The sequence below is a fragment of the Zeugodacus cucurbitae genome, chromosome 5 (genome assembly GCF_028554725.1).
Source record: "Zeugodacus cucurbitae isolate PBARC_wt_2022May chromosome 5, idZeuCucr1.2, whole genome shotgun sequence".
Taxonomy (NCBI): domain Eukaryota; kingdom Metazoa; phylum Arthropoda; class Insecta; order Diptera; family Tephritidae; genus Zeugodacus; species Zeugodacus cucurbitae.
In genome coordinates this window covers 66,328,095-66,449,990 of record NC_071670.1, presented here as the reverse complement: position 1 = coordinate 66,449,990, position 121,896 = coordinate 66,328,095, and the positions used below count along the sequence as shown (strand labels likewise).

Here is a 121,896-nt window from a genome sequence, read left to right as displayed (position 1 = left end):
TGTACTTAGACTTAGCCTTAAACTTAGAGTTAGATTTATACTTGCACTTAGACTTAGTCTTAAACTCAGATTTAGATTTATACTTGTACTTATAAGTGAGTTTATATGATTTCATGTTTTATTACAGGTTATATTTGTTTACAAATACATATGTACATTTGTTACTTACTTAAATGCCTTAGAAACTTAAAAGCTCAACTTTCTTTTTTGTTGTTTTAAGAGGTAAATGAATGTTAATCTCTCACATGAGCTCACACTTACTATTAGTTATGAATTTGAAATAACTACCATTTGTTCAACTACTCGCTGCAGGTTACCTGGTAACATATTCGAAAGCTTTAGAAGTATTTATTGGGTCCCTTGCGCAAAAGTATATCTACATATATGTGTGTCTACCTTCCACGCTCCAACAAAGTTTTTGCATTTTTTAAAGTTCGGCAGCAACTCGTAAAGTCTCCGCTTCACCCTTGCTGTTGTTGTTAGTGCAGAATGACACGCTTACTGTAGCGATTGCGTGGGCAGCAAGTCAAGACTAGCCTAGACAAAGTTTTAGTTGGCTGATTTGTCCGGCCATGAAGTGATTTGCTAGCGAAAGTTTTCCGGTCGCGCTCGCCCGTTGCTACACCCACTTATGTGTGGCAGTATGCTGAGAAGGGTTAAGGTTGTTAGCTGGATGTGGGGTGAAACTATATTCTAATCGGCGCAACAGTCACTTTGCATTTAAATTCAGATTAAATGCGATGCAAATTTCGAAATAAAAATGGAAATCAAACAAATTAGAAAATAACGGTAAAGAGCGTCGGAGAGTGCAGGCCGGGTGATTTTAGTTGCTAGCAGTTTTGAACATTTTTTTGTTTGCTAGCACTATTTTATTTAGTTTCTAATATTTTATTGCCAATCTGCTGCTTGAACATCGAAAAAAAGCTTGATGCAATGAAATAAACTTTTTATTTGCAATTTGAGTTCACTTTCATGTTAAAGCTCCGCACTTAGTATGACAGTCTAAGTGTAAAATGCTTAAATACGATTCATTGTAGACGATAACTGATGATAAGCGCTGTGGAAAGTGGAAAACGGCGCAAAGTGACAACGAAACTAAGCCTTGGAGCTTTTGAGGACAGCGTCGGATTAATTGCAGTTTTCTGTGATATTTTTTTTAAATACTCAGTGTGGTGCTCTTCTTGGCATTAAGTGAAAGTATTATTGAAAGTGAATTAGTATAAAATGCTTTGAAAGCCAATTGAAGTTCATTGTTTGACGAAGCGTATGAGTGACTTATATATTTATACTCTTGCATCAAAAGTTGCTATGAGAGTATTATAGTTTTGTTCACATAACGGTTATTTGTAAGTTATAAAACTAAACGAGTTAGATATAGGGTTATATATATCAAAATGATCATGGTAACAAAACGAGTCAAAATCCGAATGTCTGTCTGTCCGTCCGTGCAACGGATAACTTGAGTAAAAATTGAGATATCCTAATGAATGACTTGGAACACATGTTCCTTGGGACCGTGAGAGGGTTGCTTTCGAAAATGGGCAAAATCGGACCACTGCCATGCCTATTAAATGAATTTGGAAGATTGGATGATTTGAAATAAAATTTGGAACAAAGGATCACACTAGGAAGGGGCATATTTGGATGTAATTTTTTTGGGGAAGTAGGTGTGTCCCCGCCCCCAAAATCGGTGAAAATTACTAAAAGATCTTTAACTCACTAACGAAAAACGTCAGAAACTCAAAATTTTACATAAGAAATGGCAGATGGAAGCTGCACTCAATTTTTTTACAAAATGGGAAATGGGCGTGGCGTCGCCCACTTATGGGTCAAAAATATATCTCAGCAACTACTCGACCGATTCCAATGAAATTCGGTATATAATATTTTCTTGACATCCTGATAACACGGACAAAAAATGGGCGAAATCAGTTCACAACCACTACTACTTTCCTTATAACTCAATTTTGAAATCCATCTTATTGTTTCACTTTATATTGTAAACATAAGGAACCAATGAAGATAACGGAATAAAACTTTACACAATTAGTGCATATCATCTCTGGTAATACTTGTAAAAAATTGTCGAAAACGGACCAGCCCAAGGCCCCAGATATCGAACATGTTGAACTCAGCGCCTTAATTTCTCAGATAATTTAATGTAATTCAGAGGAGATTGTTTTCTTCTAATAGTGGGTCTCTCTTCCAAATATTATTAAAATCGGGCCATAACATCTCCTAGCTCCCATATACCTAATTTTAGGGTTTTCAAAAATACGGTGGGCTTTATTCCGTAATTAAAATATCTTAGCAAAATTAAGTGAGCGTATAGTATTGGATATAGTGTACATTGCTGGTGAAAACGAATGAAATCGGTTCAGGAATTACCTCAGCCCTCGTAACTATATATGACAATTTTCGTTATTCTATTAAATTTTTGGCGAATTTATGGGTAAACTTGTGTGTTATCTTAATAAAATAATGCGAGAGTATAAAATGTTCAGTTGCACCCGAACTTAGCCTTTCCTTACTTGTTTTTAATTCATTTGTTATTTTGAAGGTAATTTCAAAATAGGATTATTGAAAAAATAGGATTGGTGAAATTGATCTATAACTGATATCTAACCTCAATTTGTAATGCAATATTTTATATCCGGTGAGTGAATCTATGTAAATTAGGTCTTTCGAGTCCCTTCTTGAAAATATAGTTCTTTGGAATATTAGCTCTCCAAGCACTTGGCTCACCTACCACTGATAATGGTGGAAATGTTTCATGGAACAATGATGTTTATCATATGTATGATACACTACACTTTCCTTAGTTCAGCTCTTTAAATAAATCATAATCCTCAGAGTTTATAATTAAATTTATTTCATTAAAATTTTATTCTATTCTCACTGTAAAATATTTGAATAATAAATGAAAACTGTGAGAACTTCACAGGTGACAGCGCAATTGCAACACTGTCATACGTGGAAACATGTGACACACACATGAATTATATATATATGAGTTAGAAGGTGGCAAGGCAAATTATGTGTCAAATAAAGTAAAATTGTGTGCAAAAAAAGCTCAATAAAAAATTTAGAATCTACAAAATCACACACACACACACATAGATGCCATTAAATAACCAAAAGTGAATGTTGCTCAACTGAGCGACTATCACATTTCCTCACATTCAAATGACACAAACTGGCAATAATATCAAAAGTTGCACGAAATCATAAAAAAGGCAAGGTAACGGTAAAGCGAGCAACCGAAAAACGAATGAAATGCGATGATTGCGCAAAGTGATTTGAATGGCAGGCAATACTAAAACACAAACAACAACAACAACACTGAAGGTATGCGGGTGGTCGGAGGCGGGGGTCGAGTGAATAGTGAAAATATTATGCAAACGTGTAAAAGGATTTGTGAGTGAATGGAAATTCGCAGAAAAAGAGCCAAAGAGTGGTGTGCACTGTACACACGAGCATCGTGTGTCTATGTGAGCGCGTGTTGGCAGGAAGGCGAGTGTCACTTTGAAATAGCAAATTCATATGAAACTGTCAAAATATCATAACATAAATTAATTCTGATGTGTCACACAAGTCATGACAGCTGACGCTGTTTTTTGGCAACCGAATGAAACCCGTCATTTACGCGGTAACTTCGCTAAGTGAAAGGCAAACTGTATGTGGGGATGTTTATATATAACACACTAGACGCCAGTAAATTGATGGAGAGCGAAAAAAATATGGTCTTTATAAAAGTCGACAATGAAAGCCTTAGAAAGGAAGAAGAAGATATCTTCGAATAGTTTGTAAATTGTATTCGTATGCTTTCCTAGAAATGATATTTAGGAGTCAAAGTATTTATGGAAAGGAGAGATAAAATAGTAAAATGAAACTATTTTTTGCTGAAAGCTTTTCAGAATCCGCGAACTTGAAAAAAATACAAGGAAGAAGATCAAATTAGTTATGAATGAGATTGATAACAGTCTGTGAAATGGCGCAGAGTCGTCCTGAAAGGAGTTTTGGTGTCGATGCAGCGTATAAATTATTATTAACCCAAACGATTACCCTCCTCCCGCCCAACCGACGCGTGGGGCGCAGTCCGCATACGAGCGGAATTTGCCGAGTCTAGAAAGGCAAGAGATTTTTAAGCGTCCGGTTCTCAAACTGCTCAGCTACAGAAAGAAACATTTCAACAGCTGAGATTTAAAAATATATAAAAACAAAAAGTTAAAAATTTCTGAATATTATTTATTAAGAGAAGACAAAATAGTTTTTTTGATGCTAAATATTGAGTCAGATGGATCAAATGTGCTGGAATGCGAATTAAAATCATGACATATTCGGCAGAATGGTTCATTTAACTCAAAATTTGTTCTAGAAGATTTTAGAAATAATGGTCTAAACTGCCTGGATGAACGCAATGGGACATTAAACTTAATATCAGACAAAAGAAATGAACTACAAACTAAACCATTCAGAAGTTTTACTAGAAAAATTATACCTAGCATTTCTCTGCGACTAGTGAGTGTGGGAAGATTTATAAGTTTTAAACGACTAGTATACGGGGGAAGATTCAATCTTGAATCCCAATGTAAGTGGCCTAAAGCAAAAAGTAAAAATTGTTTTTGAACGGACTCAAGCTTATCAGAATGGGATTGATAGCTAGGATTCCATACCACAGAACCATACTCCAATATAGGCCTTACCAATGTTGTAAAAAGAATTTTAGTAATATACGGATCACTAAATTCTTTAGACCAACGTTTAACAAAGCTAAGAGCACCTTTAGCTTTTAAGACAATTGAATTTACATGAGAATTAAAATTTAGTTTAGGGTCCATATTAACTCCTAAATCAACAAAGCTAAAAACTTGCTCTAAACTGAAGTTATTTATTACATAGGGGGAAAGATCAACAGTTCTACGGGAAAAGCACATCGTTTTACATTTTTTAAGATTCAGTGGCATATCATTTTTGTGACACCAAGTAACTAAATTATTTAAATCCGATTGCAACTCAGTCCTTTCTTTAGGAGAAGTATATGATTTAAAAAGTTTTACATCATCCGCATATAATAAAATTTCTGAAAACTTAATTACTGAAGGTATATCATTGATGAACAACAAGAACAGAATCGGGCCGAGATGACTACCCTGTGGAACCCCTGAAGTGACACTAATTGAATCGGATAACGTATTATTAAATAAAACTTGTTGTTTTCTGTTAGTAAGATATGAGGATACCCATTCAAGAAGTCTTGGTTGAAAACCAAGAAGATTCAGTTTTTGCAAAAGAATTGAGTGGTTTACTCTATCGAATGCTTTACTAAAGTCTGTATATATAACATCAGTATTCTTATTATCCCTAAAACCCATTGACACATGGTTTACAAATTCAAGCAAGTTAGTTACTGTAGATTTCCCTTTACAAAATCCATGCTGAGAGAATGAAATTAAAGGAGAGATTAAGAAAGTTATTTGGTCAGTGACAATAGCTTCAAAAAGTTTGGGTATAGCTGACATTTTAGCTATCCCCCTATAGTTCTCAACAGATGATCTAACTCCACTTTTATGCAAAGGTAATATAAAAGAGTTTTTCCACATTGACGGAAAAATACCTTGTTTAAGAGATAGGTTAAAAAGCTTAGTTAAGGGCAGATAGATATATTTTGCACAATTTTTAAGAAAGCTTGAGAATTTTTGTATATGCCTCACTGTTGACTCTACCTTAAAAATTAATCCAGTATAAGAAATCCGATTATAAAATAAACAGCCTCAGACCATCTTGCTTACTAGCATTACTAGGCATTCTTCGCTGAACCGTTTGTCTGACGTTCTTCATACAAGGCGAATACCATCTGACCAATTTCCATGCTTCTTCGGTCATTCATTCCGCAGGAGGAGGAGGAGTGAAATGAGGAAGTCGGTCTTTAAAGCCTGTCCCTCTGGGTACCCTTTTATCTCACTCCTATAACATTATTAAGGTCCTTTTTAATATCCGACGAGGATGTCGGAGTCCAGTGTCGGCTTTCGGACTCTTACTCAAACTTAAAGTGGGTGCAACTACCTGACCGGTTTGTTATGCACTGTACATATATATATATACCAATAAATAATGCGATTTTTGGCGTTCAGGTCACTATATTTCAACACATAATATAGAAAAAATCTGCGCTAAATACAGTCCAACATGCAATTCGAGTTTTTCGGGCAAGAAATTAATGAATTAACTAAAAATTATTTTGGAATATTTTATTTGGATATTTGAAATTTGATTATTTCACCAAAATTAATTAACACTGCTAAAAGAAGCTTTAAAGAGAAAAATTAAATATTTTTATTTGATATATGACTCTATTTAGAATTAAATTTTCAACCCAATTTCACAATTTTGTTTATTTTGGAACTTCTAAGTATATGTATTTCTGTATACATGTATGTTAAGTGGAATTTGTATATTAAATTTGTTATTTTCTTTAAATTATTGAGTTGTGATAAGTAATAAATAATAATATATATGATAAATATTTTTTTTCGGTTTTGTTGGCAAACTTTTCATATGAACTCGCTTAAAAATTTGGCTAATTTTCTAGCTCACAACAGCACATGTTTCTCAATGCATAGAACTCGGTACAGAATTTTAACATAATAGTTTTTTAAATCAATTTCAATTTACTAAATTAAAAATGTGGAAAATAATTAAAATTTCATAAGCAAAATACTGTGTAAAGTATTAGATAATTAATTAAATGGATTCTATGTAAATGTGATTAACAAAAGCTACGAATACACTAACAACAACATATTGAGCAGTCAATTAAAATATCATTACACAAATAATCACAAATGGAGCAGCAATTACACGCATAATTATGATTACTAAATAAATATCTGTTAGACTTATTCATTCAGTAAATCGCTTTCACTTAGTTTTTGTTGCGCAATGCATGGCAATGGGCTACAAAATGATGCTGCTGCTGATGCTCATTGCCGATTTACTGATCTTAAGCGCAAGTACTCAAACACAACAACTACTCTTTACACATAAATCAAATTGGTTTTAAGTTTGATATTTGATTGAAATTGCTTGCAGGTCCATGGCTGGATCGTTTATAAAACGACGAAGATCGAGTGTTTCCCAAATGCACGTTATATACGAAACGCCACTTGCGGCATTAAGGCGGTCAATCGCTATCGTTCGCACACGAATATGGAGAGTGACATCGTGAATAAGCTGCGAAATGTGTCGGTAGGTGTGCTTTCTCATATCACATATACACTAACAACATTTTATTTTAAATGATTCTAGCTCAACCTGCAAATTTTCCTGCGCAACAGCGCCAATAAATTTAAGCCATTTCTCGTCAATGTCACCGCGAATTTGTGCAGCATTTTGGACAAGCGCAACTTTCCGGCTTACACCACAATTGTCATGAATATACTCAAGGAGGTGTCGAATGTGAATCACAGTTGTCCGTTCACGGTGAGTAAGAATTATATATCTATTATAATTTTACTTATATTTAGCACCCTCTCTCCACTCATCAACAGAAGCGTCTGATTGTCAAGAACCTCTATATGGATGAGAAATTTATGCCGATTGTGCCTCCGCTGGGTCTGTATAAGATTGATTTTAATTTTCTTGAGGGTTATCCCTATGATGATGTAGGCACCGTTATTCTCTATATACAAGTGACTGATGTGAAAGAGTTTAAATTACGTACAAAAGCGCCGAAGGTGCAAGGGCATTGAAGATTAGCTGTATTTTTTCAGAGGAAATAAACTAACTTTCCGAGGAAATAAACTGGTTGCTTAATACATGATAGATGAAATTTAATGAAAGGTAGGGCTGGTACTGGTAGTGAAAAATGAGTAGGATAGTACTGTATATATATGGCCAGAACCAGACAAGTTCTCTCACAAGAACGTTTGAGTGGTGATAAGTGATTCATTGTAAATTTTTTGATCGACCAAAAATATCCTGAAAACACATCAAAATAACGAGGTTGTAAAATCTCGAAACCCCATAATGCCGAAACATAAAATTCGGGATCGGTTTTTCAAATGTAGAAATGATTACAATCTTTGAGTCTCTTTTTTCAACAAATATCCATCAAACCTTCAAATCTCGAAACAGAGTATCCGGGATTTCATATGTAGAATCAAGTTTATCCAATAAAGTTTTTGGACTATTTTTATACTCTCGCAACAAAAGTTGCTAAAGAGTGTATAATAGTTTTGTCCAAATAACGGTTCTTTGTAAGTCCTAAAACTAAACGAGTAAGATATAAGAAATATATACCAAAGTGATCAGGGAGGCGAGTAAAGTTTGAATCCGGATGTCTAATATTAAGCTATGAAAGAAATTTGGTACAAAGGTTTGCTCTAAGAAGGGGCATATTCCAATGTAATTTTTTTTTGGAAAGTGGGCGTGGCCTTGCCCCTTACTACGTTTTTTATACATATCTCGTAAACTATTAAAGCTATATCATCGACTCAGGAGTAGTTTTTTTAGTATTTTCCTTAGTCCAAAAATGGAGGAAATGGGATTATAACCACGCCCTCCCATACAAAGGTTATGTTGAAAACTACTAAAAATACTTTAATTCAGTAAGAAAAACCAATAGAAACATTAAATTTCATTATAAAGAAGGTAAAGAAGAGCTGCACTCAAAATAGTATACAAAATTTTAAATGGGCGTGGTTCCGCCCACTTATGGGTCAAAAATCATATCTCCGAAACTACCCGTCCAATTTCAATGAAATTCGGTTTGTAATATTTTGCATCCCTATGATATGTTGTTAAAATTGGCCAAATCGGTTCAGAACTTTCAAGACGATCTGAATCGTTTAATTTACAATATTTGAAGTAAGCACTAGTGAAGATATCGAAACAGAACTTTGCACAAATACTACATTTATAGTGTGGCATCGCCCTTCTGAAAATCGTCGAAATCGAATCATAAATTTTGAAGGCCCCATATATCAAACTTGAGGACCTCAGTGCTTCTAATTTTTTTTAACCGATAGGTTAAAATAGGTAAGTCTCTCAGATATTTTGAAGAAATTCGGAGGGAATATCTTTCTTTTAATAATATGTCTCCGTGACTAAAATATTTAAAATTAGGTCATAACTTCACCTAACTCCCATATACCTAATAACGGGTGATTTTTTTGAGGTTAGGATTTTCATGCATTAGTATTTGACAGATCACGTGGGATTTCAGACATGGTGTCAAAGAGAAAGATGCTCAGTATGCTTTGACATTTCATCATGAATAGACTTACTAACGAGCAACGCTTGCAAATCATTGAATTTTATTACCAAAATCAGTGTTCGGTTCGAAATGTGTAAATCCGCTTTTTTATCGACAAATTTTGTTCAGCGATGAGGCTCATTTCTGGTTGAATGGCTACGTAAATAAGCAAAATTGCCGCATTTGGGGTGAAGAGCAACCAGAAGCCGTTCAAGAACTGCCCATGCATCCCGAAAAATGCACTGTTTGGTGTGGTTTGTACGCTGGTGGAATCATTGGACCGTATTTTTTCAAAGATGCTGTTGGACGCAACGTTACGGTGAATGGCGATCGCTATCGTTCGATGCTAACAAACTTTTTGTTGCCAAAAATGGAAGAACTGAACTTGGTTGACATGTGGTTTCAACAAGATGGCGCTACATGCCACACAGCTCGCGATTCTATGGCCATTTTGAGGGAAAACTTCGGAGAACAATTCATCTCAAGAAATGGACCCGTAAGTTGGCCACCAAGATCATGCGATTTAACGCCTTTAGACTATTTTTTGTGGGGCTACGTCAAGTCTAAAGTCTACAGAAATAAGCCAGCAACTATTCCAGCTTTGGAAGACAACATTTCCGAAGAAATTCGGGCTATTCCGGCCGAAATGCTCGAAAAAGTTGCCCAAAATTGGACTTTCCGAATGGACCACCTAAGACGCAGCCGCGGTCAACATTTAAATGAAATTATCTTCAAAAAGTAAATGTCATGAACCAATCTAACGTTTCAAATAAAGAACCGATGAGATTTTGCAAATTTTATGCGTTTTTTTTTTTTAAAAAGTTATCAAGCTCTTAAAAAATCACCCTTTATTAGGGTTTCCGACTTTCAATGCATAATGACGAATATGTGGGTCAAATTGTTTGTTATATTAATAAAATTAAATAAATAAATTGCGAGAGTATAAAATGTTCGGTTACACTCGAACTTAGCCCTTCCTTACTTGTTCAATGAAATACTCGCATAATACCAGAAAATCTGGGCTTTCACTCTGAATTTGGTGATTTCGATTATTCTGGAAAACCTCAGAATCATAAAAATACATTTAAAGCTATGCATAGAGATAATTAAAGTGCATAGAGGCGTAAACAATAGTAGTCATTAAAGCATAACTAAGCGACATATTTAATGCGAAATTAATTAAAATTAAATTAAAACCATATTATTTGGCAATAATTTGCAATAAAATTTCATTTTCATTTTATACATATTTCCTGTTATATTTCAAAAATTTCCGCAATAGATTTTATTAAGTTCACACAGCGTTGCATTTGGAAATAACAATAAGAATAACGGCATGCCATTCTTGCGAATAAATGCTGAAAATGTTTTTCAAAAATTTCTATGTTGATTGTTGTTGTTTGCAAATGGACAATTGTGTACTGGAATATGTGTTCACTTGTTTATTTGCTGGCAAAATTGTTTATGTGTTTGTAAATGGTAAAAATAGAAATGTTTAAATTGGCTGTTACTAGAAAGGCGAGTCAATAATAGATTTATGCAGTGTGCGATTGGCGTGTTATGTGCGAGTATTTGTTGAAAAAAATAGATTAGAAGATTTATTTGTGAACACCTTTCCATATATAAAAGTCCGAATTTTATGTTTTGGGTTTTCAAGATTTCGGGATTTTATAATTTTGGAATTGTGTTCTGTTTTTGGAAAAATAGACTATAATATTTTGCTGTAAGAATTTTTTTTATATGAAACCCGATTCCGATCCCGAATTTTGAGTTTAGGGATTTTGAAATTTAAGGATTTTACAACTTGGGGATTTTGGTGTACTTTCGGCAAAATAAACTATAAACCTTTGATAAATGTAATGGTTTACAACTTTGCTTCCGGCGTTTTTTTTTGTATAAAAACGGTTGTCGATGTCGATGAGCCTCGACGAGCAAATGTCGAGAATTCGGCTCAAAAAGTGTCATTTTCAGTTAAGAATAAGTTTGGGATGCAAACAGATCTCTACAAATATTTTGTTGGCTTAATGTTGAAATACTCTACTCGACTTGCACTCCTGCTCTCTGAGAGCACTCATCAGCATCTCGGTATAAGGGAACTGTGGAACGGCATCTCAAACTCACTGCGTACCGCTGCAGCCGAAACAATTGGTTTTGGGCAACGACAAAAAACAAGCTGGTACGATGAGGAGTGCCGTCTCGCAGCGGAGAGAAAACAGACTGCCTACCTCGCAACGTTGCAAACGACCACAACACGTGCGGGATGGGATAGATACCGAGAGCTGAAGAGGGAAGCGAGACGCATCTGCAGACAAAAAAAGAAAGAGGCCGAAATGCGTGAGTACGAAGAGCTTGAGAAGCTGGCAGACAGAGGGAATGCTCGAAAATTTTATGAAAAAATGAAGCGACTTAACGAAGGTTTCAAGACCGGAGCATCCTCATGTAGAGACCAAGGTGGTAATCTTGTAACCGATGTCCAGGGCATACTGGGATTATGGAGGGAACACTTCTCCGACCTGCTGAATGGCAGTGAGAGTACAACACCAGGAGATGGCGAACCCGATCCCCCAATCGATGACGATGGAACAGATGTTCCATTACCCGACCATGAAGAAATTCGAATAGCAATTACCCGCTTGAAGAACAACAAAGCAGCGGGGGCCGATAGATTACCGGCAGAACTATTCAAATACGGCGGCGAAGAACTGATAAGGTGCATGCATCAGCTTCTTTGCAGAATATGGTCGGAAGAAAGCATGCCTGACGATTGGAATCTCAGTGTGCTCTGCCCAATCCATAAAAAGGGAGATCCCACAATCTGCGCCAATTACCGTGGGATCAGCCTCCTAAATATCGCATACAAGGTTCTATCGAGCGTACCGTGTTAAAGACTAAAGCCCACCGTCAACAAACTGATTGGACCTTATCAGTGTGGCTTTAGACCTGGAAAATCGACAACTGACCAGATATTCACCATGCGCCAAATCTTGGAAAAGACCCGAGAAAAGAGGATCGACACACACCACCTTTTTGTCGATTTTAAAGCTGCTTTCGACAGCACGAAAAGGAGTTGCCTTTACGCCGCGATGTCTGAATTTGGTATCCCCGCAAAACTAATACGGTTGTGTAAATTGACGTTGAGCAACACCAAAAGCTCCGTCATGATTGGGAAGGACCTCTCCGAGCCGTTCGATACCAAACGAGGTTTCAGACAAGGTGACTCACTATCGTGCGACTTCTTTAACCTGATGCTGGAAAAAATTATAAGAGCTGCAGAGCTAAACCGAGAAGGTACAATCTTCTACAAGAGTGTACAGCTCCTGGCGTACGCCGATGATATTGATATCATCGGAAGCAACAACCGCGCCGTTAGTTCTGCTTTTTCCCGCATGGATAAGGAGGCGAAGCGAATGGGTCTGGAGGTGAATGAGGATAAGACGAAATATCTCCTGTCATCAAGCAAACAGTCAGCGCACTCGCGTCTTGGCTCCCACGTCACTGTTGACAGTCATAACTTTGAAGTTGTAGATAATTTCGTATACCTGGGAACCAGTATCAACAACACCAACAATGTCAGCCTCGAAATCCAGCGCAGAACACTCTTGCCAACAGGTGCTACTTTGGACTAAGTAGGTAATTGAACAGTAAAGTCCTCTCTCGACGAACCAAAATCAAGCTCTACAAGTCGCTTATCATTCTCGTCCTGCTGTACGGTGAAGAAGCTTGGACGATGTCAACATCAGATGAGACGACACTAGGAGTTTTCGAGAGGAAAATTTTGCGCAAGATATATGGTCCTCAGAAAATTGGCAACGGCGAATACCGCAGACGATGGAACGATGAGCTGTACGAGTTATAGGACGACATTGACATAGTTCAGCGAATAAAAAGACAGCGGCTACGCTGGCTAGGTCATGTTGTCCGAATGGACGACAACACACCAGCCCTGAAAGTGTTCGATGCAGTACCCGACGTAGGAAGCCGAGGAAGGGGAAGGCCTCCACTCCGTTGGAGGGACCAGGTGGAGAGCGACCTGGTTACACTTGGGATCTCCAACTGGCGCCGAACTGCGAAGGAGAGAGAGAGGTGGCGCACTATCGTCGATTCGGCTATAACCGGCTAAACGGTTGCAACGCCAATCACATACAATGTTGACACAAATGTCCAAGATCGATATAAAAGAAAAGGATTTAATCGACAGTGATTGACCCTTGAGACATCTATTGTAAAACGGTGGAAGCAAAGTTGTAAACCTAATTGTAAGATTTTTTTTTTATATTAAACCAGGCTTCCGTTTCGGTATTACAAGTTTTCTGGATTTCGGGATTTTACAAATTCGGTGTTTTTGTGTATTTTTCGAAAAAATAAACTAAACATGCTTGTTGTATGTATTTTACACATAGAATCCCGATTTCGAATTTCAAGATTCGGATTTAGAATATTTCGGGATTGTATAATTACGGGATTGTGGTATATTTTTAGCAAAACAATATGAGACATTTTTGTTATAAACTTTTTTACACATAACATCCCGATTTCGAATTTTGTATTTCGGGATTCTGAAAATTCGGGCTTTTGGAATTTTGAGATTGTGAAAATTACGGAGTTTGGTGTATTTTCAGCAAAATAGACGAGATATTTTAACATTTTCCTTTTTTACACATAAAATATCGATCCCGAATTTTAAGTATCGGGATTCCGAGATTTCGGGATTTAACAATTTCTGAATCTTAACGGGTTTTCGGTATTAGGTTTCAAAAAATCAATTTTGTATAGGACTGTTTTTAAAATATATTTGCTTGCTAAAATTTATGTACAAGTAAACAGAAGCTCTGAGGTTAATATGTACTAAATCTGCTGAGCTTTGTTGTAGACTTTTATTACCGCATTTCTTATAGCAATTTTTAGAATTGAAAAACTCGGAATTTGGTTAACGAACTTTGTATAAAATTTTTAGCATCGTTAAATCTGAAAGGCATTCAAATCTCGTCATTCCCAACCTCAATCATTTTAGCGAAATCACTTAAATATTTAAATAGTTCACTAATACACACCAATAGGATGCTAGTGGAGTTGTAAGCATACGTTGCCCACATTCAAATGCCAATAAATATAAGTATTGGTGAGTGCATCATGGCGTATAAGTAACATTAAGTGCCGCTTCATGTAAAAGCGTTAACACAACAACAACAAGCGAAAACAACAACAAATTAATAGCAAAGCAAAAAATGGACAAAAAATCGGATTAACACATAAAACGTTATGCTTGATAAAACAATTACAACAACAGTGACGACACACAATTTCCCGATAAATAAAACAATAAAATCACATAAAAGCGAAAATCGCTGGAAAAAAATATATTGAAATAAAAAATAAAAAGTGATTTCACATGCATGTGTGTGTTTGTTGTTGTTGTGTGCGAAAAATCTGTGCGCGCCATTTGGCAGCAAGCGAGTGAGCATTCAGCGAGCGAAATTTAACGCAGCGTGAAGTGGCCAATAGCTGGGCAAGCTGCCTCACTGGCTAACTGACTGGCTGGTTGCTAGAAGCTGCTGGCTGCTCGCTGCTGTGTGGCATGCGGCAAATTTATGGGATTAGCCGCAGTCAAGTGGAAATTTACATCTTTATTTGGCAAGCGCACGCTTGGCGACTTTGTTGCCAATGTCACTTTGCAAGCTTTAACGATTGTGTGTCTCTGTGTGTGTGTGCTTTCATATATTTTGTTTTGCTCATGCTATGTTCAATAAACCAATTTTATTTGTGTGTGATAAAATCAATTGCCGCCAACGGCAAACCACAATTGCGCATATATATTGCAATAGAAATCAAATTTAGAACTAACAAAAATCCTTTTTGGCTGTAGTATTCAATGTTATGCAACGGTATATTTTTGAAATGTGAAATATATAAAATTCGAAAAAAAAATATAAAATTCAAAATAAAATACTTTGACAAAAAATGAAATAATTTCGAAATACATACACACACACATACATATATAATTATATATATATATGTGGCAGCAATTAGTTGCTTATGCTTTTTACCTTTACAATATGTTGTAAGTTCGATGTTTTGGCAATAAATTGTGTTAGTGGCTGGTTGATTGCTCACAATGAATATATATTGCTGTTGTTGTTGTTGCAGTCTTTCTCAATATTTACTACAGATATACGTGTCGATGAAGTTAATTAATATTTTGAATTTGTAAAAAATCGACGTACAGGCGATATGCCATGAAATTTGAATTGAAAGAAAGTGAAAAAAAATTGAAATTGAATTGAATTGAATATATTAATAAACTATAAGTTATAAGGAGAGAAGTTGTCGCCCTTAGGTTAGGTTAGGTAGAGTGGCTGCCAAACGGCGCACCTAGGCCTTTGGGAGGCCCATTGTGATACCACTGGGACTGAGATCCCTCACACTATCGAGTCGTCATTAAACCACCCTGTGGTCCTAATGAAGTGAAAAAGTTCACACAGTTTGACATTAGTTACTTCGCCCACATCCTCGAGAAAACCGCGTCCAATAGTTGCGATTACTTTTTTTTTTATTTTTAGTGCCGATTTCGCCGCCTGTTGCTTACAGAATATGTCTATAGGCAGTACGTGCAGAATAGCCTCTAACGCCTGGCTCGGCGTTGTTCTGAGAGCTCCCCTGATACATGTACATGCCGCTCTTTGTAGACTACCCATGCTCTTTACTGCGTACTTCTTGTCGATTATTGGCCACCAGACCAATATACCGTATGTCATAATCGGCCTTACCACAGCTGTGTAGAGCCAATGCGATATGCGGGGTGTTAGCCCCCATTTTGGTCCGACCATCCTTTTACAGGTGTATAAGGCCAAAGCTGCCTTCTTTACCCTTCCTGTCTAAATTAGTCCCAGATAGCTTGCTTTCTCACTTATTGTTAGTGATGTGTCATTTATTGAGGGTGGTGTGAACTCCGGGATCTTGTGTTTCCTAGTAAACAGCACTATCTCAGTTTTACTTGCGTTCAGACTTAATCCACAAGATTTAGCCCATCGATTTAACTTATTTAACCTTGTTAGAATAAGGTCCGCGAGGATACTTGGGAATTTTCCTCTAATTGAAACCGCCACATCATCAGCGTAGGCCACAGCATGTACACCCCCCTTCTCTAGATGTAACAACATACTGTTCATTGTTAAGATCCATAGAAGGGGGGATAGCACGCCTCCTTGGGGTGTACCCCTTTGCACAGATCTGCACATCGTTGAAACCCCCAGTGTTGAAGTTATGAACCTGCATAGAAGCATCTGTTCTATAAGCTTCGTGAGTGATTCCGACACATGCAGATCTTTAAGCGCGCTGATAATGGCCTTAGGCTGGATGTTGTTAAAAGCTCCCTCTATATCCAGGAAGTTAATGAGAGCGTATTCCTTTACCTCCAGGGCCCTTTCAATCTCTGTCACCACAGAATTTAAATCTGTTTCCGTGGATTTTCCTTTGGAGTACGCATGTTGCGAAACTGCTAACCTTTCTGGAGATAGTCTGCTTCTTATGTTAATTTCTATTAGTCTTTCCAACGTTTTCAGTAGAAATGAGGAAAGACTGATTGGTCTAAAGTCCTTTGGACTGCTGTGAGAGCTTTTGCCCGCTTTAGGTATGTATATTACCTTCACTTTCCTCCATAGAGAAGGAATAAAGTTCAATCGGAGAGTCCCTTCGAGAATGGTTGTTAACCAATCCATTACGTAGCTTATCGATTTTTGTAATTGAGCCGGGAATATGCCGTCGGGTCCCGGTGATTTAAACGGCTTGAAGCTATTAACAGCCCATCTTATCTTATCCTCTGATATTAAGTCGGCCATATTAGGATCTGGCTCAATTTCAGTATCAAATGTATATTCCGCGGTGAAGCTATCTGAGCTGCCCGGGAAGTGAGTATCCATCAGTAATTTTAGGGTTTCCTCACTGGATTCCGTCCAGCTTTGGTCCGGCTTTTGAAGGTACCCAATATTATGTGCAGATTTCGCTATTACTTTTCTTAGCCGAGACGCTTCTGCCGTGGTATCGATTTCTTCACAAAAGGATTTCCACAAATTACGTTTAGATTTCCTGATTTCCTTTTTGTATGACCCCAGAAGGCTGTGGTAGCGGTCCCATTCCTGTTGTTCTTGGGATAGTTTTGCCCTTAACTAATCATATAAATTTATCCATTAATATCCACCATAAGGTGAGAGAATGTCAGGTATTTCATTTAAGAAATACATTGATATCAGACTAAAGTGCTCATCGGAATCGGAAGAAGCAAGAAAATATACTGATATAGCTCTAAGGTAGTAGAGGTGACTTATTTCTTAAATGTCTAGTAGGCTAATGCTTTTATAATTGGCATGGCGTGAGTGCCTTAAGGCAGTAGTCTGCTTTACAGGCTTTAAAAATTCGATTATTTTGTTCTGTTTTAAATTTCTTCCAAAACTATCCAAGAATATGTCTTTAAAATTCCAGAGGCCAATTCGACATATTTTCGAAGCTAGAGCAGTTTTAGTGGCCCATCGTCGAGCAGGTGCGAATGCTCAGGCAGACCTTTAAAGCGCGTTTTCTCGAGTTTTCATTTTCACAAGTGTTAGAAAACGGTACCGGCGATAGCAAAAAGAATATATGTCCGATCGAAAAAAACCAAAGAGATCTAGCTTCAGTATTAAATTATCTTCTATTTGAATTAATCGATTTACATGTGCAAACTCCAGGCGCTCCAGAAAAATGCTTAAGCCTTAAATATAGTACACTATCGTCTTAAAATTCCGTTTACCGCAATCATTTCCTTCCTTTCAAAAAAAAAAATTGCTAAAAAAACGCTTTTTTTTCGGAATACTCAAATCTGCTTCACATAGATTATAACTATTTAAAGATACAAAATAAAACCAAATCTGTGTAGAAAAAGTCATCGAAGAGAGAAGTTAAGATGAATTTAAGTAATTTTTTGAAATTGGTTTCACACGGCTTCAAAATAATCTACAATATCTCTAGAATATTGTCGTAAAACTTCAAGTTGCACGCTACAAGGTAACTGCGCTGTCACTGTGGGGGGTCTCCCACACCAAGTTACCCATGATAACTCGCTCATGTGCATTACCAAATGATGAAATAATCCTTAGTGTACCGCAAGTTTCACGAAATGTGGTAAAAAATCGATATGTAAACCTTTCTAGAAACACCTTTTTTTTTTATGGAAAATATTTTCATTTGTATCTAATGAAGCGTATCTAAAAAGAAAGAAAATAATTTGTTTTTTTTTTACTGTTTGTACATAAAACTTTATGCGAAGTAAATAAATAATACTGTGAATAAATCTATATTTTACAGCTTTTCGAAAAATCGTATGTTTTGATGAAAAATTATATAACTCGAATTTTTTTTATGGATTTGGTGGATTATGGTGTTTCGAGTTAGAGAAAATCAACAGTACATGTATTTTGCCCAGCCGCAGTTTATTAAATCTTCAGAGTTTTATGATTAATCTAGGCCCAGATATTTAAATTTTTTGTTCGTAATTTGACAATTTATTAAATTTATACTAAAATTTTGATTGTTAAATATTTGGAGTTTATACAATAGGCTCATACTCTTGAGGTTACTCATACGCCCTGTACAACACCAAACACTTTGTATGCGCACAAATTTAGCTCTGCAACTGCTGTCTGTGCACTGCTGCATTGCCGCAAGGCCAACTATTCACAGCATGGCTGTGCGCAGCAGCCGGCTGCTATGCGTGAGTGTTGCCATATTCTACTAATTTGTCAAATTGCCGCAACGGCGCTGCTTTGTTATCGCGCCGCGCGCAATTAAATAGCAAAAAATTCGGTAAAAAAGCAAAAAAAAAAAATTAAATAGATGCGAAATGCAACGCAGTGGCAAATAATCACCGCCGCATTTGTAGGCCTCTTTTGTGTGAGGGTGTGTGTGTGTTGCTGTTGCGGTAAAGTTTTTGCCACAAACTTGCTGGCTTTGCATACGCCACAGGGGCACAAGTGGCGGGCGACAGGCGGAAGGAGGCGAACGGTGTAGGCGTGACCGTGGCGCATAAATGTTTGGGTGGATTCACACAAAGGCTTACACTTAATGCGGCAAAGATAAGAAATTCGCAGCGCCTTTTAATTACATTCGCATTTTCTTTGCCAGAACAAAGTAGTTAACGTTGTTGTTGTTGTACTTGCTCTTGTTGTTGTGGGTGTGTGTAGCGCTGTGGTGTGTGTGGAGTGAAGTGTCTTCGGCAAACTCTGCATTTTAGTCACGTATTTCATTTTAATTTCCACATTTTTTGTTGCTTTTAATTGTGCTAGTTGCTGCTGTTGTTGTGGTTGTTGTTGTTGTTGGTGGTTTTTAAATATCCTCGGCAGTCAGTAGTGCATTTAAATTTATGCTGCGCAGTTGTGCAAGTGTGTGGCGGTAGGAGTTCATGTGCTGCGTTTTTTTGCTCACCGTCTGCGATAAGAAGGTAAATAAACACTGAAAATGTGCTTTTATAAAAAATTATCTACCCGTTATTCGCTATTGGTTGGAAGGTATGAGTGTCTTGCGTTTTAGTATGAGAGCCATGTATGTAAATAAACTCACATTTAATACTTAAGCATATGAATCAAATGTGCATACATATGTATATGTATGAAAGTGAACGGTTGAAAATTTAACTAGTTAGTAACGCTTAGTTCAACTTGAGCGCCACTAGTTCCGACGGTAACTAGTATGACACTAGTTGTTGAACGAAATAATCGTAATTTTAATTTTGAATGAGGTTGCCAACTAATTGCAAATATTTTAAATCAAGGAAGTCTTGCTGGCACTAGTACTGATGGTTGCGAAATATTTTTTTTACTAAATTTCAATTACGTTCATAAAATATTTGCAAGTATAAGCAGTAAAAAAACATTTTTTAAGTAGGCTTGCCAATTGTCTATGAAATTTTTAAATAAATAAAGTATTTTTGATCAAATAACATTACCTACTATTTTGCCCATTATAAATTAAATTTTCAAGTAAGTTTGTCCTTTAGTTATATAAAAACAATATTAAGTCTAAAGCATGAAATTCTCAAAATTTATTTGATAGGGTTGCCGTATTTAATAAGGGTTAATATGGAATAGAAAAATTGTTATTGTAAACAAATGTAAACAAAATATATTACACATGGGTTACCATTAAACAAAAATATTTATAGATTTATAGAAATAGATTTTTCAAAAATTCTATGTTAGGGTTGCCACCCAACCAATTACAAATTTTTATTAACAAACATAATTATAAACATCAAAAAATTGGGAACACCAAAAGTAACTTATATACTATATGTATGTATATACGTTGAAAGAATTTTCATATAATTCAATATTTCAACAAGTAGGAAGTTAAGGGAGGGGTCTGGGTTTCAAATTTCGAAAAAATCGATTTTTTTTGTTTTATCTTATTGTTTAACAGTTCAAGAGTATGTCCTCAAAATTTTAATCCGATCTAAGCAATATTCTTGAAGTTATTTTTTTTTAACATTAAGGGTGTTTCCCACCCTGAAAATGGCGGAAATTTTAGTCGAAAATAACGGTTCACACTTCAGATGGCCGCCAAAAATTTTTAAATAAAAATAATAATAATCAAAGAACGTTGGGGGGAAGATTTGTTTAAAATTTAACTAAATTTTTTTGGTTTTTCATTTTCGGATAATTTCCGGCCGAGTTACAGTGAACACCGCAAATTGTCACCTGTCACGGGCTAATGGTTTAATATTTTTGCATGAAAAATTTACAGAACATAGTCAAAACTATGCTCAATAATGTATAGAAGGTTTGAATAAAATTGCTTAAACGATATTTGAGATAAAAAATCACAAAAAAAGTGTTTTTTTGAGCTGAAACCCAGACCAATATCTTAAGACAGCGAGTATTACGAGTAAATTAAAACAATTATTTGTTTACAAAAATGCTAGAGTTACCATTTTACATTCTATTACACAGCGATAACTAGTCCTTTGCCAGTTCATTACATTTAACATTTACGCTATCTGGTACATCCAACCCCAAATAAATAGTGTGTGTATGCACATTGCGACGCACTTCATGCCTTAATCGCATGTAATTAGCGAAATTTCACTAAAATGTTAAACGAGGCACGAGCATTCAAGTGCAGCATAACAGCAGCAACAACAACAACAGCAACAAAATGTACAACATGTATGTTCAGTGAACTAGTCACTGGTGACATGTTGCTGTGGTTATTGTTGCTGCAATTACTCGTGTTGCTACTTTGCGCATTTTACCCTTGGGCATTGGGGCTTGCCTTTGCGCCAGTCGTTGGTCCATGGTCCACATATAACCTCTGGACAGTCTTTAGTGTCGTGGCTACTCTTAGTTGACGTTCTCTTGTTGTTGATGCATATTTACCGTTTTGTTACTTCGCTTCTTTATATTAATAGCCGCTACCGCTGTTTTTGTTGTTGTTTTGCGACAACAATGTCCTCTTGTGCTTATCAGCTGGTAATGTGGCAATTATTAAGTGTCTTTAGACTTATCAAACGCAACGCGATACTTTATGAAATAAAGAAAAAAAAAATAAAATAAAATAAAATAAAATAAAATAAAGCAAAATAAAATAAAATAAAGCAAAATAAAATAAAATAAAATAAAATAAAATAAAATAAAATAAAATAAAATAAAATAAAATAAAATAAAATAAAATAAAGCAAAATAAAATAAAATAAAATAAAATAAAATAAAATAAAATAAAATAAAATAAAATAAAATAAAATAAAATAAAATAAAATAAAATAAAATAAAATAAAATAAAATAAAATAAAATAAAATAAAATAAAATAAAATAAAATAAAGCAAAATAAAATAAAATAAAATAAAATAAAATAAAATAAAATAAAATAAAATAAAATAAAATAAAATAAAATAAAATAAAATAAAATAAAATAAAATAAAATAAAATAAAATAAAATAAAATAAAATAAAATAAAATAAAATAAAATAAAATAAAATAAAATAAAATAAAATAAAATAAAATAAAATAAAATAAAATAAAATAAAATAAAATAAAATAAAATAAAATAAAATAAAATAAAATAAAATAAAATAAAATAAAATAAAATAAAATAAAATAAAATAAAATAAAATAAAATAAAATAAAATAAAATAAAATAAAATAAAATAAAATAAAATAAAATAAAATAAAATAAAATAAAATAAAATAAAATAAAATAAAATAAAATAAAATAAAATAAAGCAAAATAAAATAAAATAAAATAAATTAAAATAAAATAAAATAAAACAAAGCACACCCATAAAAGTCCTAAACCCACTCCCCCCAATTTCAAAGGCCTGTCGTGCTATCACTAATCTTCTACACAAAACTCCAGATATTTCAACCGCCTCATCTTATTAAGAATGTCTTCAGTTGTTGCTTTTGTTGCCTTCTTGCTGCTTCTCTACTTTCCATCCACAATATTTATTGTAATTTCTCGGCCGAAAATCTCTTATTGTTGTTGTGAAAAATCATTTGCAATACTTGCCTCTCGTGTGCGTGCTCAAAATGCTTTTCTTCAACCAGCTTTTTGCTGTTTCACTTGTCTCTGGCATTATTTGTCTTTTGTTTTTGTGCTTCGTCTTCATCTTGCGAACGTTGTTTTTTTGGACGCGACATAATGCAATTAAATATAATTGCAAGTCCAATTTAATTTAATTATGTCATTGAAGGAAGAGGAAGTTATGATTTTCCACTTTTATTTTGATTCACTGCCAATTAGGTGAAGTGGCGATTTTGGTGGCAGGAAAAAATAATATCTTTTTGACTTCCTTTTTCATAGTAATTGTCATAATTGTATGTATATAAGTCATTATTTGACTTAGTTTGACTGTCACAACAAATTTTCTAAATCCGCCACAATAAAAAACATATGAAAGAAATTAGTTTGAGCTAAAAATTAAAAAGAGAAGAGTTTAAGTTGTTGAGGTAGCACAGTGAGTACTTCAAAGGGTAAGTGGAAAAGTTTTGCAGTTTACATATAAACACACCCACATATACAAAAGTACATTAGTTTGCCATCGAAGTCATCTGCTGACGTCAGTGGAGGATGTACTGATTTTTGCTCTTGCATATTTCTTCCATTTTACATATATTTATACAAACATACATGTACATATGTGTAAATAAAACAAATTGAACTACATCAAGTAATAATAAGTAGTAACATCTTGAAAAGTTTTGACATCCATGAGAGTTGCAGCAATTCCTTTGTGCAACTTGGCAAACGGTAAGTGTGCTTACATGAAAAACTTGCTTCATTCATATTTAGCTTAAGGAGTTTACGTTAAGAAATGACAAAACAAGTATTGTTTAATTGGAATATAAAGGAAGATTAAAAGTTTTAGTTGCCCATAAGCAGTGTCACGCGTAAAAAGATTGTCGTAAATGTTGCATAATAAAAAGTTAAAAGTGGAAGGAAAATTGGAATTCATGTTTAATATAATTATGCAGTTGCGTGAAACCGGAAATAATAATGGTTGTTGATATATAAGATATTTTATTTAGTTTAATTTTAATCTCAATCTCAATCTCAATCTCAATCTCAATTTTAACCCCAATTTTAACCCCAATTTAAATCTTAATTTTAATTCAACTTCAATCTCAATTTAATTTTAATCTCAACTTCAATTTCAATTTCAACTTCAACTTCAACTCCACTTCAACTTCAACTTGAACTTCACTTCAACTTCAACTTCAACTTCAACTTCAATTTCAACCTCAACTTCAACTTCAACTTCAACTACAACTTCAACTTCAACTTCAATTTCAACTTCAACGTTAAGTTCAACTTCAACTTCAACTTCAACTTCAAATTCAGCTTCAACTTCAACTTCAACTTCAATTCCAATTTCAACTTCAAACTCAACTTCAACTTCAACTTCAACTTCAACTTCAACTTCAACTTCAACTTCAACTTCAACTACAACTTCAACTTCAACTTCAATTTCAATCTCAACTTCAACTTCAACTTCAATCTCAACTTCAACTTCAACTTAAATTTCAATTTCAACTTCAACTTCAACCTAAAGCTCAATCTGAATCTCAACTAAAATACGAATAATAAAATTAAGCACCTTCTAAATTTATTTTGTTCAGATTGTGGCAACTTTCAAACCTTCTATTTCATGCAGTTAAAATCCATCCATTTCATTTATTACTAACGGGATATTTGGTTAACAAAAATATTTAGAATCTTCTCTTGTGTTTTGTTGCCAAAAACATCCACTCTTTGTGGCCATCTATTTACGCAACCACATTGTTTTTGCTATTTTTGTTGTTTGCGTTATTTCTGCTAAACGAGAAGAATCTTTGTAGCCAGCCAACTTTGGTTACGTTAAAATTTATTGTTTTCGTTAAGTCGAGTTTTTCGGTCAACATATTTGATAAATATGTGCTTTTGTGTTGGCCATTTGTTTGCTGTTGCTTACACGCATCCAAAACATCCGTTATGTGACACACTCACCACTACAACAACGGACAGTAACTGCAATTTCGAAATAAGTTTTCGAGCAATTTAATCATTTTTAAAGCTTTTACTTCTTGCATTGCACATTGTTTGTTTTCGGTTTCTGCTGCTGTTGTTGTTGTTGTTATTGCTGTTGTGCCAAGCACTTTGGCCAAAGTCAAAGGAATAGGAGATAAATATTTTATTTAATCACAGTTGTTTGTTGCTGACAAAAAAGGTAAACAGCCTGTTGTTGTTGTTTTTGTTGCGAGAATATGGAACGGTAAAATACAGCCGATCTTCTTTTATATATAGATATATGTAGGCATCGGCACTCAGCTATATAAATATATGCCATGCACTCGAGCATTCACTCTCAGATTCACCAATTCACTTTCGAACTCTAAGTCTTTGCCCACTTGCCACTTGTCCCGGTTCATTGCTTGCCCTGCCACTGCCACTGCAACTGCTGTTGCATGCCACATATTAAATGTACTCGAAGTACTTAGCTTTTGCTCCGCGCAGCCAAGCGTATAATATCCTGACAACACTTGAACTGAGGCTATTTCTAGTTCAAGCGACATTCCAAGCTAAGCAATTACTCTTGTTGTTGCTGTTGTTGTTAGTCATGCAATTGCCATGGCATATGTAGGCTATCAAATAGTTTCCATTGCAATGAACTTCATTGCCATCCGCAGGCTACAAGCAAGTAGTCTCAATATACATGTGATACATTGCTCTTGCATACACTCTCCCTCTTCTATACACTCTTTTCCTTTCCCACTCACTCCATCTCACTCACCTGCTGCCTGCCTGTTTGTCATGTTTACACATTTGGTTGCGTATACGCCATGTTGGCTGTACTCTGCTGTTTCTCGTAGATGAATCTTCTGGCACTTTTACACTTTCGAATTTGTTGTGCATGGCACTTTTTGTGCAGTTAATGCACATACGAGTGTATGCATTTAAATTTACTAAAAGTTGCCGTACGACAGCTTGTTTGCATTGCTTGCTTGCTCTGCAAAATATATACTTTAGCAGGCAGGCAAATTTTAGTTTTTTTGCATGCTTTTATTCAGTTTTATATTTGTATGCCAGTATGTGTGTGGTTTCATTGCAAAATTAACTTATAAATTCTTCTACTTTCTCACATGCTCTCTACTCTTGTTTGTTTGCTCGTTCTTTCAACTGATCACATCAATTAAAATAATTAAATATCGAAAAACAAATTTTAATTAAAAATGCAAATTGTCAAGCGTTTAAATTAGTTAGAAATTTTGTTACTTTTGAAATGTCCATAGAGAAATATGGGAACGTAAGATAAAACTGATAGTAATGATGCTTTTTAGTAAATTTTGAAGGAAAAATTAGCTTTATTAATACATCTCCTTTTGAGTCTTTTTGTCAACTGTTACTTGAGTTATACTCACTTTGTGCTAATTAATTTGACTCTTCCAAGATTCTTCAAGATTATTCAAGATGACATGTGATGTCTCCGATTTCCAGTTGATACAATTTCGTTCTCTTATGACTTTTCGTGCTAAATTTTTTGAAAATAAGTAACTGATATCATCTACAATTTCGAATATTTTAGCGTAAATTAACCCAAAACTCCTTTTTAAAACTATTTAATAGAGTTTAAGTATTTATCATCAAAGGTAATCGAATCATTTGGTTCTAGTCTTTAAAGTCAGAACTAATCTCCCAGTAGTTACCCTCTAAAGTAGTAACCACACAAAACACAAGGTCCTATTTGCACAACATATCATTGGGATCATATCACAAACCAAATTTCATTGATATTGGTCGAGTAGTTTCGGAGATAGGGTTTTTAACCCATAAGTGAGCAGAGCCACACCCATTTAAAATTTTGTATACCAATTTGGGTGGAGCTGTTCCGTACCATCTTTATAATGAAATTTAAGGTTTCTGGTGGTTTTCTTTACTGAATTAACCCACTTTTAGTAATTTTCAACATAACCTTAGTATGGGAGGTGGGAGTGGTTATAATCCAATTTCCTCCTTTTTTGGACTGAATAAGGAAATGCCGGAAAAAAACTGAAAGTTTTGTTGATATAGCTTTAGTATTTTACGAGATATGTTCAAAAAACTTAGTAGGGGGCGGGGCCACGTCCATTTCCCTAAAAAATTACATCCAAATATTATGTATGTAGGATAGCCCTTCAAATAAACGCACTTGGTTCAACTTTATAATTAACACACACTTTATTTAAAATACATAAATGTTAAATGTTAAATGTTCATGTATAAACTGAATATGTGAAGTCCGTCCGTTTGACCGTCCTATATGTACGATGACTGTTTAACGACTGTGTTCTTGTCCTGTTTGTTAAGTTGGTCGTGCCCTATCAGTGCTGCCTATTGTCATAGGTCAGTGTTGCCCTTTTGTAAGTGAGGTGAGTGTGCGTACGTATTAATAGGTGTGTCCACTACGTGTTGTCCTGTCACCGCTTCCCACATGTATATATGGATCGCTATGAGGGATCTTTTGTACCAAATTTTATTTCCATAGCTTTATTTAATTATTTTGATATTCATTTTCGAATAGTGCTTAAAGAGATAGTTTGTTAGTGAGCTGAATGGTTGCTTGATTAACTTTAAGTGCTTACAGCAGATTAAGAACTTTATAATCTAGTATACATTCACTTCGAGCCTTCCGAAACGGAAAGTTGTTCACATCTCATTGAAAATAGAAAATCAAAGCATAGTTCATTAGTGGATAGACAAACGATTTTTGATTTTTGGATCCTTTGGAAAAGTTTGAAATTATCCACCAAATTAGTGATAATAAAATATTTGATTTTAAATTTATGATATTTTATTGATATTACTCACATACATTGCTCTCTTCGAAAGGAAGTTTCTCCTTCTAGAATCCAATTAATACTCATATAAGTTCGAGAAGAATCTTCTTTATGTATAGAATTGAATTATGAATAGAATATGTTTGTATCCATTGAGTAGGAAAGAGTTCAACTAGCTGATACAACTTTAACTCTCCGAGCCTTCTTAGTAAAATTTTGTATACCGTATAACTCTACCATTTGAGCAAAAGACACTTAAAACATTGCTATTAAAGGTATTGAGAAACGCAATAGTTTCAGTTTCAGTTTTGTGACGCGTCAGCCAACCAAAAGTAGAGCACCACAAATAAATACTAAATAAATGCATAGCAAAGCGAATATAACCGTACTTGCCGCACAGGGCCAAAGACAGGCGTTAGTGAAGCCTAACAGCTGCGCTGAGGCGTCCGCAATACAATAAATTCCTACTCAATATAATATACACACGCACACACATTTCAACACCATCATTTGGCCACACGTTTCATTCATATTCGCATATGAATATTAAGCATAGACAAGTGTCGAATAGTCTTCGAACTGAGCTCCATTTATGTTGTGTGCTCGTGTGCACTTGTGTGCTGTCCAAAAATGGCCACCGCCATATGTGCCGACTAACCGTTTACGACGATGAAAGCGCACTTAACGGCTCGCCAGAGGCGTGTGGGCTCTCATCAATGCTTCAATGCTCAATGCTCATCAGCGGCGGCATAAAATTGAGCAGCAGAAAATTGAATTTTTATGAGTAGAAATTGCCAAAAAATTGCCGCCCCACACACCCTCTCTAGATACACACACATTATACAATATAACTATATAGTAGAAAGGAGTCACACAGACGGCTAGTGGCCATAAAAGCGAAATGAGTTTTCCTCAAGTGTGAATAGGCATATTCATTATTGGCTATTTAGGCGTGCAAAAGTGGCGCAAATATGAGACTATTTCTCGGACCATAGTTCTTGTACGTCTATTTATTTATATTTTTTTTCTGTTTTTATGTGCGCAAATTTTGTCAATTGCTTGAGAGCGTGACGACTGTAGGGGGGGCAGAAGTGTTGGAAATTTAGTTTATTGCTTGGTAGTGCCGTTAGTTCTGGGTCTAATTTATTAAATTAGCTCTCGGTGGTGCGGCAACAGCTGCGACTGAGTGTCTGCGAAAAGGGTATTTTTGTTATCTAATACATACACAGATATTATTCAATAGGTTATGTATACTATTGCTTGAAGAAAGCCAAATTTATACTTTTGTTTAATTTATTGTTTTTCTAGTTGGGGCTATTCTGATTTCATGTAAACCTTTGTTTTGCTCTATAATAGATATAACTCAAAACTCTTTATTTTTTATGTGTTTTGCTCTACAGATTCTACTCTACTACAAATACCCACAGAGGTTCAATAATACCTTTTAGGTGGGACTTAATTCTATAACTTTTTGTTTTTCTGTTATTGAGTTAGCTAACAAAGTCACACTATAAATTTAGCGAAGCTTCACATCTTAAACTTTGATATTAAATTTTTTCTTTAAAAATAGTCGATTTATATATCTGAAAGAGTAATTCTCCAAATTCCAAGAGAGAATATTTGTAGGCCCACAACTGGTAAAGGATAAGATAAAGGTAAGGATGAATGATTAGGAAAAATTCACTTCAAAATATTTTATGAACGTAATTCAAAATTTTCTAGGAAACCATAAATCGGTGAATTACAAAGCCTCAATAAATGAACTTATAATTTCCTATAAAGTTTTAGGGTGTAATATGACCTTAAAACTAAATATGTCGCATTCTCATCTGGATTTCTTTCTGGTTGGGTGCTGTGATTTTCATTAATGGATAAGCGCTATCAAGGGAAATGGAGTGCAGATAATTTTAGGAGACTTAAAAGAGACTTCAAAAGCCAAATTTTCGCGACAATATTTAATATGTTTTTTTTCCATATTAAACAATAATTTCTCTAAAATCAACAAGAAAACCTGACGTCTAATTTTTCTTCATTCTCATATTATTGCTTAGTAGCTCTAGTACATTGAAAATTTTAAATGAGTTTGCATGTGTCAAAAAGAGTTAAAATTTTGTTGACCAGTGTTAATAATCAAATATCGATTTTTGACTGTAAAAAATAATAATTTAAGTAGTATATAAGTGCCGTTCTAATTAAATGCCGTTTAAATATTAGTAAATTAAAACGGCTTTTAAAAATGTATTATGTATCAGAAGGTGGATTTAATCTAATTTTAACAACTTTCAGCGAACTCTAAATTGGTGTGCTATCTTTCATATCATTTAAATATTGAATTATTTAACATTTATTAAGTTTGAGTTGATGAGATACCGATACAATGTGCCGTAATAGTGACAAACACACATAGAAATTCATTTTACATTATCTTGGAATGTCAATTGGTTGTTTATCTAGACGCCATAAGTGCGAGACGTGCGAGAAATGTATTGAGATAAAAGTTGGTGAACCCTATATAAACGCCTAATATAAACGTAATATTTATCAAGTAATATTATTTTCACAATTGGATCAAAATCTGAAAAAATTGCCCTAAATTTAGTCTGCGATTTCAGACACACATATCGGCATGTAATTCAATGAAGAGTATTCAAATAACTGTGGTTATTAAAAGTTAATTAGTACTCATTATCATCATTCTATGTCTCGTAGATGAAGTCGACATGCGTGCGTGGTTATTTGAAATCCCATGTACTTTTATTATTAACCCAAAGATCTTTCTTGAAAATTCTTCGAGTGTAAATCTCGTATTTTTGGAAAAATTTAGTGTTTTCGAAACAAAGAAAGCTATCATTTGTAAGTCATCGTATCTTTAATCTTCTTTTTTAAAGAAGTTTTTAAGAAAATTATTTCTTAGTTTGCCAAAAATATCTTCAGACCATAGATAAAGTGTTTGAATATTCTAAAATAAATTTTTGATAAAGTTTTATATCAACTTCAGCGTCAAGAGCTGATTTGGTTTGAGTTATTAAGGCACAAGTTCAGTGTTCTCCTATTCACACGATTTCGAATCGAAGCCATGCACCACCCTCATAATCTACATCGAACATTAGATATTAATGAGCAATTGAAATTATATGAACGTGTGCTGATTACCGCAATTTTCAGTACCATTTAACTACCAATGCGTAAAGCTGTTCCCTTGAAATCCACTCGGAACAATTAATCAAAAAAATGTAATTCCCACATTCAGTATTGCTCTACAAACTCTCTGCAAAAGTATGAATCATGGCAATGTTGCTGCTGAATTTGAAAATAATGACGGTGTTTGTAATTTGCATAACGGTTTGTATAGCGAGATATATTGCTTAGTCGTGGAATGTCGTAATAACTAACTTCTATGGTTGTCGTTGATAAGGAATCTTGAGTAGTCGCAATCGCTTATAAATTCTTTCGATTTCATTGTCAAAGTACTAAAATTAGAAATGTTTCTTGAGGGCAGATATTTCGGTTAACAATTAATTTTTGATGACTGAGATAACTCCTTTATTCGTCACAGTCGCGGCAGTCACTTGTCCGAAATCTTTATAATAAAGCTAAATTCTTGGCGATAACCTTAAAAACCAAATGTTCTAAAAAAATATATATTATTTTACCTAGTTCGTTTACTCAACGATCATCTATAAGACCTTAAGTATCGAATGCAAATATAACCCGGAAATACTAACAAACGTCACTTGTCAATTAAAACCAATCAATTGGCAGAAATCGGTTTGCATATGGGATGCTGATATTCCACATTCACTGAAAAATATATCGGTAAGTCGAAATATTATATTCTTATTGGAACTGTTATAAAACCAATTTGTTTTCGTGAAATTTGCAGATACATTTACAGTTATTTAAGATATATGGTGCCAATAATTTTTTACCGTTTCTTATAAATACAACCCTAAATATGTGTGACGTACTTAGCAAACGTAGTTTTTCCGTTTACGGTAAAATATTGTTTACTATTTTGAAAGAGACGTCGAATATAAATCACCAATGTCCTCATGAGGTGAGCTTGTTTTACCGCTAATCTTATGAATCTTACTCTCTGAATTTTCTCTCAACAGGAACACCTCAGTCTTTACAATCTTTATGTGGACGCACGTTTAGTTCCAGTCACTCTACCACTTGGTATTTACAAGGCCGTAGTACGCTTTCTGGAAGGTTATCCCCAGGTATTTATCGGCACGACGGTATTAAATCTTGAGGCCATGGAGAAACGTGAAAGGCGTGGAAAAGTGAATAAAAATTAACTGAGTGCAATGCGCAAACAATTTTGTAATTAGTTGGCAATTCTTATTTAAAATATTTGTAAATATTTTGGTTGGATTTGTAAACTGTGTAGTTGCCTACTTGCTTACTGCAAGAATTCGTTTACCATTTTTTTATTTTATTAAAATTTGAAATAAAATTCTTCAGCAAGTGGCAACTCCCTTACAAATACCATATATTTCTATGAAACCATTTTGAATATTATAGTAAGTCTCAACTGCTGAGTGTGACTTCTTTATTTTTTTATGAATATCAAAATTAGTACTCCGTTACTGTGAAAAGTGGATTTTTAAGAAAAAGTTGCCACCTATCTAAAAAATAAAATTAAAAGTATAACATATTGCAAAAATTCTCTGGGAGTCAAATGTATTGTGTATATTCATGCAATTGAATTTTACTATTACCAAGTTCTAACAATTTGTTTTACAATTGTCTCTGGAATCCTGATGCTGCCTGTACCAAAGCCTCCGAATTAATGAGAAAATCAGGATACAAGATTCAGCAAGCCAAAAATTAAAGTGTGAAACCTCTCTTGCAACGACACTTATAGCGTTTTTAGACAGGAGCTAATTGACCGGCCTCTGCTCGACTAAAACACTTAGTTTACCATACAAAATAAAATATTCATATATTTCTAATTGAATTTTATTCGACTTGAAAATCAAATGCAACTCTGCGACAAAGACGTACGATATACGTTCTTTGTCTGCAATTGGCTGAATTTAAAAAAAAAGCTACGGTAGATGTCGCAGCTAAACAATTAATCAGCTTATGAAACTTACCAACTTCTTATGAAAAGCAAGAAAAATATATATAACAGCTGATCGGTTATCGAATAGCCGGCAGTATAAAAGGCATAAAGGGGTTTCTCAATAAAAGCCCAAGAGAGGTGAATGAAAAAATGTCCGGTCAAGGGAGGTGTCCGTCTAATAGTATTTGAAGGTCCACAAATACATAACCAGATAAAGAATAAGAACTTTGAAGAAAAACTGAATGATTAACAAAAACTCGCTTGAAAATATTTTATGAATGTTGTACAAAAATTTCTAGGAAACCATAAATTGGTAAATGACAAAGCTTCAATAAATGAGCTTATACTGTCATATGTCCTTAAAAATGTGGGTGCTGAGGGCTCAATTAGGACCTTTCTGGATAAACGAAATTAAGCGAAACATTGTTTAGTGGCCCTAGTACATACAAAATTTTCAATGAAATTCCTTCTGACAAAAACAAAAAAATTGTTGACTAGTGTTATTAATTAATTAACTATTTTTGACTATTAAAAAACACAATAATTTAAGTAGTATATAAGTACCGTTTTAATTAAATGCCGCTTAAATGTTAGTAAATTAAATAGGCTTTTAAAAATGTATTAGAAACTGTTTAATCTGGCCCTGTTTAATCTAATTTTAACAACTTTCAGCAAACTATTAAAGGGTGCTCTATCTTTTATATCGTTTAAATGTTAAATAATTGAACATTTACTAAACGGTTGAGTTGGTGATATACCGATATGCCATAATAGTGACATAGTAACTGGCGCACATTGGTGCGACTCATTTCACGTTATGTGGCGGTGTTAATAGGTTAGAGGTCATAAATCTATGTGAGTTCCCGAGAATGTAATGAAAAATGTGGGGAAAGAGGCGTCCTAAGGATGATCATTTAAATATAAATAAATATTATAATAATGAAATATATCGAGATAAATTATGATGAACCCTGTATAAACGTCTAATATACCTATAGGATCACATTTAATTAAATATTAATTGGGTTTATTGATTTTCAATACTAAATAACTATTAATGGTTGTAAACTGTTCTTTCAAAAACTAATCGAACAAAATATCATAGAATTTAAATAATTGCATTCAGTATTGCTCTACATATTCTTTACAAAAGTACCAGTTTTTGCAATGTTGCTGTCTACTTTAAAAATATGGACAGTGTATATTACTTGTATAACGGTTCGTATACTGAGATATATTGTATAAGGAATGCTTAAACTCTGATATTGACTTGCATTGAAAAGAGTTGACAAGTTGGTGCGAATATCTTTACAGTTTCTTTCGGGTATGGCTTGATAAAGGCGGTGCTTAATTAGCAAAATCATAAAAGTTCCTTTTGAGGAGATATTACGTTTAAAGATTATGTAGTAAAATTGCCAGATTGCTTTGAAGTTGCGTTGCATTTCGGTCGCAGTCTTGTCATATGTCAGGCGAAGCCGATTTGAGTAGTGTTTTTAGATTGATCAGTGCAAAATTTGTACGTAAATCTTAATTAATTAAAAAAAATACAGAAAAAGTTCTGTCAGTGTTGCCACCTGTTGGAAAGTTTAAACCATCATAGTCATAATGCAAATTTTGATCGTCAAGTCTTGACAATAATTTTTTTAATATTATTTTCACTTTTCAATCAAAATTGTGAAAGCCTGTGCTCTAGATAACGTATTCTATTATATGTATATATCTAACTTATATACATTTATATTGTTTCACCTAGTTGGTTGACTCAACGATAATCTACAAGACCATCAGTATCGAATGCAAATATAACCCAGAATTGCTAGCAAACGTCAGTTGTCAACTAAAACCAATTAATTGGCAGAAATCGGTTTGTATATGGGATTGTGATGTTTTGCAGCCACTAAAAAATATAACGGTAAGTTAAAAATATACACAGAATTTATTCTTATTGAAATCTTTATACCACTAACTTTTTTGGTACAATTTTCAGCTACATTTACAGCTATTTAAGAAGAATGGTGCCAATAATTATTTGCCATTTCTTGTCAATACAACTCTAAATGTTTGTGATGTGATTAGCAGACGTAGTTTTTCCGTTTACGGTAAAATAATGACAAATATTTTGAAAGAGATGTCAAATCTACATCATGATTGTCCATACGAGGTGAGCTTGTTGCACAGTTACTCTTAAGAATTTACGAGTACTCTAAAATTTTCTACAGGGCCACCTCAGTCTTTACAATCTTTATGTGGATGAACGTTATGTTCCTGTCTCCCTACCAATGGGTATTTATAAGGTCATCATACGCTTTCTGGAAGGTTATCCTCATGTATATATTGGCTCGGGTACTTTAAATATTGAAGCAATGGAGAAACGTGAGAGGCGTGTGAAGGTGCTTAAGAATTAACATATTGAAATGTATAAACAATATTTAATGATGTGGCAACTATTATTTGAAATATTTTTAAATTTTTTGTGTTCGATATCAATAGATCGTTTATGTAGTAAAATTTCGAATCGGGTGGCAATGCTCATACCCAAATTTTTTAACTACAAGTGTTCTTAAAGCTTTTCAGTTCATGTTGCTTACTTCAATAAATTATTTATATTTATTTCAATTTGAACAAAATAAATCTTAATCAAGTGGCAACTCTCTTATAATTTTCTTTTGTAGTAGTAATTCTTAAACCTTGTACATATTATAGTAGGTCTCACCCGTTGAGTGAGTGTTGCATTTTCATTAAGAAAGCATAAAAAATCGAAGTGCCCACTAAAAAGTAATAGCCTTTTCGCACAGCCAAATTAATTTAATACATTAAGTTTATAATTGAGCAACCAGTTTTTACCTTTCGCACAGTTGGCTACTCGATTAACGGTCTTTTTTTGCTGTTCATTAGAAGTTGGCAAGTTCATCAGCTGATTGCTATTTTGTCAATAAACACAGCCAAATTTACAGCGTGGACAACAACCGGCAGAGTTGCATTTCAGTTTCAACTCGTTTTGCATTCGATTGAAAATTAATTTAGTAAAATTTTTTTTTTCTATGGTAAATCGCTTTATATCAGTGCTTTAATCGAGCAAAGGCCAGTTAATTGATCAATTAACTGCTGTGTGAAAAGGCTATAAGGAATGTATAAGTTCGGGTGTAACCGAATATTTTATACTTTCGTAATTTATTTGTGTATTTTTATGAAAATAACACACAATTTGACCCATATATTGCATCAAAGCCCACGATTTCATTCATTTTAGGAGATAAAGGAAGTTATGACCCGATTTTAATTATTTTAGGTCAACCCATTTCGCCCATTTTTAATGCATTATATCAGGCTGTCCAGAAAATATTATGTACCAAATTTCTTTAGAAATGGTCGAGAAGGTCTTGAGACACGATTTTTAATCCAAAAGTGGGTAAATGGGTTTTCACGGTGCGTGCGGAGATAGTGAAGGGAAACGTCTCCAATAAGTTCGGATTACAAAATGTTGGTAGTTAGCTCTGTTTTATTATACGTTTATCATATGCATATCAAATATCATTATTGTCGTAGTTGGATCACAATCGAACGAATTTACACTAATTTTCGTCTGCGATATCAGACATACTCTTATCTATAAATGATTCAATTTAGTGTATTGAAAATACAGTGGTAATTATAAGCTAGTTCAAAATCAGGTCAAAGTGTATAGAAAATGGGCTCGTGCAAAAGTATGCTACCATTATCATATAAGTATACAGTATATATATAGCCTATAAGCAATCGAATGCTTAAACCCTCAATCAATCCTATTTGAAACACTTTTTTATGAAGATAATTTCATGTCAAAATAAATGTCAAAAATATGTACCGTTAATAGTTGTAATGTTCTTTTAAATTTTTCAGCACTTTTCGAATATTCTGAAGTGTACTTACTTTGAGTTCCTAAATAGAAAGTCTTATCTTATTCACACGATTTCCAGTCGAAGCCTTGAACCAGCCTCATTGTCTACGTTAACAATTAAAGATTCATTTTCAATTGAAAATCTATGTCCGTGTGATGGTTGATGAAATTTTTAGTACTAGTTAACTACTAATGGGTTATTAAACTGTTCCCTCGAAACAAATCGAACAAAATATCCAAAAATGTTAATTGTTCAATATTCAGTATAAAATTTCAGTATTGTTCAAGCTCTCAACAAAAGTACCGGCTTTTAGAATGTTGCTGCCAAAATTAATATTAATATTGTTTATTACTTGTATAACGGTTTGTATTATTGGAAAAAATTCTTAAAATCTTCGAAAATACTTATAATATCTGACTTATATATAAATATTATATAATATACATATGTATTTCATCTAGTTCGTTTATTCAACGATCATCTATAAGACCTTAAGTATCGAATGTAAATATAACCCTGAAATACTAACAAACGTCACTTGTCAACTAAAACCAATTAATTGGCAGAAATCGGTTTGCATATGGAATTGTGATGTTCTGCAGCCACTAAAAAATGTAACGGTAGGTCAAAGTATATTCTTATTGGAATTGTTATAAAACAAATTTCCTTAAAATTTTCAGATATATTTCCAGTTATTTAAGAAAAATGGTGCCAATAACTTTTTACCGTTTCTCTTAAATACAACTCTAAATATGTGTGACGTCATTAGCAAACGCACATTTTCCGTTTATGGTAAAATATTGACTAATATTTTGAAAGAGATGTCGAATCTGAATCACGATTGTCCTTACGAGGTGAGCTTGTTGTAAATTTACTCTTAAATATTTACCACTTTTCCAATGCTTTCTACAGGGCCACCTCAGTCTTTACAATCTCTATGTGGACGAACGTTATGTTCCAGTCACTCTACCACTTGGTATATACAAGGCCGTTGTACGCTTTCTGGAAGGTTATCCCCAGGTATTTATCGGCACGGCGGTATTAAATTTTGAAGCGATGGAGAATCGTGAGAGGCGTGGAAAAGTGAATAAAAATTAGCCGTGTGTAATGTGGCAACTCTTGTTTAAAATATTTGTAAATCATTTTTGTTTGATATGAAAATTTCAATAATCCGTTTATGAAATCAGTTTTAAAATTTGATTTAAAATTTTGAATCAGGGGACAACACTTATTAAACTGAAAAAAGTGGAAACTCTGTTATACATATTTTTTAAAGTAATAACACTTAAACTCTTTCTATATTAAAGAACTGTTGAGTGAGCGTAAGTGTTTAATTCGTTTCATTTGGTTATTAAAATAAGTAGACAGTTTGTGTGAGATCCAGATATTCTTGAAAGAGTTGCCAGCTATCAGAAGTATAAACTCGTAAATATGTATTTTCAGAAATACATATATTTAGAACATATCGATCATAAAAATGGTTAAAGATAATTAACTAATACTGAATTACTATCTCAAAAAATACTAGGAGGGTAGAAACAGATAATTTATGAGATCATTTATTGCTAAAAGGGATTTTGAAAAGAGGTAGCCTCTATTTAAAAAAAAATGAAATGTGTTGAATTAGTGTTTCCAGCTAAGAAAAACTGTAAAGAATGTATTTTAGTTACCATTACATTTTATACTCTCATAATTGTATTAATATAATAATTAATTTCCATTTAGACTCACGTTTTCGGTATAAAGTTCACCGTCATCGGAATTTCGAAAATATTAATACATATTAGGTTTGTGGGAGCTAGCTCGATTTTATCCAATTCTGGCACCAAGGCACATTATAAGAGGTCAAATTTTCCTTCAAAACTTCTATAAAATCTGTGAGCTATATACCTCTATTTGCGGTAAAAAATTATTCATTCGCACTCAGGTCTTCATTTTCGAAATCTGGGTTCTTGAAATTATAGTCCGATTTCGACAAAGTTAAATGATCCACAGGTCAAATGTAGTATTTTTTCCAAGTCAATTCCAATATCTTTCTTGGTTCTTGATTTATGTGTTATAAAGTGAATGACTCAGATTGAATTCAAAATAGAGTTATATGAGAAGCAGACGTGGTTGTATGGCGATTTCGTCCATTTGCAACCCATAACTTTGGGCTGTCCAGAAAATATTATGTACAAATTTTGTTGAAAATGATAGAGGAGGTCCTGATATACAGTTTTTAATCCAAAAGTGGTCGAAACATGCCCATTTTATATTTTGTCTAGCAATTTGAGTGGATCTTTTCTCTATCATCTTTTCTATAAAATTGATTGTTTGCGTCGATAACCTTTGTTTGAGCGGTGGACGTGGTTGTTATCCAATTTCATCTATTTTCATGGTATATGATGGCAACGTCCACTTTTCCAAAAAAAATTTCATCCAAATATGCCCACGTTAGTTTTATCCTCTATGTCAAATTTTACACTTATAATATTATTTAGGCCTTATTTATAGCACTTTATAGGTTTTCGTATAATGACATTTTGTGGGTGTGGCAGTCGTAGTTTAAAATCTTCGCACATGTTACGGAGTCAATGTTGAGGTTTCATCGGAAATGATGTCACAATGATGATGAATTGCGAATAATGAATATAAAAGTCTAAAATATAATTATTGCCGTAGTTGGTTCACAATTTAGTAAAAATCCTCGCATTTAAGTTTTCAATATCAGATATATCTACAAATGGTTCAATTAAGTATATTTAAAATAGAGTGGTTATTTTAACCTAATTGCTGCTCATTATTCTGTTCAGCTTATATAGAAATTGGGCTCCGGATGTATGCAACATTTTTTGAGAAGATATTTATATATTAATACATATATATGGATTTAATAATTCATGTGCTCATGCGATAATATTTTTAAACCGGCGACCCGGCTCCGGACAATACTTCTAGATAAAATTTTCTTATGAGTACAAGAATGAAGTGATCCCGAACAAATAAAGGCACACTTCTTGGTTAACTATGAGTATTCAACGCTTTTGCCGTCTTTTTGAAATCACTTGTTTTGAGAATTATTTTATAGACTGGCAAAAGCTTACGGTAGTTAAAGCGTTAAAATAAATAATTTGTTTCTGAAAAACTTATTTATTTTTTTCAAGTTGATTTGGTTAAAGTTCTTGAAACCTAAGTTCAAAGTGTTCCACAGTGTTCTCATTCTCATATTTAAATGATTTCGAGACGAAGCTGATTGCTGTCAGCAACAACCCGAACAAACTATTAAAAAATTGATAGTTTTCAGTCAGTATAGCTCTACAAACTCTCAATAAAAGTTCAAGCTTCCGCGATGTTCTAATATTGATAGTGTATATTACTTGCATAACGGTTCGTATTCTGAGATATCTTGCCTAGGAAATTCTTAAACACTGATCTTGACTTGGATTGAAAAGAGAGTTGCCAAGTAGGCCCTAATTTGTTTAAATATTCTTACGAGAGTGACTTGATACAGTCGGTACTTTTGTAAAAAATCATAAATGAGCCTTTTGTGGATATATTCCATATAAAGATTGGTTTTTGGTGTTGCCATATTTAAGGCTGAATCGCTTTGAATATTTTCTTTGGATTGGCTGGTACAATAATTATATGAAAATCATATATACATATGTATATATTAAAATTCAAATTATAAGAGGCAATCGAAAATTCTGACAGAAAGTTTGAAATTTTGAAATAAAAAAATATGTGATAAAACGCAAGACTAAAGAAAATGCAGTCTTTAATAAAGTATACAATTAAAACTATTTTTTAGCCACCTATTATAAGGAAAATTTTGAACGCTATTATTTCCACCTTTTACATAAAAATTGTGAAAGAAGTGTCCTAAATAACGTAGTATGTACTTACAAAATATCTAACTTATATACATTTATATTATTATTTCACCTAGTTCGTTTACTCAACGATCATCTACAAGACCTTAAGTATCGAATGCAGTCATAACCCAGAATTGCTAACAAACGTCAGTTGTCTACTAAAACCAATTAATTGGCAGAAATCGGTTTGTATATGGGATGCTGAAAAATATATCGGTAAGTCGAAATATTATATTCTTATTGGAACTGTTATAAAACCAAATTTTTTCGTGAAATTTGCAGATACGTTTACAATTATTTAAGAGAAATGGTGCCAATAATTTTTTACCGTTTCTTATAAATACAACCCTAAATATGTGTGACGTACTTAGCAAACGTAGTTTTTCCGTTTATAGTAAAATATTGTTTACTATTTTGAAAGAGACGTCGAATGTAAATCACCAATGTCCTCATGAGGTGAGCGTTATGACCGTTACTCTTAAAAACTTACTTCATTTCTCCCAACAGGGCCATATCACCCCCTTTATAATTTTTATGTGGACGAACGTTACATACCAGTCACTCTACCACTTGGTATTTACAAGGCCGTTGTACGCTTTCTGGAAGGTTATCCCAATGTATTTATTGGTATAGGAATTTTAAAGTTTGAAGCAATGGAGAAACGTGAGAGGCGTAGAAAAGTGAATAAAAATTAACTGAGTGCAATATGCAAACAATTTGTAGTTAGGTGGCAATGCTTATTTCTAATATTAGTAAGGTTTTGTTTCGATATCAAATTTTCAATAATTCGTTCATGCAATGGATTTTACAATTTAATTGAACATTTTAAATCAGTTGGCAACGCTTTTAATATTATATATTTTTTAATTACTAGTCTTTTTAGAATTGTTTCGTTTATTGTGCTTATTGTAATAATTCATTTATATTTATTGAAGTTGAAAGTCATAATTTTAAACAAGTGGCAACTCCTTTATAAATATTTTCTAAAATAATAACTCTTAAACTTTTCCCATATTTTAGTCCTATTGAGTGACTATTGAGTGTTTCATTAATTTTTTCTGGCTATCGAAATTGGGTGGTCGTTTCTGTGTATATCGGATTAAAGGTGTTGCCACTTATCTGAAAAATAAAATCTCGTAAAACTATTAATATATGATTTATGTATATTCAAATATTCAATTTCAGAAATATATATATTTTGAACTAAAATTTATATTAAACAAGAGTTGCCATTTTTTTCGAAAAATTAATTTCACATATATTGAAAAATATTCGCATAAAATACTGGGATAGAAGAAACATACAATATTTTTGAATCTTTAATGCTAAAAACGTTTTTAAAAAGAGTTGCCACATATTTAAAAAAATTAAAATGTTGTGAACTAGAGTTACCACCTACTGAAAATTATTGAATAATAATACATTTTTAATAAAAAAAAATTAAATTGAGTCATTAAAAGAAATCATACACATTTTTTGGCCCGATAGCTATATTTAAACCAGGGTTTAAAAAACTCTACGCAAAGTATCATAAATTAGCATTATCTACAATTATTTTTTGGCGAAAAATAAATTATTTGCCATTTAAGCGCACGAAAAATTAATATCAGCAGCATAATCGCTGGTCATTTTCGGCTAATCAAGCCGTAATTAACACACGCCTTATTAAGTAGCTTCAAATGGGAGCGTGGGTGCATGGTCGTGGGGGTGGGTGTGTGGTCGTTTAAAATTACAAAAAAATGCCAACGATTAAAGAGATCAAAACGATTTCGAAGTTATTAAAACTATCAAGTATGCCGCCATCCAAAGGCCACACGCATAAAAGTCGCAACTTAAACGCCCACATTAAATGTGAATTTATGTGTGCCACAAACGGCAAATTAGCCGCCTTTACGCATTTGCAAGTTATATTGAGCGCAAAATGTGCTAATAAGCCAACCGGTTTATGAGATATACACCAACAAGACTTTCCATTAGAAATAAAAAAAGAGAAGCACACATAAAGAAAGTGTTAAAAACAGACAGCTAAAGCGGCGAGCGTGAAAAGAGTGGGTAGGAAGTGGGCTATAAGATCTTAAAAGTCTTCAATTGCATAATTAAGAATGAAGAATTGAATGCATAACAAATTCTTGTGTGGAAAATGAAGAGTAAGAAAATAATAAAGCGGATAAAAAATGCAGCACTAAATTGGACTAAGAAAAGACAAGACATGGGAGAGCGCTGGGAAGCCACTAAGAAAGTGTCCTGTTTTTAAATGTATGCGAGTGTTTGTTGTTTTTGTTTGTGTGTGAACAGGAAATTAACATAGAAAATGCATTGCTATTGAATATTCATATTCTGTTTTGTTTGCCATACTTCTTTGTATGAAGAGCTTATATGCATTTTGTCTTGTATGTGTGTCGGTGTCTTTTAATAAAAAGCTGTGAGAAGCTAAAGTAAGGCAAAATGAAAGAAACAACTTCTGATAAGTCATTTTCTTTTGTGTGTTAAGATCTTCATAAATTTAAGACTTTTCTGTAATCTAAATGAAATAAATTGAAGATTTAATATAAAGAGCCTGGGTATTCCAGAACGAACGCATGACAAAGAACAGATACAGCACAATAATCCAAATAGTTTTATATTAGTCAGCGTCGTCATACTCAAATTTCCAGTCTTCATCTATTTCCTAGATCATCTCGTTTTAAAATTCCCAACTCCATAGGTTTATAAGAATGTCGAATCAATATTTGAAAACCTGTTCCTAAATCGTTAATAACTTCGATAGATTAAAACTAAGCACATTTCTAAGCAGTAGCCGTGAAGGATTTGATTTGAGAGTTTGTTTCATACTTCTGTTAAAAAAATTGAGGCAAAATTGAATTATAGTACACTGGAGTCCATCTATTTTTTATTCAGAATTGACTAAGAGTAGGTAGAATGTCTCTTAATCAATTTTATCGAGTTCGAAAGGGTGATCTATAGCAGGCTTCTTTAGAATTGATAATATCGTCGGTAAGAAAATGAAAAGTATGTGAGGTATATCTGAGTTCATTGATACCTCAATTGAAATATTGCAGTCCCAAATATGTGGGTTTGGGATGTTTTGATATATTTATAAATGTTTTGTAATAATATATAGACAGAACTGGAGCAAACTGACATCACACACCCGATTTTGAATGAAAAACTATGTTCTGCCAAAATATTTTTTATCGAATATGACCTAAAATTTACTAACAATACGTTTTTTGCAATGATTTGATCTCAGCATCATCTAGCGGGCTTAAGTTCCATAGAATCACTTTTCATGTTTTAATAAATCTATGTTGGAATTTTCAGCAGAAATTGGTTTTGTAAATTCTGAGTATACCAGTATACAAAACATACTCTCGCATATGTAACTATATTGACCGATTGTTTTATAGTTTTGTAGTATAGGAGGACTACAGCTACTGGCGTACGCCGATGATATCGATATCATCGGAAGTAACAACCGCGCCGTTTGTTCTGCTTTTTCCTGCATGGATACGGAGGCGAAGCGAATGGGTCTGGAGGTGAATGAGGACAAGACGAAATATCTCCTGTCACCAAGCAAACAGTCGTCGCATTCGCGTACCACATCACTGTTAACAGTCATAACTTCGAAGTCGTAGATAATTTCGTATACCTGGGAACCAGCATCAACGACACGAACAATGTCAGCCTCGAAATCACTCTTGCCAACAGGTGCTACTTTGGACTGAGTAGGCAATTGAAAAGTAACGTCCTCTCTCGACGAACCAAAATCTAACTCTACAAGTCGCTTATATCCTAGACAGACTGCAGAGTAAACCCCTATTAATTGCGGTTTTAAACAGTTCCAAATATGTAGGTGACAGACGGCAGCAAAGCGAGTTATAAACTCCCATAAATAGCTGATTGGCAATAATATTTCCAGTTTGGTAAAATAAAATTGGATAAAAAGCAATTTTGCGGTTGTTAGCCGTACAATTAGAACAAAATCATTGATTATTAAAAAATATACGTAAATACTTTATTATTAGAACTTCCACTTTAGAATTAGCCATTTCATTACATGCGTATGTTTTTGTTTACATATAATTGAAAAACAGCTGTCAGTATTACATATTTCCATTCACAATAGGTTAAAAGCGGCCCTGTTTAACAATGTTGCCAACGAAAATGCCATCAACTCCCACTAAGTTAATCCGAATTAACACCGCCGTCTATTATCATTCCCGTCCTACTTTACGGTTCAGAAGCGTGGACGATGTCAACATCCGATGAGACGGCACTAGGAGTTTTCGAGAGAAAGGTTTTGCGGAAGATTTATGGTCCATTAAACATTGGCAACAGCGGATACCGCAGACGATGGAACGATGAGCTGTATGTATTTCGTGTTATTCGACGATATAGACATAGTCCGGCTACGCTGGCTAGGTAATGTTGTTCGAATGGATGAATGTGCTTCAGCTCTGAAAGTATTCGATGCAGTACCCGCTGGTGGAAGCCGAGGAAGAGGGAGACCTCCACTCCGATGGAAGGACCAGGTGGGGAGCGACCTAGCTTCGCTTGGTATAACCAATTGGCGCCAAACTGCCAGAAGGAGGGATACGTGGCGCGCTATTTTGGACTCGGCTATAGCCGCGTAAGCGGTGTCTACGCCAGTCAAGAAGAAGAAGTGTTTCATTTCATACTTTGTTTCATATCATAACAGTAGCTCGAAATATCATGCAGGATAATGTCATTAACGTTATTTTCGTCCAGCAAAAACAAAGTTATGCAGTACAATTCACTACAAGTACCTATTGTCTATATGGTATATTCTATTCGCCACTCGCTAATAAATTTTATACATTTTTACGTATGCTTTGAACCTCGATACAGCAAGTGGTATACCAGAGAAATGTTATAATTAAGTCTACAGACTCATTAACAGATTTCCAAATAAACCTACTTAATAATAATTGTTATACTGATTAAGACAAGTGGCATTGCCAAGCAATAAATAAAACAATTTAGAAAAACCCTTAAATACGTGCAAGCATTAGCCTTGAATACAAATATGAATTATTTTTGCAGACTTGAAAATTTTTAATCTCCAACCTTATTTATTTCAATATTCTGCGCTTGCCACATTGCAACGCCGCTGTCAGTCTAATTGCTTGCCTACCCTGACTGAAGATTGTTAGACACTAATTTTTTATTGCATATAACCGTTTATTAGCTGCAATATATTTAAACAACAACAACACATGGGCGCATAGAAAATGGCGTATTAGTGCAACTTGCGACGGCGAGGACTTCAGCAGCATTTGCGTTTATTTGAATGCACGAATTATGCCGTTGTTGCAACGAATTTGCGAAAAACTCGTTTGCTCTCTCTATTTTACAGCGTCTGCAACATGCAGCGCTGCTTGTGTTGCGCATATAAAGCAGCTCATTTGCGGCAATTCTATTTCATTTTCACGAGCAAAACGAGCTTTGTTTGTCTATAATAAGCGCCGTTCTATTATTTTTTATTACACTTTGTTGTTGTTGTTGTTTTTTACAAAATATAAAATTATATGCTTCGCTCGCACTGTGTTTGTGTACATTTCGTTTGCCTTATGTTTGATGACAAGCGCTCCCGCCATAGGTACATACGTGCATATGCTGTTACTCATACGCCGTGGCGCACTTGATACTCAGCCAATATTTAACGGTGCATATTTGCTTTAAATCTACATTTTTCTTTGTTTGTTGTGAGGTTTTTTTTTGTCGTTTTGCAGTGTCTATTGTCATGCGATATCTTCATATTATTCTTTTATATTTTTGTATTTTTTTGCTTTAGCTTTCGCGCTCATATGATTAGCATAATCGAATGTGGCGCCGTGCAGCAGGTATGCATGTATGCCACGCAAAATGCGCATTATGTACTGTCAATTTCGCTAAACTCATTTTTTGTTATTGTTGTTGTTGTTGTTGCAATGTGTAGATACTTCGTTATAGCATCAATTTATACCTTAACGCCTGATTAACTGTATATCAGCAATAGTAGAAGCAGAACGAGAGCGAAAAGTATGCTCACGTTTCAGCCAATCAAGATGTGTGGAACGTGTGTACCGTTACCAGCAATTCGAATTGCAACTTCATAGAGACAAAAACATTAAATGCGAAATTCTGAGTTTAAAACAACAATAAATATTTGTTGCATTTATTTGAAAATTTTTTATACTCTCGCAACAAACTTGCTAAGAGAGTATTATAGTTTTGTTCACATAACGGTTGTTTGTAACACCCAAAACTAAACGAGTTAGATATAAGGTTATATATACCAAAGAGATCAGGACGACGAGAAAATTCGAATGTTTGTCTGTCCGTCCGTCCGTCTGTGCGAGCTGTAACTTAAGTAAAAATTAAGATATCTTGATGAAACTTGGCACACTTATTTCTTGGCACCATAGGAAGGTCGCTTTCGAAGATGGGCAAAATCGGACCACTGCCATGCCCACAAAATGTTGAAAATCGAAAACACATAAAGTGCCATAACTAAGCCATAAATAAAGCTATGGAAATAAAATTTGGTATGATGGATCGCACTATGAAGGGGCATATTTGGATGTATTTTTTTTAGAAGTGGGCGTGGCCCCATTCCAAAAATTGAGGAAATCGGATTATAACCACGCCCACCCTCCATACAAAGGCTATGTTGAAAATTACTAAAAATGCATTAATTCAGTAAGGGAAAACACCCGCTGAAACTAAATTTCATTATAAAGAAGGTGAAGAAGAGCTGTACTCAAAATGATACACAATATTTTAAATAGGCGTGGTTCCGCCCACTTATGGGTCAAAAACCATATCTCCGAAACTACTCGACCAATATAAATGAAACTTGGTTTGTAATATTTTCCTTGCATCCCAATGATATGTTGTGGAAATGGGCCAAATCGGTTCACAACCACGCCTACTTCCTATATACCAGAACTCTGAATCGTTTACTTTACAATATATAAAGTAAGCACTAGTGAAGATATCGGTGCAGAACTTTGGCCTAAACTAAACTAAAAATGGCCGAAATCGGACCATACATTTTCAAGGCCCTATCGAACATGAGGACCTCAGAGCTTCAGATAAATTTTTTAACGAAAATATAGGTGAGTCTCTCCGATATTTTGAAGAAATTCAGAGGGAATATTTTTCTTCTAATAATATGTATAATGGATTTTATATCATATACGATGACGAATATGTGGGTCAAATTGTGTATTATATAATATTAACAAAATTAAATAAAAAATTGCGAGAGTATAAAATGTTCTGTTACACCCGAGCTTAGTCCTTCCTTACTTGTTAATATTTGCTTGATTATTTTATAAGAAATTTTTGTATATGCTTCAGAGGATTGGATCACAATTAGTTTGAGAATTTTTGGATTCAAGCATCGAACATTTCTTCAGTAAGACTTCTTGAGGTATGTACATATGTAAGTAAAATCGATCGTTGAAATTCGGGCATGCTGATAAGAAAAAGGTGAAAAAACTTTTTTTTAGTTTTTCTTGAATTCTTCACCACAGATGGCACCTGTTTGAAATTTTTTTAATGAAAAAATAAAAATGTTGACAAGAAAATCTGCATAATACTTTCTTTTTTAGTTTTTCTTGTATGTTTTACAAAAAAAGTTAGGAATGTTGCCATCTGTTTGAAATTTTTTATGAAAATTTAATGAATGAAGTAACGTATAAGCCATGAATTTTGGGTTTTCTTTGCACTTTTCAAAAAATTTTGAAGGTTGCCACCTATTTGAATTATTTTTCGAAAATTAAAATAAATAAACAATGCTAACTACGGATGAATTATGCAAATAAATTTAAATACATTACAATTTAAAGTTTTAAATATTTTACAGAGGGGTTGCCACCTGTTTTATTTTGATTTTAAGAAAAATAAAATACATAACTGCAATACAATTTAATACATTTAAATGAATTAAAATTTAAACTTTTAAATATTTTATTCTTGAGTTGCCACCTGTTATATTTTCTTTTGAACTACAGAGGTTTAAGAAGACATTCGCTTAAAAATATTTTGTATGAGGGTTGCCACCTGTTTGAAAATTTAAAACAAAGTAATAAAGAAATTATAAATATGAACAAGAAACTAAAGAGACTTTTAAGCCAGTTTACACTTAAACATATTTTTGGAATTCAAAAAAGTTGGATGGTTGCCACCTGTTAGTTTTTAATTTACTTTAAAACTAAAGACACTTTAGAAAGTTCGCAGTTAAACACACAATACACATTCAAGACATACATAAACTCTTATATAAGCACCCAACAACAAAAAAACGGACCTCTCCAAGAGTGCAGTTAACTTCGTTTGCTTTCAGCTTTTATTACTTTTATTTAAAAATAAATAGCAATTTTCCATATTTAATTTTGCTATTTAAATTCATTTCAAAGAAATAACTAGCGTACAAAAGTGTAGTAAATGAATACATAATAAAGCTCCCAAATCTATTTTTGTTGTTCCAAAACGAAGCGTATTTCCATTACTTCCATTAAGTATCGACTGTGTAATTTCGGCACTTTGCAGCAATTCAGTTCGATTATCTCGTTAACAAAGCAAATGCTATTGTTGTTGTTGCGTTTCTTTTTGTATTTGCAGTTTTTACACCTGTGAGTTAAGCGAGGTGTCAGCTCTGTTTCGTCATTTCCCTTCATTTACTTCATTTACGAGTACTTGCCATACCTTTTCAATTTCTCCATTTCAAGTGGCTTCTCTTCTGCATTTCTTTCTTTCATTCTGGATTTCTTTGGCATTGTTCGCATTTTTCGGTTTTCAATCACAAATTCCCAATTGGCGTCAATGAATACGATTACTTTTCGTCACGCAAGTGTGACGTGCCACCTTTTTGTGCCTTCTTCTTGTTGTGTGATAACAATGGCTTCTGGGGTATACAATGGTAAAGTGGGAAAGCTTTCACAAAAACACTTGCAAATTTACATACAAAGTTACAAAGATATACATGCTAAGCTGGGGCAATTGACAAACACCTTTCACTTTCATTGAGGTGAATAACTATTGAAGCGTATTTTTTTGGCTTATTATGTATGGAAATGTGAAAATGAAACCAGGAAGTGAGGGATAAAGTACATCAGGGCATCGCTCGTTAAGACGAGTGTCTTCATTGTCGTAATTATGTGATTTCTTGCACAATACTTCTTTTGTTCAAACTCAACACATTTGGACTATTATCGACGAAAAAAAATATAAGAAGGCCGCAAGGGAACCTTGTTAACTTTCTGTAAGTTTTGACAATTCCAAAATCTAAATTCATATCAATCCATCAAGACCATAAAATAAGTAAGTTTTGAAAGCTACGAAATTCTATATTAAGTACTTGGGAAGTTAGAGCCAAGCATATTGACGTGTTAACACGTTTTTCTTCTGCATTCTTTTGGCGAATAAAATGCTGAATTCTTTTAACTGGCAAAACTATCCAAAAATAAATTCGTCTAAAAACTTTTTAAATGTTTAATAATTTAATACAAACCAGATGGCAACACTATTCGGATATATATATTATATATGAAGCACTTTGAATTTTATGTACATAAACTTTGACAAAAGTAGCAGCACCTTTGCAAAAAATAACCGAAATCTCAAATTTTTTGTTAAAATTCAAAATATGTGGCAACACCGCATATTAAAAATATTTTAGTATGATTATTATGTTATTGTTGGTTTTATAATTAGGTGGCAACCACAACGTAAAAAGAATGTAGTCAATAGTTAAAATAAATTATATATAGATAAATTACAAATTATATTTAGAAAGGTGGCAACATTATTCCAAACTATGCCGTTATTTAAACTTATTTTTTATTTTTTATTGTTTATATTTTTTGTTTTAATTAAAAAATTGTCACTAGTGGTTCTAACTGTTAAACTCATACGCATAAATGATATATTTTTACACAATGTGGCATCACTTATTTATTGTATTATTAAAAAAATATTTGTTTTGGCTTTGGAAATAAATTTCATATTTACAATTTTATTTGAAAATATATAAGGAATTTCCATCACAACAACATAAAAAATTAAAAACTTTACAAATTTAAATGCAGTTCTCAGCGGTTAACAACGCTTACTCTGTTATGCAACTTAACGAAAATATCGCCGTCTGTAAAAAAGTGAGGTTAACGGAATGCACCTGCTCGCAGTTGCTTAATCTGCTGCTGCTGCACCAGCGCAAAACCGTTGTGGGACATTTCACTCGGAATAAATACCTCAAATGACAACGAGGCAGAAGGAGACAGAGAAAGAAGAAGGTGGGAAACGGTAAGAATTGCTATACCAACAACAATAAGCAAGATTTAGAGGTAAACAAAAACGAAAATGAAAGCAGAAAGCTATGAAAGTAAGAAGGTGCCGAGCAGCTGCCAGCGACGCAACTATGCCGGCAATTCCTCAACCACAAACCGAAGCGAACCCACAGCTCAGCTCAACTCAACTCGATTTAGAGCCCTGCATAGCTGAGCTCTGGCAGCGGTGACAATTTAATACCGCAAAGCGTCTGGAATTTAACTGACATTTTTCCCCAACACGCAAGTGAATACCTCGTGAGTTGTCCAACAACAACTACAACTACAACTGTACTGTTATGTCTATGTGTGTTGATGTGTTGTGTGTGTGTAGTCGAGCAGGTGTGCGTGTTCTCAGAGCAAGTGCCGGTCAAGCCAATGACTTGAGCTGTTGGGAGTTTGACGGGTGAGTGTCAAAGTTTCACTTCATGTGATCCAGGCGCCCTTACTGCTGTGATTGTGATGTGCGTGTGTGTGTGCATATGTATGTGTAGAGATTGCTTACAATTGAGTTGTTTTGGTCGTAAATAAATAGTTTTGTTAGTAAGTTTTTATTTTGACCACTGACCTCAAGTCACTCCCATAGAGAAAAACCGGCTTTACTCGCTTTTTTTTGCCAAATTTGTATCCCTGCAGATGTTGCTTGTTCTCATGTATGCTAATATTGGAGAGAACACATACAAACATAGCCACTCCATTGTCTAGATAACGGTAAGTACATATCACGCTTTTGGTCCACTTCCCCTGAGTTTTTTTTTTTTGATTTTTTGTTTTTGAGGGAAAGGAAAGTACTGACCATCACTTTCACATATGAGCTTAAATGTTGAGTTGCGGGAGACTCTGTTTTTTCTTTCGATTTTTTCTTCTTTTCTCTATGCCTTTTTTACCTATTTTCGCACTTTCCTTTTCGGTTTGCATACGAAACATTTTGCACCTGACACTTTTCCATTTGAATGAATTTAGCATTTTTGTTTAATACTAGAATATTTAGCAGGGTTTACTCTAGGTGACATTTAGAAGCCTGCACGCAAGTTCTTTTTCTCGTAATTATTATTTTTTATTTGAATATAGATAGTAAAGAAATGATTTATTTATCAACAATTTATAAGCGTATTTTAAATTGTATTTAATAGAGTTGCCACCTTCAATCAAAATTAAAAAAAAATTAATTAAAAATAAGTTAAGTATTTCTTTATTTAATATAAGTGTTTTGGAATTCACAACACTTATGGTTTTTTTTTAATTTTTTTTCGAAAACTGGCTAGAGATGCCTCAAATTGATTATTTTTCAACTGTACTTTTTTCTGTAATTACAATACTATATGTAAGAATTATGGAACATACAGCGAAATTAGATGTTGAAATTTAAATTTCACCAGGTGGCAACATCACATATAAAATAAAATATCCCAATATATACCTTTATAAAATATTGGGCAGCGAACGGCTCTCTGAGCAACTAAAAACCACGCTCTCAAAATGATCACCCTCTCATTCAAAACCCAGAAGCTGGTATAGATCTTCATGGAAAACCATATGAAGTTTAAATAGTTTCTTCCAAATTTCAGAACTCTTCTCACCAAAACCCACACAATTCTTTCAATCACTTAAAATGCCGATACCGTTACGCTCTCTCTTCCTTTTTAAAACACTTTATTAAGTGAAGCAATTTCATGCTGCAGGTCATATGTGTACTTAACGGTAAACTTTGATGAGTATATGTGAGAGTGTGCGCACCGTTGGACCCGTCATCATACCGCCGGGAGGCTCAAAAATGCCGGCAATTGATATTCGCACTCGCATTGAAACTTGTTCGCACTTACACTCGCTCACAAACAGGGTCACATACTCACGTTCTCTCTCTGTGAGCAGATATGTTGCTTATGACCGCTTTTATTTTATTACCCGGCATTAAATTGTCTTCATAGCGAAAACGTGATGTGAATACGTCAATGTCGCGAACATCGCTGCTACCGCTGCCGCTCATGAAGCTGTCATATTTACTCTCACACAAGCACACAATTACATATAATGGCTCATATGTGGTTAGTGTGTGTGTGTGTGGCATTGTCCTGTAAGCTGTTGACTCTCGAGTGCTTAGCAAAAGCTGCCGAATCAATTGAAATCGCCAGCGTTGGCAGCTTTTGGCGGCGTTTGCAATGGCGAAGGACGTGCGCTGAGCAGAATCATTACTCGCCTGATGATGGCTGCGATGAAAAATTATTAATTGAAATTGACTGTCGTGACGTGAATTAGTCAAGCTTGAGTGGACATTTCCGAGCTTTTTTGCTCTCAGTAAGTAGATGGGGTTCATTGACTTCGTTTAGGTAGAGAAGTTGTGTAGCAACATTATAATTTTTTTATATAAAAAATTCAGAGGGGCTTTTTCATTGTGAAGCTTTCATTTACCTAGCGGGTTTAAATATTAATTGAGTGGAGCTTTCCGAGTGTTCTTAAAGAGCTGGATCCATAAAAATAAGCTGATTACTATCCTTAAAGAATCTAATCTCATAGTGAAAATTATTAATATATCGAGTAGAGAATTTGAAAATATAAAAATGTGAAAGCTTAAAGCTTTCCTCTCAAAATGAAGTTCAGTGTGTTAAGGAAACTATTTTAGTTCGAAAATTGTATTCAGAAAGCTTTCAGCAAACATGTTCATTCTTCTTCTTCGTAGAGCTTTGAGCTTTCACGGCATAATTTAGTTCGTGTTTTCTCTGCAACTGTATTACATATCCTCATAAGAGTACCTATGGAGTGTGATAACATTAAGCGGTTTTTATTGAATTACTTTGCCGTTTGATTTCAAGAGCTTTCACTTTTAAATTATTACAACAATTGCTTGTGTTTCAAAAGCGTAGGTAGTAATCATAGAGCAATCTCCAAAAATACTTAGATATACTTTATGCTCTTAAAATTTTGAATAAATCGTAAATCAAGTCTATCTATCTGGTTAGAAATTGTTTCCTCATCCAATACATTATCAAGTCAGCTGGCTATTTCTATAAAAAAAAAAATAGTTCAGTAATAAAAAAATCATCGAAGAGAAAATCAAATACCACTCTTGGGAGCACTTCAAAAATATTACCTGAAAACAAAAAAATCTGAAAATTCTAATTTAAATTCAACGAGATGAAAAAATTAGGTACAATTAAATTTTCTCGCACAACAAAACCTTTTGTACATCAACAAAATGCTGAAAAAGAAAAGGCAACTCATTCGTATTGAAATCACTTTTTATTCTGTTCCTTCGTTTTGCCATCAAACAAATTAAAAAAAATCTCTGATTTTACCGACATTTGACGGACAGCTTCATTAACCAGCTGATTGACGACTTCGTACTTTGCACAGCCGATTGCACTTATTGTGCCAAATGAGAATTATGCAGAGAGCGAGCAATTCCCCAAGGGGCAGGCGAAGAGTGGCTCATTGGCGCTGCTGATTATTGATTCGATGATTAAATGAATGAATACTCGATGAATTTATTTCGATTATGAATTGCCAATTGTCTGTTGCAGGTATTGGATTTTTACAGTAATTTATTACGGTTTTTTCCCTTTGTGCTATGTGTTTGTTGTTGTAAATCTACCGTTGTTTGTTTGTTGGACAAGTTGTGGCGCAGTGAGCGAGTGGATTGCGAAAAACTGCAAACTTTTTAATGAACACTACAATTTATGAGTGGCGAGTGGCGCATAAATTATGGTGGAGAGATGGGGGTTAGGAAAGGAAGGGAAAATTGAAGAATAGAGCAGTAAGAATAATAATAACAACACATATTGTTCTTGGCTCAAGTTATAGCGCATAGCTTTGGAAAGTGCTTACAGGCTTTCATCATCCTCTCTGTGATTTTCACTACTCTCCCTCATATAAAACTATAATTTTATTTACTTTACCATTTTTTCAACATTCAAATTGTTTTTTCACAGATTATTATAAATTCTTTCGACAATTATTTTTGTTGTTGTCTGTGGAGTGAGATAACTATATTTTGCGTATATTATTTATTGTGTTATTGTTGCCAATTTTATGCTCACCAGCACTGCCACAAATCATTCACACTCTCTCACACTGCAGCCTTTTTGTTTCGGAAATCAACAAGTTTTCTGTGGGTCATCATTAAAAGTTTCTTAATGATTTAGAATAAATTTTTGCTGTCGATTGCAACTTGTGAATTTTGTAGAGTGTTAGGGAAAAATTGTGAGGTTATGTGCATGAATGGCATGTGTAAAAATTTACACATATAAAATGTGTGCGGAGTTACAGGTGCCGAAGTGCACTCAGAGAAAAGTTTATATTTTTTCAAATTTAATAAAGATAGCATTAACATCGTACAGCAACAACAAAATTGTGTTACGTAACGAAATTCCGTCACACACACAGTATATAAACCATAATGAAATTTTTAATTTTGTAGTGTAATATTTGGAAAGCTTAAATATAATAAGTTTAAGGTTGCTAGCTGTTGGAAATTTGTAAGTTAAAATGATTTCTTTCATTATCAATCAATTCTACACTTATATTACACTAACGATTCTATTTAACAAACTAAATAGTTCTAAAAACGTTTGAATTTAAGAATATTTTTAAAATAGAGCTGCCACCTGGCTAGAAAATTCTATTATCAAAGTTTTAAATATTTTGAAATTAATACTATTTGCTCTTAAGAAAGAAAACTTTAAGAATGCAGACGGTTAAAAATCTGGTTCAGCAGAGTTGCCACCTTACTTGAAATTTCTACACAGCAAATAAAAAATTTTATATAATATACTTTTCGATGAGGGTTACCACCTGTTTTGCATTTTTTTGTCAATAAAATTCATAAAAAATTAAATTTTACCAACTAAAATTTTAAGAAATTTTTGATGATTAAATATATTTTTCAGAAGGGTTGCCACCTGACTTAAAATTTTAGACACGCTAAAAAAACATGAAATTATTAACTTGAGAAAATTTAAAAATAACAAGTAAGGAAAGGCTAAGTTCGGGTGCAATCGAACATTTTATACTATCGCAATTTATTGAAGAAATTTAACCAATACATATATGCGGAATAAAGCTCACCGTATTTTTGAAAAACCTATAATTATGTATATGGGAGCTAGGAGAAGATACTTTTGAAAAACCTACAATGAGGCATATGGAAATGTTATGACCCGATTTTAATAATTTTTGGAACAGAGATACACTATTAGAAGAAAACAATTTCCTCTGAATTAAATTGAGATATCTGAGAGATTTACCCACATTTTCGGTTAAAATTTATCCTTAGGCGCTGAGTTCAACATGTTCGATATCTGGGGCCTTGAAAAGTTATGGTCCGTTTTCGACAATTTTTTCACAAGTAAAGCCAGAGATGATATGCACTAATTGTGTAAAGTTTTATTCCGTTATCTTCATTGGTTCCTTATGTTTCCATTATAAAGTGAAGCAATAAGATGGATTTCAAAATTGAGTTATAAGGAAAGTAGTAGTGGTTGTGAACTGATTTCGCCCATTTTGTGTCCGTGTTATCAGGGTGTCAAGAAAATATTATATACCGAATTTCATTCGAATCGGTCGAATAGTTCCTGAGATATGATTTTTGACCCATAAGTGGGCGACGCCACGCCCATTTTCCATTTTGTAAAAAAATCTGAGTACAGCTCCCTTCTGCTATTTCTTCTGCAAAATTTAGTGTTTCTGACGTTTTTCGTTAGTGAGTTAACCCACTTTTAGTAATTTTCAACCTAACCTTTGTATGGGAGGTGGGCGTGGTTATTATCCGATTTCAACTATTTTTATGGTGTGTGGTGGGGTATGTATGAGAACCGACTGCAGAAAGTTTGGTTTATATAGCTTAGTTTGCGAGTTAAATACAAATAACCGATTTGGGGGCGGGGCCACGCCCACTTCCCCAAAAAAAATTACATCCAAGTATGCTCCCTCCTAGTGCGATCCTTTATTCCAAATGTTACTTTTATATCTTCATTTATGGCTTAGTTATGACACTTTATGTGTTTTTGGTTTTCGCCATTTTGTGGGCGTGTGGCAATGGTCCGATTCTGCCGATTTTCAAACTTGATCTTCTTGGTGCCAAGGAATATTTGTGCCAAGTTTCGTCAAGTTATTTTAATTTTGACTCAAGTTACGGCTTGCACAGACGGACAGACGGACAGACGGACGGACGGACAGACATCCGGATTTCAAATCTACTCGTCACCCTGATCACTTTGGTATATATAACCCTATATCTAACTCGTTTAGTTTTAGGAGTTACAAACAACAGTTATGTGAACAAAGTTATAATACTCTCTTTAGCAACTTTTGTTGCGAGAGTATAAAAATATTTTTGAGGAGTGTTGCCACTTGTTTTAAATTTTTTTGTCAATAAAATTCATAAAAATGATATTTTACCAACTAAACTTTCATGTAACTTTGTATGAATTTTTGAGATTGCCACCTGTTTAGAAAATATTTGATTACATAATTATTTTAATTTTTAAGTCTAAATATTATTCTGTTAACTGTTCAAGTTCTAAACTAGCTGCTTGAAAAAGCAACACTGGTATTTAAATATTGTTTTTTTAATAAATATGTATTTCTCCCAGTGCATAGACGAGCTAGTAATTTGTGAATTTATTCAATGTTTTTGAATTTTAGCAATTTGCGAGTGTTTTCCCCCTGAATATTTGCCATAGAAAACATGTTAACTAACAATTGTAGCAAAAACTCTCCAGAGCCACATTTCAACAACAACAACACCAACAACAGCAGGAAGAGAAACAACAAATTGTGAATCAACTAAAGTGAGCAACGCAATGGAAGTGCAACACAACGGCATTTGAATGCAACAAAGTGTGCAAAGTGCAATATGCAACGTGCAACATGGGGCATGTGGCATACAAGTGCCAATGAATAAAAGTGTCTACCTTTTGAACAAATAATTCAACGGAAATGCATAGCTAGGAGCATATGTGTGTGAAGAAGCGAAGTATGCCTTGTAGGTGAAATTATGGGACTGGATGTAGAGTGGTCCATTTTGGTTTGCGATGAGCAACATTCTTGTTGAGCGGAGATATGATAATGAAAATTTGGTCTCGCTGAATTTTTGGTCTAGTTCATAGGAACTGGAAGATTCCATGGAATCTTGTAGCTTCCCTCAATAAAGGTCCCCACCGAGACTTCGCAAATTACTTAAGTCTGCTAATAAGAGAACCAGTTCATGTCTGAGGACCTTAAAACACTTTGAACACATAAATGTCCGGATAGACTCCAGCTGTTTCCTACTGGGTCACAATTACCCAATATTCACATATCTATATAGATCTCTCTATATATTTATCTATCTAATAGCATGTAGGTGTTGATGTGTGTCAACAGTTTAATTGCTTTTCGACTACTTTTCATATTGTTATTGTTGATTTTTTGTTGTTGTTTTTTGTTTTTCTTTTTTAAACGCTGACCGTTCGGGTTGTTACAACAGTTACTTCACTGCTTTGTTACCCATTATTGTTATTACGTTTGCAAACGCCACACACAATACACTACACTATTTGCCTATGTTGTTGTTGTTTTTGTTTTTTATATGTTTATTTGTTGTTTTTTGTATTTTCACTCAGTCTTTTGTTTTGATGTTATTCTGTCTGTTATTAGCAGCACTGCAAATTGGTGCAAAAAGTCTGTGTAACTAACTCGGCATGTGGATACTTGAACTCACCGAAAAACAATGCACTTTTAGTTTTCGAAATTCCTGGGAAAACAAACCGGTTATTTGCGAAATTTGTGGTGGCGAGCAAAGTTAATAGACAAATTTGCCGAAATGCATGATTGTGTGTGAATATATTTATATACATATGTAGATACAGTAGATGTATCTAAGTTATGTGGCTATTCAAATGCAGTGAAGAAGGATTGCAATTGGGTATTTTTCGAATTTGCCAATAATCATATGCATTTAGAAGAGATTTATATTTTTTCTAAATTTAAGTAATAATATTATATTATAAATAAATAAAATAAATAAATAATTAAAGTAAAAATACATGTTGTTTTCTGCCATAATTTTCGACTCAATAGAGCACTTAAACTGAAAAATTTAATTAGTGGAGTAATAGGTTTGCAATTTAAACTAAATTTATATGAAAGTTACATGGGCAGGGGCACTCTGAAATTCTCCATCGGTTCGATTGCATCCCTGACTGCTTGGACCACTGCATCGCGGAACCGACTCCTAGAGGTTTCTATGGAAGTTAATGGAGGAGAAGTGCAGTCAGCTTTTTCACGGATGTATCGAAGCTAAGGGGAAAGGTGGGAGGGGGAGTTTTCTGCAGAAAGCTCTCTATCAACACCAGCTTTAGGCTGCCTGACCACTGTAGTGTCTTCCAAGCAGAGGTCGCAGCGATCAAAGTAGCAGTGGACGCACTGCTCCGTATGGTGACCTCTTTTAGAGAGGTATGTATGTATTCACTCCGACAGCAGAGTGGCAATGCTGGCATTGGAATCGATGACAGTACGCTCTGGGCGTACTTAAGGAGTGTCTTAGATTCTTATCAAAAGCTTCCAGCTATTTTGCTATCCGACTAGTGTGGGTACCCGGACACCTGCGCAAGAGCGCTGGACATGCAGACTACGCATGAGCTCGTCTAACGCTGTTCAACTACCAGTACTTGTGCAGTGGCGAGGTGATTTTGGCACTCTGTGGAGCGTAAGCAGTCCTCTCAACTGCTTTATCTGGGCAAGGTCCATCTCAGCGCGATCATTGGGTACTAACTGGACATTGTCCAATGGATACCCATGCGTTGAGACTTGGGATCGTGGCAGATGCAAGTTGCCAAAGCTGTATGGAGGAAGGCGAGGTGGAATCATCTAAGACTTTCTTCTTCATTGACCAGCATTTGCCAGACTGAGGTTGAAACACCTCGGAAGGCCCTTTTTCGGCGATACTAGCGAATTGGTAACGGATTCCAAGCGTTTTGCTGAATCTTAAAGGTCTTTGATCCCCAGTGAGTTTTATTAGTACCACACTGAACAGCGCCAGGCTGTCTAAGTGAGATATTCTATTTTTGCAGAAATCTGCCTACAAACCTAACCTAACCCTACATGGCGGAACTCTACGAATTGCGATTAGGATAGAAAAATGATAATAAGATGTCATATTATAAGATTTGAAGTCAACGTGGCGAATTATGAGAAAACGTTATAAATAGGCTCTAGTATTTAGACAATTAAAGATTAGAACTACCTACGAAAGCTGATTTTCGAACAGATTTACTCAGAAATACGCCTAAGGAGGACTCCTCAATGAGTGTAAATATATAATATATACATACATACATACTCGGTTAGGAAATAATTTTATTACGAGTTGGCAGAGTACAGAGACATTTTTATGTTTTCAGTTAATAAGTCAGCTCAATTGAATAATCAGTTCTTTTACGATTATCTACTCAGCGAAAGCACTGTTCTTACTTTTCTACGACATCTAGACACCATATAAAGCATATTTAAGACTCATTCATCAATCATTGTCTCTCAATATTTCAGCATTCCTCCAATTGAAAAATAAAGAATGATTTAATTTGATGGGAAACAAACGCATTACTTCATTTATCATCCATTTAACTGTGGTAAATCACATATAAAAGAATTAAAATTCTGTATTTTATGCAAACTATATCAATAGAAAGGCATTCAAATCAAGGACAACCATACACTAAACTTCATACGCTTAAAAAAAACACGAAAATCTCGTCAAATAAACCCAAATTCACTCAAATTGCATTCAAAAATTTCCACTAATGAATTTTCACAAGCGCGTGTGTGCAATGCAAAAAGCCTAAAAGCGCAATGCCGAATGCATTCGAAAAATCCCAGCGATTTCATTTCATTGCATTTTCACATTCGCGCATTGTGTTCGCGCGATTGATAGGCGATTTAAATTTCACATTCGTGTGCGCATTAGTTTTGTTTCCATTATATGTAGTCCGATATTTATTTGCAAATATTCAGCGCTCATTAATAATTTTCGCACAGCAACATCGTTTGGTGTGCGCCCTTTAAGCCGCTTACCGCCGCTACAATTGGAATGCAATTCATTAATTTGCAAAGGCAAAGCTTTTCAACGCAATTATTGCTCATAAATATAATTTACTGAATTTGTGATATTTTGTTGAAATGCAAATTAAAATACAAAATAAACGGAATAATCACGGCAACAGCGCGGAATTTTATATTTAGAAATTATGCAATGAAAAAGGTTTCGAATTTTTAATCAAATTTTAGTTATTTGCACTTCGCAATGTACTTTAGATTCAGCGCATAATTTGAGTGGTGGCATTGCCTAGTATTGTATTTTATTTGAATGATAACAGATTTATTTAATAATTCTATTTCAGAAGTTGAAAGCTTTGTTCTCAAAGTGCTTAAGCTTAAAGCTTTTCAAATAACATACTGTCTGATACTCACACTTTTATTTTTAGAATTCATTGCTTATATATAAATCGGACATATATTTCTGAAAATATTAATCTTCGAAAGCTTTAGTGGCTGAAATAGGAACAAAATTGGTTCCTAGATAAGATTTTCCTTATAATTTGATTACAGCGACATCTAGTGGATTTTAATTTCTCAGAAAAGAGACAGTTTTCTCGACTTCAGTGTCTCCAAGAAACACATAAAATTTGTATTACATTTGTTTACGTTGCTAAGCAGCCCAACTCTAGAAATGCTCAAGATCAGCGGGCTGGATCTAATTAATAGATCGTTTGCTGTAAAAAAGTTTTTAAACACAAAGTTTCAGCCTTTCTACTACTTAGAGAAATACGAAAGAAAACTATTTTCGTTAAAAGGTGAAATAGTTTCACAAAAGCTTTTAAGCTTTTGATAGAGTGCTGTCAAAAAATTATTACAAAAAATATATAATATTTATTATACTACGAAGACATGTCATTAGCTAAAACAATTCCTTATGAGCTTTTAAGCTTTAAAGTATCGACGCTTTAAATTGATCGAGTTCTGCCAAAAAAATAAATAAACACAAAGTTCAAAGCTTCCGAGTATTTATAAAAATACGAATGAAAACTTTTTTATCATTAGCTAAAACAATACCTAACGAGCTTTAAAGCATCGTTCGTTCGAGTTCTGTCAAAAGTGTATAATACGGAAGAAAACTATTTTTATTAAAAACTGTAATCATTTCCTATGAGCTTTTAAGCTTTAAATTGTCAATCGCTTTAATGAAGACATTTAAAATACGATGATGGCATTTTCTCGTCAACAACAAAAAGGAAAAACAAATTATAAAAATTTAAACATTAAAACAAAAGCAAGCATTCATCAATATGTCTCGTATATTCACAGCAGACCACATTAAACGACGAAAGCTCTCACAAAGCACACAAGTTGTAAGCGCTTTCGTTTCAATGCAACGTTTACGTTTGCACAATATGCTTTACATTTTTAAATACACTTATTTACATAATAATTCACTTTCTTGCTGCAGCTTTTTCGCCAACCACAACAACAATAAATATGAGGACATCAGCAACATACTCGCATGCAAGTTGATTGCGAGTATATGCCAAGAGCATTGTTATTGTTTGTTATTTTACTTGCGCTGATGACCCTTGAAGCTGGTAATTTAATTTCAGCATTTCAATTAAGTGCCAATGACAGTCAACAATGTGGACATCAGCCAACATAATAAGCATGTGCGAAAAACACCAAAAACAATAATGACAGCAACAGCAGCAACAACAAGAACAACAACAAGTAGCAGTTGTTGAAGTACTCTTGGCCTGTTGCAGTTGCAGTGCAGCGACAAAATTGTATATTTGCAGTAAAGTCGTTGGGAAAATGGGAAATGCTAATGAGTAGACGAGCATATTTGTGAGTATTAGGGTGGTTCTTTTTTTTAATATTTTTTTAGCTTGAAGACTAACTATAAATCTCAGAATTAGCTTTTTCTTCTATCTCTATCTCTATCTCTATCTCTATCTCTATCTCTATCTCTATCTCTATCTCTATCTCTATCTCTATCTCTATCTCTATCTCTATCTCTATCTCTATCTCTATCTCTATCTCTATCTCTATCTCTATCTCTATCTCTATCTCTATCTCTATCTCTATCTCTATCTCTATCTCTATCTCTATCTCTATCTCTATCTCTATCTCTATCTCTATCTCTATCTCTATCTCTATCTCTATCTCTATCTCTATCTCTATCTCTATCTCTATCTCTATCTCTATCTCTATCTCTATCTCTATCTCTATCTCTATCTCTATCTCTATCTCTATCTCTATCTCTATCTCTATCTCTATCTCTATCTCTATCTCTATCTCTTTCTCTATCTCTATCTCTATTTGTATCTCCATTTTATACTTCTTTTGAAAAGTTGATTTATTTCTTCGCAAACATTAAGTACGACCCTAGTAATAAAAACTGCTCCTGCATTATACAGTGTGCGTTGCATTTAAGCATTTCAAGCCGCTAGCAAGTCGGAAAATAAAGCGACTGACGAAAATAAAGCGACTGACATCAATTCATCCTCCTATTGTTTGAAGCTTCTGTTGTTGCTGTTGTTTTTGTTGTTGTTAAAAGCATTGCCTGAGCCACTTACCAGCATCGGTACACACATTTATAATTGCGCACATCGCAACAACATAACAACACTCAACTGTTGCGTATGTTATTAAAGCCGACAATTCCTAGCAAACATACACACACACACATAATTACTGACTCACACACACTTAGACATACATACATATGTAGTCGTACACATCTATAATGACCAGCATACATTAACCAATTATTGTACAGTTCCGTCTGCCATTCAACAGGCAATCTCATTCACTCCCCTAACATCCACTTTCATACTCGTACACACATTCGGACTCACTGCCCAACTCAGCTTCGTCTGCCTTGATGAAGGCACGCCGGCGAAATAATTCCAACCGCATGCAGCAACGTCGGCCAAAATGTCCTTTCATCCATCTGTTTGACGCCCTTTATGCGCATCTGGTTGTTCAGCTGTCGGTCTCCGAATCTGCCGGTTCGTCTGTTTTACACTCATTTTGTTGTTTCTCTTATTGTTGCTGTTGTTGTTGGTATTGAGTTAATAACTTGTAATGCGAGTAAGTGGCCTTTATACTGGCCACTTTACAGCACCCACACCACATGTGACAACAACAACAACAATGGTAACAATAACAACAACAAAAACTACAGCATTAATACATAAACAACAGCAAAAACAACAACAACCGTGTTTAAATTGGCGTTCTTCTTCAGTAGTAATTGTTGTTTGTTTCTCTGTATATCTGTTTGTAAGCCAAGCCAACACTTGTGTCTGTGTGTGTTAGTGTCTTTATAAACACCCACACTCATCCATATTTGAGTGCGTATAATTTGTAAGCGTGTTTATGGTCATTGTACTTCTGGTTCTCAACCGTTTAACGCAATAAATACGCATATTACATCTTTATTTGTTTGTATATTACCTGTAACGGTACTTTGCTGCTTCGATTTGTTTTTTCTTCAACTTGCTTCATTCACTTTAAATACTTCTTCATTAAGTCCAACCGTCTCTTTATTGTCGCGACTGCTGTGCTGAGTGGATTCAGAAAAAATGAATTTAATATATAATGTTTACCACTATTTCACCATAACTTTGGTGGTGAATTAAAGGCATGTGAGTTCAGAAGAAACTTTAAGAGTTCTATAACTGATGAAGTGATCTTTAAACATGAAGTAGTCTTGATAACTTACTTATTTTAATGATAAGAACTCTTCAAAATTGTTTTAACTTATCTAAAGAAACCTAGAAGTGTCTTGAATCGCTTACTCAAAGTTATAGATTCTCTCTCTAGCATCTCCTTCTCGACACTTGTAGAAATGTGCAAAAAAGGCTAACGTATATATCTTCTTCAGAGTACATTAAATAAATTCGTTTAGATTTATTTCAAAGCAAAGCGCTTAAGAACTAATAAGAAGCTAAGAAACGCGACCAACTTACAGAAAAAAATATACAAAATATATTAGGTCTACAACTTTGCTTCCGCCGTATTTTTTTTTTGTATAAAAACGGTTACAAATGTCGATGAGCCTCAGCTGCACTTTTCTTGGAATTAAAAAAGAAAAGCTAAATTTTGCGCAAATGTCGAGAATTCGGCTCAAAAAGTGACATTTTCAGTTGAGAATAAGTTTGGGATGCAAACAGATCTCTACAAATATTTTGTTGGGTTAATGTTGACACAAATGTCCAAGATCGATATAAAACGATTTAATCGATTTAATCGACCAGTGCTTGACCCTAGAGACATCTATTGGAAAACGGCGGAAGCAAAGCTGTAGACATAATATTTTATCGCATCTCAATTACTTACGCAGTGAATGTACTAAAAATATATATCGTTAAGCATTTAGTAATAAAATGTATCTACATATGTTGTAATACTTGAGTACTAAAGGTGTTATCAGCAGAGGGAGGGCGCTTGCAATTTATTTCAAATGTTCAAAAGTCCTCTTGGCTAACAAAGCGAAGCTGAGATGTGTCGGAATACGTGCATTTTTCAATTTTCGAAAATGTTTTGGCTGAAAAAACATAAATAAACAACAAAATGCACTAACCACAACACAAGTGTACTTGTATAAGTACGAACGTTGGAAAAATATATGAAAGATTCTCTGCGTTTTCGTTTGGTGGCTATTATACCATTAGTTAGCAAAGCGTGTAATTGAAAAGCATTTTCAGCTGTCGCGATATGCGTAAGTTTTTATAAATAGCAATGCTACTGAGGAAATCACTTCTGTTTATCAATATATTTCTTTAAATCTAAAGAGAGAGATTATTTGCCACAATTTCATAGAGTGTTCTTGGAATAAAAATATATTTGGTAAAAGAATACTTCAGCATAACCTTTTAAATAGCCAATAGCTTTTAAGTAAAGAAATATGATCATTCCATCAACAAGTACCAAATCCGACACACCTATTCTGTATTAATACCCTTAAGCCAGACATATACTACAAAGATACAGAGTTTATAATATTCCAAGTATAATTAAGATTTATTGTTGTTATACGAGTTATTAGGCGTTCTGAGAAGGTCGATATTATAGATGGGTGCAGTCGGACCATTTTCATTCCATGAAATGTTGTCTATAAAAAATACATAAAAAAGACCCGGATACTCCTTTATGAAGAAATGTACTAGATCCTATAAGTACAAGATTTGAACTGAATTTAGTTGGTAATAGGCCCATGAAATGGATCGAATAAAATTTTTATTTACATCTCATCAGCTCATTTGCGTATAAGTATCCTATTATGTGAAAATGCTGCTGCAAAAATGTAAAAAAAACTAAATCTGTTTATATATTCTCGTAGTTTTTATAAGCTTAACCCAATTGTTTCTGTGTCCATGACTGACTTTGACGAAACATACATATCGGATCATTTGCGGAGAATTTAATGAACGTATGACAGATAATCTCAGTTGATAAAAGCCAGGTTAATATCAAAAATTGCAAAAATCGGCCTGTATGTTCCTGTATATATCACGAATTTCTAGACTCCCGTCTCTAAGGTTACTATAAAAAACTTAACTCTGACTTGACTTTTTGGCCATACCATTTTTACCATATGTTAATTTTGTACCAAAAACTATAGAGAATATTGATATCATGTTATGTGGAGCGAGACGGTGTTTACAGTGTGTGGGTGTATGGGTGTGTAAGTAAGTGGTTGGGCGATTGAAAAACGTTGGTAGTGAGGATGTAACTGTGCGTGTGTGCGTTCGTGTGGGAAATCAATCGTCATGAATTCACATCACGTATTCATACACTCGCCTGCCAAAGTGCCCTATTGCATACATACATATGTACAAGGGAAGCATACAAGCTGCGGTATACTTATATATATTTTTATACCATTTGTTAAAGTATTCGAAAAAGTTGATTTGATGATACTTTGCTATTTTTCTATGAATATATATAACTATCCTTCCCAGCATCAGCTTTTATAATTCGTCCCAGTTCATGCCACTTAATCCATTTGGCGGTGTTCTTTAGCATTTAAAGCTTGGAAATGACACTTATTTCTTCATACGTCATTAGTTGTCTTAAAAACTGTAAACTTCTAACAGATGGCGCTGCTGTTAAAATATTTTATGTATGTTAATTTTATTTTGCTGAAAAGTTATTGAAAATTCGGGTTCTGGCTAGTGAAGTCGATTTTATTTTTTTTTTTCATTTCAGTATTATTATGGAAATTAGTTCTTTTCCTATTCCTTTTGTTGTTGCTTAATACAAAATAATCTCAGTTGTTATGTAATTTTCTTAGAGAAGTTCTATGTATGAACTTCCATAATATTTCCCTCTCTTTTGAGCTCTATGCTTTCTCATATTGTTCTCAGCTACATTGTAGGCCTTGCTTATTTTACGCTATTACCTTGTCTTAGTCTTCGTTGATTAGAAATTGCTGGAATCTGATTTAATGTAAAAATAATTATCTTCGAAAATAATATAGCTGTTTAATATGTCATTAGGTTCTTTGATTTTAGATTCTATTGTTGGTGTTTGTATACTAGTGTGGTTCTCAGAATGTTTCAGTTTAGATTAACTCAGTAGATCTACAAAAAGATCGAGAAATAATTCGGATTATTATCTGCCCTTCATGTTTTTAGTGTTGTCTGATCTACCAGACCACGATTACTGTTACACAAATCTAAAATTTTTAATAAACTCAAACTCCTAAACTTAGAGATGTGTTTGAGTAATGTTTGAGATTATAAGTAAATTCCTTCCTGAATTGTCTTATATGGAGGTCATAGTTCAGAAATACTTAATTTTCAATCGTTTCGTTATAGTATTCTCTTAAAGCTATCGAAAGAATTTTTATAACGCTACAACCACAGCCTCCATATTTGCCATATATGGCTCCGTTTGACTTTTTCCTATTTCCAAAAATAAAGAGAATTTTAAAGGTCCATCGTATTACAAGCTTACCAGACATCGTTGAAATGGTCTATCCCAAAAATTGAGTTAGAGAAGTGTTTCGACGATCGAAAGAAGCCGTGAACATAAGTGCATAATATGAACTGAGGACTATTTAAAAGGCGACAACAATTATTGACAAATGAAAAAATATTTTGTTCAAGCAAAGAAAATTCCCGTTATTTTTTGAACACACCTTGTATATGGTTTTACATTTCTAATGCCTCCCAAAAGCTGAGGTTTTTCACTCATTTGGTGTAAATGCATTATTTACGACACCTCTAAAATATATTTTTAAAGTGTGTAGACATTGTTTTATGTGAAGAACCCGTCTCTAGGACCTCTACTCAAATGCTCAATGAATTATTGTAAAAATCTAATCCATTATATAGGGACAAACAAATATCAGCAATAAAATTAGAAGATATAGCTAAGCAAGAGCGCAAAAATACACATGTAAGGCATAGTAAATGCAAAACCAATGGAATCCATAATAAATATAAAAATCGATGACCCCACTTGACAATAAGTCCGGTGATGGGCCACTTTTTACTGCGGCAGCTTACAGCAAATGGCCGCTAAATAAACACTGCAACAATGTGAGTAGAGAGCACCCAGCAATAACAACAACAATAGCGATAAAATAATTTACAAATACAACTACACAAAAGAACAACAATAACAACAAATACCGGCGGCAAGCAAGAAGCTGATGATTGCAAACAGTCGACGCTGATCGCTGCGAAATCCATAAAAAAGCCAAAGAGAGCCGGCCTAGAGGACGCGATGGCAGAGAAGATGGCTGAAGTTTATGTGCAAATATTGCAGCAAATCCGCATTTATTGTGCACTTCAATCGCACAAATGCGGCAGCGCAAATAAAAAATGCACCGAAAAGAGAGGCAACCAAATAAACCAAATGAAAGCGGCAAGTCAGCAACAAAATGACAGTGGAATGTAAAAAAAAATTGAGAAAAAAATAAACAAAAGCGCAAATAAAAACGTTACACAAATACTAACATCTAGTAGATAGTAGAAAAGCGACAACAAAAACAAAAAGCAAAGGCAAAATTTAAAAGTTATAGAAAAGCAATAAAATTGCACATACACACACCCAATGCATGTTGCATGTGGCAACAACTGGGCCAACAACTGGAGTGCAGTGGAATTCGAGGCACACACATACATATATGACATTTATTTATATATATCAGTATGCATATACATATGTATGTATGTGCGTCTACTTGGATAATCGCAACGAAAGCCACAGATGTTGCAACCGAATTTGTAGCAGCAAATGTAAAGCGCTGTTTGCAACATCGCCGATGTTGTCGCCTATGCAGTTGCTATTTATTGCCGTTACTCGTACTCGATGGCTGGCTGGCTGAATTGCTTGGCTTAGCAGCAGCCGCAGTCACAACAGAGTAACCTTTCAATGCCCACTCGGCAGCGGCGACGACATATTTGAGGCCAATGAAATGTATCCGCAGATATACTCATGCCCTCATATCGTCATAAGTTCAACTGCCTGCTTCCGTTTTCTATATACATACATACATACATATGTGCTTGCGCTTTTGCTGTCTGCCGCTCCAGAAAAAAAGCAACGCGCTCTCTAAATGCACGAATGAATATTGAATAGTGCCGTTCAATGCTGTCAGCTCAAAGGCGCAAAATTGTAGTTTCACTTCAAAAATCCACTTATCGAGCGGTTGTAAAATTGCTGATGTGTCGAAATGCTGCTGCAAATGCAGCTCAGTGATGCTGTGCAGCGCGCACTAAGCAGAAAAGTTCAACTAAAAACTTGCTAAAAGTACTTTATTTCTTCACTTCACTCTCACATATTATTGCAGTTCTTTTGACTTCTCAGTTGGTTGCAATGAGTGTTAAAGGAGTACAATGAAATTATATAATAAAAAAAAATTAAAACATTTTATAGTTCTTTTTACTAAACTTAATTCTTGATAATATTTCCTTGTAATATTTTAAATAATTTTCACTATACTTCATTCAATTGTACAAAGTGAAATATTTTTGTTTTTGTAAAACAAAATTATGGTGTTTTTTTCAATATGGCAATGGGTTTGAAAAATGTAGAAAATTAAAATGGAATTAATTTTTTAAACGGCCAACTACATAATCAAACGATGTTTTTGGGCATAAAAATTTTAAATTATTTGGATTACCATGGGCAACTAGTAGATACATATATAGGAGTAACAAAGAACTTATCAATTGACTGTGTTAAGTACTTCTTCTACCGTAGAAGATAAATTAAGAATTTTCGTTGCCTACCTTTCGGCGCGGAGTTCAAAAAGCAAGGGAAACCGAAAAGCAGTCATTGATAATACCTTAATGGGAATACAATAACTGTATAACTTTGTTCACATGTAAAAGTCCAGAGAGGAACAGAAAGTTGATTATTTTGTATTAGGAGAAAGATTATCGAAGTTTATATATACAACTTCGGTAAAGAAATGACATAATCAGTGATGTTTTTTTAAATGAGCAACAACAACAAAAGATATATTTATGAAACTGAGAAATAAAATATATTTATTATATCGAGATTTGTACTAAATTCTAAAAAATCTATACTTATTAGACGACTAGGGAAAGATTGAGAATATATTCCCTTCATCTTGAGTCCGATTATTTAAATAAAAATATTATTATATTATTACACTTTGATATTCTTCTAGTTGTAGGTCACAACTGCCGCAGATTAAAGCAGGTCACAAGAAGCCAAAAGATAATGATTCTTCAGAATAAATTGTGATTTGGAAAACGTGCTGTTATAGAATACACAATATGAAGAGCTCACGGAGGGAAACTAAACAAAATATGCTCAATGCAGTAGGTCAATTTTACTAGTGAGGTTATGTTGAATTAATAAAACCAAACTATTAATAATGAATTATATTAGGTCTACAACTTTTTCCAATAGATGTCTCTAGGGTCAAGCACTGGTCGATTAAATCGATTAAATCGTTTTATATCGATCTTGGACATTTGTGTCAACATTAACCCAACAAAATATTTGAAGAGATCTGTTTGCATCCCAAACTTATTCTCAACTGAAAATGTCACTTTTTGAGCCGGATTCTCGACATTTGCGGGAAATTTAGCTTTTATTTTTTAATTCCAAGAAAAGTGCGGCTGAGGTTCATCGAATGCTTCGGATACGTACGGTGAGGCTGTCCTTAGTGAAAGAACATGTCGCGAATGGTTTCAATGTTTTAACAATGGTGATTATGATGTCGAAGGCCGGCATGGTGGTGGAAGGGAGAAGATTTTCGAAGATGCTGAATTGGTTGCTAAAGCCAAGTGAAACCATCACAGGATATCGATACCGAACGCAATTGATGCGACTACTAAAAGAAAAACGGCCACAGTACAAGGAAAGGCACGATAAAGTCATTCTCCAGCATGACAATGCTCGGCCTCACGTCGCAAAAGTGGTCAAAAAATATTTGGAGATGTTGAAATGGGAGATCTTACCCCACCCGCCGTATTCTAAAGACGTTGCTCCATCTGACTACCACTTGTTCCGATCGATGGCATACAGTCTATCTAACGAGCACTTCAGTTCTTATGAAGAAGTCAAAATTGGATTGATACATGGATCGACTCGAAAGATGAGGAGTTCTTTCGTCACGGAATACGCATAGCGACGGCCAATATTTTGAATTACATTTTTGTAACCGTTTTTATACAATAAAGCCTTAAATTTACAAAAAAGAACGGCGGAAGCAAAGTTGTAGACCAATAATTTTGTAATATTTACCAGATTTATATTCTGGCAATCGAAGGTATCTTTTCCTGTAATTTCTCCTTCATAAAAATAAGAAAGAGGAAGCTTTGATTGCAAATTTATTTCAAGACACTGTTTCTGAAGCTAGATTTCTAATTATATTTTAGCTATATATAAATAGATATTAAATTATTCTAAGAAAAAATGCGAATAATGAACTAAAGATTTGCCACATTCTGTACAGTATTCAGTGATTTAAGAAATGCCGCAATTTTATATAAAAATTGTATGCGAAATAGAAAAAATATTTAGAAATGCGTATGTGTGGATAATCCACAACAAAAACAAACAACACACACGCATATATGTATATACTCACCTTGCGGCAATAGCAGCAGAGTACTCGCCACTTCACGAACACTTCAACTGTGTGTTCACAGGTCGTTACTGACACAAGTGTTTGTTTGCTTTTTTCACTAAATCTCACTCATACCACAAATTCTTACCAACTGCTTATGAATTACATACTCGTATATGTAACTATTCGCCTGGTCCCTCGTCCCTCGTAGGAGCCTGGCTTTAATGTTTTCATTTAGTTGTGTTGAAAAAATGCCCGGCAGCGCCTAAGGGCAAGTTGAGCAACAAAAAAAGGTAGGCGAGCAATTTGTTGTTTTTATTAACATTTCCGCTATTGTTATGACAGTAACGAGCTGCCTATGAGCCACCTTACACACACCTTACTCTCTTTACCTTACACTAACTACATGTCTTTCTCCATGTGCTTATTAAGCTAGAAGAGGTGAGGAAGGCAATGGGTCTGAGCGACGGCCGGTACGTAAGGCCAGCAATTAATTTGGAAATTCCGCTCACGTTCACCGGCCATCACTAAACAATTTCATAGCCATTAGTACTGTCTCAGCACGCGGCACGCATCAACCCACGCACTCATACTAACGCATATGTGCTCATGTGTGCGCTGTTGATGAGTAGTTTCGAGTGCGCCCAGCACGCACCTTCGGAGAATAGTGTGTGTGTGTGTGGCAAAGCATAAGGAAAAAGTCGAAATAATGAACAAATGTGAAAGCATATTGAAAGCCGGATAGTCAAGCGTACAAGCACACAAACAACAAGAACAATACATACACACTCATCGTTTATGAAGAGCTCCCTTCACACACATCGCTGAAGATGAAAAGTGAGCTGCTGAAAAACTCAATTTGAGATCACACTTGACTGACCCAACGGTCATTTGGTTAGGCGCACAGTAGTAACCTGTTTGCCAAGTCGCTACTCACCTTAGAACTTAACGTTGAACTCCCCTCATGGGTGTGTGTTGGTGGTGTTTCTGGTGTTTGATGTGCAGACGTCTGCTGCCACATGCGTATCCTTTGGGAATTCACATTACATTTCGTTTGCATCATTAGTGTGTTCCGTTACATTTACACACACATGTGTATATATGTATGTATATATAAACAAATATTACATAAGATATATATTAATATATAGATATTATAAAATAGGCTAAATAGAAATATATTTATATGATTAATGTGCATAAACACATACACTATGTGGCTCGCAGGCATTTTAAGTAGTTTATGGTATGTAAAAGAGGATAAAATTTAATGGATAAAAGTTTCAAAAATATTTTTCAAAGAGTCTGCTAATTAAAATATACAAAATTTCCATGTTTGTTATTAGCTGTAACTTAAATTATTAAGTTTTATGCTATATTTATTATATAAACAAGGAAAAAACGTTAACTTCGGCTGTACCGAAGCTAATATACCCTTCACAGGTGCATTTCTTTTAGTAACTATATGTTTAAGCAAATCTAAAGACGTTAGAAAAAGTAAACAAAAAAAGAAAACATTTTACTAATTCTTTTTAGCCGGGTTGTTCGCTAGAAACATTAAGATTATTTAATAAAGAAAAAAGATCCATGTCATGTAATCCATGTCAAATTTCGTGAAGATATGTAGTAAAATGCGGAAGTTTTCCATACAAGCCATTGATTCCGATCGTTCAGTTTGTATGGCAGCTATATGCTATAGTGAACCGATCTGAACAATTTTTTCGGAGATTAAATTATTTCTATGAGCAATAACTCACACCAAATTTCGTGAAGATATGTAGTAAAATGCGGAAGTTTTCCATACAAGCCATTGATTCCGATCGTTCAGTTTGTATGGCAGCTATATGCTATAGTGAACCGATCTGAACAATTTTTTCGGAGATTAAATTATTTCTATGAGCAATAACTCGAACCAAATTTCGTGAAGATATGTAGTAAAATGCGGCAGTTTTCCATACAAGCCATTGATTCCGATCGTTCAGTTTGTATGGCAGCTATATGCTATAGTGAACCGATCTGAACAATTTTTTCGGAGATTAAATTATTTCTATGAGCAATAACTCACACCAAATTTCGTGAAGATATGTAGTAAAATGCGGAAGTTTTCCATACAAGCCCTTGATTCCAATCGTTCAGTTTGTATGGCAGCTATATGATATAGTGGTCCGATATCGGCAGTTCCGACAAATGAGCAGCTTCTTGAACAGAAAATAACATCTGCAAAATTTCAAAACGATATCTTAAAAACTGAAGGACTAGTTCGTATATATACAGACAGACGGACGGACAGACGGACATGGCTAAATCGACTCAGTTCAACATACTGATCATTTATATATATACTTTATAGGGTCTCCGACGCTTCCTTCTGGGTGTTACAAACTTCGTGACAAACTTAATATACCCTGTTCAGGGTATAAAAAAAGACTGACACTTTTCAAAAGTAGCATGAGATTTTGCAAATATATTATATGTAAATTAAAATAAAAATTGAAATTAGAAAAAAATACTGATATTTTTTAAAAGTAGCATGACATTTTCAAAATATCGCATGCAAGAAAATAATTTAATTTCAATTACAAATTACGTTTACTGGTTTTACATGACATATTTATAAATCATTGTTTAGTATACATTTTCATAATTTAGCTACCATATGAATAGAATATATCGCTCTTTCTAAATCAAAAGAAGCTATGGATTTAACAGTAAATTAACTCTCCAGATCTTAAATCTATTCATTGTTCGTTGAGTAGAGTAGTGTGTGAGAGAAATCGTTGGGTTGTAAAGGAAAATTATCGTCTTTGCTTAAACCAAAATAAATAGCAATTTAGCAGCATATATATACTCCGCTTTTTTCTATTTGAATATCTAAACTACATATCTATTAATCGTAAAAGGAGTATGCTGAGAAACTTTGAGATAAAAAGAATCTACGTAAGTTTCACTATTAAATGAATAGTGATATCTCTCATGAGAGCGTCTATAAAGGAACGAATTTTCAAACTAACCTCTAAATTATTACTAAATTCGAGAGAATATTTGGCTGCTAACAATCTTAACAGTTAAGCATAAAAAGGATCGGATAAGTTAGGTTACGAGATTGATCTACGCATGCAAGAAAATTTAGTGATGGCAGATATGGATCAACAGAACCTTAGGTGTTACCGAGCTGTGGTAGTCTTTAAGCTGGAACTACTTGCACTTGATTCGTGCCTCATGAATAGGCTTATATCTGGAGCTCTATATTAATAATTGATCTACACAAGAGCTAGTAGAATTTCTGAAGTATTTGGGAATTTATCTCGCAAGTACTTAGTTTAATTGAGAATTGTAAAGTATAAAGTGAATTTGTGTAGTATGCATTTCATCCAGCATTTACCTCGTGGAAACCAAAGCAAAGCTTAATGTGACTTTTTATGCACTCTCATATATCACAGAGGAGAATGCGTCTCAGTTCCAATCTATTACAACAACAAGTGCTAAGGCCATGACAATGATAACACTTGTTGGCATTTTTATAACAAAATCATCTCTGCTGAGTGAATACTAAGGCGAGTGATAAGCGTAGCATGAATGTGGCAGCAGTGAAGTGGATAAAGACTGGAGGTTATTTTTATATTTGTGAAATGCAGACTGCATCTGTGTTGCATGTAAATTTATATCACACACAGATATTCACTAACGGTATATACATATATACTCTCGTACACTTGATAAATTTCATGCGATTGCTCATGCATGTCACAAAAAGGCTGGCTGGCTAACTGCCTGTCTGTATGCCAGTTGATCTGTGCGCCAAAAGGCTGACTTGTACTTTGAGCAGCCGGTGGCCCTCACATGCCTATATCTTCACCGCTCTCTCTTTGATTGCTCTCCTTGGTACATATGTACCGTTGCTGTTGCATGCGTTGCAACCACTGTCTGCCTGTCTGACCCTGCATTGCCTTTTCTTTTGTTTTTTTTTCTCTACTTTTTTGTAACAATTTTGCTGCCTGTCATGTTGACCAGCAACGCACAACGTGAGAAATGAAAACGAACTCAATTTGCTTACGAAGCGCTACTGGCTACATGCGCTTGTTAATGTGTGCTAGTGGACGCCAGATAAATGTGAGAAATTTATATTTTACATATCTGCTGCACTCGCAAGTCTAGAGATAATGTACGAAAGGAAGTTTTGTGGCAGAGTTTCATGATCAGATTTAAATGAAGTGCAATTGCAGCATTAAAGTGAATTTGTTGTAAGTTTTTTTGAGTCTAAAATTTCATAAAAACAGAGAAATGCTTAAAGAGAGTGCTAATAGCAGCCTCTTTCTTCTACTTGACTGGCGTAGACACCGCTTACGCGGTTATAGCCGAGTCCACAACAGTACGCCACGCATCTCTCCTTTTGGCAGTTTGCCGCCAATTGGTAATACCCAGTGTAGACAGGTCCTTCTCCACCTGGTCCTTCCATCGGAGTGGAGGTCTCCCTCTTCCTCGGCTTCCACCAGCGGAACTATGTCAATGGCGTCGTATAACTCGTACAGCTCGTCGTTCCATCGTCTGCGGTATTCACCTTTCTCTCGAAAACTCCTAGTGCCGTCTCATCGGATGTTGACACCGTCCACGCTTCTGCACCATAAAGTAGGACGGGAATGATGAGGGACTTGTAGAGTTTAGTTTTTGTTCGTCTAGAGAGGACTTTACTTTTCAATTGCCTACTCAGTCTATAGTAGCACCTGTTGGCAAGAGTGAAGTGGAAGGATGGAGTCATATGTAGAAGTTCACGTAAGTGAGGAAAGTTTCTGACTGCCATTCACTTGGGGGTGGCCAGGAACAATTCTTTTTACATGTGGCTCAAGCAGCTCACGACTTCCGGTCTTAGACCAAGTATCCTCTGGGTAGACAACGGACATCCGTTTGGAGGCGAGCTAAAGTGAGAAGGCGAATCCCGCTTATGCTGTTGTGCGTAGGGTTTGGGACCCACCACATAAAAACGAATAACCAATGAATAGGAAGCAACATCATCCTCTTTAGTAATATAAATAATTAACATAGACCAATTGAGAAATGTCCATCTTTTTAACCGAGTAAAAGAAAATTCCCGTTATTTTCTGAACACACATTGTAACTTAAATTTCACAGTTTTCCATTGCTTTGAAGCCATTGGTATGTACCACTGATGGATTTGATACAATTTAATAGTACTAAGAATTTTCTTTCGCCCACAGAAGATACGCTCTTTTTGCATTTTTTTTTCTATAATCCAAAGCGAAATATCCAGCAGCGGATCCTGAAAATTTTTATTAATGAAATATAATGCTCAAGAGTGGTTCAATCGTTTCCTTTATAAAATCTAGCACTTTTAAAGCTAAGCTACAACATTTTCTCTCAAAGCGAATTGACTTTGGACGACCTCTACATTCACGGAATTTTTCAGAAAACAGATGTCAAAAAAAAAACAATTTTAACAATGTTATACGGAGCTGAATGATTTTAATAATAAATAAATAGCTAAAGGACACGATACTCGTAAATGTCGCCACATAGTGCTTTGAATGGCTAACAGTTGATAATAGCTGTTTTGTTTTTTTTTTTTGTTTTCAAAATTAAAATATTTTTTAAAGTCTTTAATATAAAAAAAAAAATAAAAAATAATCTAAAAATTGAATAATAACTAAGTTTAATAACAAAAACAAAATCATCTTCCTATACCTACTTGGCGACCACCATGGCGTATGAGTAACATTTAGTGCCCAGAGTGCTGCGACGGCAACAAGCACGTTGCTGTAATGAGCAAGTACTGGGGAAATAATAATAAAAACAACAACTATTGTACAAACATGTAATAAAACAACAGTAAAAATGCCAAGGCGACAGACAACAGCATGTTGGCAGCAAATTTTACATTTTAGCACAACAGCAACAACAATAACAACAGCAGGAATGCTACACAATAGGCTAAGCAACTGGTCAGCGGTGTGTTTTTATTGTTGGGTGTGTATGTGCCTTTGTTGCAGTCATAAAACAAGGGATTTTGTTCATTATCGCACAGGGAAAATGCGGCAACTCACAAACACTCTCATATATACTTGCATACACACTAGTGTGGCTCTGCTGGTTGCTGCTAGTGCGACAATAACAACAAAACAAATGCCGGAAAATACATTTACTGGCAGCAACTAACAGCATTTTGAGAGTGTTGCACATTCACTTAGAGCTCGGCGGCTCGGGTGAAGAAACCCCAAAATCTAATTTACTCTAATCTACTGTGCGTACTCGTACTTAGGTCAAATGCCAGCACTCTGTAGAGGAGAAGGAGGGAGGGAGCTAGGTAGGTGATGTCCGTAGATGAAAGCTTGTGGCAGAAAGAAGTCTTTGTATTCACTTATCCTTTGGAGATGTATGAGCTAGTGACAAACGAGGTATAAATATATATTTTTCGGAGCTCAGAGGCGATGTCACATTTGATGTTTCTTCAAAGTGGAGTAGTTGCCACCCTTTTCCTCGGAGTGCTTCAGCCGATTTTTTTTCTGTTTGACGAAAATTTATATTTAGTTTTTATCATATACCAGAGGAGTACAAGAGAGTACAAACTTGCAACTCCAGTCTTCAAATGTGGTTATTGTGAATAAGTGTTAGTAGAAGCTTCCACGAGGCTTAACTTACATTGCTATACCAAGCATTTGACTGTAAGTTTGTAAGCCATTGATTTTATAGAAAAAACAACAACAACTAGAACAACAATGCAGCCAAATATAACAACAATAACAATCACTGTGAAAAACTGACCAGCGTCGATGGCACTGCAACGGCACATTTCCGCTATGGATTTACTTCAGTTGTTATTGTCGTTGTTTTTGTTGCAGTCACCAGTTAACGTGTTCCGCCTTCTACATGCAGCATCAATTCTGCGCTGCTGCTGCTGCTATCCACTTGCATTATATTGTTTCATTTCAGTTGTTGTGCTAACGGTGTTGTTGTTATTGCTGTTGTAGTTGCTTGCTGCTGCTATCGTTGTCATCCGACACAAAAGGGAAATTGTGGAAAAGTGTAAAAGCGTAAATTTGAAATTACCGGCAAATGAAATGTATCCTCGACATTCGGCACAACCTGCCTTCTGTGGAGAGGGAGAGAGAGAGCGTTAGTGTGAGTGTGCGAGATATAGAAAGCAGCGTTTATTGAGTGCCAGCGTGCGAACGTTGGGTTTGAGAGCGTAACAGCTTTGACTGGAGCCCGAATGAAGTAGCAGAAAGCTTTTTGGAAGAGAATCAGAGCGGAACTGCTGCGGGCAGTGATGCCAAGCAATTTCTTTGAAAACAGAAAAGGGGATTTTTTAACTTTTGTGAATTAAAAAATAAAATAAAATAAAATAAAATAAACTAAAATAAAATAAAATAAAATAAAATAAAATAAAATAAAATAAAATAAAATAAAATAAAATAAAATAAAATAAAATGAAAAAAAAAATAAAATAAAAAAAAAATAAAAAAAATAAAATAAAATAAAATAAATTAAAATAAAATAAAATAAAATAAAATAAAATGAAAAAAAAAAAATAAAAAAAATAAAATAAAATAAAAAAAAAAAATAAAATAAAATAAAATACAATGAAAGATATTCCCTTCCTTCAGATAAATAAATTATTTTAATGGAAACAAATTATTCTTTAGCAATTCCGTGCTGTTACAGAAATTTTTGCATGCTGTTATAGACGTTTAACATGCCACACGCCTAGCATCTGCAACCAGAAAAAGCTTTTTTAAAAAGAGCATTATCCTAAAATGAGCACGCGAGTAATTGAGAGAGAGTAACTGCAGTGAGCGAGGGAAAACACGAGAGAGAGCAAGTGAGAATGGGAATGCCACAAATGCCGCATAACAAAACAAACAACAAAGGCAAGGAATGCAAGGCAAAGCCACACAACAACACAAAATACGAGGCATATCCCAAGGCGCGACAGACAAAATGCATAACTTCAGTAGACAATATTGTTATTGTTGTTGTTACTGTCATTATTTTTGTTGCTTTTACAACCAATGCAGTATTTGGGAGCAAATTTGTTGTATATATATAGTGTTGTTGTTGTTTTTCATATGTTATTTAGTAGTAAATGTTTTTGTTGTTATTACTGTTGTTGTTGTTACTTTAATATACAATTATTGTTCTTGTTGTTGCTGTTAATATTATTGCAGTTGTTGTTGCGCTGCTCACTGCTACTTTCATCATTAGCCGAGGTCACCAACCAATATGCCTGTGCGCCCTCTTCGTTGCCGACCCGAGCCGTGCGCATAAAAACAACATTGTCGTAGTCACTCGTTAGCTAATCCGAACGCCGTGCCGAAGCGTGTTATACACGAGTGAATCAAATTTTTGCCATAGCGTAGTGTGGAGTTGCTGCGGCTCAGCTCATCGCTTTGGCTGGCGTTGACTTCGTCGGTGTCGCCGTCGTCGCGGTCGTTGTCATCGTCATCGTCATCATCATCATCATCGGCCTGCGCATCGGCAGCATCGTCGGAAGTAATCCGTTTGCTGGATTTGAATTAGTTGCAATTTGTAGCTTGTTGACAACGGTCGCCGCTGCGGACGGATGTGTGTCAGAAGATCTCGTTTGTTGTGCGTTGTGCTTGAATAGTTCTAACTGTGCTGTGCTGTGCGGTACTCTGCTGTCGTATGTCGTCGCGTGCGTCTATATGTATGTAAAGTCGGTCAATTTGCTCATATACTATATAACGGACGGACATTTGTGTTTGTGCGTGTGTGCAACACTAAGCTGTGCCTAAATGTTGCACGCATTGCTGCAACTGCAACTGTTGCAACATTCGCAAATAACTGCCACGTACGCGCGCGTATGATGCACATTCTGGCCGTCAAATAGATTAAATGTGGCAAACTGTTTGGTAAAATCGCAGCTTTTGTGCAACGAAATTCATCGTGTTTATTGGCTTTTGGGCCAGCGCGAATGCGGTTAACGGCAAATCGTACATTTTACCGTTACCATTCATGTTGTGGTTGCAGTTGGTGAATCGCGCGGCGCGTTAAACAAACGAAAAACTACAACACGCACTAGAAAAACAAAAACAAAAAAATAAAAAAAAGAAACAAAAACAAAAACAAAAATCAAAAGCGAAACAAACAATTTCGAATATTTCTATTTGCACTTTGCAACCGGCAACGTGCCACACCACAGCGCGCCTTTAGTGTTGTTTTGCGTAAAATTACGCAGCCAAGCGGAAACTAAACGGCTTTGCGGTTCTAAGCAGCAGCAGCCGGCAAACGCACATCACTCACACAACCTGCCACAAGCGCACCAACCGAACCCTGACCCCAACGAGCGAACGTAAGCGTTTCAAATTGCCGTTAATGCAACTGCAATAATTTAACATGCGCGCCTTCTCGTGTATGTGCCTGTGTTTGTGTGCGTGTGTAATTTTTGCATTGCGGTGCGCGCTTTGAACTTCCGTTTCCGCTGCCCTTTCAACAGTCAACGGTGCAACAGTGCTGCTTGTTGCAAGTGTCAAATTACTCAGCGCACCCTTAGCCCCCTTCCGAACTTGCCACACACACACACACCAATTGTGTGCTGCGCGCTCATTTGGCTGCGTTTTCGACTCGCACCGCGTGTGGCTTTGTTGTTTAGTGCCGCGCCGCGCCGCGTTGCACGTTGCACATTGCTCGGCGTCGCGTTTTTTGCGGTCGTTTCGTCGTGGTTTCGACAATTTATTGTGATTATGTTGCACACACAATAATGTGGCGGCATCAGTGGTTGCATTGAAAAGTATTTACCCACAAACACACACACACGCGCGCAGTTGCATGTGTGTCTGCTTAGTGTTGTTGTGCGCGTAGTGCAAATACCGTTATTCGTAATTGTACTTGTGCCACGAGAATCTAAACTAATACAGGAAAACGTGCGAAAATCACGTGCGTCACACCGCAACGCATTGTGTTTATGCATATTTATGAAGTCGAAATTTGGTTGGCAGCAGCAACTAAAAAAGGTAGGAAAACTTCTATTTGGTTTACACTGGTGTTTGTTACATGAGTGAGCATTGTATTTTATTTTTCGAATGTAATATGAAAGGTTTTTCGATCGCACTCGATTGCATACGAAGTAATATGAAATGAATATGATAAAGGTAGCTGGTTTGAAAGCGGTTTTGATACTTAAATCATATATTTTATAATTATTCTGAAATATTGCGTTGAATAAAATGGTTCTTGAATTTTGGAATAAGGTTTTCAGAAACCATTTTTCGTTCGGAAGATCTGACATCGGTATTTTAAAAGTCCATAGGAATGTTTTTGATCTAACTCTGGTGATTTACTCTTGAAATTTTGAGTATTTTCTTTCGGTTTCGGTCTTGGTATTTTAAAATAAATACTAAAGTACTTAAAATCTCTGCATTTTTCTTCTAAACAATTTTTAGAGACTTCCTTTCTATCTGAAAGGTCTTTAAATGTATTTCTTTTGTTCAAAAGTCTTGATTATGTAAGTTGGATTAGTTTTCAAAAAGACATAGTGGCTCCTCGAGCCGAACTGAGGAACATTTAGCGAATATGCACAAAATATCAACAGAATTTTCTGACTGTATTAGTAATTTTTTTTTTCCTTATAAATTATCAGTATAAATTCTACGAGTCATAACTTCGAAGGTGTTTCTTTGTTGGATGGGGCGGCTCTAGCTGCTATAATACACACTTCAGAAAATTATAAACGTACGAACTCGAGCAACTATGCAAAATTGTCGAACGAAATATAATTGACTTCTGAAATAACCTTTTTTTTCGACATGCTAACTTTTAGTAATATATAGTGATCTGACTATGAGCAGACTTTTGTAACCATTCACAAAAGTTTCAAAAAACATATATTTTTTTGAATTGATTAACACTATGTGACTAATTAAAATCATGTGAGGGGAGATCCATCTCTAATTGTGTATATGCTAGGGAACTAAAATTACAGACTGTCCAGAGGATTATGATTTGCCCTAACTCACTTTCAGAAAAGTTGTGCTTTGAGGACAAATCATTTATAAATATATTTTTTTAAATATTTTTAAAATGCGGAAATTTCCGCTTTTTATATATTGAAGTTTCATTTATTTTAGGATACATTAGTTCATAATAAAATTAAGCATCCTATAGATATCTATTCACTGTGAGATAAAAAAAATGTAATGCCTCAAATATAATGAATCAGGCTCTCTCAAAAAACTAGTATTCATATATTGGATAGCTCTTGGATATATAAGAGTTCTCTCTACAAATCCTGAATTACAACAGTCAATCGCCTTAATCGAAAAACGGCACTAGTTTGTATTTAAATACGTACATGATAATTTTTCTTCGGGTTTTTTGGTCTTTTTACTGACTACCGTGGGCACAACCTAACAGCCAATGAGTTTCAATTTCTCCAATATTTATAATTGAAACATTGCATACATGAATTTTATTTATAGAACCCAGTTCTTAAGACCATTTGCACGTAAGGCCACAGAGTTCAACTACCTTAACGGCTTAAAAATGATATATATCAATGAACCAATTGTCATCTGTGCTTGATAAAATAACTTTTTTCGATTTTCAGAGCGCTTAATAGTCTTGTCGAATATTTTCGTTCTCAACAATTACAATTACAACAAATTCGAACTTAATTTAATTGTTAAATAATATTTAGCTTACTGTAGAATTCATGCTCGTCAATCTTACCTTTGAAATAAGTATTCAAACTATAAAATCTTCTTAATTTTTATGAAACATTTTATGAAATTTTCTCAACTCGCAGACTATCACTAATAGAGCATATTTTTTTAAAATTCTAATCTATTTTTCCAATCCTTCATATATATGGCTTTTTTCATTTAGGACAGCCTCACCGTACGTATCCGAGAGCATTCGATGAGCCTCAGCCGCACTTTTCATGGAATTAAAAATCAAAAGCAAAATTTCCCGCAAATGTCAAGAATTCAGCTCAAAAAGTGACATTTTCAGTTGAAAATAAGTTTGGGATGCAGACAGATCTCTACAAATATTTTGTTGGGTTAATGTTGAGACAAATGTCCAAGATCGATATAAAAAAAATCGATTTAATCGACCAGTGCTTGACCCTAGAGACATCTATTGGAAAACGGTGGAAGCAAAGTTGTAGACCTAATAAATACGCTGGAAAATCATATTTCCAACAAGAGTTAAATTGAATCTTGAAGAAGTCTTTCAATAGCAGCAAACATCTAAATAATCTCTCGATTTTTTATATATAAGCGAAATATCGGTTTTATATGAAGAAGCCAACAATTTTAGTTCTAATAAAAAATTAGAATTTCTAACCTAAAAAGTTACATCACCAAACTGCATGAAATTATTTACAAATACACCAGTTGAAGAAGCCATTTACATATTTGAACCCTACAGCATTTCCAATTTTGAACCACTTGACTGCTGTTGTAGACATGTAGTACCATTTGTACTATTATATAAACAACAAAACACAATTTCTACATAAATTGAAAATTTTAAATCAATTTCCAACATTTTGACCAACCAAAGTGCCACTAATACTAAGGAATTAATCATTCAACGCCGACGAGTACCGACAAGCGGCCTTGCGTCATATACTCGTACGCCAATCGTCAGCTGCCGCTTTCCTGAGCCAAGTAACACACCTCACCTATGCCACCGCAACACCTCAGCTATTCTGGCACATACTGGTACTTTCACTTAACAATCAACACCTACTTTTGGCCACTTAAATATTACATATAATAATGCCGATTTACTTATGCACAGATTTATGCACACACACACACCCACAAATCACAAATTTTCATAATTTATGTGTGAGTATTTGCATAGTAGGCTACTAAAGCATTCCGAATTTATTACACAAACACATATACATAGAGGTACACTTGCATACATAAATGTGGTAATTTATATAATAGGTATGTAACGGGTGATTTTTTTGAGGTTAGGATTTTCATGCATTAGTATTTGACAGATCACGTGGGATTTCAGACATGGTGTCAAAGAGAAAGATGCTCAGTATGCTTTGACATTTCATCATGAATAGACTTACTAACGAGCAACGCTTGCAAATCATTGAATTTTATTACCAAAATCAGTGTTCGGTTCGAAATGTGTTTCGCGCTTTACGTCCGATTTATGGTCTTATGATTTCTGGTTGAATGGCTACGTAAATAAGCAAAATTGCCGCATTTGGGGTGAAGAGCAACCAGAAGCCGTTCAAGAACTGCCCATGCATCCCGAAAAATGCACTGTTTGGTGTGGTTTGTACGCTGGTGGAATCATTGGACCGTATTTTTTCAAAGATGCTGTTGGACGCAACGTTACGGTGAATGGCGATCGCTATCGTTCGATGCTAACAAACTTTTTGTTGCCAAAAATGGAAGAACTGAACTTGGTTGACATGTGGTTTCAACAAGATGGCGCTACATGCCACACAGCTCGCGATTCTATGGCCATTTTGAGGGAAAACTTCGGAGAACAATTCATCTCAAGAAATGGACCCGTAAGTTGGCCACCAAGATCATGCGATTTAACGCCTTTAGACTATTTTTTGTGGGGCTACGTCAAGTCTAAAGTCTACAGAAATAAGCCAGCAACTATTCCAGCTTTGGAAGACAACATTTCCGAAGAAATTCGGGCTATTCCGGCCGAAATGCTCGAAAAAGTTGCCCAAAATTGGACTTTCCGAATGGACCACCTAAGACGCAGCCGCGGTCAACATTTAAATGAAATTATCTTCAAAAAGTAAATGTCATGAACCAATCTAACGTTTCAAATAAAGAACCGATGAGATTTTGCAAATTTTATGCGTTTTTTTTTTTTTTTAAAAGTTATCAAGCTCTTAAAAAATCACCCTTTATGTGTATGTTAAAATTGTATTCGAGCACTAAACATGAGTTGCATATTTATTCGTGGACTCACTCACTCACTCATTCACGCCTTCATGCAGCCAACAGAGGTATCCACCAATATATAATAATATACATATGTGTCTATGTATAAGTTTGTGTGCGTGTGATTGATTTGAATTGGCCAGCAAATTTCACCACAAAATGATTATGTTAAAATGGCTAACACATTTTGGTGACCAATTATGCATGGTTAGTTCTGTGCATGGGTGTCGGCATGTATGTATTAAGGTTCGTGTAGCGAATAAAACACATCTATACTCGTAATACATTTGAATATTTATATACATATACATACCAGTACATAATATATTTATCTGAAATTACTGGCTTGATACCGCTGGCTACTCAAATTGATTGATTTGGATGATTTTCGAAATGAAATGAAATCATGAATTATAGTGGACCGTACGAATGTTGGAAAATCATAAATATCACGAGTTAAGGATTTGGCGACAGATGGAAATGTTGTTGAACTAGTTTCAAAACACCATATTTTTGCTTCGATTTTACACAAATTTTAGCAGCAGTTGTTGGATATATAATATTTTTTCTCAATATTATTGGTCTATAACTTTTCTTCCGCCGTTCTTCTGTAAATTTAAGGCTTTTTTTGTACAAAAACGGTTACAAAAATATTATAGAAAATATTGGCCGTCGCTAGCTACTACTTTTGACCATTCTTTCTGGCAGCATGCGTATTTCGTGCAAATGTCGAGAATTCGGCTCAAAAAGTGATATTTTCAGTTGAGAATAAGTTTGGGATGCAAACAGATCTCTACAAATATTTTGTTGGGTTAATGTTGACACAAATGTCCAAGATCGATAAAAAACGATTTAATCGATTTAACCGACCAGTTCTTGACCCTAGAGACATCTATTGGAATAGTTACTTATATTCCGAGATTCTTAAATCATTCTTAGGTTCGGTTAGTCGCGTAGGCCAATAAGTCGCACATAGAGCAGTGTTGGTTCTTAGCGACGAAGCGAAGTAGTCCATGAGGAGTTGTCATCTCTAAGGATGCCTGGACTTGATGCAAATTTGAAAAGGTTACGTTGCCTAACCATCGGTACCTCTTCCAGATTCTGATACAGTGAGACCCTCATATGTTATAAGCGTTGTTTTTCACTTTAGGACTTTACTTGTTTCTATGTAACCTACTCTGAATGAAAGTACAAAAAACAATAAGAAGATTCCACAAAAAGGTCTCAAGCAGAAATGGGCTATCTATCGGCAGGATTGAGTTTGTAAAATTATTTATTCAATCTATTTGTATTATACATCTGATCAAAGAATCCTTCAATCTTGCAAAATTGGTATCTCTGACCCAAAGGGTTATCCCATCTAACAATATGTTCTATAACTGTCATTGGAATACAAAAGTGGTTGCTGTTGTTGTCGGCATTCAAAAAATATGAAAACGAGTTCGAAATTTTATCCAAACTTCTTAACAATCCGGATAAATAAATTATTCCGATCTTTGGAGCTTTAAAAAAAATTCGTATGAATAGTTCAACAACTATAATATTCCAAAAATAGGAATTATAACAGTAAAACGTACAATCGGATTACCGAATAGCTGGAGTAACGAATATTAAAATAGATTCGTTATATTTAGATTTTATACGTATCAAGGTATAAGCCATAAGTTATCTGATATTTGAATATGCATTAAGTCAGAACTCTACGAAGCATTTCAAAATCCTATAGGGAATGAGATTCCATTTTGTTTCAGTTGTAGAATAAGAGAATACCGAATACTTTTGAACAGGTCTGGCATCGAGATTTTTTTGCTTTATTTGTCGTGACTTCTATATCCAAGAAATATTTATGTTATAATTTTAGTAATTGTATTTAGACCCTTCTCTGAAAAACCGTCGTTGTACTACTAAGTAATAAGTAAAACTAGTTGGACCAATTTTCTATAGAAAAATGAATGAAGAGGGTTGAATATATATTTCATCCATCATTCAAAACTATCTCACGTGCGTGGAAATTAGACTTTGATCTCTGTTATCATCTAACTCAAAATCTGCTTTTGGCGTCAACGGTATATGCAACATTTCAAGCACCACTCTGCTTTCATCCCCGCATTTCACCAGATTTCTGCAACTATACGAGAGTAAAGCTATAACTATGCATATCGACGCAATGCCTTCAACGTCACACCCAAACACCTTTGAGCCATTTAATACCGTTGCAAAGCTTTTATTAACAATAAGTTTCAACAACACAACAGCCGATTTAGTTTGGGTCGCATCACATGCATTTGCCTTTTGCCATTTTGTAGTGTTGCCACTGATGCCTCCCACTCACGCTCAACGACTGTGGAGTGGAGTGGTGGATTCCATTTAGTTGCATTTGGAGTCAGGCGACTGTGTGTGTGTGGCAGGCGGCGCTCATTTGAATCTATAAAAGACCCACCGACGAAGCACTTGACATCAACGGCTATGCAAATGTCCGGCTACAGCCACATAATAGTCCATCCATACATACAACAACAACTTACTCGTACAACAATGTGAATGCTACAACTCAAGCATGGGTGTGTGCGTGATTGTTTGCCGAGCTTACAACACGTACAAAATTGATGGGAATTCTTGGTCGACATGCCACACACACGTACATTTATGCCACCGATGCCACTGCTGGTAGTCACAGGGTGGCAGAGCGGGTTTGGGAGCGTTAGGTGAAATAGCCGCTTGGTCAATGGCTTCACTCGACGTGGCAGGCATTTTGGCGCGGATCGGGCAGCATTCAATAAATGAGCACTTGAAACCGCACAATGACCGGATTTCAGACGTCGAATTCGATCAGCAGCAACAAAAGGAGACGAGTTAAAATCATGCAACAGCGATTGCAATGACAATAACAACAACAAAATGGCATGCATGTGGGATGTTGTACTGTTGTGTTGTTGTACATGTGTGTGAATATGTGAGTATATTGGTGAGCAACGGGCGGTAGGCTACATAGTGTGTTCTACAGTGTGTCGAGAAAATTTAACACTTTGATCCCTTGCAACTGATTTTAGGTGAGGAGGGCTTGTTTATTTTTATACTCTCGCAACAAAGTTGCTAAAGTTATATACGCCTACTTCCCTTATACCAGAACTTGAAGTCGATCTGAACCGTTTACTTTACAATATATAAAGTAAGCACTATCGGAATCGGAACCGAACTTTGCACAAATACTACATTTATAGTGTGGCATCGCCCTTCTAAAAATCATCGAATTCGGGCCATAGATTTTCAAGGCCCGATGTATCGAACATGATGACCTCAGGACTTCTAATTCTTTTTTTTTACCAAAAATATAGGTAAGACTCTCAGACATTTTGAAGAAATTCGGAGGCAATATCTTTCTTTTAATAATATGTCTCCGTGCCTAAAATACGTGAAATCGGGTCATAACTTCATCTAACTCCCTTATACCTAAAATTAGGGTTTCCAACATTCAATGGAGTTTATACCATATATATGCCGAATATGTGGGTCAAATTATTTGTTATATCAATAAAATTAAATAAATAAATTGCGAGAGTATAAAATGTTCGGTTGCACCCGAACTTTAGCCTTTCCTTGATTGAACAAGGAAAGAACATTTCACGCCTACGACTTCGAATATTTTCATGGATCGATTTCAAGATATGTACAGATCCTTTAAATTTAGAAGTTCGACTTCTTAATGTCTGCTAATTTCGGTCTCTCCATAAACCGTGTGAGTTAGTGTTGTGGCATTGGGAACTCATCATACTATTCTATCAGATTGATATAGAATGTTTCTATACTTTCATATGCTTTCACCATCCGATCACATACAAAGCAGATGTTTCCTACAAATTAAAAACTGGACCTCATCTTCAACAAGTAGTCCAAGTAGTTGAAGCCGTTGGAGTTCAAAAAACTGTACTAAGATGCCTCGGAACTAGATGGACTCGAAATAACAATGTCTAAAGTCTCCCTTATCCTCTTATCAAGAAAATCTCAGCCAATTTACAACTAGTCTCCCAGAGTTGAGAGTGATAAGCAGTCCGGCATCTGCTTATAGTCTGCATCAAACAGCTTTTGAGTGACAATGAAAAATTTTTTGGATATAATCTCATCTACACAGATGGTGATTCCAGATGTAATATCCATCATTGATGGCTTTAGGTTTCTATAACCAGCTAGTATCAAGATCCATCAGAGGTTGCATAAGTTTTTGGTTCAGATCCCCTCAAGTCAAATAGCGCAAATCGAAGAAAACTTTTTCTAAAATCTGTAATGTGCATATTTTAGACCTTCCAGAAGCTAAAATAAGACACTGTTGCCACCATATAGTATATATGTACATCTACAAACGCCACAAGTTGTGCTGCTGCACTTCATTGACAGCAAGCAAATTTAATTCATAGCATGAAAAATGAGTAAACCGATGTTGCTGCCAGACGTTGGTGGCCAAAGTAGTATGCTCGGTAAATAGCAAACTACAGCAACAACAACTCATAGTGCAGTTGCTGCATGCCTACCAACAATTGCTCACCATGCGCCCACTCCGCTCTTCTCTCCTCTCACTATTCTATGCTCCTCGCATCCAAAATATATGCACCGCATGTGGCCGCCTGTGAGCGGCTGCAAGCGAGCGAATGCAGCTAAAAGCTAACGGCTGAAGGATTGACTGTTGGTTAAATGCTGTTGGCACTTTTGACTCAGCCCACAACAAAAACAACACTAAGAAGAACAAGAACAACAACAGCAATAAACACAATAATAGCAGCAGCAAATGAGCTAGCAATGAACTGACGACTGGCAGTTGGCAGGCGCTAAGGCCAACAATGTGCACCAAAGCAACAACAACAACAGCAATTGACTAATATATGTCTGTTTGTTGTTGTAGGCAATGCTAGTTGAAAGCATATTATAAATTTTATGTTTATGTTGTTGTTGTTGTTGTTGCTGCTGCCATGAGTTGAGTTGCAAATAGCATGTTGCATGCCACAAGCTGCATAGACTAACGGTGTATTGGAAATTCAGCAAATAGGTGTGTGTATGTGTGTGTGTCAGGCGACGAATTACCGCTGACAGCAGGTGGTTTTTAGCTGTCTCCTCTGCTTGTCAACAAAAGTGGAATCATTTTATTTAAAAGAAATTACAACAACAACAACACCAAATTGACTCACTTCGCTGTCAATATGTCTGTCGTTGGCCATATTTAATGCTAACGCGTACAAGTAATCCAAATTATGCAGCGGTTGACCTGAGCTTCCCAACACTCTAGCAATAGCAACAATACAACAACAACAAAAATAAAATTAAATAAATTAAAGCCAACAGTAGATTTCTACCATATTCTGCATTTGTATATACATATGTCTGTCTGTATGTATGTCTGCAGTGGCATATGCACACATAAACCTCACACAATAATTTACCGTTATCCGCTCGCACGAACCTGTCTGCTTTGCTGCCCGTCGAACCGGATGCTTTGGGACGATTTAATTAAAGTCAATACGATATACTCATTATTTTTAAATATGTTCGAACAAATGTGCAGTGTTGTTGTTGCTGATACACATATATTGTTGTTGTTGTTGTAATTATCGACATTTGTTTGCTTTTGTTGTACACGTATTGGCTGTGCAACCGATAATCGATGCGGTCATAAATTACATGTAATTATAAATAGCTGCGCGTCAAAATACTTCGTAACAGTAAACGAGTATTCGCACACAAACAAACAAACACATACACACACATATATATAAATAAATATAGCTATATTTCACCTCACTTTGTATTTCTTCTATATTTAAACACAACACATAACACAAATATGTATATGAGTGCGTCTGTCTGTCTGTGTGCCCACATTTCTCACATATCAATGGCAATAATTAATGCTTAGCGCCTACATGTATGCTACGACTTTCACATTATTCTGCTATCTGCCACATATACATGAGTATAGCCCAGTGCAGCAGTGTGCGGTTGTAATTTGCAGTGGCTCCCTTGTGGATTGTTAACAATTTGCATAATATTGGCGAAAATCCAATGAAAAGAGTGTTCGGTGAAATTTTAAATAAATTTGTGTATGTTGTTATTTCGTGAATTTAACAAATATTAAATTTCACTTTTTTATATCAAATAACTTAATGCGTATTTGATATTCATATTTTAATGAATTGATATTCTAATTACAAAAAAAATTAAATTATTATTTTTTTAATTAATTTTTTTTTTAATATTTCGGTATGCATTTTGATAATTTTGAAAGGAGAGTACGGAAGGTAGCCAAAAGGTTGCTGATTGTTAAAAAACTGAAAAACGTAAAATAATATCCTTATTATTATGCTATTTACTTAACCCTGTCATGCCCGAATTAAAATGGGAGGAGCTAATATTTTTTAGGACATATATATATATTAGTCTTAACTCAAATATGAAGCGATAAAAATTTCAAAGTCCTATGTATCCGGGTTCATTAGTTAGAGGTTGTTGCTAATAGGCTCAAATTAAATTATTATAAATAAACTAAACACTTTTCTCATTAAATTTTTTTTAAATAACACTCTTTTATTTACTTATTTATATAGTTCACTTTGTTTTCAAATAAAACAGTTATTTTCATGTTTTTGAACACTTTTTGTATAACCACTTTTGAATAACTTTTTTCGCAAAACGATTTTTGCCAATTTCACTCTGTGGTGAACGCTTACTGAATGAACACGTGCACAGCTCATATCGGAAAAAGTAAATGTTAGCTTGCACAACACACAAGTCTACATAATTGAAAAAAAACAGGGTCAAAAATATTTAAATAACAAATATTAGCAGCCGGTAAGTACAAGTATGGGCATGAAAGGGTTAAATAAATTGGAAACCACTTCGGTTTCAGCGTCTATAAAAAAATTGAATAAGGTTGCCATTTATTTCAAATTTTATAATAAATTTAATTAATAAAATGAGGAAACTGGAAGTATCTTCAGATCAAAAAAAAAAAAATGTGTAAGGGTTGCCAATTATTTCAAATAAAAAAATCAGTTCTAAATATTAAAGATTATTTTATTGTTTAGACACCAAAATAAATTATCTCAATTTTAATTTCATAAAAATTATTTTCTAAGATAAGAGTTGCCACCTGATTGAAAATAAAATTTAAAAAATACTAAAATTATAATAAAATAATATAAATTATATGTATTTGGGGATACTATGCATATTTTCGGATCATCACTTTAGTTATGACTAGCATAAGTCGGTTTTTCACGCAGTCAAGCTTCAGTTTTTACATAAACCATATCGCTCATTTACTTGAATAGTGTCACAACTCAAAAAACACGATTTTTGAGTTGAGTATGCAGAAATGTGCGCCTGAATTGCGTCCATATTGTATAAAAATTTCATTCCGATGCGTAGAAAAATAAACCTTGAAATAAGAATGTGCCGTTATTAAACTTGTTATGTTGCAATATTTTTTAACCACAATAACGTCACTTCTCAGTTGTGCCAGAATTAGGCATGGATTTTTATCTGAAAGAGAGACATATTTTGTGTTCCAACACATATTATAAAAAGGTGAATTTGGTTTTCTTTTCAGAAAGGACGACATATTTCGTATTACAACGATATTGGTGAAAAGTAATTAAATTTTTCGTATTGATTTTTTTCAACAAAAACGACACATTTGATTTATGACGGCGAAATTGATTTATATTTTTCACAAATAACGACACAATTCAAAATGGGTCACGTTTATGCCCAAGAAAAAGCATTAGTACACTCTATTTGGTCCATTTATGCTCAACATTGTATTTAATATATTACAGGCCATTAGATTTGTCAATAAACAGTTGGAAATTTTCTATATTTGCTAAATAAGAGACAATTAAAAACTTTAAATCGCTCTCCTGAAAAATCGACTTTTTTGAGTTGTGACACTATTCAAGTAAATGAGCGATATGTAAATAAAATATATAAATTATATAGTTTCGATTTTCTTAAGGCAACAAGACTTCCACACTTTCTCAGGCAAATATTTATTTTTGGCTTGAGATTATTCCTCTAAATAAAGAATTGTCGTATGAACAACCATTTGTAGCTTGAAATTTAAATTTTGACTAGATTATGATTGGTTAGGTTCAGAGGCCCTTGCGACAAGTGTGCCACTTGAACAGCTTAAAGGTAGTGATCCGCTGTGATGCCAGAAGACCCTTTAATGTGGGTCGCAAAAAAGACTCGTATATATCTCCGAAGCGCTTTGAGCTAATCACAAATTTGATGAGGTGGCTAATATCAATTCTAATCGGTTTGTTTGGTTCGTCTAACAACCGAAATGTTTTAACAACAGTACTGCGAAAGCTGGACAGTTTCGAACTATGTAACACTTAAATTTATAGCTTTTAGTAGCTTTGATAACTACTAACACATCTCTACAACGTAGTTTTCACTTAAAAAAAAGTCGACCAACTTCTGCCAGTAATATGTTTAATTTCTCAAAGATTTCTTCAGATTTCCTCTTACAATTAAATTGATCAATCCAAAGTCTCAGAGAATCAAATAGTGCTTAATCTATTTGGACAAAATTGAATACCAGCTGTACTTATCTTACTAACTAAGAAGTCATCGATAAATAAAGGGCTTCAGAAGTTTAATAAACCTTCAAAATTGCGATAAATATTTATAAGAATATTTTTAATAAACGAATCGAAATAATCTGGTCAGATTGTACAATAATTTTATGATTTCCTATATGTATGTATGTATGTGATTGGCGTTGCAACCGTTTAGCCGGTTATTGCCGAATCGACGATAGTGCGGCACCTCTCTCTCTCCTTCGCAGTTCGGCGCCAGTTGGAGATCCCAAGTGTAACCAGGCCGCTCTCCACCTGGTCCCTCCAACGGAGTGGAGGCCTTCCCCTTCCTCGGCTTCCTCCGGCGGGTACTGCATCGAAAACTTTCTGAGCTGGAGTGTTTTTGTCCATTCGGACAACATGACCTAGCCAGCGTAGCCGCTGTCTTTTTATTCGCTGGACTATGTTATGTCGTCGAATAACACATACAGCTCATCGTTCCATCGTCTGCGCTATTCGCCGTTGCCAATGTTAAAAGGGGGGTGTCTCTTCCGAGGCTTTCGTAGATTTTTCATTGGTACTTCGTTTTTATGTGGTGGGTCCCAAGCCCTACGCACAACCGCATAAGCGGGCTTCGCCTTCTCACTTTAGCTCGCCTTCAAACGGATGTCTGTTGGCTACCCAGAGGATACTTGGTCTAAAACCGGAAGTCGTGAGTTGCTTGAACCATGTGGAGAAGAATCGTTTCTGGCCACTCCCAAGTGAATGGCAATCAAAAACTTTCCTCACTTGCGTGAACTTCTACACATGATCCCATCCTCCATATATGGTAGAATATATTTTCTACTTCAAAACCGTAGACTGTGAGTTAATAAATTATTGCTATTGTTACTTTTTCATATACTTCCCATGGGTCTTAGCTTAAGTGACATATACTTACTTCTGCATAATACTGTAATGACCTTAGAGGATCCATGGAAGGTAGCTAAAGGGAGTAAAGGCTGCTTTAATTTTTTTTGACGAAAAATCCAGACCATTATTTAATAAAGACACCTCAGGAAAGCCATGAAGTAGACGGGATTTATTTTGATTTTGATGCTAAGCTCTAGTTTTGAGTTTACTGCTCTTTTTGGCAGACTTTTCTTTAAATTGTGTAAAATTTTCAGAGTCGTATTGACAAATCCAAGTCTCATATGAAGTATTAGTCTAGGTTTTGAAAGCAATATCAACTCTTAAGTTGGTAAGCAACTCTTCCGCTCGGTGTTTCTTAGCAAAAGCTTCAAAGGCTGCTAGTTGAGTTCATCTATTAGAGATCTGGGAACAGCTGTTATCTATTTAATGTTGATTTGATTACAGACTTCATGAATGATTCAGATCTTCGCACTGATTTAAGGCAATGACGTCCTTGGATCTTTTTAGATTTTAAACATGCTAAAACAAAGCGCCCTATCTTATCCTAAACTTACGACCTCTCATGTGAAATAGAATACATGCAAAAGTTCTTAATTCACTTCTTGGCTTTAGAACAAGATTATAAATAAGCTAGAAGTAAAAAAACAAAAACGCTTCAGCTACATATTCCAGCAAAGGCTAGCAGCTGCCACTTGCAGTAGTGCAATGTAACTTTGTTGTTGTTGTTGTTAACAACGAAAAACTAACAACCAAATATTTTTTCGAATAAAAGTCAACAAGCTGCAGCAACAACAACAACAATGCGTACTAAGTGAGAACGACAGCCAGCAAGCAAGCAAGCGCCACGGGAGTGACGCCTGAGTGCCGCAGACATTTCGAGGCTGCAAAAGCGTACACACGACCAGAATTGCATTTCGCTAAAGGACCCCCCGACCGCAAGTTGAAAGTTTCGGGAGGCCGAAAACACTAACCTACTAGTTGTTGTGCACAAGAGCCTATTCGCGGTGAAGTATTTGTGGCAGCAGACAGACAAAAACAACAACAACAACAAAAGTGGTTTTCACTTCTGTTTTTGGCGATTATCAGATTGCACTTGCATTGTTTTGCCGAAGCGTGGGGTGCAGGCAAAGAGAGGGTAGGGGGCTTGTTGAGGCGTCGAGTGGACAATGGCTTGTTTTGATATTGTTGGCTGCCGTTTTCGTTGCTGGCGAGTGCGATAAAATCGCGCTTAAAACGAAACGACACAGATAAACAACTAACGAAAGAAGATTGAATAATAAACAGAAAAAACGGACGAATGAGAATGTAAATAAAGAAAAAAGGAAAACGCTGGCATATACATTACGCGCGGCAGCCATAAACAAGTGCAAAAGTTGCATGCAACAAACAGTAATGTGGCGCAGTTGAGGGGAGGAGTGAGGAGTTTGTAACCGAAGTGTTAGCAGAAGAGAAGGGAAGAGTGCGAGAAGTGTGATAGCGTAGATGCCACAAAATGTGGCAGCCAAAGCACTAAAATGCAGCTTCCCGTTGGTAATGTTGTTCCTACTGCTGTTGTTGTTGCTTTAATGTTACAACTTCCGCTGCTCAATTTCCATCGCTCCCTTTGCACTTGTCCTTCTTCATATTTGTTTGTTGCTTTTTTGCGCATTTTCTCGTTGTAAACACGTTGTTGCTGCTGCTGCTGCAGCCATTGTTGTAATGCATAAGAGCCAACTTAAAAGCAACAACAACTTTAGTGTATTTTTTCTTTCCAGTTTTTTTATTGAAGTCAGAAATTATAATAACAATAAACACAAAGCTCATAAAAGCGAATCGAAAAGTAATGAGGTGAAAGCTATTCCGAAAGTCAGCGCCAAGTTGCCGCTTTGCATTTGTAAACAATTGTATATTCGAAGATCATGCTTAATGGACTCGGAAGTGGAGGTGATGTCAGCAGCGATATTTTGATTTGATTTTTTTTTATGAGTAGAGAGTGTAATATGTTTAATTCAATTGTAACAAATGCTGTTAGAAGATGAAAATGATATGAAATGAGCGCCTTTTGAGTGAGGAGAAGCTTCTGAAATATGACAGAGCCGAAATTAAAATTAAGATTTTTTATTAATTAGTCATCGAATTAATTAACTGAAATGTTAAATAATATTTTATACACCAACAGAAAGAGAGAGAGAGAGAGTTATGCTCAATTTTGGTACAGATTTGTAAGGAGAGTAAATCTCTCTCTGTAGTCCAGTGAGTGGGTATTTATTAGCCTCAAAAATCGAAATATTCTTTATCGAATTTCGAAATTAAGCTTAGTGGAAACGCCATTGCCTTTCCATGACATTTTATTGATTTGATGGGAATATACCGTTATCTAAAAAATATAATCAATGTTTATAGTTTTTGAGAAGTTTTTTATAATATTTACCTACCAAAATCATTTCAATTTGATACATACATTGTAGTGTTTGTAAGCTTCTCTCAGAAACATTTTCTGAAACTTTTTACTTTGATTTCCGTATTCATTTGATTAGGATTTTTAATTAGATTTTAAGCTTTAAGACAAACTTTTTAAAAAAAAATTACAACTATAATTGTATTTATAATTAAAATTTTATAATGAGATGGCAATTTATTTAAAATATATCTTAAGCCTTAAACGCGCTGAAACCTCTCGAATGCGATATTCATTATGTTCTTTTACTTTATTTGAAAAAAAAAATATACTCAAAATTTTCAAATTGGTGGCAACTCTTCTAAAAATATTTGCAGCTGATTTCAAAATGAAAATTTTTGAAAAATATTTTCTAACCCTTCAAAATCCGAATGTCTGTCTGTCCGTCCGTCCGTGCAACGGATAACTGGAGTAAAAAGTGAGATATCTTAATGAAACTTGCAACATATGTTCCTTGGGAACGTGAGAAACTTTCGAAAATGGGCAAAATCGGACCACTGCCACGCCCTCAAAATGGCGAAAACCGAAAACACATAAAACGTCATAACTAAGCCATAATTAAGCTATGAAAGTGAAATTTGGTTGCACATGGTTGCACTAAGACGGGGCATATTTGGGTCTAATTTTTTTCGGGAAGTGGGCGTGGCAACAAACCAATGAAGCTATATAAACCAAACCTTCTGCAGTCTCTTACGTACCTCTCCACATACCATGAAAATAGTTGAAATCGGATAATAACCACGCCCACCTCCCATACAAAGGTTATGTTGAAAATTACTAAAACTGGGTTAACTAACTAACGAAAAACGTCAGAAACACTAAATTTTACAAAAGAAATTGCAGATGGACATGTGTGGAAAATGAATGAAATCGGTCAACAACCACGACAACTTCCCATGTAACTCAATTTTGAATTCTATCTGATTCCTTCACTTTATAATATATACATAAGGTACCAATGGTTAAAATCGGGTCATAACTTCCCCTAGCTCTCATATACTTAATTATAGGATTTTCAAATTGGGTCAAATTGTGTGTTATCTTAATAAGAATATATCAATAAATTGCGAGAGGTTAAAATGTTCGGTTGCACCCGAACTAAGCTTTTCCTTACTTCTTAAATATCACATCAAGTGACGTGCATCGAAAAAAATTATTTCAAGGAATTTTTTTACTTTCATGTGACAATGATGACAGTCCAGTGGTTTTAGGAGATCGAGCACGATGGCCATATTTAAATAAAATGTGAATCTTTGTAAAAATATATATTCAAAATGTATTTCTCTAATGAGCACCCGGTAATCCCTCAAAGAACCAACCAATAAAATACCTTGTAAAATCTAACATAATAATTTTCAAGTAAAATCGTAAAACAAATGTTGTTTGTAACCGACAATTACAATACATATAAACATTTTGAATGAATCGGAGTTATCAGGCTTTTAAGGGCTAATTATAAGTTTTTTGGAACCTGAACCTGATCTATCATTTAGTGCTATTCTGTGAAATTTATACTTACTACAAAATTGTAAACACGTGCTTGCTTTCAAACCATTCGAATTTTACACTAACGAAACTAAAATAAATATTCATTCATACAAACTTTATTGTGGAGAAGTTCAGTTAGCGATTGTGTTGAAAAGTTATTGCATCACGAAATTTCTTTGCTGTCGAGCGTTACTACTAGTGTGTATAAAATTTGAAATTCAAAATGTTCAGATTTTTACTTCACATATTTAATTCGCTGATACTTTTATTCTTACTGCCTAAATTAATACATATTCGGTATTTTCATATCAAAAGCTTTAAAACTCTAAACTATTGATATATTGCGCCAAAATCCAGTGTAAAATGCAGAAAGCTTTTTTTTATTAAAAAAGGTCAAAAATTGGCGAGAAGAGTCAAAAATACTTAAAAACTAAAATCACAATTTATTCAAATTTCAAGTTTAAGCACAATTTTTTATTTATTTTATTTGCTGGAAAGCTCATCAAGATAATGGGCACAACTGTTGCCCTTTAATACAATTTTTTTAATAATTTACTTTTTTAGTGATTTTTTTTTTCAATTCCCCATACGTGCCAGTTCATAAATTTTTAACGAGTCACTTTTTCTGCATTTCTGCTACCAAAAACAACAACTGGTAACTGCCGGTGTCAGCACGTCAGCAGTGCCAATAGCCAGTGCGGCCGACTCGCATAAATTTCATGGCGTTTTGTAAATAAATTCATTCGTTAGCAGCGACGGCGGCGGCAGCGGCGGCGCTTTTTTCGTCAGTGTCAACGCTTACATTTCGTAAAATGTTTACATTTCACCGCCACGTTGGCGCTTGCCACAAATTTGCTTTTGCTTTGTTTTGCTTTGCTTTGCGCAGCACACTTTACGCTTTACAGTTATTTGCATTTTTTGCCCCGTTATTATTATGGCGTATGTTTTTTTTTTTGTTTGCAGCAAGGTGTCGGTAATTAATGTTGCTCATACGTCATGGCGCACGCAACGGCCAGCGTTACTGAGCGGCGCATGTCAGCGCTAACGAATGGCCGTGTGCACGCAAAGTGAATGAAATAAAATAATAAATATAACATATATTTTTGTATATGTGTTGTTGTTGTTGTTGTTTTGTGTGTTTTTATTATAAACTCGCTGTGGCGGCACACAATGCTAACAACGACCACCACCAATTGCATATTTGCGGCATTTCATTGAGTTGACATTTGACAATGCTGATGTACTATTTCACACGCTTTAAACTACACAAATTGCCGTTATCTGTGTGGCAGAGCAGTGTGGTCGCTGCTGCAACGGGTCATTGTTGACAGTTTATGGCACTGATTGAATTGTCTGCTTTATTTACTACATGGCAGACATGCTATTTTTTTTTAAAACGTTGTTGTTTTTATTTTTGTATTTTTTATTTTATTTTTCTCTTATTTTGTTTTTTTTTTTATTTATTTTTATCGCATTTAGTTTTTGTATTTTCCGCTTTACTCTTAAATGTGCACTGGTGTTTGCCATTTTTGCAGAGCAAAGCAGTTTTTATTATTTTTGTATTTTTTACTTAAGTTTTATTCTATTTTGATTTCACTTTATTTATTTTTACTATTTTTTTTTTTTACTTTCCGTTTTACCCTCAAATGTCCACTTTTTTGTCATGACAGACATGACATATTTTCATTTTTGATGCGGAAAGCATTTGTTGTTATTTTTGTATTTGTTGTTTTATCTTTATTGTATTTAAATATTTATTTTTACTTTTTTTTCTTGTATTTCCCGCTTTACTTTCCAATTTCCACCGGATTTTCTACCCACCGCAGCCATACATTTTTTAATTTTTTCTCTGAAAAGCACTTTTTGTTAATTTTGTATTTTTTACTTAATTTTGTTCATAACTTGGTTTTATTTTATGTATTTTTATAAATTATTTTTCCTGCAATTCCCACACTACTCTCTTATTTCCAATGTTTTTTGCCCCTGACACTTTTTTCATTTTTTATCCCCAGACCACTTTTTATTATTTTTGAATTTTTTGTTTAATTTTTGTTGTATTTTGGTTTTATTTAATTTATTTTTATAATTTTTTTTATACATTTCTTGTACTCTCCAATTTCCAGGGGGTTTTTTGCCCTGCGACAGTGCTTAATACTCTCACTTTAGCAGCAATTTTTTGTTGTTGTAGATGTGTTTCCCGTATTGCATGTATTTATGCATTCTTCATGCGCACTAAATAAATTATTTACATAAAACATTTTATGCTTCGACACTCCGCGTTAATGGAAATATTATTTTAATGTCCTTTTAATTTCAACGTTCAGCGGCAACGACTCTTTTTTTCACCGTTATTTACTTTACCATGTGTGCACATATTTACCATATGTACATGTGCAATAAGCTTATGTATTTATATTTATGTACATATGTATATCCAAACGCGCCACTCATGTCATTCATTATAATCCTAATTAAGCCCGTTATTTGGTGGGATAATTTCAGATTTAACTAAAAGTTTGCAGCTCGTTTGCTGTTGCTTGTTGTTGTTATGTTTTTGCTGTTGTGGAGTTGCTGTGCAACATTTCATTTGCAACATTAATATTATGGAAATATTTCCGTTTTATTTCTAGCGCTTCTCTCGGCTCAAATAAGCGGCTTAAAATTAATCAAAAATAATAGCAATTCCACAATCTCGCGCATTAGTTTGATGAAAGTTAAGCGTATTTGCAACAAAAGTTAAATATTAGTGCGCTCATAAATAATTGGTTGCTGGAATTTAATATTATTTTTCTACATTTTAGGTATGAATGATTTACCATTATATAACTTTAATAAGAACCCAGTTCCTCTGGTTGGTAGATGAGCCAATTAAAAATATAAAGTTAGTACATATGCTTGTGGCTTAGCTTAAACCACTTGTCTTGGCTTCCTAGAAAGACATGTTTAACACTTCTTGGTGGGTTAGTTGAAAGAAGTATTCAAAGGAGTGCCTGCCCAGCATATCATAGTGATCCCAAATGAGACCCAAGTAATAAGCATTTACGACACAGCGGAATTTGGGAACATTTCTAAGCTTTTTTTATCAAAAGTTCCCAATATAGAATTTATAACATTATTTGGATCCCGCTTTCCTGTTGTCAATATAAAATTACGAATTATTGCCTAAAATTAAGGTTCAGAGAAATGTTTAGCAAAGTCACCCACCATATAAACAATAATACCCCTTTAAAAATGCTCTGTATTATTAGCTTAATTATTCGTATTTATAGTTAAATGGAGTCTCTCAACCGAACTAGAAAATATATTATAGGTATGCATGAGTAAGTTGCGATTCTTAAACTACATTGACTTAGTAGATCCTTACGATTCACTTCTTTATAAAAAGTATTTACAAAAACTATACTTATTACTTCTAAGATTGTAGAACTAAAACAGATTAGCTCCTTTTCAATTAAAGCTCTTTATATACAAAATGTTCCAGAAAGAATGATATTTTTATCAATATTTGTAAAATAGTATACATTTCAAGAATCTTACACATGACAACGTAACCTTCTGCAGATAATCTCCTTTTAAAAATACTTAATACTTAATACTTTTCGGCTAATCATGTAAATTATTATATCAGATCATAGATAATAGTTCTTAAAGAAATAAAGTTATCTTTTTAAGAATGTTGATTTGAATTTTTTTGAGAAAGTTGATCTTTGGACCACTGAGCTCTAGGTTAGGATTGGTTAGGTAAGGTCAAGGGGTAGATCACCACGATTGCAGTTAATTTCACGCAGACAGTTTCAAGTGTCCTTTGTTGTATCCAAATCCACGTAACGAATCAATGTTGCTAGGGTACCCACTCTTGCAAGATAGTCCCTTCTGCAGTTCTCAGCGTTTCCGCGGTGACCGGGTATACACACAGACTTCGATAAAGAGGCTAGACACTATCTAACTGGCTTAGAGGGTAGTGTTATCGAATCCAAGGTCAATACTGCCGCTCTGCTGTTGGAGTGAATGCACCTCTCTGAAGAGGGGCTGTACTTCGGAACAGTATGCCTATTGCTACTGTGAATGCAGCCACCTCTGCCTGAAAGAAGCTGGAGTCGATTGAGAGCTTCTGCCTGAAGCCGACTCTTCTTCTTCTTGACTGGCGTAGACACCGCCTACGCGGTTATAGCCGAGTCCACAACAGCGCGCCACGCATCTCTCCTTTTGGCAGTGTGGCGCCAATCGGTAACACTAAGTGAAGCCAGGTCCTTCTCCACCTGGTCCTTCCATCAGAGTGGAGGTATTCCTCTTCCTCGGCTTCCTTCCGAGGGGGCTGCATCGAACACTTTCAGGGATGGAGCATTTTCGAAGCCGACTCTACACACTATATACTTTTCAAAGTGCCACTTGGAGGCGCTGTGGTCGATAAGCTAGAAATCCATTATTTAGGGATCGTTATTATTGTTTTTTTGAAAATATATTTGTGTCAAAATGGAGATCTGCTAAATAAGGCCTCACTAGAGGAATAACAATAGTAGTCCATTCGTTGTAATTATAATTTTTCACTCAAGATTTTTCACACCCATAGGCCAGCCAATCTTCAATGACATAAATTGCAATGCCATTTCATTTTCTTCAAGCTTAAACCAACTTCGCAGATTAGCTTTCTTTTTTATGACAACTAAAGATATGGAAACTGAAACTTGAACGGCCATTTAAGAATACGATTACGGCCAACAGGTTTATTAAGAGAGCAAATGGAGTTGACGGGTAACACACACACACACACACAGCAAATAAAAAAGACGAAAGTGCACCGCTAGAGTTATGAATTGGCGTCAGGGAGTTGGTGGGCTAAAGCGGGTTGAACGCAAGCGGTGTTAAAGATTTTGTGCGCAACAACAACAAAAAAAGGGCAGGGGCGGGTATTAACGGCGAATTATGAGCGCTTGCGGGCATTTTCGTTGCGATTGCGCGCATTCGCTGACGTTATAACGGTAATAACGGCAGGTGAGTGTGTAAGCGCGGAGCGATTAATGCGTCTGCGTTGCTGCTGTTGGTGTGTGTGTGTTGGTGTAATGAAAGTGCGCTTTAATATCGGCATCAAGAATTTTATGAGCGCGCATGTAAAAATGCGCCACTAAAGTGTGGCAACTACATACTTAAAACTGTTGTGAAATAGTGTGTGGCAGCACAAACAATAAAAAATTTAAGTGCGCGAAGCAAAGAAACGCCGCGAAGAACAACCAGAAAATAATCGCTAGGTTAATGGCCAACAGCAAATCCTTTAAATACTGGCAACAGTCGTAAAGCGAAAATATTGCAGCACAAAACTTAAAGCACGCCGACAAAGAAGAGAAGTAAACAATAAACGAGAGAAATGGTAAAAAAGTAAGAAAAAAATACAAAAAAAGAAGTAAAAGTAAAGAAAAAAGTAAGAAAATTGAAAGTGAGAAACTACTGCAAATATTTTGCACAGGTATGTATGTAAGCAGCGCGGACATGCGAGTCAAAATTTTACGAGCGGATTTATATAGATATGTATGTATGTGTGTTTGAAGGAATTTGCGGAAGAACGTAGTTTAATCCAGAGCAGTAGAAGGAGGAGACCTATGAGCTAAGCAGAGAACGCGAAGTAAACCGCGAATAATGTCAGTGCAGCGTGGACGACGAGAATATTCGGAAGTTATACGACTGGTTGAGGAGGAGAAGAAAGGTGAAGAGGAGTTAAGAGGAGAGAGTGGAGAAAATGTGACACTTTGCTTAGAATGCCAGCGAAAGTTCGAAGTGCCGCGTGAGTGCACTCTGCTGTCACTCCTCTAGACCAAATAGCCGCACTTTTTACGGATATATACACACAGACACACCTCAACCACCGTTGAACTCACGATTATTTACGACCAACGAAAATATTTAAATGATTTGCACATAAATTAATGTCGCGACGCCTGAGCGTGAGCGCCCACAATTCCGTTTGCTTACTACACCTTCTTCCTTGCTCGCTTCTCTTTCTTCTTGCCTCGGTTCACATTCCTCCTCCTCCTCCTCCTTGCTATCTATATCTACCCCCGTTCCATAGTTTCCACACCAATTGCCCCGCCAACAAATTCAACTATTCGCCGCAAAAGGCAGACATTTCGCAGTTATTTGCTTTGTCCATTTTTTGTGTTTGCTTTGCCAAAATCCTCAATTCGATGCGAAAGCAAATTTACCATAAATTAAAATGGTTAAATGAAAAAGAAAAAACAAATCGTGATTTTTGGGTTCATTCGGCAAATATTTGCATTTCGAATATTTTGTGGAATTCGTGGACGTTTGATGGCAGTTGGTCAGGGGAAAATGAAGGATTTTAGGGAATTTGAACAAATAAACGCGTGTACATGTAAATAGAAGGCATTTTGTTGTTTTTGTTTTCATTAAAATACAAAAAATAATTTTTGAAAAATTGTTTGCTTGAAATTTTTTCATTTTGGTATTGAAATTTAAAAGCATTAAAATTAAAATATTTTGAAAAGCACATGCTTTATATCGAATGGGAACAATTTTGAAGGCGATAACATTAATGTAGATAAATTTTATATTTTTTCACGAAACGAAAATTCCCGTTACTTTTTGAAAACACCTCGTATACTTGGCTAACATCATATTTGTTTGAAAAAATTTACTTAATTTAAAAATATGTATTCTTACGTTTTCGAAATTGTGGTGGAAAAATCAGGGAAGGGAACAATTTTTATTGAAGTTTTTTCAAGACTGATTATTAAAATAAGTCTCATTGTACCACATTTCGGCAAAAAATTTGCTTCCCCAGTTTTCCAATAGGTGTCTCAAGGGCCAAGCACTGGTCGATTAAATCGTTTTATATCGATCTTGGACATTTGTGTCAACATTAACCCAACAAAATATTTGTAGAGATCTGTTTGCATCCCAAACTTATTCTCAACTGAAAATGTCACTTTTTGAGCCAAATTCTCGATATTTGCACGGAATGCGCATGCTGCCAGAAAAATGGTCAACAGTAGTAGCTAGCGACGGCCAATATTTTGAATAACATTTTTGTAACCGTTTTTATACAAAAAAAGTTAATGTAAGGCGGAAGCAAAGTTGTAGACCATAACACTTGTAATTAGGCTTCCCTGTAGTTGGTGTGGTCAATAAAACCAGTTATAATTTAGTGTTAACTACTGTGAATAAAGCGAGGGAATATAATTATTTACGACCCATTTCTGATAGACATTGTTAGATAGTTATAGGGTAGAGTGTTGCCAGGAACCAGTAGTTTTCATACTCCAACCGATTTCACCAATCCAAAACTAGCACACTTCTACACTATTATGTACGTTTTCTATTACGATTTGCTTATTTTTCATTTACTTATATTTAAATATGGCTTGGTTAAATTAATATTGTCGACAGGCCTTCCATAGAATTAGTCTGACCGATCTCTTTCAAACTCTTTGTCAAAGATTCGGATGGATCACATTTGTGCAAAACAGAATACAGATAAGACTCATGTAAAGATAAAAGCTCTTGATTAAACCAAATTTTTATACTCTCGCAACCTGTTGCACAGAGTATCATAGTTTTGTTCACATAACGGTTGTTTGTGTCACCAAGAAATAAAAGAGTTAGATATGGGGTTATATATATATAAATGATCAGGATGACGAGTGGAGTTGAAATCCGGATGTCTGTCCGTCCGTCCGTCCGTGCAAGCTGTAACTTGAGTAAAAATTGAGATATCTTAATGAAACTTGGAACACATGTTCCTTGGGACCGTGAGAGGGTTGCAAAATCGGTCAACTGCCACGCCCACAAAATGACGAAAACCAAAAACACATAAAGTGCCATAACTAAGCCATAAATAAAGTTATAATAGTAAAATTTGAAATAAAGGATCGCACCAGGAAGGGGCATATTTGGATGTAATTTTTTTGCGGAAGTGGGCGTGGTCCCGCCCCCAAATTGGTTATTTATATATATCTCGCAAACCAATGAAGCTATATAAACCAAACTTTCTGCAGTCGTTTTCTTTAGCCACTTCTTAATATAGTTCAAAAATAAAAGAAATCGGATAATAACCACGCCCACCTCCCATACAAAGGTTAGGTTGAAAATTACTAAAAGTAGGTTAACTCACTAACGAAAAACGTCAGAAACACTAAATTTCAAATAAGAAATGGCAGATGGAAGCTGCACTCAGATTTTTTTACAAAATGGAAAATGGGCGTGGCGTCGCCCACTTATGGGTCAAAAACCATATCTCAGGAACTACTCGACCGATTTCAATGAAACTTGGTTTGTAATAGTCTCCTTACCTCCCAATAATATGTTGTGAAAATTGTCCAAATCGGATCACAACCACGCCTACTTCCTATATACCAGAACTTAGAAGACGATCTGAATCGTTTACATTACAATAGATAAAGTAAACACTAGTGAAGATATCGGTGCAAAACTTTGCACAAATACTGTATTTATAGTGTGGCAGCCCATTTCTAAAAATCGCCGAAATCGGACCATAGGTTTTCAAGGCCCCATATATCGAACATGAGGACCTCGGTGCTTCTAACCTAATATTAGGGTTTCCAACTTTCAATGGACTTTATACAATATATATGACGAATATGTAGGTCAAATTGTGTATTATATAATATTAATTAAGTTAAATAAATAAATTGCGAGAGTATAAAATGTTCGGTTACACCCGAACTTAGCCCTTCCTTACTTGTTCTTTTTAATTTTTCTTCAGAGACTGTTAATATCAGCAAGATCTGAAACCTAAATCTTCAGAATTGAGCTAAAGGTGAATTATTAAAACATCTAAGTATGTAAAAGCATACTTCTGATCATTGAATGTCTCATAGCAACATTTATATCAAAACCATGGTTCATCCCAGATTTCGATCGTCAAAGAAATCCAAAATCTTGAAAACCAACGGATTTAGTAAAAAGTGCTTGCTTAATTTATCGACTAGCTAGCAACTCGTTGGATAATTTGTGATTTGATTTGGACTTTTATAAACAAGATGGCTATGTACAGGGTGAGTCAACACTCATGTCGATATGAAAATCCAACGAGGTGAACCCTGTATTAAATCTATCAAGTTCCCCAAGCCAAATGTTAGTATAGAAGTAAACGAAATTGCGAAACAAAACACATTTTTTTAATTTTATTTTCCAAATTCCTTGTTTACTAAAGGCTCGGCGTGTGCATTCCATGACACAGCGTCACTTTTGAGTTTACACTTATGTACATTCATATTTGTTTATTTTTAACTTTGCACTTTGCAATTTGCAATTTGCCTTTTGTGATTTAGTTCTAGTGAGTGAGGCGAAAAATGCTTGTAATTGAATTTGAATTATGCAAAGCCCAAAATGCCGCTTGGCACATACACACACGCACTCACTTAAATGCATTTGTAGTTGTGTAGTTGTATGCTTACATTTGGTGGAATTTGCTTGCATCGCGCTGTGTTTGTTGTGTGTTTTGTGTGTTAAACAACTAACTGTAAATATCGTACAATACTAAGCGCATAGTAAATTTGTATGTGGGAATGCACGCTCGCACTTAACATTAACTCTCTGTTGTTTGAGTGTGTTTGCTGTTGGTATGTTTGTATTTATTGCGGTCATATATATGGAACGAAACATTTCTAAATCCGTACTGAATCATATTAATTGTTTTTACTGGAAATTTGTTCGAAGAATCATCCTTCAATAAACACTTATTTCTGATATCCAGGACTACTAACCAAATATTATGTTGGGATATTGTTATTTTCGATATTCGTATTCTTCGTTAATGTTCCGGTTATGTATATATTAGCCTTACATATTTCGATCATTGTCCAGCTATTAGGTGGCTTCTTGATGTCAAAGCTTTAGCTTCACTCGAATAGTTTTCCGAGTTTTAACAATTTTCGGCTTTTCTGGATAGTAGAAAAAACTGAACGAAATTTCGGACGCTATCATATAGTTTTTGATTCAGTGCTGTATGAAGTACTCAACACCAGACCGCGATTTAAATTTCAGCAAGACATTATTGATGGTTCCAAAAGTGATTAAGTGGTTAAGTGGTTAAGAAATTGGGTTTCGATGGATGTAATCGATATAAGACCCGTTTTTGTAGTATTTTAAACATGGAGTTCTTGAATGGTTTTCTCTCAACTATGCAATTGTAGTTCTTTCATTTCTGTTTGGAGAATTCATGACCTTATAAACCGAAATCTAAGATATATATTCATGACCTTTTCAGTCTTATAACCTCAGAGTTTATTTATACATATTTTTCCGCACATTTTAAAAAAAATGTTTAGTTTTTTTTTTTGCAAATAATGTACGAAAGTAAATGAAAATATATTTGTAGACGACAGTTTAATTTTATTCGTGTAGCATACTTTTGTGCGCTTAAAAACACAAATCCATTCTATTAAAGTGGATTTCAAATTGAAAATGTAGAAATGCTTAGATATGTTTGTATGTATAATTTATTTAATGCATTTGTCTGAGCTTTGAGTGATTTTTGTGGATGAAGCGCAAGCTCAATAAATTTTGCTAAAATTCCAAATCGATTGTTTATTGCAATTGGAATGAAAATGTGCAAAAATGGAAAAAAAGTTGTAAAAATACTCAAAAAAATCAAAATATTTGTACAAATATACCATGGAAAGTGAAGAGATTGAAATAAAATGTAAAAAAAATTGAAATACAAATTATAGAAAAAATACTATTTTATACTTTAAAACTTCTTTAAAATGCTAGTAACAACAGTAAACTGATTTTAAGTAACTTAAACTATCTCATACTTTCCCCTTTTGCTGCTTTAAATTTGGCACGTGACCTCGCTCTGCTGCCGCACCCACCCACGTCAACTATTTGTGCAACAAATTTCTAATTTTCCTTAACGCGCTAATGCCCTTCACTTAGGCGACAGCCAACACAAAGCTGCAGCCGACAGCGACATGGACATGGACGAATAATTTGTTAAACTAAATAAAAGCTTTAGCTGCACCATAAGACAGGCTAAGCAGCGCCGGCTTACGCTAACACAGATACAAGTCATCATCTTGTCGCGTGCCGTTGCCTCATTTGTTGTTGTTTGCAGTGAATGAACTTGAGCGCTTTCACAATTTTCACGACTTCTTTTCATCTCATGCTCACATTTACTGTAAGTTATTATTAGTTTTTAAATATTCTTTAGGCAGTGACTTTCGCTTTATTATAATTTAGTCTGTAGACGCGACGCATTTGAGGAAATTTTTTTATGAATTTTGAGGAGAAAAAATGTGAAATATTTGTCAAAATGGCTTAATTCAAATAAACAGAGATTAATAAATTGCCTTCATTTTACAAGCATTCGAGAAATTGCTGAAAGAGCCAAAGGCTATCCCAAAAATCGATTTTGAGATTTTGTTCGGTGATTGGAAGAAGCGCTGGTATAAGTGTATAATATCGAATGGGGACTATTTTGAAGGCGACAACATTAATGTCAACTAATGAAAAAATATTTTCTTCAAAAAAAAAAAAAAAATCCCGTTATTTTTTGAACACACCTCATTAATTTCTTCTGAGATAGAGAAATTAAAAAAAATACACGATGGATTTATACCATAGCCATAACAGTAATTTTTTACTTAGCAAATTCGTTTGGGAAACAAAAGCTATGAGATTTAGTCGTCAAAACAAACTTCTTTCATAAACGAGTCGAGACAACAGAGGGCACTATGTCGTTATAAAAAATTAAAATTAAACTATTTTAAGAACCCGTCACTAAATTCTATAACAGGATGTTAGAGGTAAGAGGTAAGCTTGTTGCAACCACTCATGGTTTCCTACCAAATTTCTAATCGAGAATATAAAAAAGTGCCTCCTGCAATTTGGCAAACACTGAAAATTAGCCGAAAATTATGCAAACTCCATTTTTGGCAGCGACTATCATGCCAACACAACAACAACAAAACCAACAAACTCGAAAAAATGCAGCTCACATAAAATTACCATGGCCAGACACATAAACATTTGCATTTTATAAATGCCTTCACATGTGTGATTATACCCCTGCCAGCCAGGCCTAACCACTTCTTCAATTACTAACACCAACGCACACGTTTGGGTTGTTTTGTTTTTGTATTCGTACGTGTGAGGGGAATAGTGGTTAAAAAACTCACAAGCAGCTATGCAGGCCTATGGCAAACTCACCACTTTTTTTACCACTTTTGTGGGTTTAAAAAACTTCGGTTTAACCAGCTTTTTCACCACCTTTGGCTGGCAGGGACGTTACATATACATATGTATGTGTATGTATTTGTGGCGTATACTCGTTTATTCCAATATTCACCAATGCCAAAGTGGCGGCCAGCAAAAGTTACTAGCGGTTACATTGTTGCTGCTGCAGCGCGTTGAATGAGGTGTACTCGAATGGAACTCAACTGGAGCATGACTTGTGGCTTTTTGAGTGTACATATGTACTACATCATATAATTTTAGTTGGGTGTGTATTTTGTACATACTTTTACGTAAGTTATTCAACATTAATTCTTGTGCATTTCCTTTTCCACTTTTGGTGGATGTTAAGCTCATTCATTAATTCTTCAACTCTTTGGATTTCCGTTTCGAAACATGACGATCGTGAAACCTACAGATTACTCTAATACAGCATTAAATCAATATTGTTATGTTAATGAACTATAGTGTAGCATTACTCGGTAATTATCCAAGTCAAAACTCACTTACCGCAGCGCCTCCTGATTTCTATAAGGTGAAGCAAGCTCCAGTGATGTTGCAGTGAGTTCATATGCCAGTGGGGCTCCTTCAGTGCATATAATAAAGTTTCAGTTACACCCTCAGGCAGTTGGTCTTACTGTTGCCTCGACTGTAACTGATGGTATGAGATACAAATTGATACAACCTTGCGAAATATTGGTAGTTCAGAAGCAATGCTTTTATATACTTATCACCAAACCTAGATGATTTATCCCTCACGATAGATTGTTACCATGTATATCAATGGATGTACTAGTCTCGAAGAAAACTTTTCTTGATGACCGTTTAACTTTAGTACAAAATACCCTCTACCCTCTTTTAAATTGTGGGAATTCTAGAAAGCTTAAGTATCCCACTTTGACTATATCAAGTTTCGAACTAGTATGGAGTAGTTCAGAAGTTAAAATTCATTACTCCGATATGCCTGAAGGTTTGTAGGTGACAATATCGAAGTTGCCAACAATTTACAGCACTTGCTTCATATCTATATGATCAGGATAAGGCGAACTGTTAAGATTTTCATTTAAGTTCTGAACTAAAATCACTCCTACCACATCGCCTCTTCCCTACAGGCATGTTCCACCGTCAATTGCAATAAAATTTGCGGCCGTATGTGAATGACTATGCAAATATCTAAGAGATTTTGGGTTTAAACTTTGCAGAAGGCGCTTAGTGCTACATTTAGACGCCGCGAGGCATGTCAGGATAACTTAAGCCGGTTACTAATACCCGAGATCAGAAAAGGCAACTCAGCGCTCATGCAAAACAAAATATTTATGCGTAAATTTGAGTGCAAGCTGATATGATGGATGTGGGTGGGTGTGAGAGTTTGAAGACATAACTGGAGATATTTATATTTATTTGTATGTATGCATGAGTGTTTGTAATCGTCTTATCACGCATGCTGAACAATGTTGCTGAACAATGTTGAGTGAAAGCGCACGAAAGTCGAGGAATTAACGTCGGTGTTAACATAACAGCATTAGAAGCGTCAACAAGCGGGGGTGAGAGGTGGAGTCACATGATAACAAATGGCAGGCTGTTGTTGGGCGCTGAGTGGGCGGAAAATGCGATAAAGTTACATTGTCAAATTTCGCTAAACTCTTAGGTGGATGTTGCTATTGTTGTTGTTGTTGTCGGCGACAGTCAACAAAAGTTGCGGGATAATTTCATTAGATTCGCTTGAAGTTAATTTTATTATCGTAATTCAACAGTGAATGCGCGCGCCAACGCACACACAAGCGCGTCTTCGGAAATTCAGAAAAGCCTATATGCAACAACAACAACAGCAAAAAAAAGCCTTAAAATTACAACATACAACACAGCGCTGCATAATTCTACACGAGTTAGCCGCCTAAGCCTATTTTGAAAACGTCGCAAGCCCATTGCCTACCCTTTCCTCTCTCGACAGAAATGTAACCTTTTTCCGGGCCACGCTTACAAATGAGGGTCGGCTTTGACGGGTTCAAGTCGCGTGAACGCGTGCAGATTTACAAATGCTAAATCTTGTTTGATTGTTGTTTTCAACGACCCAAGTGTGTGTGGCTGCGACTCCCAGTGGAGTTTGAGGGCCGCTTATCTTGGGCGACAAATCACAGAATCTTGCTCCATGCCAAACTTTCACTTTTTCTGCTTTGATTTTTTCATTTTTCTAATTTTATTGTTGTTGTTTGTTGCAAGCATTATGATTTGCAACACAAAGTGCTAGTATCGATGGTTATCGCTGTTGTTGTTGTTGTACCAGCCGTAATTGAATCAAAATGAGTATTACATTTAACTAATGGCAATAAAAGCTTTCTGCCCATGCTCGCCACACTTGCCAAGCAGCTTTTTCTCATATTCATTTTCAGTTTTTGTTTTTGCTTTTAAGGCCGCAAAACTTTCCTTTGCCACTCAGTACGGTTATATATATATTTTTTTGTTTTTGCCTTTCGCTTTGACTCAATAAAATGGTTTATAATCCTTTAAGGAAAGTAGAAAGTTGTAAAAGTTGGCTGGTCATGCCAAAGCAGCAGCAACAACAATAACATTAACAAAAGCAAAGCATATAAATAAAATAAAATTGTAATATACAAATGTACCGTTACACATGTTTTTATATACAAATATTATTTTATTTTACGCCTCACAACTTTTCTTTAACTTTTTTTTTGGCCTCACTCCATATCCGACGCTATTTATATGCCTTTTTGTCCAGCCATCAAGTTTGCCTTGCCAGTCGCCTTAATTTACGGCCACTTAAAATAATGTCCTTAAATTACTTGACTCGACTGTGAGACGGCAACATTTATTGGCCATTTGGGATGCAGGTAGCCAAAAATACAGAAAAATGAAAAAAAGAAGGTATAAAGCGCGCCGAAAGTGACCGCTTGCGAGTAAGTTAATTGTGACGATAAGCGCGATAAGCGTTTCGTACTTAACGAAATGTCAAGTAGTTTGCGTTGAAAAGTCTGGAAAGGGTTAGTAAACAATTTAAACTGTAAAACTTTCCATATAAAAATCTGTCTTAACTCGTATTACAATGAATTTAGCGAAGTTTCAAACCAATTTCTTATTTTTTCACACAATTAAAGTATATAGCGTCATATTTAGTATTCTACGACTGAGTATTCTAGTTCAGGGCTCGGTTAGGAGAAAGCAGAGCACTCGTAGTAAAAAGTTTCATAATTTTTTATACTTCGAACTTGAACTTTCCGACTAATATTAAGGCTGATCCCCGGACATCATGTGAAGATCTGGACACCAACGCCCAGTGGTTCCCCCCATAGGCCAAAAATAAAAAAAATCAATAGCAAAATATTTTGACAAAAATGACAAAATGTAAACGAATTGTCTCTAAAATTAACATAATTTTATATATGAGGCATTCTCTGGAAAAAAAGCCAGTTGAAAAAAAAGTTCTTTATTTTCTTTGGCAATAATATATCTTATAGTATATGTAAAACCTAAAATAAAACATATGCTGTTAGGTCTGTGTAACGCGGGGTTGCCATACTGTAAGGGGCCAAAGTTTTTTGTAAACAAATTTTCGAACCGCCATAACTTTAAAACTAATGAACAGATTTTAAAACACCATGGGACTTTTTTGTACAGAATTTCTCAAACTTTAAAACTGCTTATCGTAAAAATTTTTGAAATTAATATTTCATAGCAAAAAATGATTTTTTTTTTTTTTGGAATTTTTAACCCTTTATGACCCCTTCGATTTTTTTCGAAAATAAATTAAAATGTTCCTTATTTCATGACCTTTTTACCCCCCAAAGGGAATTTTGGGACAGCAATATTTGTATGAGCTACGAATAAAGAACCAACTCAGAACATGATGAAAAATCATTGATTTATGCACTATTATTATCTGCATTTAGCGTAACCCAGGATTAACGACGTGGACGTAGCAGACATTTAAACCCTTTTTGTTTTTTAATATTTTTTAAAATTTTTAATTTTTTTTGTTTTTTTGGTTTTTGGTTTTTATTTAAAATTATTACGTACTTGAATCTAATCTAATCCCTTTTTTGTCCAGTGTATTTGTGGATGTCTTAAGTTAATGTAAAAGTTCAAGTTTGTTGCAGAAATTTGCAGAGATATGCATAATCTACAATATACTAACGCCATATTTTTTCTTCAAGGTCAAATTTGCCTTGTAAATTGCTATAGCCTAACCATAAATAAAGTTATGAAAACAAAATGTGGTACAAAGAATCACATTCGACAGGCGAATATTTGGAAAAAATGCTTTTGGGAAAGTGGGCGTGGCCGCGCCCAGTTTTTGTGCATATCTCATAAACTGTTGAAGCTATATCAATCCACTTTTCTGGAGTCATCTCCTTTAAGCATTTGATTATACAGCATGAAAATGGAGGAAATCGAATTATAACCACACCCGCCTCCCATACAAAGGTTATTTTGAAAACTACAAAAAGTGTTTTAATTCAGTAAGGAAACACACCAGAAACCCTAAATTTTATCGTAAAGATGGTACGGAAAAGCTGCATTAGACTTGGCATAAAAAATGAACAATGGTCGTGGCGACGCCCACTTTTGGTTTAAAAACCATATCTCAGGAACTATACGAACAATTCCAACGAAATTCGGTTCACAATTTTTTTTTGCCTTCCAATACTATAGTTTGAAAATTGGCGAAATCGGTTTACAACATTTACACCATAATTTTGAAGTCCATCTCATACAAATACTACATTTAGAGTGTGGCATCGTCGGTGTAGAAATCGCCGAAATCGAACTATCGAACCTTTTAAGGCCCCAGATATAGAACATGAGGGCAGTGTTTTTTTTTTTGGCTAATTCGGCAAATCTCTCAGATTCCTTCTTTACTTGTTTTAAATTTTTTTGTTAAATATCTGATTATAATGTCTTATTAACAATCTGTATATATATGTATGTATAGAAATGTCTTATTAAGAATCTGTATACGTTTATATGTAAAGAAGTGGGCGGGCACCTTTTTTCCCTCCATATATTGAGATCTCTGTTATTACAATAAATTGACAAAGTTTTTAAGCGAAAATAACAAAATTATTATAATTTGTCCCGATCGTTCCTATGGGAGCTATAGGATATAGTCGCTCAATGTGGCTAATTTTTTTATAATATATTTAGAATATTTTTCTAGATTTTTGGTGAAAATTTCATAGCGATATCTCAACGGGAAGTTTTTATGGCCGCGGTTTCATACAAGCGGACCCACTGTGCAACGGCGTTAGTACGAGCCATATCGTTTAGCCGTTATTAGAATTGCTGGTTGATTTCAACTATTTTGGAATAAATATGTGGAAAAAATTACGGAATTGGTCTAATAAGGATCTGAAGACTTCAGGTATTTTCAATGAAGTTTTCAAATGAGACAATCATTTTTTCGAAGTTGGTCTTTTTGACGGGAGTCACTTAATTTGTAGTCAGTTTGGATGAAAATTTGAGCTCTCGGCTGGAATTTATTCGAGTCACTTACCCGATATAATTTTTAAAACATAATGGCAAACACTTTTATTTATATTTTTTTCTTCATGCCTAAAAAACAGTATTTTCCATGTCAAGAAGTAGTATATTCATCAGACCAATGTCATTTGCAACATCGAAAATATTGGATATAAATCTGAGTTGAAATTTAACCAATTTAATGCTATTTCTTCCAAGCTAGAGGAGCTCGGAAATAATATATTTAAAGTCTGCAGTTAGGCAGAAGAGTTTTAGTAGATCATTTGTAACTTCTTTCGAACTGTAAATATTCAAAACTTTTGCCATAAAATCACAAAACTCCTAATTACTCGCTCACGCGCTCCACACGGCGTAAAATCACAAGAAAAACAAACTTTGCTCTGTAATTAAAATCAATCGCGTATTTTCAAAGCTATTAACTCGCTTTCAAACTCCACACACGCACAGAGCCACTTGCCACACCACATATCATCTTCACATATGAACACATATGAGTGTCTGTGAGTATGTTTGTATGGGCGCCAACAACCACAAATGGTATTATATATTAACGCTTCACTAGCCGCAAATAGCTGCAATGAGTTGATAATTCGCGCCTTGAGTGCCATCCAAGGAGGATGCGGGTGCGGGGAGTATGGAGTAATGAGTTTGCTGAAATGGCATTGACACAATAGGCGTGAAGTAAGTGCTATTGGCGTATGCTTATTATAAAGTGATACACAAACACACACACACATATGTACATGCATATTTCCACATGAGCCTTTGCATTTATGAATATGTGCACATTATGAGTGAGAGAGTGAGGGGGAGTGTGGCCTTTCGTGCTTTGCCAACTTGCGCGCATAACTCTGCAAATAGTCGTGGCATTCACAGCGCCAACACACATTTTCCAAGGCATTGTTCGAATAACTTTGCATGTGCGAACGCAAGTATGAGTGTGTCTGCCTGTGTGTTGGTTGGCTCTATGTCACATTCTTCCACGCTCTAATGCGTACAATCACCCTGTGGCCTTGCATATCACTTCATAGCGAGTTACGCAAGTGTTTGCATATGTACATATGTGTATACATGTGTATGTAATAGGAAGTGTAGGTGTGATTGTGGCGTGTTTTGGTGTATGAAGACGTCCGTTACGCAAAATAACTTCCTTCCGCCATTGCTAAGCAAACATCAACTCACGTGCGTTTGTCACATAAGCGAACGCTATTAAATCTGATAGGTGTCTTGTAGGAAAATTCTGGATATGAAGGGGTACTCATATTCGAGCTTCGAAAACCGCTTGAGAGATGTAGAGTTTCTCAGAAACCAGCATCTAAGCCATATTCCATTTTGATCTCGTTGAAATAGAATGAGATATATCTCAATAAAGGGGGTACACTTCCTCTATACTCACAGAAAGGAGAATCTCACTTCAAGGTGCCTATCGAAGTTCAACCAGAGGATGGAGTGTTTGAATCGATTTTTCTCTTCAAACGTTTTCGGTTGACTGACCGATTCCCCATTTTTAGCCGATGCCGATTAATTGGTCGGACACTATGTTCGGGATCATATTTATTTTCACTTAAGTTCCACTACACTATATGTTCCATACAACGTAAGATACATGTACATAGTAGGTGAAGCGTCTGAAATTTATTCCATTCAAAATAGTATATCGTAGAGTACAGAGTTTCTTGGAATCCTTCTGTCGATAGACTCTTTCCTATTTGAATAAGATGTGGAAACATTTTTTTTTTCGAATTAAAATACTATAAATGTTTTTAGACCCAGTCGGATTGACTTTCTATTCATATTTTTCTCACAGGGTCACATTACTTTCAAGAAATACCTCAAACTGTTTACACTAAACTAGCGTGCTACCACTTTAACGGTTGTTCCAGTGGACTGGGTGGCTGCCTGGACTGCTTTCCTTAGTCAGTAGCCAGCAGCGGAGCGAGTGAGTGAAATCTCAACGCATTCCACATATTCAACTTGGACCTTAACCGAGTTCCACAAGTGCGTGCACGCCAAAAGGAAGTATGTACTCTTCAGTGTAAATATATATACATATTTGTGGATCTGTTGTTGTGTAAAACAAAGTTATGGAATGTCACAGTTTATACTCACATGCGGACTTTTATTCTTGAAAGTATGACGGTCTTTCATTCACTTCAATGACACACAAACACAAATATAGAAATACAACGCCTTCTTTATAGTACAGTGTGTTGGCTTTGCATTATAGTTGCATTCTCGTTTGTTTTATTATCATAACTGTATACCTCCTGCTTTTCTGTCACCCCTCCATTGCTTGCACCCAGCACTGGCGACCATTCATCCAAGCGAATTCCTTTTCCGGCTCACACGCGCACAATGCAAATATTTCTCGGTCTATGTCAGTCCGTCCGTCTGTCCCTCGGTCTTTCTGTCTGCCTGTTCGTCGTCGAATGTCAACAGGGAATGACGAGTACCAACTATGCCCGGCAGCATTGCTGTGGACAGCTTTTGTTATGTAGCTGATGATGTGGAATTCAGCAACAATTGCAACAATACACGACTGTGGCAATGACAATGGCTGCGTCACTTCGTTTTGCCGGAGACAGCGCAAATGCAAATGACATTCTGAATGTTGGCAATAATGATGTGAATTGTGATAATAATTATACATAAGCTATGGAAGATGAGAAAACATGAGAGGATAATGTCACTGCAGTTGAATATATTAAATTTTGAGTAAATAGAAATGGAGAAGTGAAAAATCTGGGTAGAAAGTTCGAATTTTATATCAAATTTTTTTCCGGTTCAGGAAATCTAACGACTAAAATACTGTAGACTAGTACTAAAAATCAGATTATTTTTTTGTCCTCTCGGGCTTTCACATAAAGTTCACGAAGTATGTCCTCCCGCTCACCATTTTCCCGAAAGCTTTCATTCTAGTATTGTTAATCAAATATATTATTTCTACTTCCCGAGCTTTCATATAAATTCTAACAAACAACTCACATTCCACAGCTTTTCAGTGCAAGCTCTCGGTCGAGTATTAAAAATCAAATTTATTTCTCTTACTTACCCAGCTTTCACATAAAGTTCAGCGAGCAACTTATACCACAAACCTTTTCAGTGAAAGCTCGCAGCACGTTACCACTAACCCACAGACTAAAAAGCTAATTAAGCATAAACCACATATTTTCTGAGCTAATAAATACATACAAACATCTAAAAGAAATTAAAAGTAAAGCAAAAAGTTCACACACACCCATACACAGTAGTGGTGACTACAAATTTAATTCATCTCTCCAACTCATTCATAATTCCCTGGGTGCAGTCGTCAACATTGCTTCACACCTCCCTGCCACGAGTATGCCATGCGTGTGCTTGCTATGTATACAACTATTGTAAATATGTAGACCACCACCTCCATGCAAACTGTCATAGTTTTCCATGCTTCGTTTAAAACTTAAACAACTCTCTCGGTCGCTGGCATTTTGCGTCGAGCCACAAAAATCCCACACGCTTACGAGCTACGCTTCGCAATGTGAAGGCTACTTTTTCTACTCTGGCACTAATGGAGATCTATTGTTTGAGGTTGCGTGTGTGGTGGGGGTGCGTTTCATATATCGGGGTATGTTTGTATGGATTTTAATATGATTCTTATTAGAGGGTTTGTAGGAAAATTTTTAGTTAGAGTTGAGAGTGAAATTTAAAATTTCCATGTTGAAGTCAAGAGGTCAGAGTTCAAAGTTAGTGCATTTTTAATGAGCCTCACCTATATAAAAATCATTAAAATTTTCTTAAAATTCTACAGACTTTCTTCACTAAACATTTAACAATATCAATTTCACTAAATTTATGAACCGTCATTTTCTTAGCATAGCTCTCACCCATCCATATGCTTCCATACCCACCCAAACATTCATAGAAATTCGTGCTTCCACATGTGCATAGTTCCATTTAATGTTTTCCATCATTTACTTTAAATGTAGTCTTTTTTGTGGTCATCCTTCTTTTGCCGTGCTTGTGGCGTTGCTCGTTACAAAAGCATAGCGCTAGAAAAAACAAAAGCAACAACAACAGAGCGAAAGAAAGATGAATCTTGCAGCTTTTGATTGAGTTTTGCTGACGGTTTGTGGCTTCTAACCACGTCATTAAATAATCAGTGTATTTCATCAAAGCAGCTAAATAATGAGTTTATACTGCATGCATGTTCTCTGCTCACAACATTAGCTCGGAAGTAGAAATATTTATATGAATGTATGTATATGCTAGTAGATGTAGTTAATAGTGCCATGCAAAGCGAGCGAAAAACTGTAACGCAGACAACTTTCAGTGATTTCATTGTTCTAAGGAATTTATATTAATGGTGAAAAGGTGCAATGGATTTCAACGTTCATTTACAAGCAATAATTTTTTAGAACAACGCTATGAAGCATACCTTTCTAATACTCATACTCTGGAGTGACACTTGCCTCCTCTACAGACAGAAAGAGAAAAGTGTCTTTTCACAAACCGATATGATTTTTATAGAGGGAAGTATCGGATTACATTGATAAAACCTTGAACATGATCGATCGAGGTTAATTTATGTTGGGTTAGGTCATTTTTATTACACTATATATGATTACACCATATCACCACTGAAGAAATAATATATTATAAAGAAATCTGTATAAGGGATGACATAGAACATTTAAATATAAATCACACTAAAGAATTATATTCTGTTATGAATGAAGCCCTATAGCTGGTCAATTAGTCTTATAAACTTATCGTGTCCATGAAACTTAAAACAAACGACTTTATATTTTACTCTTCGGTAAAAAAACACATATAATATAAATTAACTGGTCTTAGGTCTGATCTCTGGTCTCGTTGATAAATTTGAGATATTCCTGGTAGCGCTTTTGATGTATCCATATCCTAAAGAATTTTTTAACACTACCACCCGACCATCCAGGAGATGGCGAACCCGATCCCCCAATCGATGACGATGGAACAGATGTTCCATTACCCGACCATGAAGAAATTCGAATAGCAATTACCCGCTTGAAGAACAACAAAGCAAGGGGGGCCGATAGATTACCGGCAGAACTATTCAAATACG

The 121,896-nt window shown here is 34.9% G+C and overlaps 3 protein-coding genes and 1 pseudogene across 3 annotated transcripts; all 4 read left to right on the top strand.

The window, feature by feature from the left end:
• Positions 1-6,964: 6,964 nt before the first annotated feature.
• Positions 6,965-31,961, top strand: LOC105211853 (uncharacterized). Its single transcript, XM_054231811.1, has 7 exons — positions 6,965-7,009; positions 7,093-7,248; positions 7,309-7,482; positions 7,527-7,736; positions 31,229-31,387; positions 31,455-31,628; positions 31,687-31,961. The coding sequence occupies exons 1-7, from the start codon at positions 6,965-6,967 to the stop codon at positions 31,870-31,872; spliced, it is 1,104 nt and encodes a 367-aa protein (XP_054087786.1). The 3' UTR covers positions 31,873-31,961.
• A 2,143-nt stretch (positions 31,962-34,104) lies between these two features.
• Positions 34,105-35,259, top strand: LOC114803946 (uncharacterized). Its single transcript, XM_054231810.1, has 4 exons — positions 34,105-34,158; positions 34,396-34,554; positions 34,630-34,803; positions 34,862-35,259. Exons 1-4 carry the CDS (start codon positions 34,105-34,107, stop codon positions 35,045-35,047), a joined length of 573 nt encoding a protein of 190 aa, XP_054087785.1. The 3' UTR covers positions 35,048-35,259.
• Positions 35,260-36,120: 861 nt separating this feature from the next.
• Positions 36,121-37,618, top strand: LOC114803945 (uncharacterized). Its single transcript, XM_029039911.1, has 4 exons — positions 36,121-36,126; positions 36,982-37,140; positions 37,201-37,374; positions 37,433-37,618. Exons 1-4 carry the CDS (start codon positions 36,121-36,123, stop codon positions 37,616-37,618), a joined length of 525 nt encoding a protein of 174 aa, XP_028895744.1.
• Positions 37,619-38,907: 1,289 nt separating this feature from the next.
• On the top strand, positions 38,908-41,072 carry LOC114803944 (uncharacterized; annotated as a pseudogene).
• The last annotated feature ends 80,824 nt before the right edge of the window (positions 41,073-121,896 follow it).

Coding starts and splice junctions, on each gene's coding strand:
- LOC105211853 (XM_054231811.1), top strand. CDS start 6,965: ATGATGCTGCTGCTGATGCTCATTGCCGATTTACTGATCTTAAGC. Junction 7,249..7,308: donor ATAAGCTGCGAAATGTGTCG/GTAGGTGTGCTT, acceptor AAATGATTCTAG/CTCAACCTGCAAATTTTCCT. Junction 7,483..7,526: donor ATCACAGTTGTCCGTTCACG/GTGAGTAAGAAT, acceptor ACTTATATTTAG/CACCCTCTCTCCACTCATCA.
- LOC114803945 (XM_029039911.1), top strand. Junction 37,141..37,200: donor AGCCACTAAAAAATGTAACG/GTAGGTCAAAGT, acceptor TAAAATTTTCAG/ATATATTTCCAGTTATTTAA. Junction 37,375..37,432: donor ATCACGATTGTCCTTACGAG/GTGAGCTTGTTG, acceptor TGCTTTCTACAG/GGCCACCTCAGTCTTTACAA.
- LOC114803946 (XM_054231810.1), top strand. CDS start 34,105: ATGTCAGGCGAAGCCGATTTGAGTAGTGTTTTTAGATTGATCAGTGCA. Junction 34,159..34,395: donor GATTGATCAGTGCAAAATTT/GTACGTAAATCT, acceptor TGTTTCACCTAG/TTGGTTGACTCAACGATAAT. Junction 34,555..34,629: donor AGCCACTAAAAAATATAACG/GTAAGTTAAAAA, acceptor TACAATTTTCAG/CTACATTTACAGCTATTTAA.